This window comes from Glandiceps talaboti, chromosome 8 (assembly GCF_964340395.1).
Source record: "Glandiceps talaboti chromosome 8, keGlaTala1.1, whole genome shotgun sequence".
Lineage (NCBI taxonomy): Eukaryota > Metazoa > Hemichordata > Enteropneusta > Spengelidae > Glandiceps > Glandiceps talaboti.
Window position 1 is genome coordinate 19,990,594 of NC_135556.1, and position 144,179 is coordinate 20,134,772.

General features: G+C 35.4%; 5 protein-coding genes across 5 annotated transcripts; 3 read left to right on the top strand and 2 right to left on the bottom strand.

Annotated features, from left to right (window-relative positions):
- Positions 1-21,229: 21,229 nt before the first annotated feature.
- On the bottom strand, positions 21,230-44,835 carry LOC144438910 (progesterone-induced-blocking factor 1-like). Its single transcript, XM_078128137.1, has 15 exons — positions 44,296-44,835; positions 43,908-44,027; positions 43,221-43,354; positions 42,721-42,829; positions 41,856-42,037; positions 38,752-38,877; positions 38,252-38,350; positions 37,501-37,666; positions 35,398-35,548; positions 34,730-34,820; positions 29,123-29,225; positions 27,017-27,147; positions 25,139-25,223; positions 23,684-23,857; positions 21,230-22,872 (listed from the first exon to the last, which is right to left on the bottom strand). The coding sequence occupies exons 1-15, from the start codon at positions 44,833-44,835 to the stop codon at positions 22,774-22,776; spliced, it is 2,310 nt and encodes a 769-aa protein (XP_077984263.1). The 3' UTR covers positions 21,230-22,773.
- Positions 44,836-45,035: 200 nt separating this feature from the next.
- LOC144439027 (glutathione S-transferase C-terminal domain-containing protein-like) lies at positions 45,036-56,058 on the top strand. Its single transcript, XM_078128269.1, has 9 exons — positions 45,036-45,165; positions 46,968-47,377; positions 48,883-49,709; positions 50,335-50,486; positions 50,762-50,877; positions 51,138-51,311; positions 52,248-52,412; positions 52,788-52,857; positions 55,729-56,058. The coding sequence occupies exons 2-9, from the start codon at positions 46,991-46,993 to the stop codon at positions 55,866-55,868; spliced, it is 2,031 nt and encodes a 676-aa protein (XP_077984395.1). The 5' UTR covers positions 45,036-45,165; positions 46,968-46,990; the 3' UTR covers positions 55,869-56,058.
- A 1,642-nt stretch (positions 56,059-57,700) lies between these two features.
- On the bottom strand, positions 57,701-64,561 carry LOC144438912 (methylmalonic aciduria type A protein, mitochondrial-like). The gene is made up of 5 exons (XM_078128140.1): positions 63,715-64,561; positions 63,137-63,259; positions 62,481-62,651; positions 61,758-61,993; positions 57,701-60,814 (listed from the first exon to the last, which is right to left on the bottom strand). The coding sequence occupies exons 1-5, from the start codon at positions 64,085-64,087 to the stop codon at positions 60,503-60,505; spliced, it is 1,215 nt and encodes a 404-aa protein (XP_077984266.1). The 5' UTR covers positions 64,088-64,561; the 3' UTR covers positions 57,701-60,502.
- A 233-nt stretch (positions 64,562-64,794) lies between these two features.
- On the top strand, positions 64,795-77,719 carry LOC144438911 (putative aarF domain-containing protein kinase 2). The gene is made up of 11 exons (XM_078128139.1): positions 64,795-65,046; positions 66,035-67,093; positions 68,185-68,556; positions 69,042-69,091; positions 69,915-70,061; positions 70,407-70,535; positions 71,361-71,474; positions 72,728-72,979; positions 74,412-74,540; positions 75,532-75,585; positions 76,620-77,719. The coding sequence occupies exons 2-11, from the start codon at positions 66,304-66,306 to the stop codon at positions 76,746-76,748; spliced, it is 2,166 nt and encodes a 721-aa protein (XP_077984265.1). The 5' UTR covers positions 64,795-65,046; positions 66,035-66,303; the 3' UTR covers positions 76,749-77,719.
- Positions 77,720-125,419: 47,700 nt separating this feature from the next.
- Positions 125,420-138,329, top strand: LOC144439318 (uncharacterized). The gene is made up of 8 exons (XM_078128599.1): positions 125,420-126,439; positions 126,554-126,712; positions 130,473-130,577; positions 130,893-131,021; positions 132,879-133,066; positions 133,756-134,231; positions 136,068-136,305; positions 136,992-138,329. Exons 1-8 carry the CDS (start codon positions 125,420-125,422, stop codon positions 137,422-137,424), a joined length of 2,748 nt encoding a protein of 915 aa, XP_077984725.1. The 3' UTR covers positions 137,425-138,329.
- The last annotated feature ends 5,850 nt before the right edge of the window (positions 138,330-144,179 follow it).

Sequence of the window (144,179 nt, forward strand, 5' to 3'; positions counted from 1 at the left end):
CCCACAAAATTTCAGATCAATCTTCCATGCAGATTTTTACTTTAATTTTTTTAAAACCCAAAATCATATTTTTGACCCAAATTATTGATCACGTGTGATGCAATCATTTTCATTTCAACTTGGTACATTGCCCACCAAGAAAAAGGAGCACATTTTACCAGTCACATTTATAGCCTGGATGTGCATATGTACTTTGCCCAGTAATTTTGCAATATTATATAACGCTATAATAATAATATCTTTACTGCTTTAAAAGCCTCCGTCCCATATACAACGTAAGAAATGTACAACAAAATCAAAGTCAAAATCACATGTCTTAGTTCAAATGAATTTTATTGGGATGTATCTTTTACTCTCATCGTCGTAGAAGGAACAAACTAAAAGAAAGTGATATTCATCTTCTACATCTCCACTGACACAAATTTTACGAATTCTATTCCACGGGTCAATATTATGTCGCCTTCCTTCTTCAGTTGCCAATGGCAAAGCTGAACAACGAAATTTAGCAAAAGAGCGGATAAATTTACTTAAAAATGAATATTTTTCTGGTTCGTGTAGACTTTTGAATAAATAAGATGTATGTAGTTTTGGTGTCTGTGATATATTCATTATATTTTTTTATCGAAGTTGACCAAGTATGTCTACCCAATCTATCTAAATTGCAAAGCTGCTGCATTAGATAAGCTTGTTTTGGAAGTCTTTCAATTGGCATTTCAATAAGTTTCAACCAGTAACTTACACATAGCTTTAATGTAGATTTAAAAACATGGAGGCGACCACTTGGTGTGTGACTAGGAACTCCTAACATTTTCTTACACCATTTCTTTGTATTTTTTCTAAGATATAGTATTGAAATCCCCAGATTTCATAACACAAAATTGGCATAATCATAGAATCAAAATGTTTGAAATAGCAGAGAAACAGAAGGAAGGCTATCTTGGAAGTAGCAATTGATATTATTTTCATAGCTTTATTAGCCTGGTCTGTCAGAGTTTTGACTGCTTTTGACCACATGTTTCTTGAGGATAGCATTAGTCCCAGGTATTTATAGTAAGAAACAACTTCAAATTTTTGAATTCCCAAAAGTGCCATGTCTCAGGAGCTGGATGATCCCCCTTTCAAAAAATAATATTTTTTGTTATGTCCAAGTTGACTTCCATGTTCCATTTCTTAAGAAAGTGGTGTAAAATATTTAGAATATGCTGTAGGTTTCTAGCTGAATCACCAAAAATTACAATATCATCTGCATAAAGAAGGGAGAAAATGTTGCAAAGTTCCTGTGTCAACTGTATGCCAATATGTCCCGAATTAACAAGCATTGTATTGAGCTCCTCTATAAAAAAGGAAAATAACAATGGGCTTAAAATACACCCTTGTCTAACACAGTTGGTCATTTAAAATATTGAGATGTAGTATAAAGAGATTTGACACACGCTTTAACCCCACCATACTTGACGTCACCCCACTATGCGGAAAAAAGTGTATAAATATAAGGAAATGTCTAATGGTGTTAAGAAGCTCTGCTCTTCTGTTCTGTTCTGTTCTGTTCTGTTCTGTTCTGTTCTGTTCTGTTCAGTTCTGCTCTATTCTATTCTATTCTATTCTATTCTATTCTATTCTATTCTATTCTATTCTATTCTATTCACATGACAACGAGCGGAATACATCTCCTTAGTTAGGCCCACACTCGAGTATTGTACTCTGCAGTGGTAATTTCACTAGAGATAAGCTGTCAACGAGAACAGAACATCTTGACTCGGCATTTTACAACACCTTGGGGTATAATCGGATGAGCATTTAACACAAAACCGTAGGGGTGGGGCACTTGGCTTTGCCAGTACAAAACTACCTGTCACTAATTCAAAGGCAAATCCAGTACACACAACTCAAATAGCTTCGTTTAACTTCAAGCGTGCGTATAAGACTGTCACAAAGTTTGACATGTTCTACGGACAGTCAGAGATTAGAACAATCTACCAAATAAAATAACCAACATAAGGGAACAGAACATTTCAAATAAGTAGTTACAACATTGAACAGAACACAGGACAGCAACATCAAGATCATCAAGGACTAATGCCAATCTATACACACCACATCATACTCGTTTAGAGACGTTGAGTGGAATATTAAAGAATGACAATAAGACACTGGTCGATTTAAATGGATCACCGATCATAGAATGTTAGGCTTGACACAACCATGACAACAAGACATTATTTCATATAATGATATCATGTTCTTATAAAATGTGTCGGTATGTAGATTTTATCTTTGTCATACTACTCTGAAGATAGTTTCTTTTGTACATGTGCTCTATACTGTGTTAAAGTGTAATAGTGAATATAGAATTACTACCACTAGTACTGCCAGTGATCTTTCCCCATTACCTATACCTTTTTTGAGTTATAGTACATTTACTGAAAAATGTAATTCATCGGCGGTGAACAAAAAACGCCTGGAGTATCGGTTTATCTTTAGTGATAGATCATATTCGCAGCTGTAGGTATTTAATGATTTCAATTTCATTGTACCGTCCGCTCACTAAATTGAAATTTCTGACTGTGTGTGATTTAACTTATGACGTAAACCTTCCTACAGAATGTGGAAGGGGAAACTCACGCTACTATAAAGTGAATTATTGATGGTGTGCAGGGTATGGGCGGTAAGATATGACAATGTATGGTAAGGCTTGCTCCAGGTATGGTAAGGCATGATAAGGTCTGGTAAGATATGGTATGGTAATGTGTGGTAAGGCTTGACCAGGTATGGTAAGGTATTAGTAAGTAATATGAAGAGCATTTCGAGTGCAGAAATGTTTAGTAATCCCGTCAATGTGTACTATCTATCAGCATCCATGACCTGTTAGATTCCTAACTTTTCGGTTTCAGTTATGGGTTGGGGTGTGGTCGATTTGGCTATCACTATCACCATTGTCAGCTACAAGTTACGGTTATGTGTGGTAAGGAATGTGTGGTAAGGTATGGTAAAGTGTGGTAATGTATTACTGGAGTGTATGGTAAGGTGTGGTAATGTACGGTAGTGTATGGTAATGTTTTGTAGTGTATGGTAAGGTATGGCAGTGTATGGTAAGGTCTGGTAATGTACAGCACGTTTCTTTCTGAATCGAACCCTCGTTTTTCCTAAATTTGGTATTGGCATTGTGATTCTAGACAAACTATGACAGAATCCCATGACATGTGAGTGCAAGTATGGAGTATAGGCGGATATTTGCACGAGTGCTTGCAGACTGAGTGTTCTCTGCACCCGTACCTTCACGAGCGAGTGGAAGTGTAGCGAAAAATACTGCAAGCACGAGTGCAAATACCCCTCTGAATCTGTTGTGGCTTGGGGTTCTGTTATTATTACATGATAATGTTTTATTGCACTGAAGTGAAAATACCACTAGTATGCGCGCGCACCATGTGCAAGTAATCTCTGGTAGATAATTTTATATAATATAATCATGGTTTATCCTGAAGAATTCGTTATGTTTTCAAGTACCCCCCCCCCCATTACTCCAGAGGTATTTTTAATGCAGCCTAGGGTAAACTTATATTACCGCTCCAAGAGTGCTAGTCAAAATATGAGATTAAGAAGGTCAGAATTTGGACTCGACTGGTCTTAGCCGGGCCACCTTGTTTTATTTTGTGTCAGCGTTTTATTTGGATTTCATAGCAAATAATCCAGTAATGAAAAAATACAATTAAGGCAGAATGATGCCATGGATAACGACCTTTGTCAATGTGCAGAAATTGCAATCTATTATTCTCAATGGTTCTGAAATTATCAGTGAAGTGAAGCTCCTGACCGTTTAATTACACGCAAGTCTGGATTACAGACTAATTTGTATGTTATTGGACAATCTTCAGTCAAAGGTCATTTCATTTTCAAAAATAACGATTTGCCATTAACTTAATATAAACCTTGCAAAATTATAAAAGGTTGGTACGTACGAAACTTGACACTATTTCTATTCCATGATTGCAGAACTATCTTATTAATATTTTAGATTCCGCTCACTAGCCAAAATACATAACATGAGTTCTAAATGTCAGTATAAAAAGATAGGTAATATGATATGCTGCTGTACAATACACCTCGGGATTGTTTTGATGAATTAGCGCGGCGAGTTCTTACCATGAGATTACTATGGAATCATATTCTCTATTGAAGCAAAGAGCACCTTAGCCTATTTCTGTGGCGTAAGTTATATTAGTTCATTCTTATTGTTTCACCTATCAAAGAGGTGCTTTTAATTTGGTATTAAAGTATTTATACAACCCATTTTATCAGACAATATTCTTGTTATGAAAAATACTCAAAGGTCAAAGGTCAAAGGTCAGTACCTGAAATTTCAAATTGTATGAATTCTTGGCACTAATATATCCGAGCTTGTGCGAGATAGTTTATGTCGTTCGTTTATCAATATATACTTAGTACTATTGATACAGTTAGGAGGGAAATACTAGTAGAGTATGGATTGTATAGTCTTCCGTGTAGAATAGATTTAGAATAGAAATAGCTTTACTGTCCAAAGTGTAAACCCGGAAAATAGTTTTTAGTCACTCGCAACAAAAACAAATGACATATACAATAATCAAAAACAATAACAACAATGATAAAAGGAAACAAAGAAAATAACACAACGACACAGGCTAAAATTACAGATTACAAAATTACAACAGGTCCGGCTGAAATGGTACTCGCTAAGCCTCGGAAAGTTTAGGGTTGCAGCTATATACTAGGAGTATGCATTTGTATGTATGCTTTTCTATTCATGTTGTCAATTTCTCTATTTTGTATTGCCATGAAATGCATCATGAATTGCTTATAATATCATGCATCATATCAAACCCGTTGCTTGCTCATGTTATCCCGGTCAGTCTACACAATTCAACTGTCTGTTTTGTTTACAGTGAAATGTTAGTACTTTTCCGGTATAAAAAGCATATAAATTTTGTCAGTACCAGACAGAGTGGTTTGCATGAATGCGTTCCCCCACCCCCACCCACCATCGCTAGTAAAGACTTGGTAGAAATAACGGTCCGGGATAATAAGTTGACTTTGTTCATTTACTTTGCGTTGAATGATAGGTATGCGTCGTGATATACAGAGAACATTGCATTGTTATTGTGGAAAGTCGTCAATATTGACTCTTTAAACTGACTGACTTTAGGACGTAATCAGGGGGTATGCATATTTACGTCAAATTGTACTGACAAGCACAGTAAAGCTAAAGGCACATGACGTACTTTGCAAGCACTGTCGATTAAACATGACCTACCCATAGTGATTCGCAAGACAACATGCCATTTCTTGCAACCATACGATAAAATTCACCTGTCAATTTTCATTAAATTTAAACATAATTTCATCAATAATCTGATTATGTAAAGTATGGTACATCGAGAAACTTTTCGCAAATTTCATTTTTAAGTTGTTAGAAAACTATTATAGTACATTACATTTTCCGTTTGTTGTTGATTATTACAGAAAACGTTTCTATTAAATCAATTGGCCAATTTCGAGCTCTTCGTATCTCCCAAAGCGTATAGTAGTTACTTGCATACTAAGCCATAGTTACCTTTAATACTTTGCTTTATGACCATTTTCTATTTAAGATAAAATTGATCGAAAATTGCGATAACGGTATTAAATCCAAGTGTTAATTTGGTCATAAGTTTGAACATAGAGGGTCTTTGGTTTGAACAATATGAGTATTTGGATTTTCGATTGCGGAACTCGAAATATTATACATTTAATTTAGTACTTCATTGCAAAACATGCTGAAGTCAGAAATATGTAGCAGAGATATAGTGAATATGAGAGAAATTCGATATGTAGTTCAAATTAATAGAGAGAGAGAGAGAGAGAGAGAGAGAGAGAGAGAGAGAGAGAGAGAGAGAGAGAGAGAGAGAGAGAGAGAGAGAGAGAGAGAGAGAGAGAGAGAGAGAGAGAGAGAGAGAGGCCTAGGGACAGACAAATAGGCAATTAGTGAGGGGGAGGCAGAGGGTTAACGTAAATGCGAGAAATGTGAAAGAAAGAAAATTAGATTGATACACTTATTTCCTTAGAATTTAATGACACGATTCACATTAATCATAAAATCACATCTTTGTCTAATAATGTCATAAAAGAAAGTACATTTTCGTACGACTAAGTATGTATGTCTAGAAGAGTGTCTTAAAAGGATAGCATTGTAAAATTTTACGTTCACCTTTGTTTTACCCGTAGACTTGATGTCTCCAACATTTGTCCATCCTTCGCATTAGAAAAAGCAAGGCTCCTCGATGCTTGTTATCGAGAGAGATGACAAATTACGTTTTCCCTTTGGTTATTTAATACATTCCCGTATTTTACTGATATACACTTCAATACGGTATCAATGTACCCCTCGTAGCAAAACTCTTCATCGATCAGGTGGTATAGATTGCTGCCCCAAAGCAAGATCAATTCTTAGAACATTACAGTAACGTGATACTAATCAGGAGAAAGAGAATTCAGTCAGAATTTTCTATGACCAAATCCAACCTTTCACATCAGATTGTTGGAATAATTCTTTTGAGAAATGCTGCGGTTCTATTCACATGATAACGCAAAAGTCCCCTTGAGGTATTATGATATCTGATCTGCGTATTCATGCAACACGTTTGGCGCATCCCTGTTATTGAAATTACATTGTGTGAAGCTTGTCAATCTTACATATATAATTAGCGCATGGAAGTATGGTCCTTTAAAGGGGTTTATAATTAGTAATAGTAATTAATGACATTTATAACTAAACAATGAAGAATGATGTTATGCTGGGAAAGCAGTGTGAACTAGTATCATATAGCGATATCGCCATCTATTCCGAACAACTTTGGAAGACGTCTCCAAGTGCGTGAATCTCTGTCTGTATTTACCACTATTAACGTATTTCGATACTTCTATTCAAATGTAAACAAATGTTTTAAATTGATTTACTCGTTGATCTCCAAACAATTGAAAAAAGGATTCTCTGCTGAATCAGTCTGTCTATATTTTTCATCAATAACGCCATTCTTGCCAAGAAAATCTCCGTGTGTTATCAGGACTTTGTCGTTTGAAGTACTTGCAATTGAATCCTATCCATATTAATGTTTGGAATTTTCTTGTAAGATTTCTGTAGGGTTTAACGTGTAATTGCTTGCATTATTTCCCATGTGTAGTTTCACTGTCGTACATTCTCTTCATGGATATTTATATTAGCTAAGATTTAGTACTCGAGAGACACGTGTACGGTATATGTATGCCACTACAGTCATCCTGCCCATCAGCTACATGTCGAAAATAATATTTCGAGGATGAAAGAAGATTTGCTTGTTCCTGGATATGTATTACCTGTGATAGCAAAATGGCACCAAAATAATTACAGTGTTCTCCCCATTGTAGAGAAAACATGGTGCTAACACCGTCCTTGCCACTCAGGCCAACATGCTTGGCAGGTTTCTGCCCTGCTTCAAAGTGTTCACCATCCCTGAACTTTAGTAATCTTACAACATTATAATAATACTAGCAATACTTTCACATGAAAAGAAATGACTGATGTCCTTGTGAGTATGTATGTATTAAAGCTGCACTAACTGCAACTGGAACGGTTTTTTAAAACGAAAATGTTTTCTTTGGTAGTTACTCACTCGTAATACCGTACTGAGATCACTATAGCATCACCTGTGGGTAAATGTACTTTTCTAGCTGTACACACAATAAATAAAATTAAATCTATTTTTTGGTCCGTACCCAAAATAAATGCCATAAAAAATGTTTCACAAATTTCTTCAAATGTAATGATAAATAATTATGATATTAGTTTTTATACAACGCTTTCCCACACTGCTCAAAGCACTATGTTATTATACTTCCTCAACTCCCTGGGGAGAATAACATCTAGGCTCAGTGAGCAAATAAGAATACGCATTCACATTGCAAACTGTGTCCTAGCAGGTCCCAAATTGTACTGTTGGGTTGAATTGGACACAATAGTGGGTAAGAGCTTGCTGAATGACTTTAGCCATTCAGAAACAAACGGCAGCAGTTGTGTTAGAACATGCCACCTGCCGATTCCAAGCCGGACACTCTAGATTTTCGACCATCATGACTTCAAAAAACATATAGAATATATTTGCCAAGTATTGTTTAAATTATTCAAATCCTACTTTAGAAATATTCAAATCCTACTTGAGAACATTTACAAATTTTGTAAACTTACATGGCAAAAGGGTAATTGATATTATGGATTTCGATGAATAATAAACAGATTTAAACAAAATGCGTAGAATATGCATGTAAAAAATTCAAAAGCAAGTCGCTTTTGATGTAATGATGATATTGATGAAGTGGTTTAATGATAAATTATGCAAGTTGTGCTTGCATAACATCTTTCTGTAATTATTAGGACTATCAACAAATGTTATTAGGAATATCCTAAATTAATATGCAAATGGAGTAATTAATATGCATAGACCACATAAAACTTGTATACCAAATGTCATTTCATTTGAAGCACTAATATACATACTGGCAAGCAGGCAGACAGGCAGGCCAAAAATATAAGCATCCCTTCGGGGTTATGATCAACCAGAGTTTGCTCCCTGTAAAGATACTTGACAAATATTAAAGATATTGTCATTATCTAATGGCGATAGAATAAGGTACGTATATATGTTTTTCTTGACAGCTTAGTGTTATGACTCTCGTAAACACCGTAACTATTTCCTCCTTTATAAATTTGCCGTGAGCTCTAACCAACATTCATGAGCATGTGCTCTCCTTATATCTGAACTGTCATTGAGGATTGTATTTTGAAGTTGAATGTACTGAACTCCCATCAATATTGTTAGGGCCTTGGGTAACGGTGAAATCAGATCTGCTCTATCCACGAGCCACTCTTGATTCGTGACATAATAAAGGAAAAGTTCAGATTAACAAGTCTTCGTAGAAGACACAGCTATCAGATACTTTGCTTCTATGTGACTGAATGGAGACCTGATTTCAGTGAAATTAGTAGCAACAAATAGATGTAGGAAATGACTGTATTTTGATAATTGTCACCCCATGTTTAAAGGAAAATGCTTTCCGGTATCTCATGAACTGGTTTAAGATCAAACCAAGGTATCACTGAAATTATTTCATAGGTATAATTCCTAAAGAAATGAAAAACTGACTATAAGGACGTTTTATGAATATTAAGTCTTTGCCATCAATGGGTTTTCCCTTGTAAGATTCTTGAGACATATCTTTCGGAGAAAAAATTCAGCGCCTTTTTATTCTCATGAAAAATCAAATAAGCATCACTAGATGTTTATACAGACATTCCATGCTTTGATTATTCAAGCAATATATATGTCACTGTACATGGTATCAACAAAGGGAGGTATCATCGTAAACCTTAAGATGTTTTGTGAGGCGATTCTTCTCTTTTAGGGGGTGAAGTATTTAGGTAAAGAAAGAATCATTCCAATTTTGTCAATGTCAGCAATGATTTTCGAAAATACAAAAATTAGAATTGGTAGGATAGAGAGAAAGGGAGGTAACAAGACGAAGTGAATGTTGGATATTGTTTTCGACTGAGAACGGGTATCAGGCCATATCAGGGAGGATATCAGGCCCTATCAGCTTTATACATTGCCCAATAACAGCCTGGAGTACTATTTCTAGTTTACTCAAGATGAGATTCCTTGGTAAAGTTGATAGTGCGGTGTTGTCTTTTTTTAGACCTGCATGACTCAGTAACTTGAATTCTGCAATTAGTCTAATGGGCTTTCTACTTAAGCTGAATGTTTGTGTGTAATTGAAGGGAAATATGAGATTTGTCTAATAAGGTATACAGTTCAGATTTTATTCCTTCGTTATCTAATATTATCTAATATCTATTAAGAGAGTTTGGCTGTTCTAAGTTAGCGCAAACTTTGTGTACGAAGATATGGTAATATGCTGACAAATTTGTATTCATTTTGGTTTAAATTTAAACAAGTTTTACTATGTTTTCTACATGAAAAAGCATTGTGAAATAACACACATCCCGTCCTTGCTTGTAACTCACGAGTTGTAAAAACAAACAAACAAAGAAGCGTGTAGAATGGTTTTATACGTGATTCGATTTCCAACCAAACGAGTAACCAAATTAAATTAAACTATGTATGCACATTTAATGTGTTGTTTTATATAGCAGAAGATTGAGCACTATACAAGTGAATTAGTTGTTCGTTTAAATTGAGACAACTTAACGAAGTCAGTGAGAATTGTAACAGAGTTTAAGGCTGTTTCAGATTGTTTTGTCAAGTAGTAAAAACACAGCAAAATCATTTCAATTTTTTATTGTTTAAATTAAATTAAATACAATTTCTTATTCATATTGCCACTTTGAAGTATGGCACAATAACAATGTGAGGGCGTACCGTCAGAAGAGATGCCTGGCCCATTGAACATAGTAAGACGCAAAAGAGGTCACGAACACAAGACTTCGGTATACCCACGGTGTACTCACTATAAAAATTGTATCTATTACATTAAGACTCAACATGAAAGATGATTAAATGTTGTCTGAATAATATCCCTTTAGTATTGTCAGCATTTACCCAATTCAAACCTGCCTGACAAGTGTATGGATATATAATAGCCTGTTTTTCATGGATGTAAATTTTATTTGTTTATGCCTAGTAACTAATGGATACAATGTCATATCTGGTAGCGAAGTATTTTTAATTTCGACAAGGCATGAAGGAACAACAATCTAATAAAGGTTTGCCCTTACGGAAGGCATTCAGTTGACATCTGGTGTTTCCTGCCCTGTCGTCCTTAGTGTTGTATTGTTAATCGCAATAGCTCAGAAAAACTGAAACTTTAATTTGGAGTTTTTAAACATTCACTTGGCAATTCTGCAAACTGTAATTTCCCTAGATTACAAACCTATAATTTATAGAGACTACTTAACTATACCCACGTCCGATGGAAATCTGTAATCACAGTGTCATGGACATGTGACTGCTATATAATGTAATTACTATCCGAATTCCTCAGGCGTTACTGAGAAATTACTTCCTGATTTCAGTTAAATTCCTTGTAGATGGAGTAATATTCAAAAAGTTTTCATGTACTAAACTCGATTCCTCTTGTTAAATGTGTTTCTTGAGAAAAATTCGACGAAGCCGGCGAAGAAAATTATTATAGCAAATCGTTGTTAAGTAGATTTTGCCATTAAATTCACCTCTAATTTTCAGGAAATGTTGATACGGAAAAAAAGCAATTTGCCAAGAAATTGATGTAGGAAATATTTACATGTATATTAAATGAGGTAATTTGCATAGCTCTTTGAATTTACATAAAGTAGGAAACTGTGTAAAATAAACCACGTCGACGTCAATGTATAAAACATGTCATATTGAGAATATATTTGTCCATGGTTCCAAGAATCAGTAGGACAGTACAATATAGTTACTTGGAACGGTAAATTGGAAACGAATGCCACGTTTCGATCCGTCTACTATACTACGGACTTGATCAGTCAATAATTTAATTATTCAGCGTTCAGCGAGAAACATTATCGTTAAATAATTAAGTCATTAAGGTTCGTAGTGGACGGATCGAAACTTGGCATTCGTTTCCAATTCTAAAATATTCGTTTCCAATAATAAAAACATGAGCAAATGTAACTAAACATAAAATCTATATATGGAAAATTGTAGATAGGTTGGAGTTGCGTGATCATATCAACATAACATATGGTACAGTAAATTACAAGCAATAGTTTACCCTGTCATTTGGGATACAATAACCTCGACATCTCGCTAAGTCTAGCCTAAGGCTGTCTATTGACGATGGTCACATCAAAAAAGTAGTTAGTGCATGAACTGAAGAGCTATCTGTAATCCATCAAATCCTGCGAGGATTTCTCATCATATTACAGTCTACTTTGTCCAAGGGGACTGATGTCAATATTTTATCTGTTCGATACGACGATCCGCAATGATAATGAGTCTAACGGAAGCATTTATGGCGATATCGTACACTACTAACGGCTATTGCATAGCCAAGAGTGCAATCGTTACCTATCTTGATGAAATCTCAAGTAATCTTCTGTGAAAGAAAAAACACGTCAGTGGGTGATCTTCCGCTAACGTCGTCACTCGTCCGGGCCATTAGTTTCCCTGGACAATTCAGAATGAACGTTAATTTGCCTAGTCTAAGAGTTCTTTAATTGTGTGTATCCTATCTAGTATGACTCACTAATTTCACACGTTATGTTATGAGAGTGCAATGCTTGAAACAGATTAATGTTGGTCACACTTAGTCTGGTCTATTTGAGTCAGTTCGATTACTCAACAAAAAAGACAATATGTATATATACTGAGGAAGCTTGTAAACTATCGATTTGGGTTATCGTGAATTCTTAAAACGTTCCATCTTTCATACACGTGTGTTCTAGAGGCCTTTGGGAGACTTCAGTAATTACAAGGGGTGGCTGAATTTGGGTAATATATTACAAATCAGTTCTCGGCACAGTAACTTTTGAGGGAACTGTAACAAGATTTGTCGTAATCATCGCATTTATCATGATCATGGGTGTGACATGTACATTAGGTACACATCAATTACGTACACGTATAACTCTGACTTCTATGGAGACACCTTGTATCTTTTTAGATTATGCCTTGCAATGAGTTCACACCTTTAAGGTTAATTTAGACACTGGCATCAATCAATGTCTGTAATTGCATCTTTTATGTTAAAATGAGAGTCTGAAATGAGATTGGTTCTAAGGATTAACATGGATATTCAACTCTGATAACGATTACAGGTTAATACTGTGGGTACTTATTTTTATTAAATTCTCAATCACTCTTCCATGACAAGAGTGACGTCAATGGTTGATCTTCCGTCAAAGTTGCCAATCTTTTCATTTGTTCTTCGAGAATTGCGATTTGCCTATTGATCATTAGTAATTCAGTGCAAAATGGCTTGAATCTTCGACTAGTTTGAGAGGGTGAGCGGGCTTTTTCAAGAAGTTTGCTACCGATGACATTCGTGAACCTTACCAATTGCAATTTGTTCGCTTGACGCAATACTTAGCGTTGTGCCATAGAATTGCTTGACAAGCCAAAACACACATTGTTGGAATGCATTCTTATTAAGATATAGCCTAATTACCGAAAATAATTAATTATGCTCATTAACCATTAAAATTAAAAACTATGCCAACAGACATTATGGGATATGTGTGTTTTCTTATGGTTGCAGTATGTGCCAAATTATAAATTTGAATCTTGCATCAACAAGCTTTACAGTTGATATATGCTTAATGTATAACCAAATTATATTGAATTTGAAGTCTGCATTCTTTAGGTGTCGTGCAGTTACTAAAACTCCCATTAATTATGACTAATTAATGAATAATTAAACTTTAGCGTATGGAAGATGTGTAGCAAGTTTCATTAGAATCAGTGCAGTAGTTTTGAGATATCGTGTACACAGACGGACAGACAGACATGCGCACACACATGGACACACAAAAAAACAAACAAACAAACAAACAAACAAACAAACAAACAAACACACAAACAAAAGAATAACATAACCTCCTTTTACGGGAGGTAAAAACGAAATTGAATTTTTAATGACTATGATGACGTGTGGACAGCCTCATTTTGTACAAACGTAATTGCTAGAACTTGTTTGTTACATGCAATTGTTGTTTTTATCTTCAGAATAACCGTAGCCTTGAGAAGAAGTGAATCATCACTTCTCGGAATCCCTGCAATAAATTTGAAATAATTTATAAGGACAACCGTCCCACGCAAAACATTTCTGTGTTCACTGACTCTAGTTTCTTTCTAGACTGTATTTATTTTTGTACGATTTACAGTGCATACAACTTTCTATTTATTTCAGTTAATACCAATACAAAATACATGCATAACACTTAAATGTTGTTATTTCCATGTAAAATTAAAATAGGTATGCAATATGTCTGTATGTATGTATGTATGTATGTATGTATGTATGTATGTATGTATGTATGTATGTATGTATGTCTTTCTTTCTTGGGGCTATGAAAAATCCTTGTGTTCGGGAGGGGGGTGAACAGTTTTGAGAACACGAATGGGGGGAGCTGTTGTTTTCTCCAGCCCCCTTCTCCTACCGTAAATTCTGACCAAAGCCTAAAATACTACTTTATGGGACATTGGCTTGCTTGATTTGCTTTGAGTAAGTCAGTCGTAACTTTTATTTTCAAGTTGGTTGGTTTCTAAAAAATCTCGTTACGCAGTTCGCCCAATTCTTGGCCTTCTAAGTCTTGAACATATGTGGTGGAGTTTCAAGATTTTGTGTACAATACACAAACTGTTACATACAAAACAGTGTTGGCAGAATCGTTTCCCTCTTCACTCGTTGTTCACCATGGGATTCAGGCTAAACTTTGATAAATCAAGCAGTGAAGGATGGGGGTAGTGAGGGGGGGGGGACTGTGATCTTTGAGATGGAAGATAATTATTGATGAATGTAAGTAAGAGTTGTTTATTACAATGAGATGTGATATACATTTACAATTGACAATAAAAAGACCAGAAAGTTAATACATCACCCAGCCCATTGGGCTCATCAGTCATGAAATAAAATAACTAATCTAAAGTAACGCAAAAAAAAATGGAAAGATTACAATCATAACTAGTAAAGAAACGTAACAGTACTATGATGAAATATACGATGAATGAATGTTTCATCCACGGTATTGTCAATGTCTGTATATGTATGTGTATAAATACACTGAATTTTATATAGGGCTCTAGGAGGCCGTTAAGAGGCATACAATTATACTCATGATTTCAATTCAAATAATGACTATGGCCATCAGTACCCCAGTTAACCCTCAATACATACTGTTTGGCTCTTGTGTTCCTTTTTACTCTCTCTGCTCCTGTCTGTCTCAGTTTCGGTCTGTCTCTCTGTCTCTCCCTCCCTCCCTCCCTCTCGCTCTAGAGAGATAGGGGGACGAGAGACAGAGAAAGCGAGAGAGGAAGAGATAGATGGGCGGGCAGACAGACAGACAAAAACACATTCTCATCACATAGACTATCACCTATTTCATAATTATATAAAGTGTAAATAAGGTGTGCGAAACTGCAGACATTTTTCGTATTTGGCAAACCACTGCTCCTCAGGTTGATTTTGTTCAAAGAGTAGCATAACAAATCAAGGGGGAAATATTTCATCCACCCACCCCCGCCCCACTTCAGACTATCAGAATGGTCAAGTCCCCTCCCGCCTTTGCAACCGAAAGATATTCATGGTACCCCATATTTTCCTCAGCTCCACTCGCCGTAAATTCTGCTCTTTCCCTCGTATAAAACTGTGATTAAACTATTCTAGTGTAATTTCAATACCACTGCAGGTCTCCAATGACATTATTAGAAATCCTCTGCTGGAACTGTTCGTACATGATGATGGGCATGCATAATTCTAGTACAACTCATTATGCACGCTAAATAATATATGTCATTGTATCGTTTATCAATTAAGCTAATGTAGTATATTTAACAAGTTGATGTCTTTACCAAGTGCTGTAAATTAGAATAGTAAAAGATTTGTACCTTGAAATATGCACCAAACATTATCCCCACTTCAAAAATGGAGTATTAATGCAAGCCATCGGAAGGTTCCTGGCCATCATTTGTGATAGTACATGTAGTCTCGTAGATTGACGTAATATTACCTAAGGCTGTATGGTGAAAAATTACCGCTTTTTTGCATTGTTTCACCTACAGGTCAAAGAAGGTCACATTCGCTTGGCAAGGCATGCTTACTATCCACGTATCCACATATAATAGTACTTGGATTTATCAAAAAAAAAAAAAAAAAACGAAAAAAAAAACGTTCAGAAATTCTATTTGATATAGTTTGAGTGCATTGAGTACATGGTTAGAGAGCACGGCTTTACCTCTTCTTTGGCACACTTCTTTTACATCAAACACGTAACACCACAATGAAGAAAATCCCGCGCGCTTAAATCATGCCATTTACGTTTACAGCCTGTAGGAAGTGAGCAAAACACATAGCGAAATGAAGTCGAAATGCTGACTATTTTTGTTGAACGACTATTAAAGTAAAACGATGGTTTATCATGAGAGGCAGTTAAAAGAGTGATTATTCTCTCTGTAAGACTCCTTTTTATTTCGCCAAATCACTCACTGACTATATTATTTCTATTTTTGAATCAACGATCACGTCTTCTTTTCCATCTCCAAATCATACCATATGTATGGCTACATATCCAAAGTGACTCGTTGATGAAATATGTCGGCTGTACTACGTCTATCTTGTTTTTTATGATTCAATTGATTACAGCCCGTTTCATATTAGTGTTCATTGGCTCTGTTTGATACAGCCAAGAAGGAACAAATATTGACAAGAAACTGGACTACTCTACACTTTAAGATCGCAATTACTTGCTACATTTTGACTAAATGATTTTTTATTTTATTTTATTTTATTTTATTTTATTTTATTTTATTTTATTTTATTTTATTTTATTTTATCTTATCATATCATATCATATCATATCATATCATATCATATCATATCATATCATATCATATCATATCATGTCATGTCATGTCATGTCATGTCATGTCATGTCATATCATATCATATCATGTTTTGTTTTGTTTTGTTTTGTTTTGTTTTGTTTTGTTTTGTTTTGCTTTGCTTTGTTTTGCTTTGCTTTGTTTTGTTTTGTTTCCATGATAACCAATGGAAGCATGTCCCATTTACAGGCTCCTTAAAACTACAGCAACAATACTTAAATTACGTCAAGCACAAAATGTACTATACAGGTGAAGCTACTAACAGGCCAATCAGACGCAGACATGCGGTCACCAATGTAACTTTTGATGATTGGTGGCATGTTGAAAGTGCATTTTATTTTGATAAAATGTTGCAAGATACTTGCTATCTTAAAGTGTAGCATGTGCAATTTCTTATCGATTATCTAAAAAGTAACCCAGTTTGTATCTCATGAGAGCTTAAGTATGGCTTATGTATGGGAGCTTGAATATTGCTTACGTCTGTAACTGAAATTGTAAGACACAGATTTGGTAAATAGAATGCAGGAGGGATTATTGTAAGTTCAGTCGTCGCTACAAAGCTGTTCTTACTTCTAACTATCAATATAGTTTTCTGTATCCTAAGAGTTGACTAGATTCGATCTATTATGGCTTCAAGATATGTAACGACTGCACTGTTATGATAACCCGATTTTGCCTCTTTTAATTTAAAGTGCATTTGATTTGACCACATGGATTATTTACAGTTGATAAATAGACACAACCTGCCAAATTGAGTAAAATGTATATGAATGTCTATAAACAAAATATGACGTAGCCAGCTTAGAATGTCTTCTCTTTTACATGCATATGTTCTATGAAACAATCGTGTATTAATGACTTAATTTACTATGCATCATCACTTACGATGTGGTGTCGATTTACACGTCGATGTTCACTCCAGCGCAATAGATGTGGGTGGTCTGAGCATATGCGCCACATGAGCTTGTGGAGAAACACACACACAAACACCCCCCCTCCCCACACGCACATAAATACGCAAGCAAGCACATGCACGCGCGAAATCACATATATTCAACTGAAAGTAAACAATTAATAGGCAAGGTATAGAGTAGGGTTTCATTCAATTCCAATTTAATTGTTATTGAAACAGTTGGTAATTATCTATTGAAAGCCATGATGCTTAGAGCTGTAAACTTGAATTGATCCAAGACGTCGAAAGATAATGTGATTGAATTGAGTAAGTACACAGGTTGACAACACTCCATACAATACAATACAATACAATACAATACAATACAATACAATACAATACCATACCATACCATACCATACAATACAATACAATACAATTTCTTGATCCTTATCAGGAAATTTCAGTGTCTGCCATAAAAACAACTTAAACGAGTAAATAAAAACAATAAAAACGAGTACATTAAAAGCAAGACTTTTACAATCAAAATACGTACATAATCAGGATAAAAGAACAACAACTTGAGAAGCGTGGGATTTAATAAAAAAGAGTAGCCACAGCTAAACATGTGAGCATGTAGGCCTAAAGTCGAGGCCTGTCTGTCTGGGTCGAATTATTGCTTATAGCGTGTTGTTCTGGTGCGTGGTCGTGGGAGTCTGAGTCGCCGCTTCTATCTATTCGTCGACTGTTAAGTTCTGGCCGAAGTGGATGTGTGTCGTCAGCTAATATTTTTCCCAGTCTGTCCGTAATGTATATATGGTAGATGTTGTCAATGTTAGTCTGTTTTTTACCCACCACCCCGCTTTTCTGATGATTTTGTCAAGTCTGTTGTTGTCTTGTTAAGTTTCCCGTCCAACATACCAATCCAAAAGTAAAAACAGTGCTCAAGTTGAAGTATAAAACATTATTTCAATGGTAGTAGTAGATCTACGCTAACATTAAAATATCTAAGTTTTCTCAAGCAGTACAATCGACTGTGAAGTTTTTTTGACAATGGCATGTGTGTTCTGTTTCCATGAAAGGTTATCAACGAGAGTCATCCCTAAATACGTATATGTTTCAACTCTATCGACAACATCACCCTTGATCAAAATATATTCGTACACAGATGGCTTTTTTCTAAAATCGATAATCATTTCCTTGGTTTTACCTACATTAAGTAGGTAAAGCATTCATGAGTCCTGCATATTTGACGTCAACAACACAGAAACCAACTGTCTATTCGTTGATGAATAAAATCAGGTTTGAATGATTCTATTCCTGCTCTCCATATGCATCACAAGTGATATGGCCAAATAAAAAAAATAGTGTTACCGAGAACCCGGCCCTAGTTTAAGCCGCCAACCCAAAATATGTTTACATGTACATGCTAAAAGGTAAAACAATGATAATTTACTTTCTATTTTCTATTTTTGGTTACTTAAAAAATTCACATTCCCAATGAGAGAATCGATGTCTTTTCATCCTATAACAGCACAATCTGCATAGTGTCCGTCTACATCTGAATCACATAATTATCTTCGTTTACTTTTACCTCATCAACTGTTATGGAAATATTGTGACCTATGTGTGAGTGTCTTGACTTTGGGTCGAAGTAACCCAAAAAAATACAATGTAAAATAAAATAAAATCCCAACCTACCTACCCTATTTTTCTGAAGTCGTGTTATCGTAAACAAATCATTTTATTTTTGTATTTTTGCCAAAGTATACATGTACCTGTCTATTTATTGCTTTTGTCTTCAATAAATTAGTAACGATATACATGTAGTGCATGGGGTTCGTCAGAGGAGTCAAAGTTCTAAATCCTATTGACGTATCATTTGACATTTCGCAAAGTCGTCAACTTACTGTTATTTCTGTTTAAGCGATTTAAATGTCACTTTTCTGTCGTATGTGAATCCGAAATGCACGGCACATACTAGCTATGTGCTATGTCTACTATAAACGAATCTTCTAAGTGTAAAGACATAATGTCATCATTCACCTGTTTGTCTGTGTCTAATAAAGTGAGAGCCTACAATCTCCAATCTACGTTTCATACCATCATACAGTCATCAAGTCTACTTACACCATTTACGCTATGGGTATTGATCCCCATTACACGAAACTATCATCACATGATTGACTATATATAGCCGGGCATTTACATTTTATAAAAGTCAGTCTGAAGTTCCTCTCAAAGTATAGGTTATAGTTCAAAAGAGACTTTCATGACGAAGATCTGCTTAACGAACCCTATTATTAAACCGTCTTAGACCAGTCTTTTACCAGAAATCTTTCCCCTGATGCAATGGGTGCAAACACTTGAATGATGACAACCTTACAGTCACTGAGCAAATCGCTCTCAACCTTGAAGACGAAGGTCAAGGTCAAAATTCAGTGTCTGACATGAAAACTTGTCTGCTTTATAATATATTGATACAGGCTTGTGAATTGAGTATATCTCCACAGCATTCAAAAGTTTTGAGTTACTTTCAATTTGACCTTGAAAATGGGCGAATATGGAGTTGTGCATATGGGGGATGGGGGTAAATCCATAACTACCTAAAGAAAGTCAACATATATGGTACCCTTTTTTAAATTATCTTCTCAGGACCTAACAGTGTGTTGATCTATTTTTTACAATATGGATCACTGTTAAGTCATCAAATTCCACACATTTCAATTGCTATTATGACGGAGAGACATAAATCGCCCCTCTACAATGCCCCCCCCCCCCCCACACACACACGAGAACAATAGGCAGTATCAATTTACTGTAAGTTGTAGTATTTGTTTGGGTCGGCTGCCAACTGTCTGTTTTGATTCTTTTTCCTCACTTACCATGCACTTTTGAATAGTTAGCTATGCATTTACTGCTTAAGAGATATTTAAAAGGACATTGTTAAAGTTTGTGGACTGCACCGTAATATATTAGAAGTCAGCATAATCATTAAAATGACAAACTTTATTAAAATGCTCCAACACTTTATTACATCTGAAAACAAAAATCAATTTATTGCATTTTATAGAAGTCAGTCACGAATGCCGCCCAGTGGCCATATTGGATCGTATCACGACATCACATGCATATGTATGTAATGGAACATTGTCCTTATACCAACTTTGAATGAGATCTGTTCCGGTAAGTCTGCGTAAATGGCTTTGAACATGAAAAATTCGTAACAAAATGGCTGTCTCGCGGCCACATTGAATTTTATCACAAAATAAATTGACATACATATGTATGCCATAGTGTGTTGTCCTTGTACCAAGTTTGATAGAAATCGGTCCAGTCATGTACAAGTAATGGTTCTGGACATGAAAAAATGGCCACCCAGAGGCCATATTGGATCATATCACAACATAAATTCACATGCATATGTATGTATACAACATTGACCTTATACCAACTTTGAATGAGATCTCATCAGGCATGTCTGCGTAATGGCTTTGAACATGAAAAATTCGTAACAAAATGGCCGTCTGGCGGCCATATTGAATTGTATCAAAATAAATTGACATATGTATGCATGCCATAGTGTGTTGTCCTTGTACCTAATTAAAATGCTCCAACTCTTTATTACATCTGAAAATAAATCAATTTATTGCATTTTACTTACATAAATTACAGAATAATTTCCAAATCACTAAAAATGTAAATACTATTTATTAGGATCAATTGTAAATCACATATCTTTTTATGGCATTTGATTAAAAAAACAACCATTGTATGACTAACATGGTGCAATTGCTATTTGATTGAATAGTGGGAGAACATCAGGCACATAATTTGATAATACGTTTGTGGTCTGAACACTGCCGATTTAAAAAATATCGAATTATAAGTGTTACTATTTACTTTGAAAAAGATCTATTTTATTCCTCTGAATGATGTTATTGTCATAACAAATGGGAATCAACAAAAGTGTCATGGTTGCTATGACAAATTAGAATCAACAAACCTGCTAGGACAAACGAGTGAAGCTTATGCTGTGTTTAAATAACAATGTTGTCAAATAAAAATACTAAAAGTCAATATCATTTTTGTTTTAATGCATTTCCATGAGTTTGCATGATATCTCAAGAAGCGTTTTGACTGTCTGCATGGAAATCCCAAAGACATGACAATTTGAAAATGATGTTGTTGTACATGCACAAACATAATGGCACAGTTTAAGCTTGTGCATTAATATGTCATTGGTGGGGATCATTCTGGAGGTCAAATGCGTGCGTTTTGAATTGTTGCATTTTTGGTCAATTACATGCCACTGTTTTTGAATCTTTCCATTTTTGCCCATTTACAAGGACTCTGGTTTCAAAAGAAAACAAATTGTTCTCAAAATGATCCCCCTTCAGTAGTGTTTTCAAGTTGCTGCATTTTCATTGTCTTCAAGAGACAGTAGTTGCATTTTTACTTGAAATCTGCAGTGTGTAAAGTAAAAAATACAGGTGCTTTGGGTCATGATACAAAGCATGCTGGGAAAAAATATCTCATTTCAACTCATGTGGTCATTACTTAGCCCATTTAGTTAACACTCATTTAGACTCTTTAGACAGCCATATTTACCTTCCCTATTTCATTGGTTGTTTATTTGGAGTATTGATTGACAAGCACTTGTCAGCAATAAAGTCTTCATTATGTAAAAATGGGTAATGACAAATTGCCGTCTGAACTGCCAGTTAGCAATACTGAATATATGCAGGTGAATGATAACACTGGCTTTCTTGATGATCAAACTGTAAGAACATTCTTGTAATTACAAAATAACACATCAATTTTGTTAAATAGAATATGCTCTTTTCAATGGTACCAAAGCACCACGGCTGAAACAGATGAAATCATCACAGTCAATTCTAGGACTCATTAACCAGGGCTTTGTCTATGTTATTTGAAGGCTGCGCAGAGTGGTTATACTAATTGTGCATGACCAACAAAATACAGTTTCATGTTGTGTGCAATTATTTGCCAATTACACCTAAAATAGACCAAATAATCTATCAATCAATGTTACAACTTTGTCCCTTTTCAGAAGGCATTAAATCTTATACAAATTGCATAAAATCACAAATTGCTCTACTTGAAGTATAAATATCTTTGTTTTTACATGCACTATAAGAATTGATGAATATAGACTTCATTTGTTCCTCTTCATTTAAGTAATTTTCTTTACAGTTCACAACTGATAATATTTCTCTCTTTATATTTTATAGCACTATGACACCATCTGTCTTGTATCTACTTCCTAGCACTTGCATACACTGTGGAGTACTTGCTTCTCTCCGACATGTTGCGTTCTTTCAGTTTTTTGTACCACCTTGGAGGGTCTTGATTAGTCTGTGGACAAGAAATTGATATATTGATATCATTGATCGCTTAAAAATATAAATATTGAGAGTCTGTGCCTTCATCTATTACGAAAAGATGAATTTCTAGCAAGTTGCACCAACTACAAAACATAGTTTGATATTCTCTCATTGTCGTACTTTCATGACAGATATGTATTTCAATTCAAAATTGAACTAACTAGCACACACACTATAAATAATGTTACAGACAGTGCCCCTTTAACAATCTCTATAACCCTTTAGAACACATCTTTTAGGAGAGTTCATGTCAGACTTTTCTAATACTATGTTTCTCATGACATGACTGACCCTAAATTTCTTAAATTTTGCGAAATATTACAAAATTATCATTCTCTACTATAGATTAGAAAAAAATGATAATAATAATAATAATAATAATAATCTTTATTTATACTGGATAGTTCTTTAAGCATATAAACACTTATCTCCCAAGAAGTACAGTGAGGGCCATATCACTAATTGTAAGATGGCGACACAACAAGCATGTATCTGAGCAAATATTATCTTTCATTGCTGAATTTCAGGACCTTTCATAAACAAATTGTTCAGTCTCATTCAGGCTTTAATTCTCATTTCTACATCATTCAGATTGTTCGAGTATGATTATGAATTGAAAGTATCACGTAAACATACACTTACTTCTTAGCAAAATCTTTTTAATTCTTAACTGACCCATCATTTCTATGTTGTTACGATCAGAAACATAGAATTAGCTAAGGCCACCATAATTGTAAAGCAGGGCTTAGTAATAAATACATCCTGAATAGTAAAATACTCACAAACAAAGTAGGTGAGGGTTTCTGACCAGTGCTATCATCATGCCCAACATGTTGTGGTAGGTCGCTATGTAAACCGCGGACACCCATTTTTCTAGATGACATTTCATGGGACAATCTATCACCATAGCGACGACTGGCGAGATTTAAAACAACTTGCTTCATAACGGACATTTCCTACAATTTGAAAGAGAAGACAAAGACAGGGTTTATTCCTACTTGAGTGTTTGGTTGGTTGGTGACAAAAACAAGTTTTACTCCCAATTAGTAATTGGTTAGTGTCATTAAACTGAGAAATTGGAGAAATATGAATCTTTCAGATCCACTTCAAATTAAGAATTAAAAATTTATGTGTTAAAAACAGTTATCTGGTAGAGCTATAGAAAAAGTTGGCGCTGAACAAAAGAATAATCCCCTAATCCTTATGGCTCCACTGATAACACTATAATATGAGAACCTGGGATTGAACATAGACAGTGGAGGGGAAATTAAAACATACAGAACAATGTGGAACCATAGACTGCCTATGGTGGAATTACAGTCATTTTCTTATTTGCTAAAGCACTCTCTTAATGAAGCTATTTTGGCAATTTCGTCAGTGTAAAAATGATTGTGTAAAATGTACAAATTGTTAACTAGTATGAGTGGCGAAATGGTGCAGACTTCAGTCTCTGAGGGGATGGGAAAAAACTATCTGTACTTTGGACACAGCATTATCTTTATTCACATACAGTATTTAATACCATAAATACACCTTTCACTTAAATTGCACTTACTCCCCTGACTAATCGAAGATATTGTCATAACCAGGTTCCATGGCAATCGGTCCAGTGGTTTGACACAGACAGACAGACAGACAAACAGACACAGAAACACACACAAACACTTTATCATACAAGTGGGACTATGGAATCTTAGTTTAGGTAGTGCCGAGGTTAAAAAAACCCCCATATAATTGGATAACATGGAAATGCCAGGTGAGAGTATAGAAATTTGTCAGTAAATAAATCTTTAGATATTAACAAACAAACCCACCTAAAGGTATTACTATTATAAGTGAGTGACATTCAATTCAAAACCAAAATAATCATCAAAACATCTAGCTACACATTGTGACCCTTTGATATCACTTTAAATTTCTAGCAGCTTTCAAGTAATTTCCCAAGAGTAATCGTGGTCAACAATTGGTGCCATGCATGATTATTTTAAAGGACATCATAAAAAAATAGTAATTTCACTTACTGCTGTGGAAAGTTTGATATTAGGCAATAAACATTTGTGACTCTTTAATCTTTGCAGCAGTTCATTTCAACTGTTCCTTTTTCTAGGAATTTCTTTGTGTGAATTAAATTTTAATTTTCTGGGACTTTTAAATGATTTTCCATTAGTTTTAGAAGCATCTTTGACACAAAGACAAAGGTTAATAAACTGCACTGGGATGAAATACATGAATCATACCTCTCTTTGATTGAGTAGCCTTTCTAGATCAGAAGACATTTGGTTTCTGTGTTTCACAAGATCTGTTCGCTCTTCATTTAATCTCCTGGATAAATGAAAAAATATTGTACACTATATCAACAATGTCCTTAAGTTATAAGGAAGTGAATATGAAATTCAAACTCTTAGATAAATCATCACTACCAAATATGGAAGTTAATCAGAAATTATTCACTCTCTTGGATAAATCAGCACTGCCAAATATGGAAGTGAATATGAAATTATTCAAACTAAGATAAATCAACACTACCAAATATGGAAGTTAATCAGAAATTATTCACTCTCTTGGATAAATCAGCACTGCCAAATATGGAAGTGAATATGAAATTATTCAAACTAAGATAAATCAGCACTACCAATTGTTATGGAAGTTAATCAGAAATTATTCACTCTCTTGGATAAATCAGCACTGCCAAATATGGAAGTGAATATGAAATTATTCAAACTAAGATAAATCAACACTACCAAATATGGAAGTTAATCAGAAATTATTCACTCTCTTGGATAAATCAGCACTGCCAAATATGGAAGTGAATATGAAATTATTCAAACTAAGATAAATCAGCACTACCAAATATGGAAGTTAATCAGAAAGTATTCACTCTCTTGGATAAATCAGCACTGCCAAATATGGAAGTGAATATGAAATTATTCAAACTAAGATAAATCAACACTACCAAATATGGAAGTTAATCAGAAATTATTCACTCTCTTGGATAAATCAGCACTGCTAAATATGGAAGTGAATATGAAATTATTTAAATTCTTATATAAATCAGCACTACTAAATATGGGAATAAATCTGAAATTCATTTAAGTATTCAATCTCACTGGCGACTGAAATCGCCGAGTACACAGCGCAGACATACTGACGTAACTGAGAATAAATAAATCCTTCAATGTCCATCATCATCACCCATCCTTATCACATATCTATCTGTGAAATATTTCTTTAACATCAATATTAGAGTACTTTATGTCTACAGCTACCTTCACAGTCAATTTTAATTTTTTAATTTCAATTTTAATTTCATGACAACAACCTTTGTGTATATACTTCACAGTTCTTTTAACCTTTTTAATAATCTTGTCTCCCGAGAGAAGTCCAGTGATTGCAAACACTCATGGGTTCAGTGTTAGTGCAGGAGGAACATGTCACCCACCCACACACACAACACACTGGACTGCTGACACTACATGTATGGTCACTAGGGCCCATCCAAGCCAGATAGGTCCTACATGTAGTGCCCAATAAATATTCATGAATATATTTTAACACCTTTTTATCTCGGATTATCCTTACTGACAGACATCTAGTTCCCCTGGAGTATTTGCAAAGGTAGTGATACTGGCACTTCCTTTTATTGTTTGAACCCTGTGCTGTTGCGGGTGGACACACTCCAAATAATTTACCAATGAGACAATGGGTGGGTATATAACAATAGATGGAAAAGCCGGACTGCTGGTGTTAACCGATCATGTACGATAAGTGGAAAGCGGCATGAAAACACTTAATTTTAAATGAAAACAAATCCAAACAATTTTGCATATCATGTGTACATAGCAAAACTAGTCTACATTGTATACTGAGTGTGGGCAGTGGTTGGTATGAACTGGAGTGAAAACCAGCATTTCTTCAATAGAGAAAACCTGAGTGAGTCTTTTTACTTGCATGTACGGTGTGGCAAACTTAATCAAACCCTAACCAGGGCTCAAAGCTCACCCTCAGAGGTAAGAGTCTAGTAGTTTAACCACTTGGCCACTGACAACCAAAACATTTTGCCTGTATTTCAAAGATTGATTATGGCATCTACAAAGGATTCAACTATTTCAACTAACCCAATGTCTTCTTCCATAGCTGAGATGTGTTTCTTCAGTTTGTTGATCTGTGTATCTCTCATCTTAATGCTATCAATTAGATAATTATATGGTTGCTGTGCTTGGTCTAGCAGGTTGTTAGCATTGGCTAGCTGTAGTCAAGTAAAAACATGGAAAACACAAGTTAAACACTCTATACCAAATATTGATGATGTCCACTCCTAGCCAAAGGTTTTAGTACCCATTACTGAATGTTCCATGAAGTCCAGAATCAATAAGCTTTCAAATTTTTTGAAGTCTACATTTTTTTCAAGAAATATAATGACAAGAAGTACAACATCTATATATAAACTAGTCTGTAAGATACAGACATTCGTGTCATGCTATCAGCCAGCACTTATCGTCTGTACCATTCTCATTCACTGAGAAATTCACACAGTGCTCGCGTTTGTACCAGAACTCCTATGGTATTGTGTCAGATGTAGGTACAAAGCCTGGCGTGCACAGACCAAAAGAAAAAAGAAGAAGAAAAGAAACAACAATAAAAGTAGGAAACGGGGGTAATCATCGCACCAAGTTCACTACATTGCAATAATGCCTTACATGTGAAGCATACCAAGGAAACACTAGAAATAAAAGAAACTAGAAAGCATATTAAAACTGTACTGGATGTCATATTTTCCTATATTATGGTTTCTCTTTGTTTTAATTGTTGTTGCCATGATCAGTTAATGTGTGTGCGTGTGTGTGTGTTTGTGTGTGTGTGTGTGTGTGTGTGTGTATGTATGTATGTGTGTGTGTGTGTGTGTGTGTGTCTGTCACAGTGTGTCTATGTGCTTTGAATGAAATCCATTTTAATGGCAAGTAATCACTAACTTGGGTAGTTGGTCTACATATATAGGTTTAACAACATGTACATTTCTTCTCTTTAGACCTCACCTACATGTATTCAGATAAAATCAACATCTTTTGTGGAGTCATAACAGGTGCATATATTTTCCTTAGTTTCCTTGCATATATTCTACATGTCTTTCAAGACAGTCGTTTCAAAAATTTACAAAATTGCTATCGCCTTCATCAAAAAATCACTTATATATGAACTGATGAAAATGGATATTCAGAAACTAAACAGTGGCAATTCTATGTTTTGAAAATGTTTTCAAATGTTTTCACAAAACCCTGTACCCTGGCTCCAAGGAGATAATATTTGAGTGAACAAATCAGAAAGAACTGTGGGTAAAATATTGAAAATTGCACTTGTCAAAGACAACAAAATATGAAAGTTTAGAAAATGACGCATTGAGTCCAAATAAACTATATATATATCACATGATAAGACTGGCCTTTTAGTCTTCAAAGTAATTTCCTGTTTGTACCTTCAAAGCAATTGCTAAAATTGTTTTGCTACTTCAGTAAACTGTTAGTGCAGTTAGAAATGTCACATGCTATCTATTAGTTAGATTGAACTTTTTTTCCCCTGACAGTACAATGTACACTGCTTGCAGACTTTACACACACACAAGTTACTTATTGCTGTACTTCTGTTGAATGAAAATACACACAGTAGGCTATTAAAATCTAAACACAATTGGTAGCTTTCACCTTTTCACTACCTCGGTGGTTGGTGAAATAAACCTTAGAGTCAATACATGTCACATGCCAATCTCCTATGAAACCATTCCACTTCAGTTCACTTAGTTGTGCATTGCTTAATACCACAGTTTCATCTATTTTCTTTCACTCAGCGTAAACTCTAGACCACAAACACCCTGCTGTATGTGATCAACACAATCCATGCATCCATTCACCGACTTCACTTATCTTTAGAGTCTTGCAGCTAGATTTTAACGTCTTCAGAAATAACTTAATTGCTTACTAATTAGTTCTGTCTGCAGTACAGTTTGGTCCATTTACTTTCATCAATACCCTAGTGAATGCTATCAAAACAACACCATTCAGACAACTTTGATTCCTGGAGATTCTTATCTTACTACAAGAAACCTTTAAAAGCACACTCATTATTGCTCAAACAGTCCAACAAATTGGAATAACGTTTTTTCAATACAAGTAAAACATAGTGCCCACATGTTATGTTACAGCAAACTGAATGATAACTTTGTGACCTACTTCCTCCGAGAGTTGCATCAACTTCTCTTTCTCCATTTCCACATCTTTCCTGAGTGATGTATTCATTCTTTCTAATTGCAGAACTCGCCTGGCCAGGTGTACACTGGTAAAAACAAAATTACACACAGCAATCTTGTTATTACTGCCTAGAAGATTGTTTGAAGCACTGGGTCACAGGTTCTTCAATACATAGCCTATAGTGCATTTCATTTTCTCGCAAGACAGCCTCAATCACATTGCAGATGTGTGGGTGGTAACATTTGATGAAGGCCTATGGATGTCGAGCGCGCCATTCTATTTTCTAACATTTATATTTCTGAAAAGCACAACATGTACATGTTCTATTTAATAAAACAGAATGATTAGTCAATTAAAACTACTATGTGAAACTGACGTGTAACTGATAGAGATTTCCTGTATTAATGACTGCATATCAATCTTTTATTAATTGATGATTCATTTTGTAACAGTCTGAACAATACCATAACTGGTGTCAAAAAAATTATATTTTCATAAATATTACCTGTTACTCATTTTGTTTTTAATTGATGATTCATTTTGTAACAGTCAGAATAATAACATAACTGATGTCAAAAAATTCTATTTTCATAAATATTACCTGTTACTCATTTTGTTTTGTCTCTCTGAAATTACCGTATTACGGTAACACTGGTTTAGTACAGTGGAACGACCGGCATAAGCAATAGCGCCAATGGCATTGTAGGGAATTGTAGATACAATGTATGTAGTACATTGTACTTTAAATTAATTAACTGTATATCTAACTGTCACTGATCTTTTGCAGTTTGCAGTTTTTGGCCAAAACCAACATTTTCCAAATCTAAATTCCACATCATAACATTATCCAGGTCACATTGCACTGAATAACCTATTATCTTAACACCCTAGGAACATCGCTACTGACTACATTATTTCACTCCTTTTTGCCAGTATTTGCTGAGTTTAATATTTTTGACAAAACCCTCAGAATTTTTATAAACTTAATTTTCATGCCAGGGATCATATCATCTTGCACTCAATATTTTATTATCCACACATCCTTAGTAATATCCCTATCAAATATAAGATCTGTAGGCCAAGTATTTTAAAGTTAATTTTTTTATTTTATGTTTTTACTGAAAATCACTTTTTGACAGAATTCTCTTCCTTACTAGTTTATGCATGATCGATTGTTTGTCTAGTGTGATAACCTCCAAGCAGATGAGAGATAAAGCAAACTGTTGATGTAAGTGATCTCTCGCCAATTATATAAGATTAGGAGTGTTTTAATTTAGATTATTATTATTATTAGACTTTATTTAAACTCGATAGACTGTTGAGCCAAAGGCTCTTCTCACACAGTGTCGAGATAAAAATATACAATATATACATTAAAAATACTAAACCATTAAAACAAATACAAGGGTGAGTAAAATGGCAAAAGCCAGAAGAACAGCCAGGCGACTACTAAACTAACTGTTTTCTAAAAGATGACATTTACAATTACGTTTAAAAGACTGAAGAGTGGAGCATGATTTGATATCAATACTTAAATCATTCCAGGTTTTAACACCATTATATAAAAAACTCTTCCTAAAAAACTGTGTTCTATGTTTTGGGATGTAAAGTTCATCTCTGTCTGCTGCACGTGTGTTACGAGTGTGCACTTCTCGAATGCCTCTAAAATCATTCAGATAATTTGGAGCCAGGCTATTCTGGACTTTGTACATTAAAACAGCTTCATTGTAAATGATACGTTTTCTGAAAGGAAGCCATTGAAGAGATTCAAATAAAACAGTACTAGGTGTATTAAAATTAGTGTCTAAAAGCACTCTTGCAACAGCTTTCTGAAGTCTTTCAATGTGGAGTAAAAGCGTGTTTGAACAATGACCCCATATGTTAGAACAGTAGTCAAAGTGGGGTAGTATAAAACAATTGTAAAAAGTAATCTTTGCTCTCTGATTTAAAAAAGTTCTAATACGTTTAAGTTGATGAAGTTTAAAAGCAACTTTGCTACATACAGTGTTCACTTGTTTTTCCCAAGTCAGTGTATCATCAATATTTACACCTAAAAGCTTTTCATTTGAGATACATTCTAGCTTGGTAGTGCTAGATAAGAAGAGAAGAATGGACAAGGCGTCTTTATTTAGTCAAGAAAAGAGAGAATTACATACAGCTTCAGACTGCTAGTCGTCTGAGATATAGCTGAGAGCAAAGTAACCAGGGAAAGAAAAAGAAATAGTTTTAAAACTCAATGAGTGAATTTATCGATATCACACACAAAATAAGTTATATTGCACCACAAAAATTGATCATTCAATCAATCAATCATTCACCCAAATAATAAATCAATCAATAAATCAACCGATCAATCAATCAATCAATTACATGCTCACTGCCCCCCTGTGGTTATCTGTGCAATAAGCGATCATTTCACTTGCTGTGGGCGTGGTCTTGTTGCACCCAAGGCATATTTGCATACACTTCTTGAATGTTTGTTCACTTGTCTATGAATCCCTGTTGTTATCTTTGTGAAATACACAATTGCTTGGCTGTTGCTATGGGCGTGATCATGGTTGCTAGGGACATTTGCATACATTTTTTAAATGTTTACTCACCTGCCTACCAGATGATGTTATTTTAGCAAAATATACTGGTATTTGATTGTTGCTAAGGGTGTTGTCATGGTTGCTAGGGCCAATTGTGTCAAAATGTTTAGAACAAATCTGCAGAATAACATTCCTAGAAACATCTCACCAAATTTCAGTCTCATTGACCAAGTACTTTTTGAGATATAAATTTTTTGACCAAAATTCACATTTTACACCTAATTTTCATATCACTGATGAGATCATTATATACTTTAATATTTTTTCATCTATACACCCAAATGCATCCCCATTAAATTTCAGCCCAATCTGCTCAGTAGTTTTGGAAATAAAGATTTTGACCAAGAAGACACATTTTTAGCCCTAATTTGCAAATTATTGATGGGATCATGTCATGAACAAATCTTAATCTACATACCCCTAAGAATGTTCCCACCAAATTTCAGACAAATCAGCAATCTGCCAAGTAGTTTTTTTGAGTTTAAGTTTTTTGACCAAAAATGACCCAAAGCACACACCTGAGATGTGATCATTTTGCTTTGAACAATTTCCAAACTAGGCTATAGTATCTGACTTCTTTGTAACTTAGCAGAGATTGAGTTAACTTCTGGATCATCATCTTGCTATTAACAAGAACAAGGTCTTGATTATCACAAGTTCCCTAAAGATTATAGTGCCCTCAGTGGTAGTCATGAATTACTGCATCTAGCCACCACTGTCCATATACGAGTATACAGTACATTTACATATTAATCGAACATTTGCCTAATGTTCTTTCAAAACAATGAAAGTGGGACATCAACTTGACCAAGCTTCATATTATATTTCTGAGTATGGTCTTATAATACTGGAAATGATACTGAACCTCTTTACAGGTAGTTACCATCTGGCATCAAAATTATATTGAAGCAGTTACATGAACTCAGCAAACTTGATGCATGCAACTCTCCATCCACATGTATGTCTGCTACCAGTGCTCACATGTACAGTATTTATCACTGGTCCTCTTTGTAAAACAAAATACTGGCAAAAGCCCCGCTGTCTAATAGATTTCCTTAGAGTTTTCTCATTGATGTTGTTGCTATATTAGCAGTCTAAGATTACCATGGAGTTTTCTTATTGATGTTGTTGCTATATTAGCTGTCTAAGATTACCATGGAGTTTGCTCATTGATATTGTTGCTATATTAACAGTCTAAGATTACCATGGAGTTTTCTCATTGATGTTGTTGCTATATTAGCAGTCTAAGATTACCATGGAGTTTTCTCATTGATGTTGTTGCTATATTAGCAGTCTAAGATTACCATGGAGTTTGCTCATTGATATTGTTGCTATATTAGCAGTCTAAGATTACCATGGAGTTTTCTCATTGATGTTGTTGCTATATTAGCAGTCTAAGATTACCATGGAGTTTTCTCATTGATGTTGTTGCTATATTAGCAGTCTAAGATTACCATGGAGTTTGCTCATTGATATTGTTGCTATATTAGCTGTCTAAGATTACCATGGAGTTTTCTCATTGATGTTGTTGCTATATTAGCAGTCTAAGATTACCATGGAGTTTTCTCATTGATGTTGTTGCTACATTAACGGTCTAAGATTACCATGGAGTTTTCTCATTGATGTTGTTGCTACATTAGCAGTCTAAGATTACCATGGAGTTTTCTCATTGATATTGTTACTACATTAGCAGTCTAAGATTACCATGGAGTTTTCTCATTGATGTTGTTGCTATATTAGCAGTCTAAGATTACCATGGAGTTTTCTCATTGATGTTGTTGCTACATTAGCAGTCTAAGATTACCATGGAGTTTTCTCATTGATGTTGTTGCTACATTAGCAGTCTAAGATTACCATGGAGTTTTCTCATTGATGTTGTTACTACATTAACGGTCTAAGATTACCATGGAGTTTGCTCATTGATATTGTTGCTATATTAGCTGTCTAAGATTACCATGGAGTTTTCTCATTGATGTTGTTGCTATATTAGCAGTCTAAGATTACCATGGAGTTTTCTCATTGATGTTGTTGCTACATTAGCAGTCTAAGATTACCATGGAGTTTTCTCATTGATGTTGTTACTACATTAACGGTCTAAGATTACCATGGAGTTTGCTCATTGATGTTGTTACTACATTAACGGTCTAAGATTACCATGGAGTTTTCTCATTGATGTTGTTGCTATATTAGCAGTCTAAGATTACCATGGAGTTTTCTCATTGATGTTGTTGCTATATTAGCAGTCTAAGATTACCATGGAGTTTTCTCATTGATGTTGTTGCTATATTAGCAGTCTAAGATTACCATGGAGTTTGCTCATTGATATTGTTGCTATATTAGCTGTCTAAGATTACCATGGAGTTTTCTCATTGATATTGTTGCTATATTAGCAGTCTAAGATTACCATGGAGTTTTCTCATTGATGTTGTTGCTATATTAGCAGTCTAAGATTACCATGGAGTTTTCTCATTGATGTTGTTGCTACATTAGCAGTCTAAGATTACCATGGAGTTTTCTCATTGATGTTGTTACTACATTAACGGTCTAAGATTACCATGGAGTTTGCTCATTGATGTTGTTACTACATTAACGGTCTAAGATTACCATGGAGTTTTCTCATTGATGTTGTTGCTATATTAGCAGTCTAAGATTACCATGGAGTTTTCTCATTGATGTTGTTGCTACATTAGCTGTCTAAGATTACCATGGAGTTTTCTCATTGATGTTGTTACTACATTAGCAGTCTAAGATTACCATGGAGTTTTCTTATTGATGTTGTTACTACATTAGCTGTCTAAGATTACCATGGAGTTTGCTCATTGATATTGTTGCTATATTAGCAGTCTACAATTACCATGGAGTTTTCTCATTTATGAGGTTGCTATTTAAGCAGTCTAAGATTACATGGAGTTTTATCATTGATGTTGTTGCTACATTAGCGGTCTAAGATTACCATGGAGTTTTCTCATTTATGAGGTTGCTATAATAGCTACCTTACCTTTGTTTCAGTCTCCTCTTTGAAGTTGTTGGTATGTTGGCTCCATAGCCATATGAAAACAACACTCGCTCTGCTTCATTCTCATCTGTCACTGAAATGAAGATAGAAATGATATATTACAACATGACAAATAATTCAGTAGCTGGCAAACCAAGTTTCATTTCTGTATCATCATACAAGGTATCATCCTATTTTACGAATTTTTCAATTTTTCTCCCATTGGTCAGGACCTTTGATGTGCAAAGACCACAGAATATGACAGGTAGCTGTATGCATGCCAGGAATAACAAGAACAGCATGCATACATGATATCAGATCCCATAACATGACTGGCATGCATACATACTATCAGATCAAATAACATAACATGAGAGATATGCATACATGATATCAGATCACAACATGAGAGGTATGTATACATCATATCAGATCACATAGCATGACTGGCATGCATACATAATATCAGATCCCATTAACATGACTGGCATGCATACACAATATCAGCTCACATAACATGACTGGCATGTGTACATAATATAGATCCTATAACATGAGAGGTATGCACACATTATATTAGATCACATAACAATGTGACAGGCATGCATACATGATATAGATCCTATAACATGAGAGGTATGTATACATAATATTGACTTTAACACACTCACTATCAGCAGCTTGCATGACAACATCGTCTAATTCTTGTTCTAATTTCTCATAAATGTTCAATTTTGACTTCAGTTCTGTGTTTTCTGTCTCCAGTTCTGTTGTTCTCCTCTGGGTAGTGTTTTGCAATGAATAGAACTCTTCAGTTAAAACCTGAAAAAGACAAAAAAAAAAAAGACAACTTATCACGTTTCAGATTAATTCATGTTATATGGTTGACTTTCTGCGATGAATATCACATTACTATAATGCTCTACATTATTCTCTGTATACAGGGAACAAAAGCAAGGCTGATTTTTATCAAAACTGCATTTCTCTATGAGCAGGGACCAATAAAAGTTATTTTCACTAATTCTGCATTGCATGACCTCTCTAAAATAATTTTTGAAAAATTCACAAATGTAACTTAAAAAGTGTCCAGGTCGCTACAAAATATTAGTTTCTGTATCTAATACAGAAAGAAGTCAATTTACTTCACTGGTGCCTCAGCATGGTAAAGCCATATATATGTCTGTTAATTCTGTACCACAGAGGAAATGATTTCACTAAGATTTGTTATATTACCTGAGGCATATCATTCTTTTACAGCATATTTTGCACAATGGAAAGACTTCTGAGCACTAACACTAACTCTTAGCATGTGCCTAGGAAATATAACCTTTGCCCCAACCTATTTTCTCAGTTAAAAACCATTTTCTAAAATTGGGGTCACTGTATGATATATTTTTAAATAGAGGTCAGAACGATATAAAAATTTAGTCATTTTTATGATTTATTTTTAAATAGAGGTCAGAACGATATAAAAATTTAGTCATTTAGGAATCCAATATGGCCGATGAACAGTGTTGCTGAGCGAATAACAGCTTGGCAATTTCCTTGAATACAAGATGATGTATGCCAAAATATCTTTCTTTTTTTTTAATTCAAAGGACAAGTAACAAGCTTTCATATGCAGAGACTTAACTTTCATTTGAATTTGCTTTGAAGCGCATTTTAATAAGAAAGTTAACTAGCAGTACAAATTTCAAAAAAAAAAAATTAGATTGATGATGCACTGAAACTCCATTAATTTGTATAAAGTTGTTAATCTAGGCACACTAATCATATTAATTTGCACGTTTGTGTTTATATTTATCAAAAGAAACAACAAACACTATACCATACTTGGGCCAGTTATTGTCTTTCAACAGATAATATGGATTATATACCCTGGTCATTCTACATTGCAACAACCCATGTCTACGTCACTGGTTTTTCAGGGCTTGAAATATGAGTCAAAATGTTACAAATTACCATTATTTTTACAAATTTTTCATAAATTATGCTGAGGGTATAATTGTATTATTCCCCAATATTTGTCTTCATTCAGTCTGAAAATACTCCTGACCTAAGGGTGCGACATTATGAGTCACTAGACAAGTAGTGACAAGGTCCCCTTAGGTCACTACTATTTTCCTCAGCTGAATGAAGAAAAATATATTGGAATAATATCTAATTATAACTTGTCATATCTCAATGATAGATGAATGAATATCAATCTGAGATGTTTCTAAGGCATCTTTTTGTCCGTAAGATATTGACGATCTTGCCCTCATAATGTATTGTTTGTCATGTACTATGGCCGTAAATATTAACATTTGCAGGCAACCAAAAATGAAAATCATTTACATACATGTTCAGCAACATTACAGTTTGTGGAATTATCAAAGATAGCAAAATTCACATGTACAAATTTGAACTGACTGACCACTACAAACAAGTGTCTTGTGGATGACTGGTTTGGGTTTATATGTAGGAGAGAGTACAAGCTATCAAATTATATGCTAACATGTCATGTGGAATAATCTCACAGCAATTTTATATAACTCTAGTCAGGATGATTCCAGGATTTGTAGAGTTGTTGACACAACTATCCAGTATACTATAATGACATTCTGGCTATGAACTAGACAGAATCCTGTCTGCGGTACAGGTAGATCTCAGGTAGTTCATGGTGGTTGTGTGAACATGTGGTTTGTTGTCAATACATCACATCCCAAAACTATGAGATATTTTGTATAGAAACACTACTAAACTTTCAAGTATTATGACTTGTCCAATTTTACCTCAATCTTCTTTTGGTATTTTTCATTATCCAGCTGAGATTTTTTCAAGTTTTTCAATGATTCTTCATGTATGAGTTGCAAACGATCTGCCTCAAATGATTTCAGTTTGGTTTCATTTCTCAGATCAGCTGCTTTATTCTCTGCTTCAATCTGTGACTGACGATACCTGGAATTATAAACCATGAAAAATAACATAGAGACCTGTACACAACGAGTATGAGTAAAGTGTAATTTTTCTTTTATATTTTCGATGCAATTTGTATCTGGTGTTCCATGGCAGATATATCAAATTTCAAATTTCAAAAGAATGCACAAGCTTACAGCCAGAAAGTGTGTCTGTGTCTGTCTGTCTGTCTGTCTCTGTGTGTGTGTGTGTGTGTTTCAAAATTTTGAATGCTAATAATAACGATAACGATGAATATTTATAAAGTGCTTATTCCATGCAAGCGACTATTTTAACTACCTCAACTCGACATGTAGTCTGTAATGTAAGGTATTGCCATGATGAAGCGCCCTCACACACTGGTTGTCGGTGAGGACGGAATGACATGACTTATCTTAGTCTACTAAACAGGGAGCATGTATAATCGTCAGCCTGTGACGTGCATAGGATAAATGTGCCCTGTCCTACCAGATCCCCATTTCTACATGCACATCTACGTTGACTGGTGGGGTAAAGTGCACAAGACATAAACCAATTATAGGCCGTATGCTTTCAGTATGACTAATGTAGTAAAACTTGGTCACTTACTCTGCTAGTAGACTTTCATATTTACTGTTTGTATCTTTCTCGGCTGACAAGGCTCTTTCTCTCTCTGATACAGCTAGGTCTTTTGCTTCTCTGAGATTCCTGAGTAGAAAACAAAGACTTGATTTAACATCCAAACACTCAGCTTGACATACATCATATTCAGAAAATAAGAATTTTTTTTTTATCCAATTCGCACACATATGATTCGATCATTTTAATTTGACATTTCTCAGCTACACAACCAAAGTATCAGTAACAGCATCTGCAACAAATACAACTTAGTATATAGTCCAATATTTGTTAATTATACCTGTAAGTTGTTTAGACGTACTTATACACACAACATCTGCGCGCACACACACACACACTTTACCATGTCTACAGCACTACCAACCCATATCCATTATGCTCATACATTTGTACGTACAGTGACAAAACTTGGCATATTAAGTGATGAAAGGTTGACATAGCATACAAGCATGACAAATGAAGTGACATACCTGTTTTCTCTTTCGTACATTTCTCTTGTAGTTGCTTTCAGTCTGTCTATTTCACTGTCGGTTTTAATTCGGATGGCATCCAGTTCATCACGTAATTTCTTTTCATACTCTGTCTTGTAGTGGTCTCTGTGAAAACATTAAACATTACAGGATAGGATAGGATAGTGACTTCTAAATTCTAAGTGGTTGTTCCTTGAATCTATTCTAGTTCCTGACGACCGTATTCCGATTTTACACTATGCTGTCATCATACATGTACGTTATGAAGACAACATAGTGTAAAATCGGAATATGGTCGTCAGGAACGAGACTGCCTTGAATCTGGCTTTTATAGAAAACCTTACCAAAATGTATGGGACACATCAACATTTACATAACACATCCAAATATTTATTATTATATACCCAGTGTCAAATCAGTATCATCTCTGTAACTCAATAGAGGACAGTGCCCTCACATTTGTTCACTAATTGGTTGTATTGTGGCCAGGCACACTTTGCCCAAATAAGGTCAGTTGCATGAACTGCTAAATTATCACTTTCTCTATAAGTAAGCAAAAGAATGTTTTCTAGTGTATTTTAACACTCCATAGGGTGTATGATAAAATCTTTACGGAGCAGATATGGGTTTGCGAACCTTGGTAGTACCTTTCCAAGATCCAGCCCTAATGCCGTACAACCTAAGTCTGTGAAACCCATATCCAGTCTGTAAAGATTAGACCTAACTGATAACTAACTGAAATCTACATAAATTTTTACGAAAAATGAAATTAACAATTAACGTCTATTTCTGACAGTTCCTAAGCTACAATTACACCACGGAAGTATACTTCCATAATTAGACAAACCAATGAGTATATTATTAAATATAACTAAAGTTTCCTCATTAGCACCACAATGTTTTGTAAACTTCATAGTCTTACAACGAAAGGCAAGTTGATCAGGTAAATATTTACATGAATTTCACTGAACACACTGCATACTGATCTACACATGTACTTTTTCTCTGATGACCTCTGTAATGGTTGAACAATGTTATGTCATTTATTGACAGTGAGGGCGCCAAACACATGTCTGTAATGAACTGCCTTTATTTAATTAAAGACCTAGGATTCCATCCCAAGTTCTTGTATTAGTGTTATTTTAATCAGTGCTAATGGAAGGATTAGGAAGAGATAGGACTATTATTTTATTCAGGAAATTTTTTTTCTATAATTCTTCCAGCCACATGTTTTTCTTAGTGTACAAATCACAAAAAACATGTACATGTATATAACAAAACTCACATGCATAAACTGAATTTTGTTGTATTATTTGGCAAATTAAATCGACTGCTAAAGGATGACAGACGTTACAAATAAGTTTGCACTCCCACAGGTGTTATTTTATCTTGTTATTTTGAGGGCAAAAGAGACTTTTACAAATTGATTGCAGGTCAGACAGACTGTCGACACTCAGCTAGTTGAGTCGAGTCTAGAAGGAAATTGCTGTGACCCCTGACCTTTAGGTTGGTGATTACAGAACATGATTGTCAACAGCTGCAATATCGTTCAACAAAGGCTCTCTTGATTGACACCACCATGAAAATAAGCCAATCATCAAAGTGGTATACATTTATATGCACGTCACAGTTGCACTATCTGCAATTGAAATGTTCTTGAAACTGTTTTGTTAGATACATAATGATTGACTTACTCATAATATCGTACATCCTGAACAGTATTGTTTAAATAATTTTGAAATCATTGTTATTGTTAATTCCCATTTTTCTTTTAAAATAGCGTTTTACCTTTATTGAGACAATATTTCTGCACTACTTTGTTTAGTTTTTACCTTTTTCAGCCATACTTGTAATAATTTTTTTTTTGATTACTTTTCGATTTATTTCAAATGTGAAGTGCCTATGAGCACTGTCATGGATATATGGCGCTATATAAATGTTTTATTACTATTAATTATTGGGTCATTTGTGGGTAAATGTATTTGTGTAGCAGTACACATAATATGGTACAATCAAGATCATTAAATTTATTTTTGGGTGCGGACCCTAAAAACAGCACCCTCAATATGATCATGATTTCGACCTGTTCCCGTACTACTTCTGAATACAATCAATCCCTAATTAAGATAAACAGTGTCTACTTATTGGTATTTTAACAATTTTCAGTGAATGTATTCTTGTTGTCTGATCGAATAATTTATATCCCAGTTACACCTAGTGCAGCTTTAAATTCTTGAATGATCACCTAGCAGTAGTAATCAATTTGCAAATGTACGTTTATACTGTACGTTAACAGACAACGCCAACAGCCTGCATGTAACTCATCTTGAATAATCAAGGCATTATGACTACATGTATGATATCTATCTATACGTCAAATGCCATGAAGAAAAGTCACTGCAACTCATATTTGTTAGATCACCCGTAACCAGACTGGCTGCCATCAGCAGCTTAATACCCAATGGAATGCATCATTGTATTTACTGTAGCAAATTGACTTTCTGCTACCTGTTTAGCTTATCACAAACACATCCTCTCCACTGAGAATATATCAAATGCTTGTCAAGTGCTTTTGTTGATGTGCCAACGTCTTTATGTCGAAGCACCTTTCAACAACTTTGAACTTAAATTCTGTGGCAGGGGAAACAATGGTGGAAAAGCAGTCAACATAAAAGGAACTCTGTGATTGGTCAATTTGTTGTTGGATATTAACAGGTTGTAAATGTTTGAGAGTGATCTAATGTACATGAGTTGCATTTGATGTGGAGAGATGGATATATCATAGTCATAATGCTATATTTGATTATTCAAGATCCAAAATAGAAAGCATTAAATTAATTAAAGCCTGCTTTGGTATGAAACTAGAGTTTGGTAAAAAATGAAGCATCAGGCTTAAGTACAAATGTAGGTGAATAAAACACTTTTAATTCTATGTTTTGGTCTTACATGGAAGATGTTCCTTGGGAATAGTAAGGTGAAGTGTATGACTTGGCTAGTCGACAAACATGGAACAAGTCAGAAATCAAAACAGTTTCCTTGCTAGAATCCAAAATTTAGACAATGTTACCCTACAATGTAACTGAGACAGTATATCACATGATTACCTGGACTCCACATATTTATCATACATTTCTTCTCTGGCCCTTTTCACATCTTCTAGCTGAGTATACGTCGACTGTAAACGTTCATCTGTGTGGTGATACTTTGTGTTCAGTTCAGACACTTGTCTTGTTAAATAGGTCTTATCTTGTTCTAGCAAAGTTACTGATTGTTTTATAGATGCAAGCTGTCAAATCAAACAGAGAAAAAAAGGTTTTTTTTTTACACTTCTGACATTTTTGAACCTGTATCATCATTTACCCGATAATTCATGAATATTTCGATAGTCAAGGTAAATGTAAACAACACATTGTATGACATTGCTCAAGTGATATCAATATTTTCTCATTCAAGTCAAGACTACCTTTCAACACTTATTCAACATCAAAGTAAACGTATCAACTTATCCGTTATAGTGTCATGGCTTCACCACAGGCATGAGGTGGAATGAGTTTCCAAGACTGTTAACTTTGTACTATGTTTTCCTTGAATATTGTATTTGCTCATTATATTGATTGCATATTTTCCCATATTCTGTTAACTTTGTAATATGTTTTCCCTGTATTTATACTATTAATAGTTACTGCAGTGTTATCATTATTCTGAAACTTGTTATCAGAAATGGGATTTTAAACCCACTGGTAAATGATAATGTATGATAGAAATTATGGGATGTTAGTGTACCATGTTTCAAAACTGGCAAGTGAAACATTGAAAACTTTTTTTCTATAAATGTGCTGAACCAACTTGATCAAAATCAACTTCTGTCAAGATTTAGAAAACTAACTGTACCGGGTAATGTATGGAATACCAAATGTACAAAGAGGTCAGAGAACAACAGACTGCGGCAAAATAAAGAATTGAACTTACGTCTTTCAGTAAATCATCTCTTTCCTTAGTAAGAGCTTTGTATGCCACATCCAAATAGTTATATTTCTTCTGTATGTCCAAAAAATCATGTTCCATGTCATCCCTTTCCCTGAATGGAAAAATATACATAGAATACTTGGTCAGTTTAGATAATGTGTACACTATGGTCAAGATAAATTTATTAAACATGTACATGATGTACTGGTAATATTTTTATTTAAAGATTACCAGGGCTGATAATGTTTTTATTGAAATTGTCAGGGCTGGTAATGTTTTTATTTAAACTAGTACCAGGGCTGGTAATGTTTCTATTTAAATTACCATGGCTGGTATTATGTTTTTATTTAAATTACCATGGCTGGTATTATGTTTTTATTTAAACTAGTACCAGGGCTGGTAATGTTTCTGTTTACATGTAAACTACCATGTACAAGGGCTGGTATGAAAATGTTCTTATTTAAACTACCAGGGTTGGTAATGTTTTCATTCTCACTACTGACCTTTTGACCCTATCATAGTTCTCTGTCCTGTAGGTATCTTGTTGAATCATTGACTTGGTATCAGCCAGTTCTAAAGTTAATCTTTGTGCTCGCACCTCTAGATCACTTCTACACTTCCTTTCCTGCTCATAATCCTGTAGAATACAATGAGGACAATGAATACAAATTGTACACATTGTTTGAAATGTAAAAGTAAGCCATACTTGTGACATGTGCAGTCTCTATATAGCATGTTGTGACATGTTTGTAGCTGTTACTACAACTGTTTGTAATGATATCATGTAATACTTCTCCATCACAAAATGCTAGTAAAACGACACATTACACTGTGATATTTAAAAAAAAAAGACACATAATTTCATGATTTAGACACAAGGCAGAAAAAGTTTAAATATTTTGAGTGCCTCTGTTTATTTGGGTGTACATGCAACATGTTACACTACCAACAATAATCAATGTTATGTTACAAAATGTACTTGTATGTGACTGCACTATCAAGTATTACACTGGCATAGTATGCATGTACTTACGAGTAAATGTACCAATTCCTCATTACTGACTAGAATTGATTTCAATACCACCAACATTTAATAATATACTACATTTAGAAATGAATGTTTGCATTATCTGAAGAGGGAAATGGTACTGGTAGTGGTAGTCATAATTTGAATTCAACAAATCTCTCACCTCTTTCGTTGTCTTATAGTCATCTCTGTATTGATTTAATTCTTGTTCCAGGATTCTACTTTTGGTTTTGAGGTCTTCTGTCTGCATTTTGAGGGGGTTAACAGCTTCGTAGAAGCTCATCTGTAATGTACACATGTAAGTTACGTCAAACAAAACATATCAAACAACGGGTAGTAAACTTACAAAACTTGCAGCATTTTATTACAACAATACTATTATCATGCATGCCAAGTATTGGTAGACTAGCAACTTACACCGTTCAAAAACGTATACAGATTTCCAGTTATCAAATCATAATATGATATAGAAAACATATTAAAATGTAACGATAATTGCAGCATAATAAACTTCTCAGTAAAAATAAGATTTTTGATAAACTGAAACTTACAGACACATACTCCTTCAAAGTCAACTGATCCTCACTTTTAGCTTTCAGTTCAAAGTACTCGTTTTCGGATATATCCAGGTCCTTGAGACTTCTTCGTATATCTCCAGATTTGCGTTGTAATTCACTATTTGTTTTCTCGAGTTGCTGTTGCCTTTTCGTAATGGCTTCAAGCTCTGTCTGTAGATGGTGTTGACTTCGTCTCGAATCTTCATCGTGCAATTTCAACTGTGATTCAAGTTTAGCCCTCAGTAATTGTTTCTCACGAAATTCATCAGCTAGCTTTTCTTCCAGTTCTTCAACTTTGCTGTTGTGTTCGACTTTCAAATTGTCGATGCTCAGATTTTTCTGTGACAACTCGATCTTCAGTAGTTGCAAATCGTGCAAATGTTGTTTACGTTCGATCAACTGCTTCGTGATTTTTGCGCTTTTCTTATGGTCAAGATCGCTGTCATCGGCGGACAAATCGTCTGTAGCTATAGAAGTACTAATGTCCTCAGAGCTCAATTCACTGAAGGTCATAGATAAGTCTCTCCGAGCCATTTTCAGTGCAGAAGTTTTAAAGACACAAAGTTGATCTGAAATCACGAATGAAAAATTTACCTCAGAAATGTGTATTTGAATTTGGCGCATGCGCAACGTCATCAGATTTAGCCTTTGATAGACCTATTTCTATTGGATGATATACTTTACATATTCACTTCTAGCAAATCAGACATCCTGTTACATAAATCGATTGTGCGTGCATATTCATTTCCTGGTTTCAGCTCACATCACAGTACATGCAGCTGGGACATTAGTGGTCTGAAATGTGTTGATTGGACTGTAATTCGTAGATGATTTGGTTACGTATTTGATCACAGACAAGTCTCGGTAGGAGTGCATTTTTCCGTGACTATTTTATCCATAAACTTTCATTCGTGAATTCAATATGCTCTGGTGTATGTCAATGTTAAAAAGCGTGGATATAACGCACGCACGTGTGTGATGCAGCCTGCTGTGTTGACATGAGGCTACCAGTGATCAGTGCCATAACAATAATGATTGTGAAGTTCATGTAATTGTCACACATAAAAATACCAACAGTGTTACGATATAATATCATGGAGGTTATATATTTTTCTTTATATTTATCTTGCTTGATACTGATATATATATATATATAGATAGATAGATTGCGCTCTGCCACTGCGGTATAGAGCACTGTCTTAGCAGATTGATACAAATTAGCACCGAGTTATATATATTTATATATATATATATATATATATATATATATATATATATATATATATATATATATATATATATATATATATATATATATATATATATATATATATATATATATATATATATATATATATATATATAAACAGTATCAAGCAAGATATTGGAATGTATGTATATATTATACATGTATTCATATAAGTGTCTCACTGGCGAAAACAGTGCTCAATGCAATATTATTAGCAGAGCATTACAAAAGAATAAGGATGAATACACACCATGCTCAAGCCAAGATATTTTCTTCACTAACGGCACTTGAAAATACTCATTATCTAAGGGTCTGTTGACAAGGCCCCTTAGGTCAGTTGTATTTTTGCTTGGCTGAACAAAGAAAAATATTAGGGAATAATATATATAACATACATAATACATAATGGGGGTACTCAGTATTTCATGCATTTTGCAATCTTCAATTTCTTAGATTAAAATCCATTATGTTCTGTTATTAATTTTGCATTGGGCACTGTTCTCTCCAGTGAGACACATCTGTCAATATATTCATATTATATGGCAGGGTCCTAATGTGATTTCATATTTGGATCCTTATATAGACTGAAAGGCTAATGGGTTAATGAGTATGGGGCTTCTCACCTGCCTTGAGGAATAGAAAAGTACACACCAGAATGACACACAGAATCTACCACTGTACCACATGACAGGTTAGCTCAGCTGACTAGAGCACTCTAGCTAGTATTCAGGGGATGTGGGTTCAAATCCAGGTTACATGTGTCACTTTTCTTTCCTCAATCTAATTTCATATATATATATATATATATATATATATATATATATATATATATATATATATATATATATATATATATATATATATATATATATATATATATATATATATATATATATATATATATATATATATATATATATATATATATATATATATATATATATATATATATATATATATATATATATATATATATATATATATATATAATATATATATATATATTTATATGATATTTGATTTCAATTCAAAGCTTACAGTTACATTTACATTTGCAAATTATATCCACCTTGGATATCTGAGTTTCAACATTGAAAGGCAAGGGGGTATTGTAGTACATCATTGTAAGGGTAAGTGTACTAACAACGATGAAAGCATGCATACTATATATATAGTCTGTAATGTACGCCATGATGGGGGCACCCTCACACATCAGACAAGAGTCCTACCAAGACTTCAATCTGAGAGCAGACTGGTGAGGGCGGAGTGACACAGTGTATCTTACAGTCAAGCATGTTATACTACTTGATCCTTCCATATTTGAAGTTGTTGTTGTTGTTGTCTCTTTTGCTGTATAAACTTCCGGAAAATGTAGACCAGTGTCTTTCAAGTGTCTTTATTTCATTTATGTATGCAGAATATCTCAAGAAGGAGGTCGTCATGGCTGAAACATCAAATGATGAAGATTCACTGTATCTTGGTTGCTATGGTGACATTCGAGATGGCCTTCCTCTCGATTCTCAGATCACAATCTTTGTATATACTTTCTGTCAGTTGAAGTCATCGACGTGTATGATAAATTTTGTGAGAATTAAGGAGGAGAGAAGTAACCAGTATAAAACAGAATTCCAGATACCAGATACATTACAGTACACAATGAATGAGAAGGCAGATACACCACCTAGTGTTCAACACTGCAAACTTCCTGTTTTACTGATGAAGAAGGACTTTACAAATTATTGCTGCTGTGGTCTGGCAAATATACTGAGGAATTTAGTATATAAAGGTATAAGACTTCACCCAGACAGGAATCTCAATGCTTTGTTGGTAAGGATATAAAGTGGTATTTATTCAAGTATACACTACAAATACAGTAATTATACATGGGGATGGGGGAGGGGGAGTTACTCCCCTTATTTCACTATACGTATATGTTCCTCCCTTTGGGGTGTGCTTTCTCACCCTTTGGTCTAAAATGGGGTCTTTTTTTTTAGCTGAAGTATCAGTCTAAAATGAGGTCCACTCTACATTGTTTTCAATATTGCTTGGTTTGATATTTGCTCTATTTCCTTTACCAAAATCATAACTGACTATTAATTGCCCCCAAAATGTTCCCTCCTAAGGGAAAAAATACAAGGGTAGTGGTATTTTGTGATCCACCGTTTCCTTAATATGGAACAAATATAATTTTATATAGTAAAATCTGTAATGATCTAAAATGGGGTATTGATTTTGGTCAAAATGAGTCTAAAACAGGGTCAGGGGTTGAGAGTATTGACTGGACACCCCTACCAGAGCTTGCCACTGTTACTGCCCACGGGTAATTATAAGGCTGCAAGGACTTGTAATTTCCCAAAAGACTGTGAGTTAGCAGGTACTCATGTTGTTGTTTGAAATTTAATAGTTTTGGGCACAGATGATGTTTGAAGCAATATGACTGCAAATGTTAAACGTTTTGTTAGATTGGATGGCCAAAATATAAATGTCATGTCTTGGTATTTTCACAGGTAATAACATGTCTGACAGCGTGCTGTACATGAGTGATTACATTTTTGCATTTTATAGTTTTCATTTGTTCACAACTTGTTGCCTTGCGGCACAAGACTCGTGTACAGTATCAATTTTACATACAATTAAAATCATGAAATCAAAATGTCATCTGACTCAACAAAAATCTCACCAACAGTTCTACATTTTATCGTCTGGCTCAACAAAAATCTTACCAACAGTTCTGCATTTTATCGTCTGGCTCAGCAAAATTTTTACCAGTAGTTGTACATTTTAATGCCTGGCTCAACAAAAATCTTACTAACAGTGCTACATTTTATCGTCTGGGTAATTTAGACCCTGCTAGGATAGAGGTTGCAATGTGCATGCTTTAATCATATGTGCTTATAGATGCTGCAATGGATTGTGTGCTGCCCAGGGAGTTGAGGAAGTAAAGGGCCATTGTACTCATATAGATGCCCGGCTTGCAGGTCAAACCGGCGCAAGTTGTCATTTATTCCCACCGCTGTGCGGCTTATGAATGATTCGTAAACTTTGTGAGTGATGATGATTGTCTTAGTATCGTTCTGTGTCTCTGCATATATTGTTTTGTATATTTGTTTGTATTTTTTGATATATTGATGTATTGTATTTGAGCCACACCTTTAATTGCCCATGTCTGGGATGAATAAAGTTCTATTGAATTGAATTGAATATAGATCTATAACAGGGGTAATAACTGTAAAGCGCTATGAGGACAGATTGGGAAAGTGCCATATATAAAACCAACATTATTATTATGTATACTGACACTTATTTAATTCATTATATTATTCATACTGTAGGGTTACAATGAAGTCTGTTTGAAGGCATGTGCAGAAACCAGTCTATGGACTAATTTATGTGAGGTTGGAATACCTGGAGATGTTAAAGAATTTCTTAGAAGTGGGTGTGATGGTAGTAGCATACCATCAAACATTGCAAAGTTTGAACACAATATGACACAACCTGTGGCTATGTTTAACATCAATAAGAAGCGACGAGAAGTTCTCAAACAAAAGTTGCTGCCAAGTTATACATCAAGATATCAGAAACATGTTGAACACTGTAAAGATTTAAAAGATGACCATTTTGAGAATGATGACAGGGGTGTAATGGAAAGTGTTGCTAAGATACAGAATATGCAAATAAATGATCGTACTAGCATCAAAACAAAACCGGTATCAGACAGCAAAGCAAGCGAGAATGATAATATAGCTGCTGAAGGGAGTATTAGAATTCAGAATATTGGTGAATCTGAAAAACCGAAGCAAAAGAAAAAGTGGAAGAATCCTCACTCAAAGAAGATTATACCTGATGATACTTTACCAATCTTACCTCGTTTATTTAGTGAAGGTTTTGAAGAGACTTTGTCTGACATTGTGTTGTTTCCCAGCCTTCATCTCTACCTTTCTTTCGTAATGCAAAACATGTGGACCCACAATCTAGTAAAATTACCATACACAATAAAATGGTATACGAATGTCTTGAATCTAGCTTGTGTTAGTGAAACTGCCAAACTATGTGGGCTTAGTTTGCTACCACTTCCAAATATTGATAGTGATAACATAGATGCCAACATGAAGGACAACTCGAGTGAAGTAACTCAGAAAGACAAAAAGACACAATCAAGGTAATGATGCAGTAATACTCACACAAAAAAGATGAATATTTAAGTTTGTGTCCCCTGTATAATCAGAAATGACTTTTCTTTGCTTATTTTTGTATTCACCCTTTATCTTCCAGGTCAAAATTTAAATAACTGACCAGTAGTCAGTCACATAGGTTGGGTGACGATGATAGGGGTAGGGGAGGGGTGGGATGTGTCTTCTACAAACACTTGTATTTGCATAAAAGTTAAAATTTAGTCTTTCTACCACTTAGTGTTATCTTTTAGAACACCATTTGCAACTTTCAGAAACATCAAATAGGTGTTTTTGTTGTTGTACAATCTTTAATGTTTGAACACATTTTAAAATAACTTGAAAACTGACATAACTAATAAAATTAGTCCAGAAATGACTGGATATTAAAATATGGCAAATCAAGAAAATTTTTTTTTAAAAATTACATGTAATGGAAATCATTGAAATATGTAACAAATCATTCATACAAAATTTATACATAGTGGCATTACACATGTTGCAAGTAGCAGAAGTATTGGTTCAGCACCATAGAACGTTACGTCATATTAGAGTTTGCGCTATACAAATTCTTTTGATTGATTGATTAATTAAACTATTGACTTTGTTATTCAGGAAAACAATCAAGACTTCTTTGAGAAGGAGAGTGCCAGAGTTGCTGGATAGGCTGCAGTCTAAAGGAATTGAACCACACTTTGGAAAACATCCAAGTGACGATGTAGAGTTAAAATGGAACGACTTTCCAGAAGATGTTAGACCTGTACAAGGTAAGATTTGGATTCAAGTTGTTATTGTGTTATTATTTGAGACAGCAAGGCAAGTTATAGATTCTTATTCAGCTATCCCCCCCCCCCCCCCCCCCTGTCACTGTCACCAGCTGTTCCTATTGTGTCACTGATGAAAATAACTTTAATAGATTTTAGAACTGTGACAAATACTGCTTGGCAAAACCAGCCTCACTTTTGTTCATCTTTCATAGTACTAGAAATATGATCCAGAACTTTTTGAGCTCACAATTTTTTGATGGTTTGTCAATGAACAGGTGGTGTAACTGAATTACGATGTCAACGAAAATGTCAGCAAGTTGAAAACATTGTATCTGCTGTGTTGACAATAGCCAAGAATGGAGACACCATTGTAGACTTCTGTTGTGGCTCAGTAAGTAATACTTTATTTGTTGATTTATACTATGAAGTGTGAATTTACAATTACTGAGTATTCCTTTTCAGTATTACAGGAGTGTCAAAGCAAGTAACTGAACATCTTTGGTATCAATTTGTTGGTAGCATGATCTCTATACTCTACTCAAAAGTGTCAGGTATATGTAACCATTGCGTTCATATCTCATGACATGTTGGCATCATACCTCCTACAGGTATATGTATATCTGACTATTTCACTAATTGACCCAATTACAGGGACATGTTGGTATTACCTTAGCATACCTCCTGCCCAAGTGTCAGGTATATCTGGTTGAGAACAAAGTGGAGTCTCTAGACAGAGCCCAGAGTCGAATACATAACATACAGTTGAAGAATATAACGTTACATCACGGTAACCTTGACTACTTTCAAGGATCTTTTGATATAGGGGTAAGTATTCCCACATTTATCCCAACTCGATAATATTCCAATTTGTAAAATGTCCTATAATGATGATGTGTATAATTTTAGATACAGTCTCAGTTGAATGAAACTGTTAGAGGTGCATTGCAGAAAGTAGAAGATCTCAAAAAGTCAGCAGAAATATATAATTGCATAAAGTCAAAGCAGTCTGTGAGATGCTGAAAAATGGAGAACGTTGATGGTTGTGTTTGCTGGTTGCTGGCTCTTGTCTGTACTCCTGCTATGAAACAGATACATATGTAGAGAGTATACCATATTGATAATAGTAAGATAGAATATTGAAGAGTTGAGAAAAGGAAAAAATATTTAAGCTTAAAATTTATAGATATTGCATGCACCAAAAGAGTTTTTTGTATTTGTTGACATACCTTTTATACTAAAGATAAGGGGTACACCAGCAACATCTAACACTTTGCCATGGCAACTCACATGATACTTGTTTCACTGCCATGTTGCTTTGACATCTTGTCTATTGTTTATACACGTAAATTGATGCAGCTTTCATCACATCACTGTTGCAACTGGTCTAGTGGTGTAGACATTGATAGATTTTGTTATACTTTGTCAGCTAGTCTGTTTATGTATTGAAATATAATTACTAGTATATTAAATCACTATGGCAACTAGTGAGAGATATTGTATTGTCTTATTGCTATGGCTGCTGGTAAACTTTGTAGATATCGATATTGTCATATCGCCATGGCAACTGGTTATTGTTGAGATATTGGCATATTGCTATGGCAGCTGGTATATTTTGTAGATATTGATATTGTCATCGCTATGGCATCTTGTCTGTGGACTAGATACCAAAGTCATATTGCTATGGTAACTGATAGTGTCATCACTATAGCAACTGGATGGTCTGTGTAGATATTAATATTAGATATGGTGATATTGTTTCAGGTATCTCTTCATGCATGTGGAGTAGCAACTGACATGGTACTTGATAAATGTATTTCTTGCCATGCTGCTTTTGTCTCAGCACCCTGTTGCTATGGTAGCATACACAGTACTCATGTTATTACGTATCCAAGGAGTCCGAAATTTCAACAGGTACTCTCAGAGGAGGTAGGTATCACAGTTGACATGTTGATGTAAGTCGTTGAGGGAATTATGTTAGTTTCATTTTGTATACTAAAAAGTAGGGTGGCATTTCTGATAACTTACCTGATCTTGCTGCATACAATGTTTGGGACTTCCAGTACTGGTGTTTACACTATCTGTACTACAGGGTGACTATATCTGCACAACGCTATCACCCACTTGTGTAATGTACATCATCCAACAACAATAGTTTTAGTTTGTGGCTATCTTAGAAAGATGAAAGTACGGTTTCCAAAGAAGTAATAATATGAGGAAGGACTAAGGTGTTCTTCATAAATTAATTCCTCATCACTGGTATTTATATGTGTGTGTCTGTGTGTGTGTCATATCTTATCATAGGAGTATGTGTTATTGGGGCATGCAGCAGACCAAACACCATGGCAGTTTGAAACACCAATAGCAAGGCAAGGTATGTCATATATGTATTTATTACGAGCAATATATGAACACCTGTTTGGTATGAAATCAGATTCCAGATGACATTCATGATATAATGAAAAACTTATAGAACAATTATCCAATAACAGTAACGATTTACCTCAATGCACCTGACATTTTACATTAAATGTCATCAATTGCTGCAATTACATATGTCAGTATTAAGTCTTCATCAGTTACTGCTCAGTAACAGTAGCTTTCCCTAATTCATCGCTAGGTGTCGTCCTTCCATAGTACTATAAAAGCCTGAAAAGGCTACCTTACGTCATTATCTTCACGCTTGTACTGTAACATCTCAGACAGTGTTACTGGTTGTTCCTTCGTTGACTATGTCATGAAAAGGCAAGTTGAAATAAGGCAAGAAGTCCGTCCTGTTACTGTGCTGGAAGGAAGTCAGGACTCAACCGACGCCAATGGTTATTGCAGTCAACCTTGATGAAGACAATAACAGTATTGTCTCTGAGGTTCAGCCAAAATTAAGGACAAGTATTATCTGCAACTATAGAAGAATTTCCTTCAACTAGTTTGGCTCCAAACTTAATTCTACAGATAGCAATGCAAGTCACTAGCCCGGAAACAGTGAAGTGGACCACCAGGCAGGCCATACCGACCGAGCCCTGGCATTTTCATTAGTCCAAGTCTAACCAAGACATCAGCTGTTGCCAGGCCTTCGCGAGTGGTGAAGTGTCCAAGTTTTGGTGACAAAACATCGGATATCAAGTAGTATGTTTCTTTGTATATAAAGAGAACCACTAAGCTAAGAGATAATGTAGTGTCAATGGGAAAACCCGGCCATCAAGATTGTTTATTTCATTTGTTCGACCTTTTAATAAGGTTACTTCTCAGACTATTGCCAGATGGATAAAGACAACACTTGATAGTGCAGGCATTGATACAGATAAGTTTAGAGCCCACAGCACAGAGGAGCAGCAACGTCGGCAGTACTATGACAAGGAGCAACTACTGCTCAGATCCTCCAACTTGGTGACTGGACTTCAGAATCTACATGTACATTGAAATGATTCTATCGTCGTCATACAGACAGCTTAGAGACTGGACATTTGATCCTTAGGGCAACTCAGGAAGCCAACAATTCAAACCACCAATAGGCCTCCAGCTATGTAATCAGCTATTGTAGTTACTGAGCAGTAACTGATGGAGACTTGGAAAATTTGCCTACCTTAAGGATGTCAAATTAGAAGTCTTCGAGGGAACATAGCAGTAACTACTTTTTCCCTCCCACCCACCCACCCACCCACCAAGCCCGATGCCATATATCTGGTGAGTAGATGTATCTACTCATATCGCTGTGTTATCATATTCTTGTTCGTTTTAGGTTCCACTGTTCCCTTGCCTTTGTGCCCTTGATTGTAGGTACTTGTACCATTGTATTGCACTATGTTGCATATTAATCAAAATTTAGCAAAATTCAAGCGCAATTAATTAAATTGGTCAGCACAAGTTGCATATGACCAAGGGTACCTCAGCTATCACGATATGGAACCTCAACAAGCTGCTCAGAAAGATAATGGCGTAAGGTAGCCTTTTCAGGCTTTTATAGTACTATATAAGGATGACACCTAGCGATGAATTAGGGAAAGCTACTGTAGTTACTGCTGCTACATTCCCTCGAAGACTTCTATTTAAATTTGACGTCCTTATTAAAGGTAGGCAAATTTTCAAATTCTGTATTACTTTTATCAACATTTTTCTGTAGGATTTTGACATTTAAGAATAGCATTGATTGACTCACACACATTGATACACACACACACACACACACACACATTGCCACACACACACACACACACACACACACACACACACACACTTGAATCAAAACACAGGCACTTGAATCAATCTGTATGATTTTTAAATAAATGTATAGTAAATAAGAGAAGGTATGAAGGTACGGCAAGCCGTATTCCCCATTTGAACTGCTGACCCCGATTACACCCTCATTAGCTTAACACTAGACATCCTGGATTACGACATTTCATCACAGAAAATGTTATATAAAGTAATAATTCTAGCAAATGAATAGCTAAAAGATATTAACCAATAACTTGTTGTTGCCATAGCTGCATCTGCTGTGTTAAAAATGATATCCATAAGACTATTTTGATTTCAAATTGTACGGCCGGCTGCACTGTCGTCCAATCAGAAGCCACAAGTGTTAGTGTTTGCTAATGAGGGTGTAATCGGGGTAATCAGTTCAAATGGGGAATATGGCTTACCGTGCCTTCATACCTTCTCTTATCTACTATACATTTTTTTTTTAAAAATCATACAGATTGATTCAAGTACCTGTGCATCAAAAGCTATAAAATGTTAGAAATAAATTTGGGATCTATTTTGTCTATACTTCATTAGACACTTCTTTCATCTTGAACTTTAACTATGTTAGGCTTAGTGTGTTTTAGAATATCATAATGGAGAACATTTGGATAATTATACAAACACAGCTGAATCCACATGCTAGTGACAGGATTGACATGTCACAGGCTTGCGGCAGGCATATTACAGCCCTGAGAGGACTGGCCTGCCACGGCCCTGACCCGTTTGGCTTGCCACAGCCCTGAATGATCAGGCCTGCTACAACCCTGAGTTGTCAGACCTGCCACATCCATGAGTGGTCAGGTCTGCCACAGCCCTGTTGAAGAGCTGATAAACTTTAGCTGTGTTTGTGTCTGACTGTAAGAAAAGACATTACCTCACTTGAGTTATGTGAGAATAACACTATTTCGCACCCTCCTGCAATATTTCATTTCCCTGCTAACATTCTGCAAGAAGACTAACTTCTCACATTTAGCCTTACATATTTTGATTATTGGTATAACAGGAAAGAAGTGTATGGGTTTGATAGATGAAGATAGACTGGAAGCTGCCAAAGATAGCGGTTACCAAGTAACCATCTGCACCATGCAGCCGCCATCTTGTTCCCCCAAGAATGATCTGTTGATTGGTATTCCATCCCGATAACAATACAAGTTGCCAGCATTGTTTAAAAATCCTCAGGCCTCCAAAATCAGGCTGAGATGCTTGGTTTTGCTAGTGGGGCAATATGTTGTACTCGTAGTGGAATATATGCTCCAACACAGAAGTGATAGTGACTTGACAACATACTTGCTGCCAGCTGTTCTTTTGTTTTAAACCAGAGATTGTGTGTGTGTGTGTGTGTGTGTGTGTGTGTGTGTGAACAGTCAATAAGTGCATTTTTACTATGATTGAATATTGAAAATTGTTAACATTAAAATAATTGTGTTTTTAAAGCGAGTTCAGTTATAAACTGTAAATATAGCTGTCTTTACTTTGAGATCATACGACAGTTTCAGTACTAGATATTTCTAGAAGTGCTTAGAATTATTTTGTGACGATTAGTTATGTGGTACATAGTTTTTGTCTTAGACATTTCTACAAGTACCCAGTAATATTATATATGTACTAGTACTTACTTGCATCAGTACACACACTTACTAATGGTGTTTGCACTGCAGTGTACAACATGTAATACAGAAAACAATATTGCATACCTGTATGTGCTTGATATGAAAATGAGTCCGTGGTCACATGAAGTCGCATGTTATTTTTATGGAAATTTGCTATTTTGGATAAACATATGCTATAATAACAGAACCCCATGTTGCTAGTGCCAGTGTAGGTACTCAAGAGTATTTGCACAAATGCTTGCAGTGTTTTCTACTGAACTCTTACCAGCTACACACATAAACATAGGACCGCAGATAACACTTCAACCACTTGTGCAACTATCCCATCTACACCACATTTGTACTCACAGATAGTGGGGTTCTGTCATAGTACATGTACATAATTTCAGTGAGTGATTAATGGCCATGCATTCCATAGTTTTAGTAAATTATGAATGAAATCACCTGAGTTGAAATTTGTATTTAAGTGTAGTTGGACCATTATTTATTGAAAGTTGTTTAGAATATAAATGCTAGTTCATAATGTTAACATAAGAAATTATATCAGATAGGCAAATGAAGTTGCCTGTCTGAAAAATTGTCATTAGCTGCAACAGTAATTGTGAATTATATAGTACTAAGTCAGAGTGAAATGTATCCACTGTCATGGGCAGGTGGTCTTATGAGTGATATTTAAGTTCTACTTACTGCTGAATCAGTTTACAGTATTGTGTATTTTACTTAGTGCCAATCAATTTACAGTTTTAAAACAATGTACCTGTGTTTTAATTCTTTTCATTGATCAAGAGAAATGCATTGAAAATAAAAATTATTTCCCCTAGAAACTGTGTCCATTTCCAGACATAATTTTGTATGTTACTACGTACATGTTATTATGGATATTATCCATATGAAATCTTTTATCTTACTGTTAAACAGCAAGATAAAAAGATTTCTTAGTTTGGCCACTAGGAGTGCTGTTTGCAAGTCGTTTTGGGGCTGGAAGTGAAGTCATACTGATAGCATACATGAAGTGACCACTCATGCCATATTGTTACCATGGGTACCATTTTTTAGTGACTACCAGTACTCAAAACAAGTTTAACCACTACCGTAATATTCCTGATGCATCCTCAATTCAATCACAGTTTCCTGCATTACCATATGATCAGTGGCCATGATGGAGCCCTCACTTTGCCAAATCTCGGGCAACCTCTTGTCCCACTTTTGCAAAATAGAAGCCTGAACTTAGATAACTGGAATAAAGTGTATTAGATTTCGTAAAACCATATGTATGCTAATCTGAACTCTATGACAATCCATGTTCTTTAGTCATAACATTTGGTATAACCAAAATAGAAGACCTTGATTGTTTAACCATGAGAAACAAACACAAAACTAAAACACCACTATTGAATATATAATACATTATTCAGGATTTTAATCTCAAATATTACAATATTTGCAAGATCCCACTTTAACCATACATAAACAATGTCAAATGTATTGATACACACATCACATTCAATTGACTTGAGTCACAATTCACAAATATATGAATTCAGAATTCTACAGGCAACACACAGACACAGAAAAACAGTATAGGATTCAGGCATGTCTATTGAACCTTGTCCTTGTGTTGCATGCTGGGTAAACAGCAGACAATTATGCGTTCTCACAGCTGGAAGTTAGCAGTGTTATCACGTTCACTGCCTCAAGATAGAACTACACAATATAGGCTTGCAATAAACGACCGTCACATATCCATACTGATTAGCATGTAGATAGGGTACAATATGAGGTAAATGTGTTTTTAACACCATTCACATGTAACTTGGATAATGTATGATAGCCTTGTCAAAAGATTTTAGGAATGAACGAATCTTTCGGCGATAATGCCACTGTATCATACATGCCTACGTATAGCATAGTCTATGCCATGTTGATGTATTATATATTTGACAAAACTAACTTCATACATTTTGTAACAAATCAAATTTCAATGTCCTTGAACACCAGTAATCATATTCTTTACTTTGTGAATTGTGACAAGTCAATGTACACTAACACTAGAGAGTATGTATACCTATATTAATCATGTTATATATGGGACCTACAACGGCAACACTTATGTAGAGGATATATGAGGGACACGAGTGCCAAGTTATATATCCTACTAATACCACAGCTCCTTTTGTGGTGATGACTTGGTGTTATTCGCTATACAACTGCATCTCCATCTCTTATTTTCACATACACACCAACATTCACAGACAAACCAGGCCACATTGATTGGTTGTCAGGGGCAACATGGTATTATGAGTACCTGTCGTGTTATGTGATATGGCAGTACATGCCATCATCGTCAAACATACTGCAAGGTTAGATGGCTCTTGCTTAGGCCTACAAAAAAAATTGTCTGGTTCCGGTTACCCGGTCCCACCTAGTTTTTCACGTCAACCCTAAACATTTGTTTACGTATTCAGGAAAAAATAATAAAATCACGAAAATTGTGTGAAATAGTGTGAAGTCTCGGCAGAAATAGTGGATGCGGAAACTTGGAAACTGACATCAGTATAAAACTGTTCTTCCAATCTGTAATGGCTGTACATCTGATGAGAAGAAACCAATAACACAGAAATCATATGGAAAACAACGGAAAACATAATTACCTGAACTGGACACTCACATATGAAAAACAAATATAAACAAAATAAAATAAAAAATTTACCTACCCCACCTATTCTAAAATTGAGCGTAATTGGAACCACACAATTTTTTTGTTGGGCCATATAAACAATAGTTTATGCATGCAATATTTACATTTCTTATTACCATAACAACCTACTTTACACTGAGTGATTTCTTTTCGGGGTTAGTTCTCAATGAGAGTACCAAGGAAATCTATTAAAAACTAATGTGTTTCCTAAAGCCATGTGTAATTCACAACTGCTTTCAAAATTTATTTTAGATTCGTACAGAAAGTAGATACAAATTATTGTTCATGTTAGAACTGTATGTAAAGTGTTCTTGTTTTGCTGACAATTCATCTGTATATGCATTGCTAAAACTTTGTCAACTCAACACAATTCAAATGTAAATGTCCATAAATATTTCTCAGAATAAACAATTTGTCTTTTCAAAATTATAAAACAATGATGATTACTGAAATTTGAACAGAATATTATTGATGTCAGGACAAAACACAAACCATTGTGCGTACATGTATTATATACTGTTCCTAAAGTGTTGTTGGGTCAGCAGTATGCTAACTGCAAAGTAACATTACCACGTTGATAAACTGCACACTTATTTTTAATGACAATGGCTTGATGATAGCTGTACCTTTAAAGGGGAACACCACTCCAGGAAATAAAGGTATTTTCATAAACTTTATGTTCTGGAGAGTCATTTCATGATTTCATATTACATAGAATTCGCTCGGTTGTCAAGAAACACCAAATACATTTTCAACTCTATTGTTCTTTCAGTGATAGACCACTGCATGATGGGTCTCAGCAGATATGGATGAACAATGTATATTCATGACTATGTATGCAAAGGAAATAAGCACTTAGGAGTCATCAATATTCAATGTTCATCTAATCCATTTTCCAGGAGTGATCACCTTCTTCCTAAATCACTCACGGAACAAAAGAATCAAAAACAGATGACAACATCCAAAGTAAACAGGGGTAAATAAAGAAATTGAGCCAAATTCCTACATCAGATTTTAGATGTAGCTTATTGACATGAAGTGGGAGATTGGCCTTTCAATGTCATCGGTATCACTACATTCTAGTAACATTAAAGTGGCACAAGCTGAGTTTATAAGAATTTTTACTTTCCGGAAAAAAACATATGTAAAACCTCAATTAAACTACTCTAGAATGATGTTAACATTGACTTATATGGCATTGTCAGGACAGATGATAGCATAGAAGGGCTTTTCTCAACATTTTATACATATAATACCTTATATCATTGGATCATTCATAAGTTTTATCTTAATAACAAGTTTGAGTTCAGTCAATTGCAAGAGATGGTCAGGTATGCTTCACTAGGTAGACTACTGGGAGTTCATTTAAATGTGCAGCAAAAATTTTGCCCCAAAATGTATAAAACTCAGCCTGTGCCCCTTTAATGACATAAGTATCACTAACTAACTGTCTGTCCATTTAAATTTGATTAATGTTCATTGTTCCTCTCACTTTGAGTGGCTTCAACAAATTGTTTCATGAGAATATCAGCTGCTAGGCCAGGGGTCATGACCCCTTTGGCAACTTTATCTTCCAATGGTTGAATTTCAGGTTTGACGCTTGGATGACTTTTGAACATGACTATAATGCGATCTTGTATATGGTTCCACATCCAGATACGATGCTGTTTTGCTCGTCTTTTCATCATTTCACCGCTACCAACTATAATACGGCGAAATTCACACATATTGTCCCATATTTCTGGAATGCCTTCATTCTTTGTGGATGACACCCTTAGCACCTGGAAATAAAATATCCCTTCATGTTATTCATAGAGGTTACACTAGAGTTACAACCCCGAAGGGGGATTGTGCCAACGAGCTCTGTGCATGTATGTGTGTGTGCCTGCATGTGTGTGTCCATTTGTCAATCTGTAATACCTAATTTCTCAGACATGCAATATCCAATTTCATTCAAACCTGGTGTAAGGTAACAAATCATATCAAGTAGAAAATGGGAAACATGACATACACAGAAGTAATGCTTGCATGAGTATTGGACTGATTATTCAATGTTTTTGCTATAGTTTGTGAAAGTCACGAACAGAATGGGGCAATTCAGTAAAAATTCCATTACTTTCTTTTGTGTCGTTATTGCAGTTGGGAACCTCAGGAAAAATACAGTGCATATTCAATACACTGCTTTTGCATGCAATGCCATCGAAATCATTAAAGTTTTTACAGGTTGATAGTTTGTGTGGTTAGAACAATAAAAGTTTACTGTATATTGTAACTCTCAATATTGAAAGCATTGGAAGTATAGCTACAAAAGGAAATCTTTCCTTCTTGTTTGCTACAAATGTATTCCTTGTAACAAAATCTAACTATCAAGTTACTGGTATCACAACTGGTGGAGCAAAAGTGACATCCACCAGCTTTAGTAACACAGGTTGGCATCTGTCAATCACACCAAGTGTAGCAAACCTACATTTACCAATCGCAGCTAGTGTAACAAACGTGCATTCACCAATCACACCTTGTGTCACAAGTACAGTAGCTAACCTATCTTCACCAATCACATCTTGTGTAGCAAACCTGTATTCACCAATCACACCTTGTGGTACAGTAGCTAACCTATATTCACCAATCACATCTTGAGTTGCAAACCTATATTCACCAATCAAATCTTGCATTGCAAACCTACATTCACTAATATCGTGGTAGTTTAACAAGACATACACATACCTTAGGGGTCCAATTAACAGATTTCTTTCTTAGCAGTTTAACAGCACTTATGTACTCCATTTGGATTCGTTTGGCTGGTATGTAGAGGTCTCCATCTGCTTTATTGACAGCTATAAGGTCTGCCATTTCAACGATTCCTTTCTTGATACCTTGCAGCTCATCACCAGCAGCTGGTGGTATCAGTAAAACAAACATGTCTACCATATCAGCCACAGCATACTCAGACTGACCAACACCTACAATACAAACATGTCTACCATATCAGTTACAGCATACTCAGTCTGACCAACACATACATACAATCAACTACCATATCAGCTACATCATACATTGTCATATACCACACTTACCAACTAATAAATTCCATTATTATAGACCACCCTTACCAACAAACACATTCCATTGATACAGACCACACTTACCAACAAATAAATTCCATTGTATAGAACAAACTAAGACTTACCAACTAATGCATTCCATTCTTATAGACCACACTTACCTACAAACATGTTCCATTGTTATATAACTTGTAGACTACACATACCAACTAATATATTCCATTGTTACAGACCACAATTACCAACTAATGTATAATTCCACTGTTGTACACCACTTCGCAACTAATTCATTCCATTATTATAGACCACACTTACCAACTACAACATTCCATAGTTATAGACAACTTACCAACTAACACATTCCATTACTATAGACCACACTTACCAACTGTTTCTACAAGAACAGTATCATAGCCAGCAGCTTCACATAACAAGATAGCTTCGTTTGTGCTTCTAGTTACTCCACCTAATGTACCACTTGTAGGTGATGGTCTAATGTAGGCATTCTTATCACGGGATAGCTCTATCATGCGGGTTTTATCACCAAGAAGAGATCCTGATAAATACAAACACAACATACATGTATCATATACCTGTACTACCCATTCTGAAATCCTCATGGCTTTATCACTATACAGCTATACTCACTCACACACAACAACCAGTACATACAGTTTATGATTTTACACTCCAGTTAACAGCTATGTTCACTCACAAACAACTAGTACATACATTTGATGATTTTAGATTCCAGTAAACAGCTATGTTCACTCGCAAACAGTAACTGCTAGTATATACAGTTTACATCCTTACAATTAGATATGCACATTCACAAACATGACCAGTACATATAATTTGCACTATAAAACAGCAACTTGGTTTTTGTTTGCACAGACTGACAACACTAACTCTACAGTTTAGATTCTATTACATGACATTTTTGTAACATTTTTGCTCACAATAATAAATAGTACATTTTGCTCATTAGCCCACAGTAACTTTGTTCCATATTCAATTTTTTTAATGGCACACTTTTCTTACCTCCAGTGGACGATGAAGAAGGATCCACAGCTAATACTGCCACCCTGTGTCCTTTTGATGTTAAATATTTACCAAAACATTCTATGAAGGATGATTTCCCTGCACCGGGAGGACCTGTTAAACCTAAAAAAAAAAAAATAATCCTATGATATATTATCAGTTTAAAATTAAATCCTTCATAAGAGTGGTGGGTTTCTTCACCACCAAATTTTTTATTGTCCATGTGGATAGTATTTATGTCGTTTTTTTATCCTGGCACATACAGCTTTTATTTACTGAAACAAGCAATCAGTTATACAACTGTTGTATATCCTACTAATACCACTGCTCCTATTGTGGTGATGACTTGACGATATTCACCTGCATACCCATCGCTTAATTTCACATATATACCTGCATTCACATTCCAACTAGGTCACTTGGTTGTTAGGGGCAATGTGATAATATAAATATATTATTCAACAATGACTTTGAATATTTCACATACTCATCAATATTCATTATTAGTAAACCTGACCACAATACTGCTTTTTTATTTAAAAATCTGGTTTCATATATCGCCCTGTAATATCCCTTACCTGCTCTGAAAGATACTGGTTTACCACCATTATGTTGTTCTTTCTTTTTAAGGTATCCTAGCACTTCTGACAACAATCTCTCTGCATGGGCACGTTTTCTTTTATTTGTACTTTCCACCAATGTTATAGCCTCCGCAAGACTAGCTCTCTTTCCAGTTATAACTCCTTTGTACAGTTTAGACACAAGCTTCTCATCAAGTGAGTCCCCATTTACTGTAGATGTCTCCTCACGTTTTGTTTGTAAGCTGATATATCGTGTGCAGTAGATACATGTATTAGAAGGCAGTACTTGCTTTGTTACCAAATTCAATCTATGTTGATACTTGAGACAGTGTCCTATTAACAGGGTCAATCTAGGAGAAATCCTCATCATTGCTGCAGATTATTTGGGGGGGGGGGGATGACTATGAACCAAACTCTGTATATCAGGTTATGGGTGAGATTTTATTATATGGGTATTTTAGCAATAACGTTTCGAGAGACTGAATGGTAATTCGTTATTTAAAATAAAATTATCTCAAGACTCAAGCCCTGGGATTCTTCAGTTTCAAGTCACCGTGCCTGGTCTGACCTCACGAAACTGAGGTCACGTCACAATGACTGTCATCAGGCGCACTCGCACTCATGAGTTGTACTCGATCGCAGCATGCACTTTAACTGTTTACTGTAGCCTCCTACCGTATAGCTTACTGACGTAACATGACATAAAGGCGTTCATGACAATGAGGTACGTCCACAAGTCACTGACCGTAACAAACTGTCGCCGTTACTCAGTCCGGATATGAATAAGGGTCAACGACAACCTCAGAGAAGGCGTTCAACTTGTCGTGTCCCTCACGTATGATTATTTACATGTTGGTTGATTCTTTCCTCCATGGACTAAGGCCCACTATGTTCAAGTGGATTATTGGGGAATGTGGACAAAGGAATGAGAGACATTACTTGTTATAAATTGGTCTGAAATTTGGAAATAGTATTACTATAAATTCAGAATTATTTATCTTTGATTCTAACTGATTTTTATATCATCTTTGAAATCGGCCTCATCAAAACAATGACAACATAATGAAGAAGCTAGGTGGTATAAATGTAGTGCATGATCCCCGGATGTTGGCAAGCCGAACAAAGTTGTAAATTTCATTCATGCGACGTAAGAGCTATAGTTGACTCTGTAAGTCGCCGGGAAAGAAGATTTTTGAAAGAAGTGGGGCTTTTTCATTTATGCTAGGAAAAACACAACAAGTTCGTGAACTGTATAGTTGTGATTGTGACAATTAACCATAGAAGTGGAACTTCTGATTTTTTGGAGCGCCCCAATCGAAGTGGAAGCAGGTGCGTTTTGGACTATTTCCTCTTGTAATATACCGTTGTACGTACGTAGTTGTTTTCAGCGCTATCAATGTTGTTTTTTTGGGATGAAACGTACTTATTCCTGACTTTCATGTATAAAACTGACTGAAAAATAGTAGAGAACCTCAAATAGAATAACACTGTATTCATGGAAACAATTGTTTCCGCATTTTATTGCTGAAAAGGGGCAAAATATAAGTTTCGCAACGAGAACGATTTGTACATGAACATTGTTTACAAAAAAAGAACTGCGCTAAGCACAATGGGAAATATAGGAGTTGTTTACTTACAATGAAGCAGTACTGCCGTCCAAGGACATGCAAAGGTTACCCACCTCACAAAAGCTTGTGATGACGCAGTTTACATATCCAGCTCATTTTTTCAAGGCTGTTTTTTTTACTTTACCTTTATGAATTTTCTTGATGGTCACAATAACATATCTGAATTTTAGTCGCAGAGATATTAAATTTTCATTTCCTCATAACCTAGATGCTAAATAATGAGAATAAAAGCTACTGAATGAAAGGTCACATGACATAAATTTGTTTACCTTCATATTTCTGTTTCATCAGTTTTGTCCTTTTTTGGTTTTATGATTTTGTCATTTTCTATACTAACATTTTATTGTTATAACACCTGCACTGCAAATGTTGACATTTTTCTGATTTCTTTGATAATTCAAAATTATGAAATCACAGATTGACCTTGATAATTTTGAAGTAAAAAAAATGTGTTATGAATAACTGGTGAAAAGTACCAGTTTATGAATGAATAAAAATATGAATAAATTAATACATAATTATGATGATATCGCATGGAAGTAGTGTTGGTATCACTTTGTATATGGATTGTTTTGATAAAAGATGAAATCTTTTTTATTGAAATATTTTAGGTTTGTTTGAAATTGTTTTGATCACGTACTAGTGTTTTGTGTGTACTGTGTTAGTTACTGTATATTCCTTGATACCAGGACAAGATATGACTGGTAATGGGATGAGAACAAGGGTAGATTTACATAGGCTTCAGCATCCGTAAAGAAGAAGACTGGCGATGACTGTCCTCAGACCTTCCTGTTTATAAAGGATGGAGAAAAGACATCTCATTAGACTAAGGACAGCTTAGCAGGCAGCTGGAATGAAAGGACATAGGGGGTTTATAAGCAGCCAGTGTATGTAGAAAGGACACAGAGACGTGTTGACTGTGCGAGTCATTGATGTATAAAATGACCCTGCTCACACAATGATATATGCTCGTATTATCTGTCATCCATCACTACCCAGGTTTATTGGCAGACCTTGGTCCAACTTTGTGCACGTACTGAAGACTACAACTAAACGACAACAACCTAGTGTTGTATTTAGGAAGGATAGCACAGTGAAAGTTAGTCAAAAGTTGACCGGGTTTCTGTTTGCTCTACCTATCTGTGTTGTTGGCGGAGTGTGTTTTCACAGAGACAAATTTGTAGTACTTTGTACAGATGTACAGTTATGCAAGGACAATGCTAAACTAGAAGTAAGAACAAAACAGACAAATGTGTTTGTGAGAAGTTATCAAAGGTTATATAAATATTTAACGTTGTACTTCAGACTTGTTAGGTTAACTATTACATTTTTACCAGTATTTTGCCTCTACCCTTTGGCGTCACTGTTCCCATTGTTTCATAGTAAATGGTTACATTTACTGCTATATGCTGTAGAAATTTCTGGACCAACTTTCATTAAGTTAGGACAGTGGGCTAGTACACGCAGAGACATATTCTCCTCAGAGTTCTGTGATTGCTTTTCTAAGCTGCACCATCATGCACCGCCCCATTCGTGGTTTTACACCAAAAGGAAATTAGAAAAGGCATTTGGAAAGAAGTGGAGGGAAATATTTGTGAAAATTGATAATAACAGAAAGGCTATAAAGTCAGGATGTATAGGGCAAGTTTATAAAGGATATATGAAACCTGAGAAAATTGCTGATGAAAGCTTACTGGAAGAATTATTGGAGGAATTAGAGGAGTCAGATGCACCAGACTTTTTTGAAGGTAAATTGGACATGTTATTGTTATAATGGTGGTATTGTCATATTTTGGTGGTGGTGGTGGTGGTGGGGGGGGGGGGGGGTGTAGTACGAAATAAAATGAAATGTTCATAGATTTGTCTTCTCTCAATATCACATTTGAATAAAAAATTACTCATTCCTTTAAAATATTAGTGTTAAAATGATACACTATTTGCACTCTTTAATTAAGTTTGAAATTAATTGTGATGTTTTTAGCCTCAAAACTTTTAATAATAGGACATCAAAATCGGCAACATAAATCTATTGGATTGGTTGATATATATATATATATATATATATATATATATATATATATATATAGTTTTGGTAGTACTGGAACTCTTTCTTGGGTGTAACTCGGAGTTTCACGCATATTGCGATCATCAGACACATATATATATAATGTTTGTCTAGTAGAGCTTGTCTTTTACATTTGCATAGATAATTTTATTTTTACCCATGGTGTTATTTAGATTCTAAATATTGCAGTGAATATTATTTCTAGAACTACATTACTTCTACAATTATATTAGGTAGGTGAAATTTTGTGTAAAATGGATGTTACTGTTGTACGTAGCAACAGCTTTGTTTTTAACTTTGAGGTGTAGGTCAACAGACTATCTTACATGATGAGTATAAAAACCAATACAAAAAAAATATCACTTGATGTCATCAGGAGGGAGTTGAACATTTAATGGAATGGCAACAAATTTATAGTCCCAACCTTGACACTCTATCAGGCCACTAACCAAATGTAAATGTTTTGATGGACTTTTTACTTATCTTTGTTGACATTCAAGTATACATTTGTTTGGACAAATTCATTATTCTTGTCAAAAGTGTTATTTTTTGTGTCGCTTTTCCCTTTCTATGCTTACATTCCTAGATAGAAATAGTATCAAGAAATTAACCTCGAATTTTATTTTAATGTGATTATCCTTTTATAGAAATGATTGCGAATAGTATTTGAATGAGTAGTCAGTGCAGTCAAGGCCTTTGGGTCAAGTACTTCTATTTACATCTGGTCTCCAGTGATTACTAGTGAAACATATTAATGCTGTGCCATCATTGCAGGACTGGAGATCCTTGGGTTCGGCCGGCTGTTTGGCACATGGGACAAGGAGTTAGATCAGGCTGAGAAGGAAAGGATTGCTCTGAAAAGGGAAAAAGGAACAGTTGCGTATGAAGAAAAATGTCAACAGAATGGGGAATCTGATCGAGTGTCTGGTAACTGTGAAGAAGTTGGGCAGACATGTGGACAAGTTTCTACTGGTGAAGGAGTGGGGCAGTTTGAATCACAGAGTTCTGAGGCAGGATTGGAGCAGTGTGGGGCTGAAGATTCTGAGGTTGAACTGGGACAGTATGGAGCTGAAGCGGCTGGAATAACAAAACTCAATTATCCACATGTACCAAGAGACCAGACTAATGACTCACAGCAGTTGAAAGGTGCACTTTTATTTTTCATGCTTTTTTTGTTACTTTGAAAGTAATTTGAATGTGCTTTATGAATTATTTTATGGGGATTTCAGTTCTCACTTTTTCATTCCAGTGTTTGTTGTTTATCAAAATATATGAAAAAATTGTATTTCGTGTGAAAAAATATAGCAGGCAAATATCTTTAATTGTGGATATATTGTTAAAAAAAAAAAAAAAAATGAGTATATTCAGCTGTTGTTGTGGTTCATTTGTTGGTGGTACTACCCGGACGGTATATCAAAATGCAATCAGCTAAAGAAAAACATGATGTGTGCCAAGCTCTTTATTCCCCTTGTAAATTGTGTGTGTGGGAGAATAGATGTAGATTATACGCAATGTGAACTTTGAGAAGAGTTGAAGGTCTGCCTAGTAAAGTAGCCGACCTTGTAACCACATTGAATATGTCAAGGTTGTGTCCTCCTGAACTGTTTGTCTATTTGCTGTGTTTCTTTTAGAAACCCCTAGTGACGATGACTTGGAAGGCCTGATCCCAGTTGCTATTAAGGTAGGTTCCTTTTAATTATTAAAACAATTTCTGTAGGGATTGAACTATTTTAGACGACGGTTATTTTGGCTTCTTTCCTTAGATACATATATATGTATAATAGGAAATATGTTATGAATAGAATAATGAATAGTAGTAGAGTGATACAACAAAGGCACCGAACTGGTATGTTGATGCTAGGGATGTCGTCAATAGACGCTGTGTTGATTGTAGGGGGTGTCGTCAGTCAAAGCTGCGTAGCTATAGCTACTCTGAAAGCAAATAACATCTATTCAAGTGTATAAGAACAAAATCAAAACAAAGAAAAAACAACTTGTGTAGGAAGCAGATACTGTGAATAGAAATCATCAAAATGGACTTTTTTATTTGATAGAATATTAGAACTAAAATTGCTGCCTGGAGATAGAAAAAAAAAGTATTTTTCTCTACAGCCTAAGATAATATTTGCATACAATTTGCATTATTCAAACACATGTTTGTTTCTATTTATAGAATGAGTTGCAGGACAGAGAGTAGGTGGAAGGAGGTTGTAGGGTGGGAAATCAAATAAAGTTGTGGGGTGGGGATGGGATATGAAATCGTAACCTCATAAATATTTATGAATTAATCAGAATTGTTGGTGTCAGGCACATTGGCACATTGCCAACATTTTAGATTGCATACCTTTGAAGTACTTTTTTGAGAACAATGTGATTTGTTTAGTTATACAATAACAGAATCCTAATATTTTTCGAAAACAACTGAGGAATTGTTGTAAACCGAAACTGATAGAATTTTATCAACAAGATTATGTGTTAGTATTTTAAACCACATCCGTTTACAGGTGCGCCATCCAAGGGTATATAGATGTGTATCCAGAGATATGAAACTTTTGTATTTTGTGGCAAGTGTTCTAAGCTACCTTCCTGGATTAAAATGGCTGAGTTTGAGAGAAATAGTGGAGGAATTTGATGAGCTTCTGAAAAATCAGGTAATTTCTCTACTGTTAAGTGTGTTTGTGTGTGTGTTATTCTGTGGTCATGCTGCATGTATGTCAGTATGCTTATGTGTGCATTATGCACATTGTTTCTCTTTGTGTGTTTCAAATATGTATGTATGTATGTATGTATGTATGTATGTATGTATGTATGTATGTATGTATGTATGTATGTATGTATGTATGTATGTATGTATGTATGTATGTATGTATGTATGTATGTATGTATGTATGTATGTGTGTGTGTGTGCAGTTTATAAATTTGTGTGTTTATATGTATGTGCATGTGTGTAACTTCTAGTGGATGATCCTGAAAGATCAATCTGTAATGTCTTTCAGGTTGACCTCAGAGTTGAAGCGAAAAACTTGGATATATTCAATGAGAATTTCAGTGAGGTGTCATGTATCAAATTTCCCAAACCAATCAGACCATATGTTAAGAAGGATATCATAGTGGAAACATTTGAGGTAAGTTGTCAAAACGTTGTTAAATATGATATCAGTTGTGGCTTACATTTGTTGTATGTTATCTGTGACATCACAAGATGACAGAAGGGATGAAGTTAAATTTACATACATGCAAGATTTATGAAGTACAAAAGGGTTAATGTCAATGACACAGAGATAGATTGTTATATAGTTATGACCTTGTGATTGTACAACAGATGGGATGTTGTCTATAGTGAGTAACTAATACACACTTCCTGTGTGTATGTGTCATCATCATCATCATCATCATCATTGCAATCCTAAATACACACAGCTAGTTACATACATAGTAAATAAGTGGGTTTGTTCTCAATTTGCATAACAGTAGCTGTTTAGAATATAGTTCATACAACACTGACTTTGTGTCAGTCTGTACCCAGGATGGGAAGGGTATTGACCTCTGAAGATTTACCATACTTGCGTGGTGCAATGATTGGGGTATATATAGGAATGTCGATGTATGTCACTCACTACAGTGTGTTAGTTTATGGACTAGTAAACCAAAATACTTGGTTTGTACTTGTTACTGTTCCACTCCGACACAGTCCCTTTATCACCTAACTGTTATTCAGAAAATAGGTGAGTATACATCTTTGGACCCAACAAATTGAAGTGTCTGATTCTTTGTTAATTTATTATACAAGTTTTGTTTCTGTTCATTATTCAAATACACAGAAAGAAAACTGTCATGTTGGTGAACACTTTGATTATAATTGTCATACAGTGCTTTATTTTCACAAAAGAAATGTACGTACCAGCTTTTTGAATATTTTATTGTTTGTTTATGTTGTCAATTTCCTGTAGGAAGGCGAATGCATAACAAAGTACATCCTAGATAATGATGATAAAACTACAGGTAACTGTACTGAGCTAAGACAGAAGCTTGCTGAAGTAGGAGTGGACGCATTACTGAAAATGGTAAGAACTGAAAATCTAAATTTGAGTAAGATTTCACACCCTCAATATTCTGTAATATGTTTAAACAAGTATCTGTACTATAAAAAACGGTGGTTACGTTTCTCCTTACAAATATTTGATATAAGGGAATAGTTTTCAGGTGATTTCTGCCTTGTTTGTCATTTGTTGTTTTGTTATAAACAAGTATTTGTACTATAAAGGCTAATTGTCCAAGTGGTGTGTGGTACCACTAGTTAATGCGTGATTTACACACTGTTAGCCATATGTTGTGATAAGATAAACAAGTGTGTGTACTATAAAAGACAAGCGGTAAATGACCTCTTGTTTGTCATCCATATTATGATTGAATAAACAAGTATGTGAACTATAAAAGATACTTTCCCAGTAGACAAAGACATCTCCATGTTTTACATTTGTAACAGTGAGTTATTAAGTTTTCTGTGTTGGCTGCACGCCTCCCTCTTTTCATGTTGTGATAGGATAAATAAGTGTTTGTACTATAAAAGGTGAACCATGCCATGATTGTCATATGTTGTGACCAGTTAAATAAGGATGTGTACTATAAAAGACGATAGTTGTTTTTCATTTGTTATGAATGGATATATAACTTAGAATGTGTACTATAAAAGATCATCAAAATTTCCTGTGTTTGGCATACTTTGAGCTCAGTTTTGAGTTGAACGTGACATGCTAGCACAAAGAAATTCCAATCTTCTCCTGTTTTGTCTTGGTGATAAAAGAATTTCTCCATTTCAACGAAAATAACTACCAATGTGTGAACATTTATCATAAGTACTTGTTTGTCCTCTGCTTTGTGAAAAGTCTTTTGATTGGCTGATAAATTGATTTGACTTGGCAAGTATCCCAGGGTCGATCTATTGTGTCATGTTGAGTGAGAAAAGTAGAAGCTGATTGGTTATTTCTGGAAACATTGCTTTTTTAAGAGTTTGTTTGTGGATTGCCATGAAGTAAAGCAACCTTAGATGAATCATGATATATGACTGTAAAGGTACTCCTATGGGATTGTAGTGTTTGTCACTATAAGTCGGACCCAATGTCATCATTATTTGTTCATTTGATTTAAGTGATTTCTAATCACATTTCAGTCAATGTTTGTCCTTCGCTCTTTTTTTTTATTTGACTGCCATCGTCTTTTTAACACGCCGACTAAATACGAAACTGGCAATAAATCACATTCTTTGTCGGTTTAATTGTGTATTTTTTTTTTTTTTTTTTTTTTTTTTATGATTCAGGTTTTCGTTGACAACTTTGTTCATGCAGATCTGCATCCCGGTAACATTCTTGTCCAAGGTAGTTGTGAGTTCAACCCCGAGGAACAGACTAAACTAACTCTTGTTGATGTTTGTGATACTGTTATCATCAATGTCAAACCTGTGGAGTGTCCTATCAAGTTGATCTTCCTGGATACTGGAATCGTCAGCACTCTAGCAGAATTAGACAGACAGAGTTTTCAAGATGTTTTTACAGCTGTGGTACTAGGGGATGTAAGTTGAATGATATTTGTGTATTTTTTTACAAAGCAGGATGTGAATCATGGAATGAATCACTGATGATGTTGATAGATCTGATATGAGCAACAATACAATTAATTGTTCCCAGGACTACAATAAAATGTAGAAATATCCACATTCCAATCTGTACATTATTCTAAAATGCCTTGAAAAAAGTATTTTACAGACATGGCAATGTCTACATAACTAGTTTTGTGGTGTTCGTTGTTGTTGTTATTACACCTGCCGTGACCACATCGCAGACACTCTGAACACACCTTTTGGTTATTATCTCCTTGATGACTCTAACAAAAAGTATGCATTTATCATGTCAGATATTTAGCCAAGACTGTTATTTAATAGCATAAAATGGACTGATCTTGTAAAATGTATGATGGAATAGATTTTGAACACATGGTATGTTTTTTATATGACCTTAAAGTTCGCCCTTAAAAGTTCAAACTGATATGAAAAAATGATATGATATGTAAATTATGTTATGAGGAAAATGGTCTGACGATTTTGATATACAGATATGAAATGTTTACTCAAAGTGCTAGTAGGAACATCAAAGTATTTGTGATTCTAAAGTACAATGGAATAATTCAATTATCTTGCCATATGGTAGTGTGTACTAGTAGGGCTGTGATGAAATAATTTGACCTGACTTGAATACGGAATAACTTATAGAGAGACTACAAAGGCAGGACAAGGTTACACGTTATTTCACCTTGAATTATTTACCCTTAAGTGTTAACAGCAGTTGACAGCTAGGTCACATGACACTAAGTCAACATCATGTGATCTCTGTTTCCATGGCGCCTATAATGGGGTGTGGTGGTTTTCAGAGAGTTTACCATATTGTAACAAAGAGATCGTGATAATAAGTACTACAACTAGTAAAATAGAGATGGTAGGACTTAGACTCAGGTTTTTCAAGAAAAATATATAGTTCAAAGTTTAATAATCGCACGTTTAATCATTTTATGTGTTGACTTGCATTTAATAGTTTAAAGGTAGAATACATGTGCCTATGGGACAAATTTCCTTGAAAATCTTGAAAATCAAAATTTTTCAATTATCTCAAAATCTTACTGTATGGAAGCTTGTTTCAAGTCCTTTTGATATAATAAAAGAAATTTAGGGGTTTCCCCATCTTGTTTTCAAGGAAATCATCAATCTTCTATTTCCTGTACAAATGTACAGTAATCAGTGGCCATATTGGATTATAAAGTGCCTATATTTTTTGATGTCATTTTGACCTCAATTTCAAAAAATGTATGGTGACCCAAGATTTTTGTTGTTGATTTTAGCTGAGAATATGAGTTTTCTTGAACAAAGTGACAGCAAAAGTTTAAAGAGTTTTTATTTCTGAGTTGAATTTTGTGTTAAATTGACTTTTGTGTTTGTCTTGACTTCTTTGCAGGGTAAGAGAGTTGCTGAGCTGTTTTTGCACCACACAAAGTCCCACCAATGTGAAGATGTAGAGAAGTTCAAAGAGGATATGTCAACTTTAGTTAGCAGTGTGACTAAAGATACATTAAATCTTGGAAAGGTTTGCTATCAGATACAAACACAAACACAAACTTTAAAAGCTGCACTAGCTGTAACTGGAATCATTTTTTTTATCAAACATTCCCACAATATGTTCACTGAAATTGTTCAAATACCAATATACAAAAACGTGTATGTTAATTAGAGGTCGATATTATCCAGAAGTAGTACAGTAACAGGTTGAAATTGTGCTTATTTTAGAGTGTGTACCCAAAACTCAAATTCATTGGGTTTATTGTACCATATTATGTGTACTGCTACACAAAATCATGTACCCACAGGTGATTTAATACTGTACAATATGTGGAATATTACAAGTCAATATATCTAACAAAACGGTTTAAAAAAAACAACAGTTATAGTTGCAGCTAGTACAGCTTTAAAAGAGATAAGACAGGTGTTCATCCAGAGTGGCGCAATGACAACATAATGTGACAACGTAAATGTAACAGCTGTTGACTTTAGGGTGGTTGGTCTGCTTAATGTGTCCATAGTATACTCATCAAGCAGTCCATCCATCCTTGAAGTTGCCAGCCCAACATCATTCCAGCCTGTTGAACTAGCCCTATACCGTTATCAAGTGTTGTTTCTACTGTGTTTCTACTGTGTAAGTGCGCCTGTCAATGTGGCAAATTCCAGTTCAGATAGGCATCACAAGAGGGCGCTGTAGATTTGGCAAAGTGATGGCTAAAATTTTCACCATTGGCCACAGATTGTATGGCTATTTATGAAGTAATGATTGAAATAAAATTGTGTGTGTGTGTGTGTGTGTGTGTGTGTGTGTGTGTGTGTGTGTGTGTGTGTGTGTGTGTGTGTGTATGTGTGTGTGTGTGTGTGTGTGCATGCGTGCGTGCATGCGTGCATGTGTCTGTCTGTCTGTCTGTCTGTCTGTCTGTCTGTCTGTCTCCAAGGATCAAAATATATATTTCAGTATGATCCATGAAATAATGGTAAAACTGAAACATGAAAGATTGTTGTGATTTCTTGTACAGATTCAAGTTGGTATACTCATGCATGATGTGTTCAACATACTACGACAACACAAGGTAAGAGTCTAGTCCTCCAACCTACTTGCAGGGTCAGTACAGGGTTGGTAACGATAGTCTGATGTTTGCTGTGTTGAAGTAGACTCATTTTATCATATATCTGCAAAGAATAAAAGAATCCACAGTTACTTCAATAGTTACTGCTGATTGTAACAGGCATCCTATTTAGTTTCTTAGGACTGCATTACATCAGGCAAGAACTTTCACCTCTTCAATAATAATGTATGATTTTCTGGTTCCAAGATGCATTGCATGAAATTACATTGACCTCTTCAGATGCAGATGATTTTACAAAACAACAAAGAACAAAGAGTAAACACTATCAACGGCAGAGAAGGATTTTACTGCTAAACCCAAGATACGGTCAGATGATAACCATCCCCTGAGTAGCACCAAACTCCCCTGTGCATACAAAATACATGTACATGGTGTTGTATGGGCATCTTGGAACTGGCAACAGGTCTATTGTAGCTAGTCTAGTACTAGTTCCTGACGACCGTGTTCTGATGTACAGTATGTTATCTTCACACATTAAACATTAGTATTGTGTGAAGATAACGCAGTGTACATCAGAACACAATCGTCAGGAACTCGACTAATTATAGCCACCATTCCCTTTGGCTTTCATTCTTCAAATTGATGTAATTGAAACCATGGACTGGTAAGTGAATTGTCACATGACATACTTTCCCCTGATGCTTACATGTCACTATCAAGTTTGTAATCTACCAGTTATTATCTAAGTGGTGACATTTATTGCCTGATGTAATATGGTAACACATGATAAACTCAGTGATGTGCTTTCTACAATCAACAAAATTCATTTGCCCAACTGCAGTAGACATGATGTATTTGTATATATGTGTACTGTACATGTCACACTATCCTTGCCAACCCTGCAATAATTAGTAAGTGCCACTGTGAGGTATAAATCAATGCATAGATTCATTACCACCTTTACCTGTATAGAAATCATGTCTTTAACATACGCTCTTGGAACATCTATTTTTTTTTTCACTTGTTTTGTCCCACAGGTGAAATTAGAGAGTAACTTTGCTTCAATGTTGTTGGCCATCATGGTACTAGAGGGTCTAGGTAGATCTCTCAATCCCAAGCTTGATATTATGCAGTCAGCCAGGGCAGTCTTACTACCAACACTGTAAACTATCGCTTGCTTGAAATATTCTGTCATTTTGCTCAGAAAGCATTCTAATTCAACCATCCTCTTCAGTAGCTTAGATTTGTTGCACAGTTTGTCACATGGCATAGAATATCACTACTACTTAGTAAAACTAGTTGTTTCTCTGTTTCATGAAAGATATATATTCCAGCGTTAGTTTGGCCTCACCTTCTCTATATTGCCAACTCCTTCATTCTGTGCACAAATTGTAGTTGTATCTCCATATCCTGTGACTCCGAAACAAACCATGAGCATGCAAGTGTTGTTAACTTTCATGCCATCAGTTAGTCTTGTCTAATTATGTATAAGTTTAATGGAAAGAAATCAGTTTGCAGAGGATATCAGAATAAGGTGTTAGTGTATATGTGTAGGCAGCATTTAGAGCTAGTAAGCTTAAGAGAAAAACTTTTCAATAGCAAATTATCGAAGATCATAAAATGATGAGACACATTTGTGAAAGGAAGTTATAGTGTAGAAGAGTAGTTGATGAGTTGTTTTAAGGTTATCTACAGCAATTGAGTATTGATAGGCCTGAAATGACCTGATTTTGATCCAGTTTTAGATGTAACACGAATTGAAAACATGACAACAAATGTAGGTCACCATTTTTCAGAAATCAAGTTAGTTTGGAAGTGTCCTTCCAACCCTCTGACGTACATGCTGTAGATGACGATACTGTCGTTTCATTTTTGTAAGTTTTTTAGTCGAAGACCATGCTATTATGGAAATATTGAAATATTTGATATCTGCTTGACATTGATCTTTGTCCTGCTTGATAAGAGAAAGAGTCTTTCTCTATGCCTGCCACTAATTGGTGTGGCAGTTTATATCTGCTTGATACAAAGTTTCAGCTGTTTTGACTTAAAAGATGCTGCAAACAGAATTTGACTTTTTCCAAAGTGTTGATTGTTCTGTTATTGTGTATCTCTATTATGGTTCAAATGAAATAAAACTTAATTACTTAAAATTTGACTTTGTGTGTGTGTGTATGTGTGTGTGTATGTGTATGTGTATGTGTGTGTGTGTGTGTATGTGTGTGTGTGTGTGTGTGTGTGTTTACACACAAACCAGTGTGTGTCTGTGTGTGTCTATTTGCCTATCGACCAACCCACACCCTGCCTTTTAGGAAGAAGCTTCCTAACAGGAGCATGACAAGGAAGGTTTTCAGATAACATATCCATATTGTTGCCAATAGAAAATAAACATTTGTATTTTACGAAGATTAGAAAAGTCATGCATTTACAGATGACAATCGGAGACATTCAAAGGCGACCTTTTTGTGCCAGTCACGACCTGACAGCCCAAACTTTTCTTTGGTGCCAAAATGATTTTCAAAACCTAGCGCCCTCTACGACCTGTTTGGAAAATTAGTATGTCACGATAGATTTTGAAAAATTACTGTCAACTATGATAACATCATATAGTCCGTTTTAACATCATAGTTCGTATCATGGCGAAAATATCACTTTTTGCAGATATTTGGAACCTTCATAAAAACAAAGGTGCATTGTCCCCCCCCCCCCGACTTCTATTGTTATTTCTAAGGCATCAAGACTTAAAGTACGATTATTTAATTGAAACATCACCAACATGCACACGCACATTTGAATTTTTTTCTTTTTTTAACTTACTTCCCAGCCCATCATTTTAAAGGTTTTGTATAGCTTAAAAGGGGCTGCAAAAGAAATGTAGAACCTCGTATTTATAGAAAAGACAAAAGATTGGACAGTTTATCCATTGGGGCGGTGTTCGGACGCAGCGTTTCTGTACTGTATTTAAAGGTTGAAGCTGTAATGTTACTATTCATTTCTCACTGTATTATATACATTGGGAGGATTAGAAATTGTATTTTATCAATACAAGAATGTACAGCGCTATATTTGTTTATATGACCTGAAGAGACTTCAGCAGAACCTTTCTTTTGTGTGATAGGCTGGTTACTGGAAAGACAACAGAATATAAAGTTCGGCCTCTAGGAGCGCTGTTCAGTAGCAGCAGTAGTCTACAGGGCTGGGATGGGCAGCAGACTGTAAAATACGTCGTGTCGCTCCGCCCTCACCGGCTGGAGAAATCTTGGCCCTGTCACGGCGTACGTAACTTTCAGTTAAAAATGGTCGGATGCCCTATTTATTTCCCCATAGTATTCTCACATGACAGGAGTATAAAGCTGATGATACATGGTGTACAATTTTCATTAATTACCCAAAACATCCCCATTTTAACTGCAACTAGAGAATGAACATTTGTAGTTTACCTATATACGATAAAAATCATGATAATACTCAAGGACATCCATAGAAGCCCTTATATGTAAAGTAATACATGTATTTATATACGGTTAGAGGATTTTACAGTCGTGATCAATGATGTGCAAGTTTCCGTATATAATTTACCCTAGGCATCTAAGAATGTGATTCCATTTAATCCCGGCGATGTAAGGCTAAAAAACACAGTAGCTTTCTGTATACCTAAAGCCATATGTTGATATATAATACGGTTAGCTATGTTACCTATTCACCAACCTATCTGAAGCCGAACGCTCACTTGTCAATCTCAGCTTCAGACATCGGTGACATGACATCAGTCTCAAAAATATTACTAGGTTGGAATATTTTTTTATTACGAATTCACCAGTATAGCATGCAGTTATAAATTATATTTATGATAGGGAAAATCACCGTGTTTGACCTGAAATGGCCATAATATAATCTTGGAATAGGACAATTTTTAAACTGTGAGGGCGCCATTCATTTTATAAGCATGTTTCACATGGTTTCCTCAAGTTCTAAGGGTGCCTAAGTTATCACATCACATGCCTTTCCCCCCCTACACAACAACAAAGTAAATAGTAAAATACAATGAAAATAAACATAACAGTGGATCTACAGCCGCTAGGACACTTTTTTGACATTATGATGTATACACAGTATACACAAGCTTAATATTGAGGGAATTGTAATGAAGCTATGGTTATATTGGCTGTTATTCAAATTCTAATGATCTACATAAAGGGTATTTGTTTAAGTTAAAGTGTCACGATATGAAATGAAAAAAATGTTGGATCATCACAAAAACATAAATATGCGGTAGCGTACTTTGCTACGTCAATAAATTAAATATCTTAACTAGGATATCACTAGTCTGTAAGATACGACGTGTCGACACCTATAGCACTCACCGAAAGGTGTCGACCGATGCGTGAGGGCGCTCTGTCACTGCGTATACCGTGACAGACTGACTGAGATATCAGACAGAATGGATATCAAGCATTCGTGACAGAAAATCTACAAAATATGAACTGAAGAGAGAGATCAAAAATGAAGTTTATACAAAACCTTATGAAAGGTCAAGAAATAGTTGGTAGATTTACTTGCGAGCTTGACGACCCAGAACACTAGAAAATACGAAAAATAATCAAAATGTACAAAAATATAACAGCAACTCAGATACTGCGAGTCCAAAATAAGATTCTAATTAATACAGGGTTTGACAACTAGTCTAAACGCTAAGCAATGACCATGGTCTATATACGACTATGCTCATCTGACCGGTCCCTTAGGCTGCATTCACAAATAATGTGAGGGGGTCGGAGGAATCATGACAAAATTAGATTTTTTTCAAGCCCCCCCCCCCTTATAACCCAAAAAATTCAGATCCCCCCCTCCACATGGTCAGAAATTTTCAACACCCCCCCCCACACACATTTATTTTCATAACATATATATAGCCACACACATACACATGTGTACACACACACACACACACACATACATACATACATACATACATACATACATATACCTAAATACATACATACATACATACATACATACATACATACATACATACATTGTCTCTAATGTAATTGCATGAACATGTATACATTTGGAATCTCCAGATTTTACTCATTTGCACAGACTTTAACATTACTTGAGTGTATATTGAAGCTGAACACAGGGTAATTAATGTTAGTTGTTTTTTTATACAGCCTGAACTTGTGTGTACATGTTTTGCACCCTTCTTTGTTAAAAGGCTGTCAAATTTTGACATGATTTTTAGTTCTCCAGTTTCACTAATGTTTTTTGGCTGAACAGTGCTGAATTATTTTTTAAAGCCATACTCCTACCCTGTTCACAAATTTACATGGATACTTTCCAATATTATTTTTGCATAGTGTTTTTAAAATTAATGGATCTAGAGACAATTAGACTACTGTACAGTCTTTTGCAAACAGCATATACAAATTTGCAATCAATATAAAAAAATACATGTAAACTTTTAAAATAGGGCAACTCTGTCCTTTAAGCCAAACACTGACAGTCTTGTATGTATTCCAAGCAAATAAATACACACCATGGTAGCTATGATGCAGATCCATGGAAATAACAGATAAAATGGTGGCCATTATTGTATATAATGTTTCAGTTTGCAACAATTCTTTTGTAATTGACTGTCTCTTTGTACAACTATTCATCAATTCTTCTGGTCTTCCATGTTGTTGCTCTCCGGCCTGATCTTGTATACATATAAATTTCACTCTCACTGACTTCAGGTGACCCAAACTCCCTTTCCACTATATCTGAGTCAGATGAATCATTGCAGTAGACGGTTGCAGAGACTAGACAAAATCATGTTGCTGAGGGGTTATTTTAAATATTGCCTTGTTTTTTATGTATTTTAAAATTTCATATATTGTATTGTTTTATTTTTTTGGATAGGAGAAAGTTTCACTCAATAGTACTACACAATGAGCTCTGTATCTCTAGACATTTTAGATGAGCCTAATTTGCAAAGACTATTAGTCCGTGTGGTTATTAGCCCTATGAAGGGTCTCAACAACAATCTTATTTGTAACTATGTATTTGTATTAGTATAAACCTGTTGATCCACCACCACCAACCAAATATCAGTCACAGCCTGACAGGCTATTTATACTCATTTCACATTTATCAAAATGTGCCTTCAGATGCAGAGCTTGATGTCCTTTGCTCAAAACTTTCAATAATCAATCAGGTACAAATGGATAACAAATAATTAAGGGATGGTGCAAATTTAACTTTAAACGATTAAACGATTTAATTTTTACAAAATTTATTTATATTTATACATTTTTTATTTACCAGTTTACAGTCATTTTACAAATATAAATTGTAAGAAATGTCACAAGTACTTTCTGCCTGAAATCATCATAAAGGATTTTATATACATGTTTCTTTGGAAGAGTTTTATTTATCATTGTTATTTATTTATTTATCTATTTATTTATGTAGTTCAAGATAGTTCAAAACGTTTATTTAAAAGATTAAAATTCACTTCAGGACAGTTGAACATGCCATCAGCCGATGTCGACTATGATAAATAGTGCAATGTTATGAAATTGTCCATAGACTATGTCATACTCATTTTGCAGTGATTTTGGGCTATCTATATTGCGCAGTCTCTTCCTGTGCTCATTTTACAGTTGGTTTAATAGTTGTGATCAACAATGGGCGAGATAAGCAACTCAACACACACTTAAGTTATTAAAAAGACATTGGGTATCTCAAAATGTGTTTTCATCATTATTATATTTTTAGGCCCCCCCCCAACCCACTAAAAATTTTCAAGTCCCCCCTCCACCATCCTCCAAATTTTCAAGTCCCCCCCCCTCAATTCCTCCGACCCCCCTCCCGTTATTTGTGAATGCAGCCTTAGTTCAATATGAGGTAGGGATACGGTTATTTCCTTCGTATATTGTCGTTTTTTTGTTTGATTAATTTGTTTGTTATTTTTCATTAATTTTCCTTTTGGCATCCCATCCGCGCTGCCACATCCCACTGCTACAGCATCCCACCACTGCCACCACTGTACTGTGATATCAGAATATATCAATCAAACTGCTGCTGCTGACAACTATGCGGTGAATCAATTGTTATATGTGATGTGAGCAGAGGAATGGGTCTCACAGTAAAATATTGGGGATAATATGGTGTTGTGGGACTCAACTTCGGTCTCGGCAATGTCGGCAGTAATAATATAATAATGTTGGGTTCTTATAATTTTTATATAGCGCTTTCCCACACCGTGCTCAAAGCGCTTTACAATTATTACCCCTGGCTCGGAGCAGAACGGCACAACGGCCCTTTAGTCTTCCTCAACTCCCCAGGGAGCATACAATCCATTGCAGCCATTTAAGCACATAGGATTAAAGCCTTCACATAGCAACCTACATCCTACCAGGTCCCCAATTGTACAGCTGGGTTGACTGAGGCACAGTTGTGGTTCAAATCTTGCCCAAGTGCTTAGCCACTCAGAAACAAACAGCAGGCAGCGACAGGGCTCGAACCTGCAACCTGTAGATTCCAAGCCGGTCACGCACGCGGTGACCCATCATGACTCCACAGTACAGTGTGTCCATCTTGTCTTTGGACGTTCTGGCCTTCAGCTTTGTTAGTTTCCAAACAAGGGAATTGGTTATTGCAGTGCCTTCACATAAATTCATTGCGATAGTAGTTGGCCTTTAAAAAGATCGACGTGGTGGTAGCATATCGCAGTCCGTGATTTTGGGAGTCGTGTCCCTTTTCACGTCTGGCAGCATTTTAACCCAATGGCGTGTACATTTTTGAAATAATTGAACAGGAGGAGTATCATGTTTTAGAGAAGGCAATTTAGGGAGGGCTGCTTTCTAGACAACGGAAGCGGGATACGGTCACATTTTAAGCACCAGACTAGGCGTGGTATCCCCGGCCCTCCCCTTTATGATTTGAAGGCTCCCTGAAATAAATTTAATTCCATATTTCTTTGATGAACCCCCAATAATAATAACAATGATCGGTGACGTTCGCTTTTAAAGCCTGGACACAGAAGTCGTCGTGTTTTCTTTCTAAATGCTGTTAATACATATAGCTTCAAACCGTAAACTGCTGCGGATATCCACTTATATAGTTGACGTGATTTATATATAATATACTAACAATTGCAACAATAAGCTGGATCAATTTGCTGTAATTGTATGCCCCAACAAAGCAAGTTTACTACTGTACTGCCTTGAATACCAATCAATACATGTCTGACACATGTCAGGCTGTAAAAATATACTGTAAAACGTCGTGCCAGTTCAATTGACATCATTCAGTAGACGTGAATAATGGCATGCCACTTGCCATGGTAATACAAGTAATTGATGTCTATACATTTTGTATGTGACGAGAACTAGTACTGTGTTGAACATGTCACAAACAGTACAGCAAGGGTCCTCAGATCGATCCTCTATGTTATGTCAGAATCCCACCACAATTCAATTCTTTTAAATACGATGGGGTTTTTTTTTGGTCCAGGAGTGCTTTTCCCCAAACCGAGTCAAAGATCAGTGAGCCTGATCACAAGGTTTCATAATGAAATGGACACCATAAAGATAACACACAAACATCCCTTACACCATGTAGACCATGTATTTAGTTAATGATATTAAAACAGTAACTACTATACAAGGTATCATCTGTTGAAGTTCAAACTAAATCTACGGTCAGCAGCCAGTGAAAGTTGGTAGAATCTGTTAAAGTAGTGTGCATGCTGTTATTGTTTATATCATTAACTAAATACAGACTCGCTGATCTTGACTCACTTTGGGGAAATGCACTGTAAATATGTCGTATCTTTATAGACCGGGTAATGCACGACATATATCTACTGGTATAGATGAAGGACCTAATAATACCAGGGTATCCGGACAGCTACCGGACAGCTAGTTGTAGGGTATATGGCTATACACAGATTGTATTCACATATAGAACTTTACACATTGTGATTCAGTGTTTAGATATTCATTCAGTTCTTGCATAATCATATGTAGATCCTTGTATTTTGTACTTTATGCTGATAATTATGTATCAGTTAGGCGAAACTCTACAAGGTCTTTATAGTTCTATAGCAGATACATCCCAATTTGTATTGACTTGCTCATTACCATAAGATGTACATCGTCACCGCCGCCGCCGCCACCACCACCACCACCACCACCACCACCACCACCACCACCACCACCACCACCACCACCACCACCACCACCACCACCACCACCACCACCACTGTCACCATAACCACCACCACTACCATCACCACCACCACTGCCACCACCACCACCACCATCGCCGCCGCCGCCGCCGCCACCACCACCACCACCACCACCACCACTATCACCACCACCGCTGCCACCATAACCATCACCACCACCACCACACTATCATCATCACCATCACCACCATCACCACCGCCACCATAACCATCATCACCACCACCACCACCACCACCACCACCACTATCATCATCATCATCATCATCATCATCATCATCATCATCACCACCACCACCACCACCACCACCACCACCACCACCACCACTGCCACCATAACCATCACCATCACCACCACCACCACCACCACCACCACTATCATCATCATCGTCATCATCATCATCATCACCACCACCACAACAACCACAACCACTGCCACCATAACCATCACCACCACCACACTATCATCATCACCATCACCACCACCACCACCACCACCACCACCACTGCCACCATAACCACCACCACTGCATGCCACCATAACCATCACCATCACCACCACCACCACCACCACCACCACTATCATCATCATCATCATCACCACCACCACCACCACCACCACCATCACCACCACCACCACAACCACCATCACCACCACCACCACCACCACCACCACCACCACCACCACCACCACCACCCATATCGTTGCGATGTCGTTTTAATTTGTTTGGTCATTGTGTTGTCACTAAGACCTTACTATCACTTGTAACGTTCAATCCACCAATTAACGTGTCAATAAATCCTACTACTAGCCATCATGGTTGTACCTGGTCACACAAAAAATTAGAATTCATTATTCAAACGTGTTTTGTTACATTTTTAAAAATAAAACACATTTAATCACATTCAGCTTATCATTGGAAATCCTACTGTAAATATCAGGGTTATCAAGACGAATACTTTCCGTTATCGAGTTAGAAAGCATCAGAGAACGATGAAATAATTAGAAACAAAAAATAACTAGATGAAACTAAATATAAAGAAAAATATAGATATTTACAATGCATATTTGGAATTCCAAAGTCAAAATTAAACGTGCTTTTGTTGATGTCCGGTTCATATCTAGATTGACTATATGGATGTTCAGCAAGATAAACATGCACAACTTTACTGTCACTTCTCCTAAGATTCTATTCAAGGATGGTCGTTATACGTTATAGGTATTTGCGTAAAAACGTCATCATGTTATTTTCTATTATAACTATCCTTGAATAGAATATTAGTTCACGAGTGACCATGTGATTGAAAATATCCTTACAATCCCGTTTTATAGGGTTTTGATAATTTGTCAACCGGGATTAAAATTAAAAAACAAAAGAAGCGAACTTCACGAATACGACAGAAGCCTGCCCATTTTATTACAAATTGTGCCCCCCCCCCCAACCCACTGACAGTCCTCTACCACGGATATTTTTTCCCCGACCCATTGGCAGCCCACCCATATGACTATCTATCAAACTATCCGGTCTGACTATCATCGATAATCGTCCTCGAGGTGTCAAAGAAGAATGATTGGTTCTGTTTATAGGTTAAAAGTCTCGGAATTTGTCCCCCAGTAGGCGGATAGATTTCAGGGTCACGTGGAACTCATGATTGCGGCGTCAGCTCCGTGGGAGACAGTCACGCAGACAGCTAGCTAGCTAGCCATGCGGAGGACGAATGATGATTGCGTGTGTATCGACCTTCTTTAGAAAAAATGAGACAGTTAGCTGATATACAAATACACTATGTTGTCATTAAATATTAAAACATCCCATTTTACAAGACCGTTATACAACTCAAGATTATCGATTCTAACGGGTTTTGTAAGACATTCAGTGTGGAATGGCAACGATTGAGTGACGTCAGAATCTCTTAAATAATGGAGGAACAGTAAAAAAACCAAACGTATCTCACTGAAGGCGCTTTTTCTATTATTCATTTTATCAAACATATAGTTTTAGCACGGTGGTTTCACAACCACTTTAATTTCCGTAGAAAAATATCAGCAGATAAAGAAAAGGTGAAAGGCCATTGCGCAGTATTGGCCATTGTAATGTAGAACTTGACAAGTTGATATAGGTAACAGAAAAAAGTGTAAACATAACACACAATGGTTTGCATACAACGGTGTTTAATCCGTTTATTCACCTAATCGGATGAAGAACACTTTACAGTCTAGTGAGAGAAAAAAAAAAGAACCCTATACTATAGTCAGACCAACTGTTAGTCAGTTGAAACGTGAAACCAATGGTTTTCAAGGTCAAAAAGGTCGACTTAAACGGCAAAGAGCTACTTTTATTGTGTCAGATTCTTTACCTGTTTATATGTTAACGTTATTTTGTGACTAACTTTAGTTCAAAAAGGTTGGATACGGCAATAGTTCGTGTCTTTGTCATATTATCTGAGACTACCTTCAGAGAAAATGTGGTTGGCTGTTCCATTCACATACCATTGTTTCCTGGGGTCTGATAAATCGTCGTGTTATTTTCAGTTATTTTGATATTCCTGCTTCGATAAAATGTTTTCATTGATTTCAATAAATATCTTTAGTCAATTATGTACTAATTATAAAAGGTTACTGAAGGAAAGCCAAAGAATTCAGAGTTTGGAAAAAAACAAAGAATTCACAACGCTGCGGGTAAAGATAGCACACGGCACAGCTATATTCAAATTAGTTTGAGCACCGGTACATACAGCACTGTGACAGTATGGAATTCGGACTGTATACTTTTGTCACGACGTATTCGTAAGTTCCGATGTGCCGAACTATTTCATTCCGAAAATTTTATCCAGAATACACATAGTCGAGATTGGTTGACGACTGATCGACTGTATATATGTGGCGGCTATGTGATCATCGTTTCTGCCCCCATGCAATGTAACGCTATTCAACGGAGTGCCGGCATCGCCGGGCCGCGTATTCTATCAATGGCCAGGCGTAAACCTGTCGATATGTGTGATCTGAAGAAACCTATACACTCGCAAAAGGAATCTAGGAAGAAATCGAGTCGACCGTTTACGGATACCCTTTCACCAGAAGCCCGAGAGGCACTAAAGTCGACGAAAGCAGATGAAATCGCCAGCAAAGAAACAGGGTCTCGAAGTACGAAGAACGGGGACGGTGACACCGGGAAGTGCAATGGACCAACGACGTCCAACGGTGCCGGTGATCAACTATGCAATAACATTAATAATATCGACACAGTTAATGATAAGGATGACAGCAGCCGAGATCGGCAAAATGTTGACGGTGTTACGTCTCCGGTCAGCAGTTGTAAAATGGCCGATATTTATGAACAGTTTTCGCCATCACCAGATAATGAAATTCTTACGTTGGAAGATACCAATATTTTGAATCAACATATTGTTCGCACAGCGCGGGGACATATACGTGCAATAGGAGGGGGTAAGGTAAACTGTGCAATGGAGACTGTTGAAATCGTCATGGCAGACGAACCTCCGGACTACGTTACTCAACCTACAGACGAAGAAGTCTCCGAGGAGATGCAGAGAGTATCGGTGGAAAAATGCCTTGTATGGATGGAAGCTAACGAACGGATACAGGGACAATCAGCTAATGCAATTAATAATGACAATTAAGAAATTGTGCCAACAACGCCAGAAGCAATATAGATTATTTAAAGTCGAACAGAATTTATCAGACTGTAGTGTTTACATTTTGTTTGTGTTGGTTAGTTAAACATTGTTGTATTTTTGTTGATATTTATTGTTTCTGTTCAGATATTTTACATGTAACGCCAACTGCTTGTGACACATACTGACTGCTATGTGTATGAAGACACACATTCATACTTGGTCTCTGTGAGTTCCAACCGTTTCAGAGCCTCATCGAGTCGAAATTGCGGTCGCTCGATTCATGGGATTTTAACACCAACCGTTTGCATAATATTTGTGCTCTATCCATAGAAAATATCGCGGTTTCCTTTTCTTTCAAAGACATTTTTGACATCAAATTGATTATTTTTGCATAAATGTTAATGATTTATTTGAAAAAGTGTACAGTGAAAGTAAAATAAATCGTTGCTAATACATGTGCTGCTGTGTTGTTTTATTACACTGTTTAAAGCACGTTATCAAACCATGATTGGTTAGGATATGAAGTGTACTTCACTGTTTACATCATCCACTTGAGGCTATAGCCACAGAGTGCAATGTCAATAGAACACTGGCATTGCCCTAAAGCATAGCATAGTCACCATTACATTGCATGTACAGTGTGTATACACGTCGGTAAACGTTTGAACACCGTGGCATCGCATTACTTCAGACAAGATCTATATCTGTTGCTATGGCAACTGTATGGTCTGTTTTCGACACCATGGTTCATTGTCCACCTGACGGATAACCGTTGTGATGTATCAGTTTTCTAACCCGCCAGGTGAAACGCGGTCAAAAAAGGTCGCCACATCCAGTTATTACACACTAAACCGGCAACACAGGTATTACCATTTTCTGAAGCCGGCGTGAAATACAATCTAATCTGGCGGCTACTCGGAATCGAGACGTGCGTGTCCGGTCTTAATATTGTAAGTTCCGCCTCGTCGAGAAGATTATTAAATGTACTTCGTGAGTGGGATACGTTTGGAAGAGTGCGGGAAATTACATACTGGTAATTATAAAGAACACCCATTTATCAATAAAGTGTCATATATTGTATACGTCCCCAGATTTAGTAAGTTACAGCTATATTGGTCAATGACCCCCTTCGTAGTTTATTTCAATGAATATTGGCCCTATTCATTCTGCTTACCAGCTTTTCATCAAGCAGTTGACACTCAAAGCAAATAAGCATCGATTGTGTGACTTGTATGCAAGCATCTTGTGTATCCCACCCAGCAACCAATATATAAATACATACATAGGTTTGTACCGCAAACCATGCACAAACATCACACAACGTATCTCGACGAGGACGGCTTGTTTGCTGTATTGATAGTTCTTATAGTATTAAAGTGGGTCAGGTCTGACTGTGGAGTATCACTTTATATACACGGATAAATCATGGTGTGACATACATTCTTCAGTGATTATCTCTACTTTGTATATAATTGGACAACGTGTCGACTAGGCAAATCTAAAACCTTGCAAACCCTGCCCTACATTTGATATAAGTTGACATCACAGATGTATGGCAAAGCTTACTGAATTTCGTTCTGATGGAAATATAGGATACCCTTTGCCGAGTTTTCAAATGTCCAGAAGTTACTGCTAGACCAGTACTCGTGATTCATACCGAAAGTATCCTTATGTAAAAAGCTTCACATTATGAATAAATACACATGCAATACGTCAAACTGGAGACGCCCCACAGGGGCACGTATTATTACTTAGATTGCCGTTTTCGCAAAGGAAAATATCATACGAATCCTGCTGCTACAAATGTCTCAATCTCTATACAAGTAGATATAACACACTTCCTCACAGGTCTAACATTATAATCAAAACGTTGTTATATTTAGCCCGTACACAAGGGAAACAACAATCTAAGAAATACTACACGCCCCTATGGTACTAGTATGTCATCAGTAAACTAACAGACTAAAGTTGAAAATCATCTTTGAGTATACCATACAATCATCTGATACGTCCGCATCATATCGACATTGGTGAACAACGACTTTAGGTGATCATGTACTAGTACAAACGTATGAGAAAAGTTTTCCGTTTGATTCCACGTCATACGGTCGCGGTTTCATTTGTACTTCTTGTTTATATTCAAATTTGCTGAATTTGAGGACGTTGAACTTTGCCCCATTTAGGTATCCAGACTGCTACCACATTCGATGTGTTGTGAATATGCCCATTGTAATATTTGAAATGAACGTGTTCCAGATCGATATTACGTGACATATTTATCTATGATGTGTCAAAAAATGACCCTGTTGTTTTTCTTATGAAATTAAGTTATTGTAATAGCAAATATTTGTTGTCTGTAACTTTAATAATAAAACTTGTTATCAAGTTAAACTGGGTGAGACAAAATGCCGTCCTGAAGAAATTGGTAAAAAGCTACTATTTCAGAATAACTCTTGAATCGGAGTTTAAGTCTCCACATTCTCCTGTTAGGATTCTTTTCCAAAGTAACGTTTATCAAAGTTTATCAAAGTTTATGAAATTGAAAAAAAATATATAACCCAGAATGTCTTTTATCACCTTACACGTACCATAAGGTGCAGTTTGTATGGTTATAAATACAAATGTATATGTAACGTAGCTATTAAAGATATAAGCAATTTTACATAAGCTAAGCCGAGGTAAAAAAAAAATGAAACAGCAACTTGAAATATGTCCCTTTATATCAATGATGTCTCAGAGAAGAATGAAAGAAAAATGAATGATAAACTGTGTGAAAATTACGTGTATATACTGAGTCACGATGAGATTGACTAATTTCTAAACAGGTGTATGTTTGTACTCGGGTTTCGACGTCATTGTATGTTTAAACCATTTCAGTCCGGTAATGGAGTGGAGACTCCGTTCTTTATCAGCTAATTACGCTAAGTACACCATAACCAATAAACAATTCTACTTATACTGTATGAAATGTAACATAAACTATCTCACACTCAAATTATTGATGGCGTTTCTATGGCAACACAACGGTATCACATACGTCCTGTGCATGATGTGGAGGTTAGTATCCCATTGACCTCATACCCAAACGATGTATATTTAAAAACATCAAATAAATCTTCTGCACCGCGGTGGATTTGTCCTGTTCTTTAATATCCAAACCCTCTCCTCCTAAACCCTTGACCCCCACACTATAATTCACAATTCCTATATGTTAGCAACCTACCTCCTAATATACACGCAATGCAACGGTCGGCTGTACTGTTTTATATGGAGTCTTTGAAATGTTATTCAGTCTAGAATTACTGAAAGGCACAGCGTAAACAAATGCCTAAACCAACGAACTGTACGTCTCAGTACCGATATTTATTCACAGTCACGCCTTTACACTGTGGCATGCCTATATTTATTGTTCGTGTTTTCTGTACGGAGCTCAATCTTACTTTCCACTCAATGCCATAATTTCTACGGTGTGTTTAACCTTTGACCCTACATGTAATTATAGGTAAGTTTAATATTCAGGTAGAACCTCGGTCCATGGGTAGAACATAATCTGAGCCTTGTCTCTGTAATCTGGAGTATTGGATAATCTCATAATCTTGTAATATGAGTTCAAGCTATACAGCTTACTGCCTTGCTGTAGTTTACACGATGTAGAGTAAACCCCAATTAAGGAGTGATGGGGGGGGGGGGGTGTGTGTAAACCCGGGGGTAAAACTAAAAATAGACTTATCGATATTGGAAATGTAAAGCATACCAAAGTTGTATCGATCCGGAAGTAAATCCCTAATGGGTTTTCAAGAGAACACTGTATAGTTGATCAATTAGTCAATTTGTTACATCTGGTTTTAAACGACTCACACATACTATGCTGACAATCAATCAAGTGACACATTTTAATTATAGCCAAAAAAATGAGGGCCGAATATTTCATTCGATTATTTTGGACGTATATCGTATACGGGTAATATATACAGGTAATAACAATTGTTTAACTGTGAGGTGTAGATGGAATGTATTAATCGATTATGTGTATACACGTTCGTCACTTCAGTTTAGTTTTAAGTACAGCCACACAGCAATTAAATCCCAGCATTAATACAGAAACAGTTTCTCTTCAACACAACATTAATGGTGAATAGCCTGTTTTACGGCGCTAGAGGTACTCCGCGGTGTTGTTAGAGATAGACGGTGTACCGCTAGCGCCGTAAAACAGGCTAACATATTGGATAAAGCACACCGTGAACTGATCGACCTACCGCTTTGTTATTATTGCATTTAGGATTTACCCAAGTCCAAGGTCATGTCAGGCGAAGTTTGAATACATAGTGAATAGAAAGTGGACTTTGAATATATAATAGAGTGCCCCCTGCTTATTTTTACGTTTGTCATCACCCGACCGGTCTGTATTTCTACAATCAGCGAGTTAACAAAACATCGGCTCCTCTACGACGGGATTAGTCACTACATCGTCGTAAACGTATATTCTTTTATGGCACCGTATTTCTCAATGTTGCGGAAGAAATAAGATCTGGTTTGCGAGAATGGGCCACTGATGGTAAGATGATAACCCCATATACCGTGACGCGCGTGTCTGGGCGAAAAGTTCATTGCTCAAATCCAAGACTTCATACATGTAATAAAGTAAATGGTCCACAGTTGTCTATATAAAAGTACTGACATGAAAGTATCACTAATATATATACTCATACACTTATTTGTAAAAAATCCAACTTAACCGAATGACCGACACATGACATAGGGATATTCAAGACGTTTGTTAAACGAATGCAATGTCAAGGTCATATGTGTTGCTCTCTATGGTCCTTGTATTGATGTAAGTTTTCAAGGTCAGTATACGATGCCTTTATGAATTGGTTGCTATTTTACACCATAGACGACAATATCAGTACACAGGATATTTCCTACTTTTAACGTCAATAGAACATTCCATACAAATCTTATGTTAAAAACGTGACTTGTGAAAATAAGCAAAGTATCACGTGTCAAACGCTGTTTGGTTGACAGTGTTCCCAACTTTCTTTTTGTAAAGTAACAAATCAGTCTGTCCTTTGTCTATAAGTGATTGTGAATTACATATCAACTGGAAAGTCGTTTCAATGTCTCTTTGTTCATTCTCGTTTTGCTTAAATGTGATATGCTCAGGTAACTTCAAGGTTAACGGTTTGATATTGAAAACGTAACATACATACACACACACATACATACATACATACATACATACATACATACATACATACATACATACATACATACATACATACATACATACACGCACACACGCACACACACAGACAGACACAGGCACAGACACAGACACAGACACAGACACAGACACAGACACAGACACAGACACAGACACGACGAACTCGGTTTTCGCACTTTTAGATTCACACATTGATATATGAATACAAACACAAATGGACCCGAAATTACATATGGAAAGCTATTAACAATTAAAACCGTCACCTTTTCATGATCTTTCATTTCGTATGCAATGTATGCTAATCAAAAGAGTTTTATCCAAGCGTACATGTTCTCATATTTTCCCCTTATACAGTGTGGAACGACAGCAATAAATTTAAGGGAAAGTTGTTAATGACAAAAACCATCATATGAATATCCTCTATATATATAAAATGTCAAATGTATTGACCATTATTGTGATACGTGTAGTAAGTTTGAGTACTAGTGATGATTTTGACGACACACGCAAAAAATTGTCTCAAACAGATGACATTTTTATCGATTGAACTTTTTAAAAGTTTCCTGTATAGTATGTATTGTATTAACGTGTGGTGTAACTATAGCACTAAACAGATATCCAAATTGAAAGTGGCCTATCATAATGCGTTGCGTTTGATTTTTGATCTTAAACGTGATGTTAGTATCAGTCATAATTTTGTAATTAGGAATATCCTCAATTTTACTTCATTGCAATGTAAGTTGTTATTTACATTTTATGAACGTTTAATGGACAGCAAGAATACTGTTATTTACAGTTGTGTACATTCTGATTCCTATTTCCATTCTAACTTTTGGAAACACTTTAGGTCAATTCTTTATTAGTGCTTTTTGTACTTTTTAGACTTTAATTTATGGAAGGTTTTCACTTCAGTGTTACATTTTAGTGCTTTTTCTTTTCTTTTTATTTGTATGGGCCGCTGGCCTGAAATAAATAATAATAATAATAATAATTACTCGAGTCGGTAATGTAAACGTTATTCAAGAGTGGCGAATATCAATATATTGTCGCCGTAGAGGGCAGTAGATACCATCAAGACAATTTCTTCCCATCGGTTAAAACACTCGAAATGACTATTTCCACTTATTATTATGTGTTAAAATGTAAATTGTCTTCTATTGGCAAAAAATAAACGTACCTTTCCACAGCTGAAGCAAATAATATTTTAGGAGTTTCATATAGGAAACATGAAATTTAGAGTTGACTTTCGAGAATTAACTTCAATATAAACGAAAGGAACACATAACAAATAATTAAAAAAAAAACAATTTACAATGTAAGTGCTTTATAGAAGTATTTTCATCCAATTAATCGTGCACCATAACTTAAAGTTTAATGTAACTTTAAAAAAAATGTTATTCATGAATTACTCTCGACATGTCCGGAGAATGGTCAGTAATATATACTGTTCATAACAAGGATGTCATTAAGATTGTTCCCACTCATTGCGAGGTGAACATCTCCCTGCCCTCCCTGCCCTCTCCGGTTCAAACAAAATCCAGATTAAAACTGAATACCTCCCGTAAGAGCAAAGCCATAGATATTGTTCCTATATACATTGTTGGCCATTGAATGCAAAATTCTGGCTTTTACACATGATGTACCTCGTAAGTGGAAATTTAATTATATGAAATTGAATGAAATCAGACCTTGCTTGAAAAGTCATTAATATGGAAATCAGCCATTAAGATTAAAAGCTACGTCAACAAGCTTTAAAAGAATGTAGGATGTCGTTGGTGGCGCTCTTATTAGCTATTTCGTATACGCGTACACCTTGGATCCGTTGGTGGCGCTCTATACACTCTTCTCGTTGTCCAAGAGTATATCAATGTAAACATGGGGTTGTGTCCGTCACTGATGTCTCCACTAGTACAGTCACTGGTCATGTCATTATGGAGTGATCTTTAATGGCCGGATATTCAAAAACTCATCGGTGGCAATTGTATGTTTCAAAAAATTTAAAGTTTCCAATAAGTTTTCACAAAACTGTGTACAAAGAAATTATAAATCTGAAATTGCGTCATGCATGGTTGAGGGAGTTTTCACCTAAACAGCCAGCGATAAACTTGTATAGGACCACTTAATATCAATATTATATCTGCTTATATACATAACTGATTTCCATTTTTTTCAGATATCAGTGATTTTATGAAGGAGATAATAATTTTATAAATTTTGTCAACAAAATTCCTTGAAAGACGAAACTAAGGAAATTATATGCACCTGTTATATCAGCAAGATGTTGAATAGGTATAACAAAAGAAAATTTACATATTAAGACCTTTGCACAGATTGATTGATTAACCAAGTTAGTGATAACTTGACGTTGAAAATTGTCTTATTCATAGCTTGTGTATATTTTATGTCTGTGAGACTTTTGTTAATGTAATTGTGCTTGAAATGATTTGAAATATGGCTTAAAGAGGAAGGAAACATTCAAGCATACAAATCAGTGAGCATTGTGAGTAGCATATTGTACAGTGAAACACGTTTGCTCATTCCAGAGAGGATATTACAATTCATGGAATTTAATATAAAAAATTGACACATATTTGAAATCATTCACAGCTAACATCAAAACATCTTTATTTTGAGATAAACATCAAAACTCAAAGATTTTGATACATGGTCATTTACACCAAAAATTGGACATACATCCCTTGTACACTCAGTCCATATTCACTTAGCTAAGTAACATACAATTCTATTGGTCCACACTGATGTAACAAGCATTGCTATTGGCCAAATTCAATCACATGACAAAAACTTAACAGACTATGGATTATTTTGGGTGACATTCTATATTTATGGTTCTCATGACCCTGCCGACCTTATATTTCTTCAGTCCAGCAAATTAATTTATACGAAAAATAGTGCCAATGGCACTGTAGTACAACTGTATGCACAGTTTATGTGTTATTTTTCATCAAATTATATCCACATGCTGATCAAGCCCTGTTGTTACTTAAGCAATATACACCACCGTTTTACTGTTGCTATAGGTGGTGTCTAAGTTGCTGGGTGACTTCATATCAATTTTTTTCAAAGTTTATCAATTTGCCTAACCATCCATGTTGTTTTCTTTGCAATGTATATCATTTCTCTGTTGCTGTTGGCATGCTCTTGTTGCTAGGCATGTATGTGTTATTTTATGAATGTTTATCCACTTGCCTATTTATTCCTGTTGTTATCTGAAAAATATGTCATCATTTGCTTGTTGCTATGGATGTGGTCTTGTTGCTATCCATATGTGTTTATTGCTTTTGAATGTCAATCCACTTGTCTTTCCATCCCTGTTGTTATCTTTGCAAAAACACCATCATTTGACTTGTTATGGGCGTGTTCTTGTCGCTAGGCATATTTGCATACATTTTTTTGAATATTTAGTATTACTTTTATAATGAATGCTGCATGAAGAAAGTCATCATACTGCAATGTTACATCTACTTTTGTCCTTGACTACTGAAATATAAAATAATACAAAACGTCTTCCTGGTTATCTTTAATAATAGGCACATTTTCATACAATATACCATCGAATGATGTAATTCTAAAATTGCACAATTTCTATTCATCCAAAAATTTAAATTCTGTCAAAAACAATCTCATTGGTCAATGTGGAAGCCACTCAGCTTGCTCAATTTATCACAATGCTGCTCAGGAGGTCAGAGATCAAAGGTCACATCATCAATTTTCAAGTTAACAAAAACATTATACTGAGTTGAGCAAAGAGTCAACATGGCAGAAATATTTTCCTTTCTGTTTTATAATAAACAGTCCATTCAAATATTTTGTGAAAAATTATTTTTAAAATTATAATAAAGATTGAAATGTTAATAAGTATTTGAGCCATTAGTTTGTGTTTATGTGGCATGGTTTTCATATAACAAATATGAAACTATTCTCAAAAAATTATGATGTAAATGATATTCAAGATTCATAATCAGTGCAAATTAGTACATATACATGATAAAAATCAAACTACATCAGTACTGTCATCTCATGAGATTTCATTTACACTAAAATGGTTGCCATGTGTACACCTGGATTACATACATATTGATCACAAAATGACACGTGTACTGAAATGTGTACTTTTATTCTTGCAGAACAAAGACTGAAAGTGGGCAAAAACTGTATGTGGGAGACCAGCCAGGTGATACATCAGTAGCTATGTACCCTAAAGACAAAATTTATACATATACAGTGAAAATAGCAACAAACATGCATTTTTGAAACAAACATACATTTTGAAATTTAAGATCAGAAACAAATCTATTTAATTACATACCACACAGGGTTTAGCACATTATTGGGTTTACCTTCATAAAATAACACATATTACGATATTACTCAGTAACATTATTAACAGAGTTGTAACCCAGTGTAAGTGTCTCATACTTTAAACCTACGAGGATGTAGCAAGTCTATGTAACTATACCCTAAAATTAGGGTGTCAGTCTTTACTGGGATTGGTCTGAACATTTTTGTGTCCTGCCAATCACAATGATTGCTAATACATTAAAGTATTGATTATGCATTATTCATGTATCCAATGGCAACCATCAGGCGGTGGCAGAACTTTGAGCAATTCTCTCATTCAGTGTTCTGAAGGTGGTGGATAACAATAATTAATAAATGTATTCAACAAAAGTGTAGAACAGGAATTTGCATATGGTGAACTCTGACCTCTGTATGTTGTACAGTACATACAGAACAGTGTGGTGTAAGTAGTAATCGAGTACAAAAAAAAACCAGCTTGAATCTTTGACAAACATCTCAACAAACTTTTTAAGCACATTACAATCAAACCAAATTCGAACTGAGCGTTCTAAGCTTACATTGGTGTATATAACTATTACTGTTAGCAACAATTTGGCTGTCAGTGCATACACAGAAAATATCTGTAATTTGCAATTCAAATGAACATGATTTTTAACAGACATTCCAAGCAGAATTGAAAAGGTAATTATCTCAAGCTGTAAATGTAATACAAGCCTAAATATAGACTTGAATGAAGTACACTTGCCAGGAGGTCAACCAAACATTGACCTTTAACCCTTGACCCCACTAGCAACTACTGCTATGGGCCACTGAGGCTTATCCTTACGCTTGGGTCTGACAAAATGTTCTCTGTTTCTTCGACAGCTGACCTTTGACCTTCAGCAACGCCCATAAGTACAGGATTGACAGGTACTGAATTTGAATATTGTAAATAGTGATACATCCCAAACAGGAAGAGAATAAATCCTGAGATGAGAAAGAATCGTAGAAGTTTTAAGATGCTGCCAAGTTGATCTTCTATATGTCTGTTATGTTCCACTAGTTGTTCCAGCTGGAGGTACAAACACAAAATGAAATGAACATTAGCAAATGGGTTGCAAGAACAACAAATGTTTGGCATCAGAAAACATAGTCTCCAATGCTACCTGTATTGTGTTGTCAATTGATATGTCTGAAATATGGTCCTACAATTCATTAGCAAGTGTGTACAACTGCTGACATCAGACCATGGACGAACGGAACATGTTACAAACAGGGAAAGTAAACAACTGAATTGGATTAATAACTCTTGAAAGTACAGAGACTTGTATTACATTTCATCATTTGATAAGAACAGTTTTATAGCCACTTTACATAATAGTTCACTTTCACAAACAAATTTCCAGTCCCATCCCGTGGCATTTCATGCACATGTAAAGCGGCCATAAAACTGTTCTTATCAAACCATGGTGTGTAATACAAGTCTTTGCTGTTCCAATATATTGTGCCACATGTTATTAATCCAATTCATTTATTTACTTTCCCTGTTTGTAACAGGTTCCATTCATCCATGGTCTGATGATGTCGACAGTTGTAATAGCAATGTGTACTCATAAGATAAAGAGGTTTTAGTTGATTAAAATACAGTACTGGAGAAAATGGGACATCAACTATACATAGTAGAATACATCGATGTAAGAGACAAGGTCAGTCTGATTAGACAGCCTTTGACAACATAAATGTTGACATGCACTTAAATGTTGTCTCAATGAGTTTGAAAGACCACTGTCACCAGTAAATGATATAAATCTAAGTAACAAGTTGATATCAGACGTACCTTGGATGTCAGTCTTGTAACTTGGCTCTGTAATGTATCAAGGTCAGCTACTTTCTTGACAGGTTCTTTGACTTGACTTTGGTCTGGTATCACTTTGTAACTACACCTCAGTCTGTACAGATTATACAAAACAAGATGACGTGAGGATATACATATTTGACCTTTCACCTCTGACTTGTGAGGATATACATATTTGACCTTTCACCTCTGACTTGTGAGGATATACATATTTGACCTTTCACCTCTGACTTGTGAGGATATACATATTTGACCTTTCACCTCTGACTTGTGAGGATATACATATTTGACCTTTCACCTCTGACTTGTGAGAATATACATATTTGACCTTTCACCTCTGACTTGTGAGGATATACATATTTGACCTTTCACATCTGACTTGTGAGGATATACATATTTGACCTTTCACCTCTGACTTGTGAGGATATACATATTTGACATTTTACCTCTGAACTCCACCAGGGAGGCACTGATTATGAAAAAGTCTACATGTACATTATGACTGTACTATGCCACCAGAGGGCGCTGTTTATATCATAATTGATGACTTCACTCACTTGTGTTCTATTACACTTGATGAAGGCACTTGTTTCCACAATGCTTGGACTTCTACAGATGACTTAACTGTCTCTTGAACTTGAGTTGAAAGCACTAAGAATTTTTCCTTTCTCAGTGTGTATTCATGTCCTGAAATAAAACAAACAGCAATATTAATGATTTCAAACTTGGCAGTATTTACCACTCTGTCTATACCTTACAATCAATAACACTGTTTTTGTGCTTATAGAAATTAAAGGGAATGTCACTCCAGGAAATAAACATACTTTCATCAACTTTGGGTTATGGAGTCATTGCATGATTTCATATTGCATGCATTTTACTTGATTGCCAAGAAACACCAAATTGAAACTCTCTTTCACCTCTATCGTTCTAGCTTTAGCACATTGATGCCCCATGTGTCTTAGCACACACATGAATATTTATTAGATGAGCAATACATATTCATGACTATTTTTCTTATGGTAATAAGCACTTAGGAGTCTTGAATATTCAATGTTAATCTAATACATATTCACTTCTGCTAAGACCGACAGAGCTACAGTATATTACAGCTAGAACAATAGGTTTGTAAAGTGTTCCAATTCAATGTTTCGTGGCAATTAATCAAAACTTTTGTGATGTGAAATCATGAAATGACTCTCTAGGGTCCAAAGTTAATGAGAATAACTTTATTTCCTGGAATGGTGATCCATTTTAAAGACTTTAAAATAAACCACATGTAATAAACAAACATTGACTCAAGTTGACACAGACTTCTATAATTTCTATAATATTGTATATAAACACACAATACACATACCTCCCTGAAGGTGGACTTGAACATCCATTGCCTGGCCAGGTGCTATAGGACCAGCACTGGGTCTCACTCGGAATATCTCAGGTGCAGTTGTCTTTACCTGGATAAACAAATCAAATACAAACACATAGGCTGAGTTAGGTATTCTCTAATTTGTCATTTTCTCAGGATAAAATTGTAACCCTTTTGAAGGGATTGGGAGTGTAAATATCATATTAAAAGAAATGCAAGGTGAAAAAATATACAATGTGTAAGATTTTACATCAAATCATGTCTATGGGAGACAAAAACATGTCAGGAAACCTGGTGTGTAAAGTCAGGGGTATTAAATGAAGAAAGAGATACTTTCCAGTAGGATATATTGATGCAAACAAAGGGAACCTACAAGAACAGAAATATTGTGAGTTTGAAAAAGCTATAGTGTAAGAAAGATATTATTAATAATGGTCAGTGAAATAACAACTTACCTTGAAAGTAACCAGTCCCTGTGTACTATTGGTCAGTCAAATGACAGCTTACCTTGAAAGTAACCAGTCCCTGTGTACTATTGGTCAGTCAAATGACAACTTACCTTGAAAGTAACCAGTCCCTGTGTACTATTGGTCAGTCAAATGACAACTTACCTTGAAAGCAATCAGTCCCTGTGTACTATTGGTCAGTGAAATAACAACTTACCTTGAAAGCAATCAGTCCCTGTGTACTATTGGTCAGTGAAATAACAGCTTACCTTAAAAGCAATCAGTCCCTGTGTACTATTGGTCAGTCAAATAACAGCTTACCTTGAAAGCAATCAGTCCCTGTGTACTATTGGTCAGTGATATAACAACTTACCTTGAAAGCAATCAGTCCCTGTGTACTATTGGTCAGTGAAATAACAGCTTACCTTGAAAGCAATCAGTCCCTGTGTACTATTGGTCAGTCAAATAACAACTTACCTTGAAAGCAATCAGTCCCTGTGTACTATTGGTCAGTGAAATAACAACTTACCTTGAAAGCAATCAGTCCCTGTGTACTATTGGTCAGTGAAATAACAGCTTACCTTGAAAGCAATCAGTCCCTGTGTACTATTGGTCAGTGAAATAACAGCTTACCTTGAAAGCAATCAGTCCCTGTGTACTATTGGTCAGTGAAATAACAGCTTACCTTGAAAGCAATCAGTCCCTGTGTACTATTGGTCAGTGAAATAACAGCTTGGGCCTCTTGGTTGTGTTGATGACCTCTGAACTCTAATTCTTCACCAGGACTACAGATTGAAAATAGAATTAACATGTCTATATAAATGAAGGTGATTTGTTAATTTTGGTGTGTCATGTTTTCTTCAAATCAGCAAAATATTACAACACTATCAGCTTAGTTAAATTCACATGGCTGTTTTAATTGGCATTTGCAAGGTTCTGTATTAGTAACCATAATAGGTATAAGTTGGAGTAGTTGAAACTACAAATAATTCTCTCATGTTTTTCTTTTTTTGTTGTTGTAAATTTCTTGACGAGTCTTGTAAATAGATAGACTGGGTGAGGAGAATTTGAATGGCAGTTCAGCCCCACTTACATAATGGTTAGTAGAGGTCCTTTACTGGCATCACTTGATCTTCTGTGTCTTCTTGATCTGGGTGGAGTTACAACCTGATGACCATGGCCACCTGTCTGCAGTAGATATCACAAAATAACAATGTCAATTTCATTGTAAGAAGTATCAAAAAATAACACTGTCAATTTCATTTTAGGAAATATCATAAAATAACACTGCTAATTTCACTGTATAGTCCATGAGCCAGACAGGTTATTGGTACCAAAAAGTGGTACCAAACGATATTTTCACCAGTGATTTATACTGCTATTCTAATATAAAAAATGCTTGGTGGACATTCCAAATGAGTAGCTTTTGGAAATTATATGACTTTTTAATATTATGCATAGATACAGCACAATGATTAAAATTCCAACTATATCTTCAAGGTCCTTGGCTCTACCACTAATACTTAGGTTGTTTTTCTGATTATTTCCTACACTAATAAGAATTACTCTTTGTCTATTACTGATTTTTACTGTACTCCGGTGTAAGACCATGAATTGCTTTGTAAGTCAGGAGTAAGATCTTGTAGTCGATTCTAGAACGAACTGGTAACCAATGGAGTTTGGTGAGAGTAGGAGTTATGTGTTCATATTTCTTTGACCGGGTAATGATTCTTGCAGCTGTGTTTTGTGCACGCTGAAGTTGGTTTGTGACTGATTCAGGGAGACCATACAGTAAAGAATTACAGTAATCAAGTTTAGTGGATATAACAGCACGAATTAAAGTACAGCAATCCGCATTTGAGACGTATTGACGTATAGATCCAATGCGGCGGAGATGACAGTACATTGATTTACATGTATTCTTGATGTGCTGGTTATACATGTGGATATTGTCAAAGAGTACACCCAAATTTCGTGCTGTTGTAACTGGTGTGATAGACGCAGAACCAATATTGACGGAGCGAACAGGATCTGGGAGCTGATTGAATTTTGAGCGAATAACAAGAACTTCAGTTTTGCTGTCGTTGAGCTGTAATTTATTAAGTGTCATCCATGCCTTGATATCATGGATGCAGGACTCCATACTGTGAATAGCAGTTGGTGAATCTTGATGGGAGAACGCAAGGTATAGCTCATTATCATCAGCATACTGATGAAACTTTAAGTTATGGCGACGAATCAGATTACCGAGTGGTGCTGTATAAATTGTGAATAAAAGGGGACCGAGGACGGACCCTTGAGGCACCCCGTATTTGAGAGCTGAAGGTTCACTTGTGGCGTTTTCGATTTTTACTGCCTGGTATCTGTTTTTGAGGTAGGATTCAAACCATTTCAATGGTGTACCTGTGATGCCGAGATTTGATAGCCTATTTAGGAGTAAACTGTGGTCGATTGTATCGAATGCCGCCGAGAGGTCGAGTAAGATCAGTATGACGTATTTTCCAGAGTCCAGTGATGTACAAATGTCACTATGAACTTTCAGAAGGGCTGTTTCGGTGCTGTGATACTTGCGGTACGCTGACTGAAGTGGCTCTTCAGAACCTATTGAAGAGGTGTGACAATGGCTGACTTGAACATGGATGGAACCTCACCAGTTTGTAGAGATAGGTTTATAACATTTGCAATGAATGGGAGAAGTGGATCAAGACATTGTTTCAGCAGTGATGTAGGAATCGGATTAAGAGAGCATGACTTGGTGGGTGATTGCATGATAAATTTCCTGACAGCATCAATATTGACTGGTTTAAATGTTGACAAGAGTAGATGAGCTGAATACTTCACTAGAATCAAACTCTTCAACGATTATTGTAGTGTCTAGAGTGGCCCGTATGTCTTTGATCTTCTCGGCGAAGTACTGTGAGAAACGTTCAGTGAGTTCATTAACAGATATATGCGCTGGAAGGGAGGCTTTGTTGTAAAACAGTAACGATACTGCTTTAAAAAGAGACTTCTGATTATCTGCGTTTTTCTGTATAAGATCAGTGTAGTATTTCTTCTTGGCTTGGAAAATCAGTCTGTTGACAAGTTGACAGTGATGCTTGTAAATTTGGTGATGAATTTCTAATTTGGTGGTGCGCCATTTACACTCACTTGATCTTCTCAGCTTTTTAGCCTGATGAATTTCACTTGTATACCATTCCGTGTTGGGACGAATGGTTTTGATCAACTTCTTTTCAGGTGCATGCTTGTCCAGAACGAGGGAGAGATTGGTATTATATTTCAAAATTGCCGATTTTACATCTGATGGTGTCTGATGAAAGTCGCTGATCTATGAAATATCACTGGCGAATTTGTGTGCAGAAATGGACAAAAACTTACGGTAAACCACTTGACGCCTTTGCAGTGCTGGTTTACTGAGTGTTAATGTGGCGTGTATTGGGTGATGATCGGAGAGAGGGTGGTAATTCACACAGACGGAATCAATGACATGATCAGGCTTTGTTATGATGAGGTCAAGTATGTGACCTTGGACGTGAGCTGGATTCTTTACCCACTGTTTAAGTCCGCAAGAGTCTATGATGTCATTCGGCTTTCTGGTGTTAGAATTTTCATGGTTATCAATGTGGAAATTAAAGTCACCAGCTATGAACAAATTTCCATCGTATGAATTTACTTGCTCAAGCATGGATCCAAACTCTGTGAAGAATGTTGACACGGTTAACTTGTACTTAGAATTGGGTGGTGGGCGATAGAGAATGATCAATTTAATAGTATTATTGTGGTAGGTCAAGGTAGCTTCAGTTGACTCGAAGGATTTAAATTTGTGGAGTGCTTTCCAGGAAGAAAGCTTTATTGATGACTTGTACACAAGAGCTAAGCCACCACCTGTAGCATTGAGTCGTGGACTTTGCTGGAATGAATAACCATTTGGAACACATTCATTGATGACATGCTGATCTGCATCTTCTTTCAGCCAGGTTTCAGTCACTGCAAGCAAGTCAATATTCTTTTCTGTGATGTAATCACCAACCAGACTTGCTTTGTTGCAAATGGATCTAACATTCCAGGTAGTGAGTAGTAATTTACATTTCCTGGTTATGGGTTTGCATTGGTCATCTACAGGTGCACTGGGGTTAGGGTTCAGATCTACATCAGGTAGAATACCTGATTGTGGCTTTGTTATGACTTTGTGTTTATTTATTCCTGCCCGCTTACCTCTGTGGGTTGGTTGTCGAGTCTGCAGGTGACAGAACTTGATGACATTCCATACTGTAACTGGAAGCCTTTGATTGGCTGGAACTCTGTTAAACAGGTGTAGCAGATGCCTAGTATACTGCATGGTAATATTAGCATATGAAAGCAATGCAGAGAACAATAGTTTGCCGGTACTATAGTAGTAGTTTCCAAGTGAAGTCTTCACCTTTCCAAAACGAATGAAGGAGAAAACTTGTCGATATGGACCGGATTTTGGTGAGCCACGTACAAAGAGAGGTGAACTGTTCATAAAGGATATATAGCAAATTCACTGTTCAACTAATTACTCCAATCGGGAAATTTAGGATAACTGAAGAACACGGTGTGGAGACTGCCAGCTAGGCGCACTACCCAATATAATATTCATTTAGTGTATACGCTTGTTTCACATATTCAGAAAGATGAACACAATGTCCAAACAGTTGGTGATATTCTCTAAGATTATTGAATCAATCTTTTTTAATCAAGTGCGGTTGGTGATCTGCACCTAAAGATTACAAAAGGATTTGCTCACTCCTCAAGAAATAGAAGAGACTGCCAGTAATGAGTTCCTTGGAGCAAAAGCGAAGACAGGTTCTTCATTCAGACAGACTTCAAAAATAAAAACTAAAGTCTTTCAGCATCATGAAATCAAAAGCAAAGATCCTTCTAACACAGAATTCTCAAAAGAGATGATTATCGTTGTGGTCGAATTCTACTGATACACACAACTAGGAAGATGGATCTAAAGACATGATAAAGCATGATGCCACTGCTGCCACCATTTCCAAATCCCACTGCTACCACATCCCACCACTGCCATTCTACCATGATAACATATCAATCATGCTAACATCACAAAATAATGCATTAGTATCATTATTATGCAAGGGGTCCTTAGCATTTGGATCCCATACATAATAATAATTTTAGTAAATATAATAAAAATAATAACAATCATAATATTAGTTTTTATATAGCGCTTTCCCACCCAAGCCTTTTACAATTATTATTCCTGGCTTGGAGCTATATCAGCACAACAGCCCTTTTATACTTGGGAGCATACAATCCATTGCAGCCTTTATAAGCATATAGGATTAAAGCATTCACATCACAACCGCTATCCTACCAGGACCCCAATTATACAGAGATGGGTGGACTGAGGCATAGGCGTGGCTCAAATCTTGCCCAAGGACTTTAGCCACTCAGAAAGAAACGGTGGTGATGGGGTTCGAATGTACAACCTGCAGATTCCAAGCCAGCCACTCTAACCATTCGCAAATCCTGACTCCACAAGTCTGAGTTCTAACCACTATGCCACAGGGAGACAGTATTAAAAAACAAATGGTTTTTGAAATATTTGAAAAAGAAGCGGGTCATGTTTTCGAGAAAGACAGTGAGGTAGGGATACTTTTTAGCATAACGTGCTTGAGGGAGGGGCATATTTATACCACAGACTGGGCTTAATTTCCTATGGCCCTCCCCACCTTTTAATTACTGAAGGCACCCTTAATTAGTTTAAACACAATCTTATAGTGTGCAAACAAAGGAATATGAGAGCCTGGACAACTGTGAAGACAGTACATGACTGTCTCTACCAACATGCTTTTTGAGCAAACTACTTTGGAGACGATTCATTTAGATGCAGCTCCTGATGTTCCATCTGCACAAACAATGGTTGGATAAATAGAAATGGAAAGCTGAATAGCAAAAGGTAGACAGGTCCTCCAGCACCTGAAGTCCTCTTGGGATTCATTTATTGTGGATTTCAGCATACCTGTGCACTTCAAACTTGCCATCGTATACCAAATAGACTAAAGTGTACATAGGAATGCTGCCTCCAAGATTGCAAAAGTATTATTGAGAGTGATGAAGAAGATTCAGTGATGCCAAAGAGGATGAAGATGAACCTAATATGCCTAGGAAATAAAGTCTTTAAAACTGTTACTCTCACTTTGTTCAAGAAACTTCAAACTCAGATCTCAATGACAATAAGAAAAGCCAGATTTAACAGTATAAATGCTTGCAAAATGATATTAAAATTTAGTTATTTTATAATCCAATATGGCCGCCGAACACTGTATCAACTACATGTATATGGGAAAGTAAAGGAATCGGTGAATTCCCTTGCCTTGAAAACAAAATGGTGAACTGGTGAAATTTCTTTAATTATTTCAAAAGGCCCAGCTTTCATATGGCAAAGAGTTGATTGAAGTACTCTGATCTTCAGATAAATATGTCCCCAAGATGCATTCTACCTTGTACAGTTTCCCCTTAATTTAAATGTCATGCTACATTGCATTATGGGTAATAGTTACATAATCAAACAAGTATATTTTGGGGAAAAAAACAGGCATATTTGATAATGTATTAAACTTTAGCATAACATATATATCATGAGCACTAGATAGAGGATAACCCATACCAAAAGATAGTTTTTTGTGTGTCAAAACTGATCATGTCATCCTCAAACATTTCTCTTAATAACCCTTCATAAGTTTTCATAGCTGGCACAATCATTTATCAGGAGACAACTAAGATACCAATTATTTCTAAAAACATTGTTTTCAAGCATTGTGTAAAGAATAAGTGCCAAAATTTCTGTTAATTCCAATAACCGTGTGTTAAAAGAAAATTGTTGTATGGATAAACATATGCAAATGAGGTAATTGATATGCAAATTATAGATTTAAAGATGTCAAACAATGTTATCTCAGTCATAATTTGATTTAATTTAATTATTTCAATGTTTTATTTATGTTGGATTACATAAACTGTTTCAAATTTGAATTGTCATCTCTAAACCATAATCAGATTATTGATTTTTTTTATTATGTGTTATGTAACTTTAAATGAAGATTACTACTAGAAAGCTACCAAATACAGATGTCCACCAAGCATTTTTGAAATCTACAGAAAAAATAGTCTTAGAAAAGTAATGTTTCATTTGGTACCTCATTTTGGTACAATTGGCTAAAAATCAGGGTCTGGCTCATGGACTATGTAGGAAATATAACAAAATAACACTGTCAATTTCATTGTAGGAAATATAACAAAATAACACTGTCAATTTCACTGTAGGAAATATAACAAAATAACAATGTCAATTTCATTGTAGGAAATATAACAAAATAACACTGTCAATTTCATTGTAGGAAATATAACAAAATAACACTGTCAATTTCAATTTGTAGGAAATATAACAAAATAACACTGTCAATTTCACTGTAGGAAATATCACACTCAATTTCACTGTTGGTAATATCACAAGATAACACTGTCAATTTCATTGTAGGAAATATCACAAAATAACACTGTCAATTTCATTTTAGGAAATATCACAAAATAACACTGTCAATTTCAATGTAGGAAATATCACAAAATAACAATGTTAATTTCACTGTAGGAAATATCACAAAATAACGCTGTCAATTTCACTGTAGGAAATATCACAAAATAACAGCTGTCAATTTCACTGTAGGAAATATCACAAAATAACACTGTCAATTTCACTGTAGTAGATATCACAAAATAACACTGTCAATTTCACTGTAGGAAATATCACAAAGTAACACTGTCAATTTCATTGAAGGAAATATCACAAAGTAACACTGTCAATTTCACTGTAGGAAATATCACAAAATAACATTGTCAATTTCACTGTAGGAAATATCACAAAATAACTCAATTTCATTGTAGGAAATATCACAAAATAACACTGTCAATTTCACTGTAGGAAATATAAAATAATGCTGTCAATTTCACTGTAGGAAATATCACAAAATAACATTGTCAATTTCACTGTAGGAAATATCACAAAATAACGCTGTCAATTTCATTGTAGGAAATATCACAAAATAACAATGTCAATTTCACTGTAGGAAATATCACAAAATAACGCTGTCAATTTCATTGTAGGAAATATCACAAAATAACACTTTCAATTTCACTGTAGGAAATATCACAAAATAACAATGTCAATTTCATTGTAGGAAATATCACAAAATAACACTTTCAATTTCACTGTAAGAAATATCACAAATTATTAAACATCGTCAATTTAATTTCCAAAAGGCTGCCAAATTAACCTATGGGAGGAGCTCAGAAACATTATATACTTTGATGTACACAGCATTTATCCTCAAATATTATAATGGCAATTAAGAACAACTTATTTTGACAATGTGATGGTAACATACTATGCGCAGAGGGAAATAAAATTCCCACTATTATGTTTCTCAGAAACATCTTTTATTTGCTAAATTATATGGATATTTATTCCGTCAAAATTAAAACATAACAGTGCAGTAATCTATTGTTGTACAAAATTAAATTTAAAGTACAATAAATTAAGTCACTGATTCACCCTTCTTAGGTCAGAGAAGAGAGAAAAAAGAAGAGGCAAAGACAATATAGTAAACTGTAAACATGATGTACAATAACTTGACTTTACTATAAATGGCGCCCTCTAGTGACAGAAGCATACCCAGCTTAGAAATCAGTGTACACAGTTTACCATATGAAAAACAGACATAAATAATACGAGAGTATGCAAATGACTTAGCAATAGCAATGAATATTTAAATGCTTTGTGCAGATTTATTTTGTGCATAGCTGGTAGTTTGAGGGCGCTGTTACTATTGTGCTAAGTAAAGCGCAAGAAGTAGGAAATTAAATGAAAGAAGAGAACTTGCCTCTCTTTTTCTTGGTGGTGATGATGACAATAATGTTTCTATGCTATCAGCACTACAGCTCTTAATCAAAGGTGGTCTGTCTTTTTTTTCAGGTGATTCTGTGTCATCAGCAAAATGCACCTATACAAAACAGACGACAGTTTATGAAGAATTATAATGGTGTGCAAATAATTGAAAATATAGTGTTCACATGTGAAAAAACAAAGGAAACTTTTAATAAATAGTTATAGTAAGACATTGTGATATATTACATTACAAGTGAGTATGTTTCCTGGCACCCTTCACCAGCTCTGTCTCTTGTTCTAGGCATGGTTAAGTGCTAAAAAGACATTTCATAGTTTGTATTTCAGGGTGGGAGACTTTCAGTCTGTTTACTACTCTGGCCATTAAGGTCCTGGTTTACTAAGATAGAAACAAACTTAAGCTATTCTGGTTTGATGTGGTGGATTACACAATTGGGTGACTGTGGTGCTTATGATCTGCTGCTATAACGACACTGTAATCAATATAGTGTAAAAACTGGAAGTCCCCAAAATGTATGCCACGAAATCACGGAAGTCATCAGAAACACCACCCTACCATCAGTATAATTAAACCAATGTCCAACATGTCAACAATAATGGTTTTCATTTGTGTCTAGCTTAGTAAACTGAGACTTTGATTGCAAAAGTAGTGACAGTTCCAAACTACAAAGATATTTCACCATAGGCTAATTAAAGCTGCACTAACTGCAACTGGAATGTTTTTTTGGAAACTGTTTTATTAGATACAATTTACTTACTCGTAATATTGTACACCCTGAATAAGTATTAAATCATCTATGACTATCTGATGGTGTGTAGCTATACTGTAATACACATAATATGGAACAATAAATCCAATCAAAATAGAATTTTGGATCCACACCCTAAAATCGATGCCCCTTATATCATGATCACAATTTCTACATGTTACGTGTGGAAAAAAATTGACCTTAATGTTATACATGTAATGTCAAATTATTAGGATTCTATCAATTTCAATGAATATATTGTTTGTTGTTTGATTGAAAAATAATACTCTAGTTACAAATAGTGCAGGTTTAAACTAAAAGGTTTAATGTTTAAACTGATAACTAGATATTGTTAGTGACTGTGAGATAGACAGAGACAGAGACAGATGCAGAAACATAGACAGTGACAGACTGTTACAAAGACAGAGACAGAGAGAGTGACAGTAAGAGACAGAGAGAGTGACAGTACAAGACAGAGACAGATACAGAAAGCCAGAAAGACTAATTAATTGATTGTCTCTTTCTGCATCTGTCACTCTGTCTCTTCCCTCGTCTTTCTCCTTTTGCTACTAACTCCCCCTTGTTGCTGCCTGTCGGGGACTGAAAAGCTTGCCATTCATCATCACAATGTAAAGGACCTTACCCTTCTCCTGACTGTGGACGGTTTGGTGCCTACTTCTCCATTCCCAAGTATTACAGGACTCTCTTCCCCTCTATCAACATTGCTGGCTGCTAAAGGTACATCATCACTTCTTTCAACATTGCTGGCTGCTAAAGGTACACCATCACTTCTTTCAATATTGCTGGCTGCTGAAGGCAAACCATTAGTTTTATCAACACTGCCGGAAGAAGCTGTCTCCCCTGTCCCCCCATCCTCCTCTTCCATGGTTTCCTGGTATTCCTTGGGAGGAGCTGGTTCATACTTCCATTGGTACATATCCTGTAAAAACAAGTTTACATATTATTGTAAATTTTATTTGGTAGCGCCTGGTGGTTACTGGAAGATTTGAGATCTCGTATCTAATGATAAACTTCATCACATTTAAAAGTATCAGTATAAATAGATATTCCTTGTCCAAATTTACTTTACTAGTAACATCAGAAATATTACTAAGATTACAAAAACAGTATGACTACCAGCTGTTCTGTTTTAATAAATAAATTTATTTAAAAGTCAAAAGTAAATTCTTTGAAATGATTCGGTAGTACAACAGACCTGATTTTCAACAACATGTATACTTTGTGTTATTAACTTACATTTCCACCCATGTATGGTGGAAGATTATCCAGTCCAATTATCTCTTGAATGTTACTCTTTGAAGCAAAACGAACTCTCTTTCTCGCTTCCTCTGATAACCAGTTCTGAATTATTTTCCATGCCGCTACGAAATATAACAACAGATATTAATCACCTATTCATTATATGAAGTAAAACAAACGCTATGTAGTCGGTAGATGTTCCTTGATTAGTTTTTGCAGTAGTAGTTTTATTGTAGTATTAAAATTCAAACTAGAAATTCAAGGCTGTTACACATACTTTCTTCCAACTTATGGTCATACACACAAAAGGCCCCTTAGGTCACTCATATTTTCTTGGCTGAATGAAGAAAAATATTTGGGAACAGATTTGATGCATGATGCATTCTTACTTCTGTCAGTATACGACAAATATTTATTTTGTCATTGTGTAGACTACCAAAATGATTTTGTGATTTACTGTTTATTCAGACTTTTAAATTAGTGTCAATAATATTAGATTGAACTTACCATTTAGAATCCATGGCATCTCGTATATCAACATCATTGCTATGAACAGATCACAGTATTATCAGAATCAGAATCACAGAATCACTTTATTTATCTCACTTGGGAAATTGATATGAAATTGTCTTTGTTGCCATAACAGCAGTGCCAACATTATCGCCATCGTCTCTTAGTATGGATACATTGTTAATTATTCAATCTCTGTATAACATGACATAGGTCTTGATAACATAATTTATCACCAATCATACTCAAAAACTCACAATTATTAATTATCAGAGATTGAGGCATTGGGTTGTTTTACACATGCATAATTCACACACAGACACAGACACAGACACAGACACAGACACAGACACACACACATGTACATGCACACACACACATACATACATACAAATGTACACACACGTGCACACACATACGAATGTACACACACGAATGTACACACACGAATGTACACACACATGTCCACACGTGCACACACAAACACAGACACGTACTCACACATGTACACACATGTATGCACACACACACACATGCAGGCACACACACATGCAAACATGCACATGCATAAACACAGACAGACAGACAGACAGACAGACAGACATACATGAACACACACACATTTCAGCATTACAAACATACATACATACATACATACATACATACATACATACATACGTATGTACATACATACATACATACATACATACATACATACATTACATACATACATACATACATACATACATAATTAAATACACACACAAAACATTGAGTAGAAATTATAACTGAAACACAAAAAAATAAGTCTTTCCTTTTCCTCGTCCTACATCTGTCAATTTTACTGCAACATCAAATTTACATTCTAATATAAAGTGTCTTTTTACATTATATTTAAAAAGTCAACTTTGATATTTTCTCAACTGTGGTATTAGACCTCCATGATAGAAATCATCAGAAGGAAATAGGCTTCTTCATTACACTTTTGATGGCAAACTACTTAGTATATAAAATCTTTTGTTTACTGCAATCACACTGTAATGATGTAAATACAACATGGTAGCCAACATGATAGCACTCCGGCTGACATGTAGGAATGTGTATGGAAAGTGACAGTGTACAGTGTACAGTGCAAAGAGTCAATCTCTCCGGAAAATTGCAATATCATATGCTTTGTAGCTATGTGCATCCAACTGCAGATGACAAGTGGGTTAGGTTGTAATTTCTAACTGTAATATGTTATTCAATAATCTCAAAAAGACTATGATTTCTCTATGAGTTGCATAATTTGGCTTGAACAAGTTGAACTAGAATTGTATTAATATCTCTCTAATATCTTTGGATTATTCACTAGGTAAAAAAATACATAATTTTCCCACTCTCCATTCATCATTTAATCATTGTGACAAGGTTATTTGATACTTGAATTACACACACATGCTTGCACACACACACACACACACACACACACACACACACACACACACACACACACACACACACACACACACACGACACGGACGCATGCATGCATGCATGCACGTACGTACACAAGTATGCACGCACATACAGATACAGGCACATACATACATACATACATACATACATACATAAATTATACACACACATACACTCTTATATATATATGTACAGTTCAAATATTCAAGTATCAATTTCTAGTCTACTCTGTTATCCATACTTTCAATGACTGAAGAATACTGCCTTATTAAGTGATTCTCAAAGAAAACTAACACTACTTCAAATTAACTTTTCTCAGATACTATCATCAGTTCTCCTTCGTTCATTTTCTTCAACCTAACTTGACACTTTATCAGCTGCTGCTACTTTGAACCATATAGTGCAAATGAATGTTAGCATTTATTGGAATCACAGATGGTTCATAAAAATACATCCAGTCGTGGGAAAATAAGATTAAAAAAAAATGATTGTGTCAACTTACCTAACATGTTCGGGTAATAAAATTTGAAGCTTGTGATGATAAATTTAACGATCTCCAAATCCTGTCAGAATAGATAAATATTATGTATATTCCATTAAGTCCTAGACATTGGATATTGGAAAACATATTAAAAACATTGCACATTGGAATGCTGTGATGTAATATCAAGTAATTAAGTATTTAAAACCTACTTACTGCAAAGCATAAATCAAGTCTTAAAACAGAAAAACATGTTAATTCAAACAATTTATTGTATGGCCAATGCTACAAATCTGCCCCCAACTGGGTTTAATTTGCAGGCATGTTTTTACGATTACTTCTGGCTGTAGTTTTCTCATCACAACTTTCAGAGTGTTTTGTCTGAGTGGAATATATGCTTAGGTCAGTAGTTATAAATTGGTCCAGTCCAGATTTATATGTTTTTTTTTTCTATTTTGGTATTGCTTTTATATGGGTTGTTGGTGACTAGTGCGGTTAAACCACTTGCCTCTCGACATTGTAATCAGAGTACAAGCCTTGGTCTGGGTTTGATTAAATTTGACACAGTGTAAGTAAGAAGACTGTCATTCAGTTTGACTCTGCAAGTTTTCCCGTGCACTCACGTTTCCTCCTGCATTACCACTGAAACCATGATGTTTTGAATTGAGTCAGGTGAGGACAGGGCTATACGAATGACTCTATTTCTTTTTCTGCTTCTCATTACTTTTTCACGGGTCGGTCGGTCGGTCGGTCAATTAAACAAAGTGTAAAAAAAATCATCTTCATGAAACTTTGCCTCTCATTTTCTTCCTCTCTATCTTCTTTTTATTAGATTTCGGGTAACAAACCCTTTCCCAGCTTCTCTACACAATTGGCATTTGCTTCTCCTTTAAAACATTTCCTCCTCCAATATACTGGATTCGTGAGCAAGCACTATGGAGTCTATGCTGCTACCACAATTATAGATGATGTCAATAGTCCAGTCCACTTGCTTATTCTTGCCAGAGAGGGCACTGTTCCAAAAATATTAGGGGTGGGCGAAAATAATATTTTTTTAATTTTGATATTGGCACTGAAAATTTGGGTTGGTTGGGTAATGAGGAACAGAAAAAAAAATCATATGAATTGTATAAACTTCAATGAAATGAAAAGATTAAACTAAATTTTACTCTCTGAACTTGTTTAATCTTAAGAGGAGTAAATATTTTGTGTAGTGAAGTGAAATGTATAAATAATTCCAGTAAGTTCAACATTACACATTGTTGACGATGCAGTTGTGACATAAATTTGGTTTAGCTTTGAGTAAATATTTAAATTGAAGGGAATTGAAGAGTTACAAAACATGTCGTCCAGCTCAAGAAATACATAGTATGGAAAGCCAGTGTTACATTCCAAGTATAAATTGCAGAAAGGTTGACTTAAAACTACGAAATATTGGGTATACAGCAAGAATTTTAAATATTTAAATTTAAATAAAGAAGTCAAAGTGTCAATAAGTTCCTATTAAGGTAGTCTCGAGGTCATCTGTGGCTTTGAAGCCAACGATAGTCTGTTCACTTATATAATGCTACATGTCGTGGCCAATACTGGGTGCTTCTCATTTTAAAGTGGTCATATGGATGAGGATAGGATTTTTAAAGTTTATAACCCAATTTTATCATGGCTTCCTACTTGGAAAATCAATGTGAAACAACATATGCCAAGTCCTTGTTTGTAACTCAAGACATTGCAAAAAGCTAAAAGAATGTTGTGCATACAATAACAAATATTTTACACATTTATTAGTCTTTTTGCCATTTATTGAGTTACAAACAATGACTTGGAATATGTTGTTTCACATTGATTTTCCAAGTAGGAAGCCATGATAAAATTGTGTTATAAATTAAAAAATCCAAAATAAATACCCAATCTGCATCAATATGACCACTTCAATACATATCTATTGGCTGAGACAAATATTTTGTACTTCCATCATCATCTGATATCTAAAAGTGTTTTTTTCAAAAACTAATTAATACAAACAAAAAAGTGAGCTGTCCTGAACATCCAGCATTACAATCAAAGTACCCACTAGATATTATTACATATGTACCATTGTGTACATTGATGTACAGTCAGAAATAAAACCGGTATTTTCACTGCTGGCTATGCAAATGATATAAATTGAGATAAAATAGATCCTAATGCAAAACCAATCCCTGGTGATAATAAGCAAATAAATTCACTTGTTTTTAAGTACGAGAATCTTTCAGGATGTGGTGGTGATTTGGTTTATTCTGCTATATTTTCATTCACTGTCGCTCATGAAAATACGGCGACAGAATAAACCGAATCACTCGTGAAAATAACTTCTCTATGTCCTACCATCAATTGTGAGGCCGTGGGGTTCTGTCATAATATTAAGCTTCAACCATGATGAAATATATTGTGCTTTGACAAGCGCCACTACCACAGTAACAAAATTGATCTTTGACAGATTTATTTTAACACTACGACATGTCACTGTGGAAAGCTATTTATTGGACACTGGATTGGCTTTTATGGGACAAATGTATCGGCTTTCTAGTCTGTAGATAGATTCAACTCAAGATACATAAATATTTAGAATTTAAAGAAACAAATGTATCCATACAGTTCATTTCAATATAAAATAACTTGAGTATAAACATTCCTGTCTCTGATTGTGACAACCCTTTCAATGGAGTGTTTGGATTCCAGTATCATACACTTAAAATTCTTGTGCTTTGTTTTTATAAATTTTACTCAAATTGGTGAATCCAATAAAACACCCTTAAGTTTAAGTTTATTTATTTTCTAAAGTGCCTTTTCTATTCATTAATATTCAAAAGCGCTGTACGTACAATAGATTTAAAAGCATGGCAAAACAATCAAACAAATAGAAATGGGTTGTCTGTGGCCGAGTGGTTAAACCATTTACCACTCTTACCACTGCGGTCGGGGTTCGAACCCCATTCAGTGTTCGATTAAATTTACCACGCTGTAAGTAAGAAGAGTGTCGTTCAGTTTGACTCTACCGAACAACACAGGTTTTCCCCGGGTACTCCGGTTTCCTCCTGCATTAACACTGAACCCATGAGGGATGGCCCTCATTGGACTTCTTGGGAGATAAGTGTTTAAATGCTTAAAGAACTATCCAGTATAAATAAAGATTATTACAGAGCTAAAAACAACAAAATGGTTACAATAATTATTAAAAAGAGGCTAAAATGACAACTTAGTAAAAGACACATGGTAATAAATTAATACAGCTTATAATATTGTTTAAACAGATGTGTTTTAAGGTCACGTTTAAAAAGTTCAACATCAGTGATCAGCTTTAGTTCTCCAGGAATTGAGTTCCATAGCTTTGGTCTGCAAATGGCAAGCACTCTGTCATTTAGTGTATTATACAATTGAGGTACAACAAGATTTTGGCTACAGTCGTTATGCAAATTGTAACGAGAATTGTTGGTACGTGTAAACAAATCTTGGATATACAAAGGTGCTTTACCATTCAAAGCCTTAAAAAAACTAGTAAAATTACTTTAAAATCACTGGATCACCCTTAGTAATTAATAAGTTTCCTGCATTCAAAGACATAGCCCCCAACACAACATGTATTGACTATTGTGCTGTTAGCTGGTGTTTAATAATATGTGGTCCTACAATCTTATCAGAAAGGTAACCCCTTATAATATTACAGCAGAAAATTTGAATAGTGAACCGATTACACATTTCAAAAGTTATTTAGCAAATTTAAATTTGACCTTGAAGATGAAATTCAAGGTTAATAGTCTGTGAAAATAGCAAGCTTACCTCTAACAATGTGCAAGTACACATTTGAATGATGTCCATCCCCTAATATAAAACTTTCAAAGTTATTGACTTGACCTTGGAGATGAAGGTCAAAACTTAGTGCCCGGCTTGAAAGCTTACCTTGATAAACATAGCAGCACACACGTGAATGGTGTCGCTTGACACAAAACTTCATAAGTTATTGCATGATTTACTAGCGGTCAAAGTCAAAGGTCAGGTATACAAAGAAAGCTCACATGTCATAATATGGGGGGGGGGGGGTGTAGACACTTGAATGGAAACTCTATTCAACATCCTGAGTTATGGTCAAAAAATATTTCTCTGCTATTTGACCTTTAAAATGTTGGTCAAGGTCATTAGAAAGATCACTATTTATAACGTGGGGTAGACACTTGAATGGTGTCTGTATATATCAACCTTTTAAAAATATGAAACAAAAGGTGTATTTTTAGGACATATATGGCTGTCATTTTTCATTGGTTGAGAAGCCTGATAGACTGAACAACAAAACAGATATCTTACAGTCTAGATATCAGATTAGGATTAACAATTCAGGTGTGAAAAACAGTTTTTCTGCAGAGCTATATAGAAGAAGTTGCTCCAGAACAGAAAACATAATCCTATTAAATCATTATCACTGCACTGATAAGATAATACTAGTGTACTGAACACGAATGGGACATACAGACAGATGCACAGACACAGGGAGCCTATTATAATAGTACCCCTTTGGGGAGACTAAAAAGAATCAGTACTTCCACTGATGCTGCTGCTTCAATTCTATGAATAAAGATTTGGTATGTTATTTGATTTGACGATTTGTAAGAATTACTTTCAACATGATTTATATTTAATAATACGGCCTGACTTACCATGTTCTGTAGTCCAGTTTGAGTTGCATCTTGTAAAACAACCAGTCTTTCACCAGGATGTTCAATACTGTACTTTTCAAGCCAATAAATCAGAAACCTCTTTGTCAATAATTGTCTCTGTGGGTCCTTTTTGTACTTTCTGCCTATGAACCACACTGAATAATAAAGATATAGAGAGAATCTCTCCGATTAACGATTCATACAGTGATCAAAATTGAAAACCCATTTATCCTATCATGCTAACATGTAATACTGTAGTCTAAGACATTCACAAAGCAGTCAAAAGACGATCTTCACCATTTTCAATCAGTGTGACAATAATTTACCATCTATTTGAGTTCCACAGTCATTTTACTATAGGCATTAATATGGTATCATCATGATAGTCAAATGGTTAGAGTGGCCAGATTAAAACTGCTGCAGGGTCAAGTTTCTTTGCTGTAAATTGTCGCTGAATGGCTTATGGCCTTTGACAAGATTTGAACTACAATTGCGACATTTTACAGAAAAAGACAGCATGGATTCCAGGCTACAAACTGCCATGTTATTCAAATTGTGAAAATGAGTCATGATGGTAAAATGCTTAGACTTGGAATCTGCAAGTTGCAGGTTTGAACCTTGCTTCTGCCATTTATTGCTGAATGACTTAAGTTCTTATGCAAATATGAACCACGATTGTGCCGCTATAGGTCCATTCTAGGGGTAATAATTTTAAAGCACTTTGAGCACAGAGTGGAAAAGTGTTAGATATTAAACAAATCTTTAATTATTATCATTGTAGAAGAGGACAGCATAGAGTTTGACTACGTACACTACAATAATTCAGCCTAACCATAGATTTAAAGCAAGAATTCCAGCCTAATAGCAGCATACACATTATCAATACTTACAGATATGGTTGCCATTTTTATCAACACCATGTGGATACAATCCACCACTCTCCCATAAATCTTGTGGAAAAGATTCCTCACTGATATCTGGACAGAAATAAGAATATAACAGGTTGACTATTTTATAATAAGTGTTCAATTATTCTATATCATACAATGTCCAAAATAGAAATCATCGACTTAGAGATCTGGGTCAAAGAATGTAGGTCTTCTTTACAATTTACATTTTTGAATCAATCAAAATTAAATAAAATCATACAACTGAGTAGCATTAATCAATTTACAAGAGTACTAAAGGCAGAAATAGGTCTGACTGAACATTTTTGTGATGTAACATAACATGATAGATAGCAAAGCCAGACAATGACATAACAAACAGGACAGATAAATAACATAGTTCAACAGTGATGCAGCACAACTGATTATCTTTTGATTTACTGAAGAAGGGGCAAACTATCATTCCCATAATATTACTGTGATCAACATCAAAATGTACACACTCCTAAGATCATTCCAACAGATATGAATTTTAAATTGAATTTGTTTTAACTTGGAATTGCCTACCGTTTTATCTACATATAATATATGTATGTTATCATTAATACCTTTGTCCTTGAGTTCTGTAAGCTCATTGACTTGAGGATTTTGAGAAATGTATTAAAAGATATTAATATCAGATGAAGACCCTAGATGCATGTTTTGAGTTTAACCTTTGGAGCAAAACCTCTAAACTGGCTTTAAGTATTTGATTAATCCTATGACTAGACATCTAACAAACATCCCAATCACAGATTTCAAAATGAATATCAGTTTAACACCTCAGATAATAAGTAAACTAGACAATTCACCATAACTTGACTGAATTTTCGGGTTTAGTTATTTAGCACACTTACCATAAACTGCAAAATCTTTCCTAAATTTCAAGCAGTCATGCATTATTTCCAGTGAAATATCATAATTGCCCTTGGTATGTTTGAGGAAGAGTTTAACATAGAAATCATCACTTCGTACACGTTCTACATCTCTGTCATCATACATGCATTGCGCTATGTTTTCTGTAAATAAAACAAAAGTATGAAATTGAAATGACATACATACAAACAAACAAACACACAAACAAACAAACAAACAAACAAACAAACAAAATGTAAAAGTAATCAAAACTAAATAAATACCATAAACTGTGCCATTTTAAGGAAGAACATTTTTTTTTTGAACTGATCAGTAGGACTACTTGAGTGTTATCAATCTCTACGATGTTTCTATTTGACATGAAGCTAATGTGCTACAGTAAATGGGTAATTGTAATCTTGGAGGGTAGCTGGTCAGCACTCTCCAGTAAATGACTTTGTATTTGTAATAATACGCACACATTAATCATTACTTTTATCCCAATATTATTCATAATTTTATTATCAATATTTAATATTGTCAATCAATATTCAACATAGCTCAAACAGGTGTAGCATTATATTTAGTTCTGAGCTTTTTATTATTACAAGGACTTCACTTAAAATTGATGCTACAATTCCAACTCCAGATCACCAATAGACCATGCAATGCAAATCTGTACATTGCTAGCATGCTGCAGTTGGGTGGATTTCTTTGCTAACTTTGCTAAAAATTAAACCTTTAATACCTTCTGAAAACGGTTAAATAGTGAACAACATTTTTTCTAAATTAGATAACCTGAAGATATTTATCACTAAATATTACTCTACACACTTACCATTACTGTACACACTTACCATTACACTACACACTTACCTGAGTACTTTTCCAAAAAATTATTTCTCAGCTCAGAAAACCTCTCTGTGAATTCCTGTAGGCAACAAGTGATGATTGAATAAACAACAATATAACTACAGTATTAAGAATATAATATTGTGAACTGATTATATACAATTAAGTAATGATGATCTGCTAGCATGTAGTTAGTCCTGCTTGCATACGAAGTAAGTCATCTCTTCCTTTTCGGTGTTGAGCAAAATGTGTGCATCGTCTGCAAGCAGGACCAGCATGTAGTACATGTATGTACATAGTGACACAAACTGACTTTATACATTTGGGGTTTTTTGGTACTGTTAATGTTACTTATTTTTATTTTTATTGTTGTTTTTTTTTGATGGGTTGTTGAGTACTACATATTGAAAGATGACTACTCCTTGCATAACAGTCCTGCTTGCAGACGGAGTAAGTTGGGACTAGATTCTGACATTGTCCCTCTCCTCTGCATAAACATACTCAACGATTACTTGCAATTGACTGAACTCAAACCAAGGTTTTTAGATATACCTTATAAACATCTGATGACGTAATTTATTTATACCCGCCAAAAATCCCCACTGTGCAATAAAATGTTGTAACAAAACAATGCCAGAAGAAAGTTCTAAAAAGTATAACATTAACAATATCAGCCGGTTTTCGGCACCGTCAATATGTATTTAAAATGTCAATATAGTATACAGGGATAACAATATATCATATAATATAAATGTACAAATGATTTGTCACAGTTGAGGTACATGTAGTGGTCTGTAGAAATACTAGAATGGACATGGGAAACCTTCCGGGTTAAAAAAATTGCCGCTTACAAATTGAAATCGTGCACTGATACTACAATAGGCAAACCCTAAATCTCAAATAACAGAGTGACATTTCAACCTAATTTGTCTGATACGTACATATATGTCTATGCCGCATATGTGCCGCATAATTTGATACCTACCTCCACTTCCGCCATTGTACATTGATTTTCTTTTCTGTTCAGGGGTCATCAAAAGGGGGCGCTATCACAGGTCACCGCTAACTTGAAGTTGCAGACGACTCAAGTACGTACAGACTAGACAATTGAAGTCTTTGGCATGTCTGGATCCCACCTTACGTAATAACACACGTTTTTCGGTAAGAAAATTCGAATGTGCTTACACTTGATCAAGTGTAAAACCCAAACCCTATGTGATTTCAAAATCAAATGTAACAAACTTTAACAATGACGTGGACGGACTTTAGTTGTAAAATCTTCGTCCAGATATCCTGTACTTTGGCGTGGTTTTATACTTGTAGTTGTACCGATATGACGTTTAGATAGTTTGATATGTCGTTAGTCTGTAAATTTGGTTACAAAGTAAGACATGTTTACACACGTACATGGAGGTATAAGTATATAGTATGCCTCCATAGTACGTGCTACCGGTCACGAATGGAGTTTGTAATATGTATCCTTGGAGTAATTATACTGACTCCAAGATGTATCCAAGTGAGTGAATTATTTTAAAATCAATGTAGATGTGGACCAACTTGTTTCTATCTTGATTCTTGGGAATCCGAAAAAACACACATCCCTGTAGGTTTCTAAACTGTAAACACTGTGATTTACTAACTTTCACCATGGATGTAGATTCTACCTCCATACTGTCTCCCTGTTCACAGAGCCTCAAGTCTTTAGAACTGAGAAATGTAAAGGAAAGATTAGTGTTAATTAGCCTACCTGTAGACTTGAAGAACTAATGTTACTGCACTATTTCTGCTATCCTAACCATAGCCTACCTGTAGACTTGAAGAACCCATCCTTCCAAGACATAGAAGGAAGAGTGAAAATTCAAAAATCAAAATGTCAGGTAGGATAGCTGAATTAGTGTAGTAGCGTTAGTCCTTCAAGTCTACAGGTAGGCTACAGTTACGATAGCTGAAATGGTAGTGTTAGTCCTTCAAGTCTACAGGTAGGCTATAGTTAGGATAGCTAAAATAGTGTAGTAGTGTTAGTCCTTCAAGTCCACAGGTATGCCAAGTGTTAATTACTCAATACATACTAAAAGAAAAGTGTGAAAAGAGGTGAAAATATGAAAATAGATCTCAAACAAAACAACAATTAAATCATCATGGTACACATGTTAGGTGTTACACTATTCAGACTGCCAGGATCAAATAAAATGATATTTGCTCATTGTTAAAAGTGGGGTACTTCTTGGTTGTTAGGACTCTTCCTTTGAAATTTGTAACAGCAACTTGTGCACTTTATCATAAAAAAAAGATAAATTTAAAAGAAAACAAAAGATTCAAAGTTGACACCAGGTCATGTATGGATAGAAGGTCACCCTGTTATATGCTGCTACCACTACCACACTACACCATGCATTTGCAATACAGTACAGTACAGTACAGTACAGTACAGTACAGTACAGTACAGTACAGTACAGTACAGTACAGTACAGTACAGTACAGTACAGTACAGTACAGTACAGTACAGTACAGTACAGTACAGTACAGTACAGTACAGTACAGTACAGTACAGTACAGTACAACATAATACAATGCAATACAATACAATACAATGCAATGCAATGCAATGCAATGCAATGCAATACATATACAACACAATACAGTGTAGTACAGAACAATACAATACCATACAATGCATGACAATGCAACACAAAATGATACACAATACAAATTGCAATACAATACAATACAATACAATGCAGTCATCTACCATATCAATGTGAATAGTTGTTTTTCTTTCACACAATATAAAAGAAATGAGAATTGGACTTGTAAACAATTTTATTAACTACTATTTCAGGAAAATGTGAAAAATCAATGTCCTGTCAACAAGCTACCAAGCTTAGACAAAGAGAAGTATATACACAGAGTAACATGCACATAATTACATGTACAATATACAATATACTTGCAAATATTGGCACTATGTGTGTGCAGTATGATAAGTTATTTTAATTTTCCTCTTTATATTTCAGAGAAGTGACCAAAGTAATAGACACTCATGGCACATAACAGAAAGACAGGAAGCCAGACCTTGTTAACATTCAAAAATCATGTTATCAAAATAACTTCAACAGAAAATGATGGAATTAAAGCCCTGGTTGCAGATTTTGATGAGCATCTCCGTGAATTCAAGACTAGGGGACACCCTATCACATGGAGTTTGCCAAATGTCACCCTGCAGGTTGTTGCTGCAAAATGTGTGGCAGAGACCTTGACTGGACTTGTGTTACCTTGTATGCTTGTGGAAGTACATAAAAGAAGACAGAGTAGCGCTACAAGCCAAAAAAAGAACAATGTGTATGCACTTGTACTATTATCTCTCGAGAGGAAAGCATTTGTTGCGATCGGTAAGTTTCAGAGTCAAATGAGTCTGCAAAGAATGAATCTCGTTGATGGACCTCTGGTTTGTTGGACTCATGAAAGTGATATTTATTACACTTTGTCAAGCAGAGATGCATGGATGAGTGTACACAAAGTCTCATTACCAAAGCCTTGCACTTTCTTTCACTCTCAAATTATCAACAGACAGTTACTTGCTATGGGAGCCAGTGAAACCAGTGACAGTGTTGCCATGGAAACTGATGAAGCTGATGCAAATTCAAGGACTAAGGTCATATGGGGTTATGAATGGATTGTTTTGAACCTTGACCTCACAGGTCATACAGGTCAAGGTGACTCAAATCCATACCTTGATGGTACTGATTTTGTGCCTCATGCATATGCAAATACTGTTCGTGCCATTCTTGTTCAAAAGTATCACAAGTCATGTTGTCAAGAATCAGATGTTGAAATTTCTTCTGAAAGAAAGAGGGATGATAACTGTATTATTCAGACACTAATTGCTACATCACAAGGACAACTGCTGCAGTTTAAAGAAGGAAAACTACTGAAATATTGTTCCTTGCCATTCAGTGATTCCTGTGAAATGTGTGTTGCCATGGTTTCTGGTGGAAGCAGCGTCGTTCTTGTGAAGTCATCCACTGGCAAATGTTGTGCAATATGGGAGAAAACATTCCAGGTATGTTTTTACAATAAATTATGATAGTAACATAGTGTAATATTTATTATATAATATGCGCTGAATATGCGCCGAAATAAAATTTTCAAATTGTTTTTTTTCCCACTTTTATAGGTTGCCCAAACCTGGGAGGATGTAGGGCAGTTGTTAGTTGATGATTTCCTCCACTGTGGCAGTGACCAAATCCTCCTCATTCCAAGCAGTGAATCAGAGTCTGAAACACTGAACAGATTCATGCTAACTGACTTACAGCTTTGTAATATTAATAACATGGTAAGGAAAACTTTTACTACATGTATTTGACAAGTCTGTGATTTGGAGTACAATCATTGTTGATCAGTGTTGTATAGCAGTAGCTGTAAACCCCCCCCCCCCCCAAAAAAAAAAAAAAAGAAAAGAAGAAGAAGTGATTCTAGTCAGTACATTTAGTTTACAGTGGTGCAATGAATCAATTTTTTTTTTATTCTCAACAATCCTGTACTGTCATTAAATCTCCTATTTATGAGAGTTACCACTGTTCTTTTTATTAAAATACTTTAGAGCAAGTGTGTATGTGGGGCAGATGTCATTTGCTTGTTCATGATTGGCTCTACAGTTGTCTTCACTGAAGTAGGGAGGGTTATTTTTGTGTTTCCCCTGCATCTGCAGACTGCATATGGGCTGGAAAAACACGAAAAAAGACCGACGCGAGGGTATGAAAGTGATGCGTGTGCTGACCAGAAACAATTCTTTTTTTTGGCCTAATGTATTTCTTGAAATGAATCACCCAGAGAATGAATATTATGAATCCATCTGTATTCTCAATTCCAATGTCCCTAAATAGCACTGATATATTTAAAAATTCATCCTTATCTTTGAAGTTATCTCTTTGAGCACAGTGTCAGAATGCACTATATATAAACTACCATTATTATTATTGTTATTGTTATTACCCCTGGCATGGACCTGTATGCATAGGGGTACAACGGCTCTCTATATTTCTTCAATTCTCAGAGGGAAGTATAATATTGGAGCCTCTGAGAGCAAATAGGAGTAAAGCATTGCAGTTTTCATCCTACCAGGTCCCAATTTTATACAGTTAGGTTGACTTGGGCACAGTGTGGTTTACATCTTGCCCAGAGACTTAAGCCGTTAAGAAAAAAATTACAGAAATTAGGCTAGAGCCAACAAAGTGCTGATTCTGTGCCAAGTATTTCAACTTGATAATGTCATTTTGATAATATCACAATGGACGTGAGTTTGGCGCCCTCAGTGGTAATAAGCTATCAAATGTCATGAACAGTTCTTGCTAGTATAACAACCTACCAGGCTATAGAGTTTGGGTTCATTTCAGGGTCTATGTCCTGGTCTACTCTTAGCCTGGATTAGATTTATCACAACATTTATTATAGTCACTGATGAGTTTGAAATTGTTTTTTTACTGAAAAAGCAAGAAATGAATTTTCTAATTTTGCAAAAATAATTTTCTGAAGTAAACATGTCAGTAGGAGATATGTACAAAAACAAACCAAGTCAATAGTTTTCGACCAGAAAATACTGCTTGGTCATTCTACATCACAACAACCCTTTGTCTGTCACTGGTTCTGTGTTGCTTCTTAAATGTGAATGAAAACATTCTAAATTGCCTTTAGGATTTTATCACTATTCATCTAGTTACTTATAGCTCAGACCACAGTGAACAAGGCCCCTTAGCCTTTTTTGTTTTTTAGGTCATTCATAATTATCGTAGCTAACTGAAGAAAAATGAATTGACGGATAATTTTTTAAGATAAGGTCTAGATTCCTGAGCTTACAAAGGTCACAGAATGCAGTCTCTGAATGCATACAATAACCAAACAAATTGGTGAGATCTGTTTACAAAAACCAACACCATGATGACCTAACCATCGTGATCACTCCTAGCTTAATAGCATGCACTGTTGTCTGGATATCTGTCACTCTCTGAGTGACTCCTCAAGTATTACTTACATGTGTTAAGTTAACATTCCTGCAAACCAGAGTAATTTTCAGTGCAAATGGTAAAGGAAGATATGTATAGTTAGTATGGTAATCAAGGACTCATGACAATGATTTGCCAATAGTAGTTCCTCAGTAGTCAAAGGTCATGACCCCATGTGATTCCTTTTCAAATCACTGATTGTAGTACATGTACTGACAGCCAGTCTACCATTACACCATTCTATTACAAGTGACAATATATTATGTATATGGCAGATTTATCTGGTCAATGCAGATATAATATCCGCTAAGTCTAAACATGAACATTCATTCAATTTGTAACTTCTCAGTAATGGAAATTGCAAAGAGAACATTCTTAGACACTGTAACTCTCATATTTCCAATTTAGGGCATATTCTTCATCATAATGAACTCTTTACTATAACAAAACTATGGATTTTTTATTCAATCATAAATACTATTGCTATATTTTGCTACTTGAAGAAATAATATAAAGTAACATAGACCCAGTCAATGCACGGTTTGTTACACATTTAAGTACATAAAACTAAAAATATGTGGAAAAGGTTTGTTATTTTATATACAAGTAGGGATTTGTACACAAACCCAAGTAATCATTTTTAATCACAAATAATCAAAATATCCATGCATGATCACCCAGTGTACCCTTTAATGATACCCAAATTTTGTTATTATAAGTCAAAATGAGAAAAAAATGAGATTTCTTGTGAGTCACCACATAGTAAGAGATAGGGGAACACCAAATTTTGGTGTGTCATGAGAAATTGTGCGCATCAGTGGTGCGTCAAATTGGCTTATAGGGCACACAAATATGATCTTTCAATATATGGGGAAGCTATAGAGACATATTTGCATAGTGGGCATCATGTAAAGTAGTGATAACTTGTATTTACACAGTACAGTTTTTACAATCACTTAATCTACAACAGCAAACTCTCCCCACATTTCTTGCATTTTTTTTTTGCAATCTATTAAGTAACGAACATGAACTTGGTATATGATTCACCATTATCGGTATTCAAATTTCCCATTTAATATTCCCTCACGACAGGAAACATTATAGTTAAATTACATTTGTATGCAGCTAAGAAATAAACATCTTATACTTTTTCTGTCACTTTCTTCAAGAAAACTTCATCCCATTCTCAGTTAAAATCAAGAAGAAAAATCAAGGAGTCAACATGCAATATCTTTGAACACTGGACTAACGTGAAATGTGCCTGAGAACTATACTGCTTAAACTTTTGCAGCCACTTTGTTAAGAAAACTCCAACCCATACTCAGTTAAAATCAAGAAAAAAATCAGGGGTCACCATTCAATTTTTTTAAAAAAAAAAAGAAAGGTCAAAATGTTACTTGTTAGCAAAATTAAGTAATTTTAAAATCCAATATGGCCGTACAATCCAATATGGCCGCCAAATACTGTGTTAACGCTATGGGAAAATAAAAGATTGATGATTTCCTTGAAAAGACAAGATGGTGTCTTTGATTACTTCCAAAGAACCAGAATCAAGCTTCCATATGACAAAGTGTGAAGATTTTTCTTTTTACTTTGTTTTCCTGTGTCTTTCTACCTTAATCTTTGGAAAATGATAGAGTGACAGTTCCTTGAAAAGGGGATGATGAACAAGCACATTTCTGAAATGGTTTTAAAAGGAAGGTTTCATCAGGCAAAGTTTAAAGTGAATCGAGTTGCTTTGATTTTTAAACAAATTTGACCCCCAGGGCTCATTCTTCCACATCATGTAGGGGCAGCTGGGAATAAGCACATCTAGGGTACTTTATCAAACACTTTGTCAAACTAGGTAGAAATGTCATGTTTCCAACTAGGTTGGTTTGTAAATAGTGTTTATTCCTTTGGTACTTGTGTAATGAAATATAAACCTATTAATGAACATTTCAACATGATTTCAAACTGAAGAAAGAAATGCTACAGATGTAGTGTAAGTTTAATACAGTACACATGGCAATAAAATGTAAGTGAAAAAAACCCAAGGAAACCGTAGACTATAGTAAGACTTCTTATCTTTTTTGTTTATATGTTTGCCAACAGAATGCCTGTGAAGATGATCATGATACTATTACCATGGAAACCAAAGATTCCACAAGTTCATCAAATTTATGCAAAGTAGTCCAGGCCTTAGAATCAAGACTACAGGTAGGTAAATAATACACAAGGAAGGTTTTCCACAGTTCTTGATGCCCATATTTCTCAACATTGCATTTTTTGTCAATATTTTTCCATGAGTGGCCACGATGTCTGCAAGTCCCTGGTTCCTGCATTGTCTGAAACATTTACAGTTTCCTGTGTTTGGTAGTATATTTGTCACATTTCAACCTCTAAGAACAATAAGTCTCCATGTAAATAAATATCGCATGGTAATTGGACATATGTTTACAAAACTTGAAACTTTACTTGCCATCAATGTCAAGACTGCTTATTGTTTTTATGACATAATTTCCTTTTATCAAGGCCAATGTAGCTTCTGTAAGGAAAGCTGAAATGTTGTGTGAAGAGAAAGACCAGATGATCCGAAAGACTTGTAAGTCATTACTGGGAATGGCCACAGGTGATGAAGACACAGATAGATGTGAAACCCAGGTACAGTATATGTGGAATATTTTACTTACATGTGTGTATGATGCTAATGTCAAAATTGATTAAGCCCTGTCCCCACCTGAATTAATTTGAAAAGATTCAATCTATTCAGTTATATTGGTATAAAACAGGTTTCTGTCCCCACTAGAAAACTGAGTCATGGATTTGAATCGATTTACTTCTGCTTTTACATCAGTTCCAAACTGATATACTATGCATCAGTTCAAAACCACCCTGAGGTGGTTTCAACTAAATCAAGTACTCCTAAATATTAAAACAGGTATAAAGCAAAATAATAACTCAGAGACTTAGCAAAAAATTTAATTTTTATTCGTCAAACTTTAATTCTTGAGTTGAGTCATTGCTCCAAGACTTTCAGCACCAATATTGAAGAAGTAAGAAGTGATAGGTACCCTTAAATATTTCATCAAAACTGTAGGTTTGAATAATAAGCAGATAGAAATATTATATATCGAATTCTCAAGCCATTATGTAGTCTCTGTGCTAGGACTTAGTAGCTCCTACACATGTATATGATTTTCTCTTAAAATAATTGTTGTCCTTGAAAGTTGTTCATGTCTCCTAACTATTTGCAGTCACATACCAAAAAAAATTCCTAACTTTGATGACCTAAACAAAACAGTGGGTAATGTCTTTGCTTTTAAATGAAATATTGGAAACTAGAGAAACTTCAAGACATTGAAACTTTCCCTTTATGTACTCGTACATCATTTTCTAATCAAAACATTTACCCTTGAACTTAAGTTTGATCCTCTAACTTTGACTTCTTGTATCAATGTCTTGGGGGGGGGGGGGTAGTCACTGTCAGTAGAGTTATTGTCAAATCACATCGAGGGATAGCTGTACTTTGGAAACTATATGATTAATGTGAACATCTGGGAAGAAAAAAAACATGCTCAGGGGGCCGATGGAGTGCTAGACTATAAATCTACCTTGAACTTTGTCTTGTTTTATTACTGTGGGTAAGAATTGATCAAGGTATAACTGTATACATTGTATATGTACACTTGATATCAAACATCCATGCAAAATTTTGTAATTTTATAATCTCAGATTTCTGAAATATTTGTCCTCTTGTTACAGAAATAATCACACTGTAAAAGAAGTCTAGGTCATAACCTAAACATACTGGTTGTATGTCATGTAATGTCTGTCTGTGTATAACAGTTGAAATATGGCCAATTCAAATGAAGATGTATACCAACAAGGCTCTTGGAGTACTGTATCAGTGGATCACATAGTTATCTCAAATTTTACATAAATGTGTGTCTGTAAACAGTCACAGAATTGGCCCATACTAAAAAGGAAAGTTACACCAGTCACTTGGTGTACAAAATAATGTAGAATACAATGTACACTCAGTGTAGCTCAGATAACATGGTGTTATATTAAAGTACACTGGTTTTAAACTATGCACTACATGCCATGACATAAATGTAGTTGAAGTATTAGCTGTAGGATTGTTACCTACTCGATGGATCCTATTTTGATCCACAAAGTATGGGACAGGTATAGTATTTGTTCTTGTTTGTCTTTCTATCAATCCTTTTGTAAACTTGTATATTTCTAACAGATATAAGTCAAAAGTATGTTGCATGGTATTTGTTCTGATTTGTCTCTGTTTATTTTCCGAACAATAATTTTACTGTAGATTGATAAAAGTACATTGTGTACTACGTAGGGTTAACCCAAAACTAGGATTTGTTATGTCTTTCATTACATACCATGGCATTTGGAATTAATAGTTTACATTACTACCAAGCCTGTTCATAGATTTAGTTTCTTACACTCGTATCATATTCCTATCCAGACACAATTTTCTTCCTTGTTTTTTTCCAGTACTCATTAGTTTGCCTTTATGATGGGAAGGAGAGTTGCAAGGAGCCAAGCACATCAGAGGTCAATTGGGGTCAAGAGCATGGGTCGGAGGTGACCAAGAAAGGAGGAGTGTATGTCAAACATGGTTGGCAACGTGTTATCGATGATAAATGGGTCATTACAGTGAAAGTGGAGAACAGTAGTGATAGGTAGGTACCATCTCAAACTAAAACCATCAACTTTTTATCTGCTGATGTTCAAGTTTTTGGGTAGTCTTTTTGGTATTCTGGTTAAAACGTAAAGTGCAGGAAGCCATCTACATCAGATAGAAGAGACGTATTCTGAACAGGGACCAAGGATACCAACTACCATCAGCTTTTTATCTGCTGATATTAAATCATCTGTAAGTTTTTTCGGTACTGACTAAGGGCTGTAATAAGTAGTACATTCAGGTCTTCAGGATTTTTAGCAGATTTCCCCACCAGAATAAGTGCCAGGTAAAATCTATTTTGGCTCTTTAGTCTCTTGTCTTGGGTTCCCAGCCGCTGTGTTTCAGAGTAGCTATATAAAATCTATGGTAACCTCTGTTCCCAAGGGATCATAATTAATCTTATGGTACATATTCACTTTATAAATGAATGGGAATATGTGATGTTTGCCAGATTTCCTCTGGGTTCTTACTGGAGTTTTAGATCTTCAGAAAACAACATTTAACTCTAGTCGTGATTTATGTCAAGGAAGTGTTTGACACTTTCTATCATGATAGATTTGTTTGTCTAGCTTTATTCATAGAGTTAGACCTTGTTATTCTCCATATGAAGTTGATGTTGTCTGAAAGGTAGCCATGTAAATCATATAAAAAGTTTCACCTCTTGTATTATGTTTCTTTTCCCTGCAGACCAGTCTCAGAGTTGAGTTTATCTAGTGTGTGTGTAGGTGGCCCAACTATAGACCACAGTGATTCAGTATCTTCTTGTAGGCAATCTGAAGATACATCATCATCATGCACTCTACATCAACCCTCATCGGGTCCAAGTATACACCCGTCCTATGTCGGAAGTGCAGCTCCTAATGACAGTCCTCCAAGCAAGAGACAGAAGCTAGACAAACAATCGAGGCTTGTATTGTCTCCTGGCAACCAGCGAGAAGTGGTTACTATGACAACATTACCTCAATTTAACAGTGACGGAACCTGTACCTGTTCTCTAGTGCTGCGATGGTTGGAGCATACTGAGGATGACTCTACAAGATCTGAATCATGTACTGACAAAGGCATTCACAGAATCCAGTGTGTCGGTACTGCCACTTTGACTGCAACTGATATGGTAAATGGTAAATTTACTGTGGAATACAACAAATTACCACAACTGAAAGGTAACTAACATACTGCATGATGACTAGCAATGGAACATGATATTGATAGGGGTCGTGATATTTTTCAAATTTGTTGGTACCTAAAAAAATTCATGAAGTTTCTACCTATTGCCAGACATGATTGAACAGAAACACTTTGTTCATCCCACTTATTGAAATTTTAGAAAGTTTATGTTACAGTAATGAAAAAAATACTTCATCTACTTATGTGTCAGTTATATGATATATTTCACTATAAAACTAATATCACACTGAATTCCACAAAAACCTTCACAACTTCAGGAAATAAACTTCCGGTTCAGAAGAGTCATTTCACATGATTTCACATCATATAAATATTACACGATTACAAAGGAAACACCAGAAACATGTTTGATGTTCATTGTTCTTTGACTGTCCTAGTAGTCATCTAGAGTTATCTAATGGGAGTTAGCAGAAATGTAAATGTATTACACAACAAATAAAATATTCATGACTCCTAAGTGTTTATTACCTTCAGATAAATAGTCCTGACTATTCATCATTCATGTATTATGTATGTCTGCTAACTCCCATGAGGCAACGCTGGGCACTGCTAGGACAATGAATTTGAAACAAAATTTTTGTTTGGTGTTTCTTGGCAATTGTGAAATTTATGTAATATGAAATTATTAAAGGACTCTTCAGAACCCAAAGTTTATGAAAAAGTCTTTATTTCGTGGAGTGGCATTCCCTTTTAAGCAGTTATGATACATGATATGAAAGTTTCGTTTGGAGTGGAAATTGGAAAAACAAATTTTATTGCAGTCCTTGAATAACTACAAATTTGTTCTCAGCACAGTTGTATATTTTATAGCCAAAATTTATAGTTTCACACACTTAGTTCAAGTTGTGAAACTTAAAAATGGAAGTATGATTTCATAGCTGCGTGTGTTTTTTACAGCAGTAATCACGTACCTAACAGGAAATACAGTTGTACAATTTTTATTTATGGCTTTGAATAACTCACAGGCCATGGGAATAACAGGAATTGGAAATAGATATTCATTAAAAGGATGTGAAACAAACAGAAGTTCATGATGCTCTGTTTCCATTCATTTTACAAATAGACAAAGTCTTGATGATCTCATTGTTAATGTGTAAAAGTGAGCACTATTTCTTTGTATGTAACGTTAACTCTTTGTCAAGATATCAGTTTCCAAATAGACGTACATGTGTTTAATTCTCCATTTAAACACTGTTACTGTAGCTAGTAGTAATAACCTTTTGGTAAACTTTGAATATGATAGATATTTTTATTTTTTGATTCATTACAATTGTATACAACACTGCACAGTATGTTAGCCTACAATTCAATTATGTGGGAATTTCGCTCTCGTTCTTCCCCTACCATGCCAGGCATTTTGCTAGAACGGTGCAACCTAAAATTGGACTATGATTTCTCACAGTGACATTAAATATGGTAATCATGTTTACATTGTACAAATTAACCCTCAGAGTTGGTTCTAATCATGTGGTGACGCTATTGAAATCATCTCACAATGGGTAGAATTAAAAAAACAAAAAGAATTTGTGCCTATTTTCTGATCGTAGTTTCATTAAAACAATAGGTTGTTAGTAAAATGTAAGGCGTGGTAGGGGGAAAAAAATGAGAGCAAAACCCTATGACCGGATTCTAGGCTAGCAGTATGTGTGCACTAAGTAATATATGCCGTTGCTGTTTTTCCATCTCAACACACCGAGGAGATAATGAGTATCTTATATTAACCATCAGTCTTTTACTCACTCACTCACTCACTCACTCACTCACTCACTCACTCACTCACCCACTCACTCACTCGTTCATATATTTTACAGACAGTGAACTCACAAAAGCTATCAAAACACTTGATGCTACACAGCTAGCCATAGAGATGCTGATACATTCCAGATATACCAACTTAATGTGCCTTACACAAGTACTACAGGATGTTGTTGGTTTTCAGAAATTACCTCAACATTTTGGATATATTTATACTCATGGTGTATTGAATGGTGTAAGAGTCCAATTACAAGAAATGGGGTACAATAATTCTGTTGTTAAGATATGCACAAGGCAAGTATATAAGATCGCTTTTTTTTTTAGCCTTCAACAGCCAAGAGGGGCTTTAGGAATGTGTTTTGTCTGTTTGTCCAGAGCCATATGTCTGATGTGAATCAGCCAACTTCATTTAAACTTGACACAAATGTGCCATACTAGAAGTATGATCATTATTCTTTATTCAGATTTAGCCCAAAAGTACCTTTGTATACCGTATTTGTAGTTGCAGGACTTTGTCTTCCAAGGTAGTCTAGAGGCTATCCATTGCTTTGAATCTCTTCTCTTGAGAAGAGAGATCTTTAGATGTGTGTGTGTGTGTGTGGGGGGGGGGGGGGGGCAATGGATAGCCTCTAGACTACTCCCAAGGAGACTAACTTGTACTAGGTTCCAAATTTATCAAATATGTAATTGTGCACTTTTATTGTCAGTTGACTTTCCACACTGTACATACTCAATGTGCATTGATATAAATTCATATTGATATTTCATATACAAAAAATGTATTTTGGAACTCAAGTAAGGAATTTTAAGTTGTAAATTAATTTTTTTTCAGTCATTGCATATCAAAAATCAGACACAAAACTGCAAATGCTTCTGAAAATGGAGTTACAATGTATGTATCAACAGCAGAAAAGGACAGTACATCCAGTCACACATCAAATACCCAAGTAACAGTTTTCCTCTTATATTTCTATTCACAGAAATGAAAATCAATTAGTATTAGCCATTCATACTCTGTATGAGGCAATGCCGGATGATGTATGTATCAAGGTCCACACATCAATCGCTGAAGTGAGCCAAGCAATGAGAAACTCACTACAAAATATCAGGTCTGAAATCGAAGAAACCATCGAAGGATGCAGTGACATAATCCAGGCAGCTCAACACAAAGAGATAAATCCTGGCGTGGAGATACCACCAAGAGAAGGACAAGAAGTAGAAAATGATGCACAAGACAAAGGCTCTGAACTACAAAATGCAAGACAGAGATTTGATGAAGAAAAGAGAACTCTGAAAAACTTACCTGGAAGTTTAGTAGATGAAAAGGATTATGTGGTATTGATGTCCAAACTGATGAGATTGAAACTGAGAACTGATGAAAGCTTGCAAAAATTAAGTTTAAAGAAAAGCTAATTACTACACAACCAGTAACCACTGCACAACTTGATGGCAAATAAACACCACAAACAATTTCTTTTCAAAAGATTTAACTTTCTGTAATAAATTCAAAAGTTGTTGGAAGGTAATAATGAAAAGTATTTGCCAGGAATTGCATCAGATCCAGTAGAGGAAGAACCATAAATATAAATAAATAAATAATAATAGTAATTTAGTTTTTAAAGACCATTACACAATAAATGCCTCAATAGTATGTACATAAAAAATTGCAAGAGTTAAAAATATGATGCAGAGAAAAAATACGTTAAAAAAAATTGTAAAGTGTGTCACATCATAAAACCACAACATAAATTGTAAAGAAAATAGTATATCTGAAGTTGTGTGTAGTTAAACTTTGAATATACACCCCTACCCCCATCAGTTATGTTATTTCAGCATGGATTAAGTTGAGACATAAAATTTCAAAACTGATGAGCCTATGAGATTTTTATTAAGATAATTTTGGAATTTATAGCTGATACAAGAGTACTACATATTTACTGGTACATGTGTGTAAACAGTGATTGCAGTACCACATACAGTAGAGATTACGTTTCTAGTGACCCAGGTTACATGAACTATTTGGATATATAAATTTATGAGAGGTAGAACACAGATGATGCCATATAAAAAGTACACTGACATAAAACAGACATGGGCTTGGTATTAGTTGGTGGTGACATATATGTATCTTAATAGTTATATTTTATCTTGCGATAACATGTCATAGTGTCTACTTTCATTGATTTACTACCTCTGGTGATAAAATAATTCAATAATTTCATTTGTCACAATCTATTATCTGGATGGCCACCATGCCAATCCAAAGTTGTGATGATAGTTACCATGCTTGCGGTAGTGGCTTTGGTATTATCAGGGCTGTGATAGTGACTAGTATTATCAGGACTGTGACAGTATCATTAGGATCATCACAACTGTGATAGTGGATAGGGATGACAATGTTAGTTTTTCAGTAGTGCTTTCCCACTCTGTGCTCTAAGCACTTTACAATTATTACCCCTGGCATGGATCTATATCAGCACAATGGCCCTTTGTACTTCCTCAACTCCCTGGGAAACATACAATCCATTGCAACCTGTATAAGCATATAGGATTAAAAGCATGCACATTGCAACCTCTATCCTGCCTGAATTGCCAGGGTTGTGATAGTGGCTATGGGATTGCCAGGGTTGTGATAGTGGCCATGGAATTGTCAGGGCTGTGATAGTGACTTCAGGATTATCAGGGCTGTAGTACTGGCTGTGGGATTAGTAGGGTGGTTATAGTAACTGAGATTATCAGGACTGTGATGTGATAGTGAATGAGATTATTAGGACTGTGATGTGGTAGTGAATGAGATTATCAGGACTGTGATGTGATAGTGAATGAGATTATTAGGACTGTGATGTGATAGTGAATGAGATTATCAGGACTGTGATGTGATAGTGAATGAGATTATTAGGACTGTGATGTGATAGTGAATGAGATTATCAGGACTGTGATGTGATAGTGAATGAGATTATTAGGACTGTGATGTGATAGTGAATGAGATTATCAGGACTGTGATGTGATAGTGAATGAGATTATCAGGACTGTGATGTGGTAGTGACTGAAATGATTAGGACTGTGATAATGGCTAATGCAGTGTGCCTGTTTGTACTCCCATTCATAAACCATCTGAAGTATAAAAGTATTTGTACAGCTGACCACACAAAATGTACTTGATCATTGCCATATTTCACTAAACCACATGAGTTGATGTTACTGTCAAGAGCAGTTTACAACACTCAGTCTGATAAGTTTAGTGGAAATAACAGCATATATTTTCTGTTATCTCGTGAAATTTGAGTTGTTTTGTCCAAAGCAGATCTTAAAATGATGAATAGGTAGATATTAAACTAAGATAGATGGTCTTAAAGATAGAAATCTGACGGAATATTGAATTGAAATTGTACTACTAACATTTGATTGAACATTCTTAAGATGAGTTTTGACAAAAGAATGATAAATTGAAGTGGTAGGAAATTTGCAATATTGCATTACTTGGAAAACATAGCATAGGGTCATGTCGTGTGGGGATTTTGGGTGAGTCAAAATCCCCCACACGACTTGACTCTAGGCTAGGGAAAGAAAGAAAATATATTGAGGAAATCGTCAGTGTTAATGTATCAAATTAAGTGTAGGATTCCATGCATTCTTACTGATCTCCACCTCTGCCCTTCGTTCATTTAAAACTCAAAGCATGCAATGTATGTCTGCCATGTCCAATTGATGCAACACTGAAAATGCTCAGTATAGTATAGGATAGAATTCAACACACGTTGAAATATGCAGTGGTGACTTGTTGGACAGACAGGTCACATGAACATGTGCGTCATCATAAATGGGCACTCCGGTATTGTAAGTCCCAAATAATGGAAGCTATATCCTTCGGAGTAATTGTTCACTACTGAGATGTACCAGTGTTGTAAAGTGGCTAGTGATTTATAGAAGTATAGTAAAGGCCTTGTGTAAGGAAGAGATATATTGATATGCATTTTGACATATTAACCTTTGGTTTTTAAATGGGAATTGAGATTTCTCATGTCAATGCAGTATATGAATATTACGTTGTTCGTGTTAGAATGATTCTCATTTGGTAAGAATTGACAGAAACTCATCGCACATCATTTGTGGATGAATTTTCCACAAATATAAAATATTTAACTTGTTATTCTCTACATCATGGCAAGAACTGTTTGAATTATTGGTTTCAGTTTGATAAGGTACAGCTGGCAAGTGTACCATACCTACAACCATCTAGAGATGTCTATCACAGGACTGCGATGAGTATTTCCCGACGACACTCTGTTACTAACGTACTCTCAAAATCGCACGTACAGGGTACACATCAATTCACAGTTCATTTAAAAGCAGGTTTTTTCCTGAGTGCGGTAGGTATTGTAGTTTTAAGAAAGTGAAACCTTTCAACGTTGTAGACTCCAATGTAAACTAATCCCGAAAAACGGATATAAATTGCTCTCGATTTGCAACCCATCCCTGTACTTGTAATAGGCATACAATGTGTATAACCAGGTCAGGTAATGAGAATCACAATTCCGACCTGTCACCAAGTTGTTCATAAATATTCAGTAATGATTCCCGTGCGTGATATTTTAGGTTTACCAGACAACTTAAGAATGGCAACCACCTTGGGTTCAGACAATGTGTATCGAAGTGGAGCGGCTTTTTCCCACTGATGTAAGGCCAATAGGGGAAGATAACATTTTCTTTCTCGTTATTATGCACGTCGACTTTGTGCACCACCGTCTAGGGTCTCTGGCACCACGTAAATTGAACCCTTTCTTGTTTCTGTTTGTCACTTGCGTTCAAGAACTTCTAAGCATATTGGATAAACTCTTTGATCACCATACCTTTAATTACTGTGATATCGACAACTTCAAAAACGACTGCCAGAATTACTTTAATTAAACAAACAACTGTTCTCATTCTCTTCAGACATATGTAAATCATGATAGCCCTTTGTTTTACCTGCCAGATAAATGTAAATAATCTACAAACATACATGTAATGTATATATTCATCATTTGCCAAGACTTGACTGTAATCAGACGTGATATTAATGACTTTTTAAGTGATACCAAACTCCGTTTATGTGAACAGATGCATGCCCGTCTGTCCTCGTTTGACCTTATAAATAGTATAGTGAGTGACTGAATCAATTTCGTGAAGGAACAAATTATATAGCATAGGCGTTTGGTACATGGTTGACTGCCTTTTGCTAGGGTTTCTTTTAGTGGTGCACGTCTTCCAAGCTGTTAGCACATATATACGATACAATTGATAACCTTTCGGGAGGTCACAGCAATACGAGTGATATCGCCAAGACGTAGTGGGAGAGGTTTGGTCAATTCCACTGCTCTAGATATTGGTGTTAACATTATGCAAAGTAACATCTGTAAATGGTGTTTCTTAAATATCTTCCAAAGGGAAAATAAGGGCCTAGGTATTGAGTCAAGTTTTGAATTACCTAGCCAACCATATAGAAGACGCTAACCCTTTTACATATATTTGATATTAGATAATCGTCGGGGAGGGGGGGAGGGGGGAATAAGTAGACCGGGGAAGTAGGACAGATGATGCGTTTTACTTAAAACACAACTTTTGAAATTGATAATTCTATGAAGAACCTCGTGGGAGAAAAATCTCAACAAACTTGTATAATCTGGAATGGATTACATTTTTAACTATAAAAGAGTGAAACTTGGCATCGAAGCAACGAATTCGTTAGGTATGAGACCATATTACTCGAAAGCCTGTCATGATTTCTTCGAAAACTATTTCCTGTTAGGCCTAATACAAAATTTGTGTGGTTTCGATTACGCTCAATTTTAGAGTAGGTAGATTTTTTTAAAATCATTTTGTTTATGTGTGAGTGTCTAGATCAGGTTTTTCATTGTTTTTCAAATGGGCTCTGTGTTATTTATTTCTTCCTATCAGATGTACAACCATTACAGATTGGAAGAACAGTTTTATATTGTCTTGTAAGTTGATGTCAGTTTCCGCATCAACTGTTTCTCGTGAGACTTCCCAATTTGAGAGAGAGAGAGAGAGAGAGAGAGAGAGAGAGAGAGAGAGAGAGAGAGAGAGAGAGAGAGAGAGAGAGAGAGAGAGAGAGAGAGAGAGAGAGAGAGAGAGAGAGAGAGAGAGAGAGAGAGAGAGAGAGAGAGAGAGAGAGAGAGAGAGAGAGAGAGAGGATAGACTCGCTAGGGGTCGTCAGATTAACTGAGCTTTATATATGTTTGATAATCGAGGTATTGCCCATCGCTCATTTTATAAAAATGTAAATACATTTATATCATACCTCCAACTATTGGTGGTGATTGAAAGTTGTACCAAAGTATACTTTGTTCACACTCATCTTAAATTTTCATTCATACATTTTGTCGTATACATTTTGACAATGATCGTAGTCTATCCTATTTGCAACCCGTTTGAAGGACATACTGTACAATTTCAGGTTTGAAAATATGTCCTTATATTATGATAGTAAACCACGTAAAAAGTTTAATATTTTTGCGGTCGAACTCAGCGAGTGGGTATTACTTGATCTGAGATATGTCACTTGAGGAGTAACAAAGGCGTTCACAACATATACCAGAGAACGCTTCATACTGACAAGAATCTCGGACCACCATGATAAAAACAACTGTTTTCTACAGTGGCTCAAGCAAGAACTATTAATGAGTAACTGTATATTCGATCAATTCCCATTCATATGCCACCCTATTCCCAATCACTTATCAGGTCAATCCACAGATTCCAAAACTAAATATTGTGGATTTGTGCCAAATTGTTTTGTGTCCAACCCGGTATAACCTAATGGTAAAGTTCTTCAGGTGGCTAGAAGCCGGATACATGCTTAATTGTGTCACTGGCAAAATATATAAATATCTAGAATAATGAGGGTTTAATGATCAACAGTGTTTACATGCAAGACTATGGAGAATATCATTCGATATAAAACTAGAGAACACGACCCTTCCGTCAATGTTATCAAATCGTTGCATGCAGCCGCAAATGAATATTTAGGGTCATAGGAGTGTTTTCCCCTGAGATATATAGCGGACACTGAACAACCAGCAGCCTTATATCATATACTGCCTTACTACGATTATTTTCCAACATAAATAGTTTATGAGGGGACATTTTTTGGATACTTTGTTTAGTCTACACTACCGAAATTTCTTTGAGAACGTTCAAAAGAGTGCTGTGTGGTAATACACATACTGCTAAATTGCGAAATGGCAACGTTTTCGTGGGCTTTGACCGGCTGCTTTTCACTGACAATATAACGAGGATGGGCTTTCACTACAGAATTGAAAAAAATAAACATAAAGAGAAAAGAAATAGGTATCTGACTGTAAAAACGAAAGATAGGACCCCGCGCAGGATTTCTTTTGAATTTACGATGGTCGAATGGCTGGAGTGACTGTTTCGAGCCTCGCCGAGCCGCCGCTATTTGTATCTGAATGGCTAAAGTCCTTTAACAAGATTTGATCCACCACTGTGACCCAGTCACCCTAGCTATATTATTGAAGACCTGGTAAGAGTGAGGTTTCTTTGTGAAACATATAATCATATACGCTTACAGAGTCTGTAATAGATTACGTTCTTCCCGAGGAAGTTTTATTGGTCCTTGTTCCGATATGGGTCTGTGCCATTGTAATAATTGTACAACACAGAGATCTCAGACATAAAAAGTATTTAAAATTTTACCATTATTAACATTATTCATTATTTACAACTGTTTTTCAGACTCATTTCTGGAACACCGTACCGTCGAGTCAGCAGTTTTTTTGTTGCCGCCTTGCCGCCTTGCTACATTCACCAGATTGTTAACTTTGCTCTTGAGAACGCTGTCGATTAAGTTTTGTTAACAATTAATTGTTATACTTCGCAGTATACCGTATCAGACTATTATATTTCACATTAGGCCAAAAAGTACGAACAACTGATTAGAATAAAGCTGACGTCATGGGCTAAGTTCCTAATAAATCTGACGTCATGGGCTAAAATCCTAATAAAGCTTGCGTCATAGGCAAAAATCCTTACCGGGTGTGTTTGTGAATGTGTGCATGGCTTATTTGCAGAATCTCGTAGCTTAATTGCCTCATCAAATTTCGCAGTGACATAAGTTTTGAGATTACAGAGCAAACATAATTTGGAAT

Coding starts and splice junctions, on each gene's coding strand:
- LOC144438910 (XM_078128137.1), bottom strand. CDS start 44,835: ATGGCTCGGAGAGACTTATCTATGACCTTCAGTGAATTGAGCTCTGAG. Junction 25,224..27,016: donor GCTATGGAAGAAGACATTGG/GTTAGTTGAAAT, acceptor TCATTTATCCAG/GAGATTAAATGAAGAGCGAA. Junction 22,873..23,683: donor AACCCTCACCTACTTTGTTT/GTGAGTATTTTA, acceptor TCTTGTCCACAG/ACTAATCAAGACCCTCCAAG.
- LOC144439027 (XM_078128269.1), top strand. CDS start 46,991: ATGGCTGAAACATCAAATGATGAAGATTCACTGTATCTTGGTTGCTAT. Junction 52,413..52,787: donor AACAGGTACTCTCAGAGGAG/GTAGGTATCACA, acceptor ATCTTATCATAG/GAGTATGTGTTATTGGGGCA. Junction 52,858..55,728: donor AACACCAATAGCAAGGCAAG/GTATGTCATATA, acceptor TTGGTATAACAG/GAAAGAAGTGTATGGGTTTG.
- LOC144438912 (XM_078128140.1), bottom strand. CDS start 64,087: ATGATGAGGATTTCTCCTAGATTGACCCTGTTAATAGGACACTGTCTC. Junction 63,260..63,714: donor ACCAGTATCTTTCAGAGCAG/GTAAGGGATATT, acceptor TTTTTTTTTTAG/GTTTAACAGGTCCTCCCGGT. Junction 62,652..63,136: donor TTCTTCATCGTCCACTGGAG/GTAAGAAAAGTG, acceptor TGTATTTATCAG/GATCTCTTCTTGGTGATAAA.
- LOC144438911 (XM_078128139.1), top strand. CDS start 66,304: ATGATATATGCTCGTATTATCTGTCATCCATCACTACCCAGGTTTATT. Junction 68,557..69,041: donor TGACTCACAGCAGTTGAAAG/GTGCACTTTTAT, acceptor TGTTTCTTTTAG/AAACCCCTAGTGACGATGAC. Junction 69,092..69,914: donor TGATCCCAGTTGCTATTAAG/GTAGGTTCCTTT, acceptor ATCCGTTTACAG/GTGCGCCATCCAAGGGTATA.
- LOC144439318 (XM_078128599.1), top strand. CDS start 125,420: ATGGCACATAACAGAAAGACAGGAAGCCAGACCTTGTTAACATTCAAA. Junction 126,713..130,472: donor TTTGTAATATTAATAACATG/GTAAGGAAAACT, acceptor GTTTGCCAACAG/AATGCCTGTGAAGATGATCA. Junction 131,022..132,878: donor CAGATAGATGTGAAACCCAG/GTACAGTATATG, acceptor GTTTTTTTCCAG/TACTCATTAGTTTGCCTTTA.